At 47.9% G+C, this 121,396-nt stretch overlaps 5 protein-coding genes and 1 long non-coding RNA gene across 6 annotated transcripts; all 6 read left to right on the top strand.

The window, feature by feature from the left end:
• The first annotated feature begins 8,006 nt into the window (after positions 1-8,006).
• On the top strand, positions 8,007-27,544 carry LOC123348279. The gene is made up of 16 exons (XM_044985789.1): positions 8,007-8,021; positions 8,717-8,831; positions 10,414-10,504; positions 10,776-10,880; positions 13,410-13,565; positions 14,205-14,268; positions 15,121-15,184; positions 17,422-17,507; positions 18,798-18,974; positions 20,699-20,752; positions 21,435-21,605; positions 22,756-22,823; positions 23,021-23,063; positions 23,558-23,621; positions 26,203-26,282; positions 27,334-27,544. The coding sequence occupies exons 1-16, from the start codon at positions 8,007-8,009 to the stop codon at positions 27,370-27,372; spliced, it is 1,392 nt and encodes a 463-aa protein (XP_044841724.1). The 3' UTR covers positions 27,373-27,544.
• A 20,176-nt stretch (positions 27,545-47,720) lies between these two features.
• LOC123348278 (BPI fold-containing family B member 4-like) lies at positions 47,721-59,922 on the top strand. The gene is made up of 8 exons (XM_044985788.1): positions 47,721-47,826; positions 48,910-49,024; positions 49,677-49,784; positions 50,582-50,725; positions 51,532-51,605; positions 52,128-52,219; positions 53,016-53,186; positions 59,837-59,922. Exons 1-8 carry the CDS (start codon positions 47,721-47,723, stop codon positions 59,909-59,911), a joined length of 885 nt encoding a protein of 294 aa, XP_044841723.1. The 3' UTR covers positions 59,912-59,922.
• Positions 59,923-63,968: 4,046 nt separating this feature from the next.
• On the top strand, positions 63,969-77,714 carry BPIFB6 (BPI fold containing family B member 6). The gene is made up of 12 exons (XM_044985787.1): positions 63,969-64,040; positions 65,137-65,236; positions 68,791-68,895; positions 69,958-70,104; positions 70,553-70,616; positions 71,905-71,965; positions 72,834-72,925; positions 73,257-73,433; positions 74,474-74,527; positions 75,749-75,919; positions 76,215-76,282; positions 77,571-77,714. Exons 2-12 carry the CDS (start codon positions 65,151-65,153, stop codon positions 77,659-77,661), a joined length of 1,116 nt encoding a protein of 371 aa, XP_044841722.1. The 5' UTR covers positions 63,969-64,040; positions 65,137-65,150; the 3' UTR covers positions 77,662-77,714.
• Positions 77,715-78,420: 706 nt separating this feature from the next.
• Positions 78,421-79,588, top strand: LOC123348063. Its single transcript, XR_006573158.1, has 3 exons — positions 78,421-78,527; positions 79,259-79,335; positions 79,469-79,588. It is a non-coding gene; the product is annotated as an uncharacterized LOC123348063 (long non-coding RNA).
• A 9,777-nt stretch (positions 79,589-89,365) lies between these two features.
• LOC123348917 (BPI fold-containing family B member 3-like) lies at positions 89,366-99,098 on the top strand. The gene is made up of 15 exons (XM_044986615.1): positions 89,366-89,477; positions 89,827-89,941; positions 90,811-90,915; positions 91,263-91,403; positions 91,813-91,873; positions 92,567-92,630; positions 93,406-93,497; positions 94,192-94,374; positions 95,244-95,297; positions 95,395-95,559; positions 95,664-95,731; positions 96,497-96,539; positions 97,631-97,694; positions 97,810-97,886; positions 98,735-99,098. The coding sequence occupies exons 1-15, from the start codon at positions 89,366-89,368 to the stop codon at positions 98,762-98,764; spliced, it is 1,374 nt and encodes a 457-aa protein (XP_044842550.1). The 3' UTR covers positions 98,765-99,098.
• Positions 99,099-105,361: 6,263 nt separating this feature from the next.
• On the top strand, positions 105,362-114,863 carry BPIFB4 (BPI fold containing family B member 4). The gene is made up of 15 exons (XM_044985786.1): positions 105,362-105,384; positions 105,541-105,624; positions 106,748-106,852; positions 107,483-107,626; positions 108,366-108,426; positions 109,410-109,470; positions 110,203-110,294; positions 110,783-110,977; positions 111,272-111,325; positions 111,918-112,088; positions 112,339-112,406; positions 112,571-112,613; positions 113,525-113,588; positions 114,086-114,162; positions 114,595-114,863. The coding sequence occupies exons 1-15, from the start codon at positions 105,362-105,364 to the stop codon at positions 114,616-114,618; spliced, it is 1,266 nt and encodes a 421-aa protein (XP_044841721.1). The 3' UTR covers positions 114,619-114,863.
• The last annotated feature ends 6,533 nt before the right edge of the window (positions 114,864-121,396 follow it).

Here is a 121,396-nt window from a genome sequence, read left to right as displayed (position 1 = left end):
TGAGCAGAATTATTTTTATACTCCCCAGGGACCAGCTGTCAGAAAAGGGGGTTTTACTGCAAATAAATGAAGAATTTCTCTTGCGTTTAGTTTGCTGCTATCAATCCATTTTAAGTGAGAGTCCTGCAGACTATAAAATGGAAAAACCTTGTGCTAGTCAGTGTTTGTAACTGTGATAGCACCTAACTGTAACTCTGTTCCTATGTGGCAGGGCCAGCTCTGGCTTCTTTGCCACCCCAAGCACAAAAAACAAACCCTGCGGCACGGCCAGAGCGGCAAAGCAGGGAAAATAAACAACCTGGGGGGTGGCCGGAGCCAGGGTGCAGGGAGTCCCCCTGCATTGCAGACGTGCCCCGGAGGGAGCGGGGGGGAAAGAGAGAAGAGGGGGCAGCCAGGGCTTCAGCGGGGCGCTTGCCACGCGGCCCCGATCGCCGCGCTGCCTGCCGGGAGGGCTCCGCGCCGCTCCGGTCGGCCGGGAGGGAAGGACGTGGGCTGCCCTGCTGGGCTCGCTGCAGACCTGGCACCGGGTGCTGGGGCAGACGGAGCGTGCAGGGCGCTCCCCTCCTCCGCGCCGCCACCCCCTACACGGCGGCCGGATCGGCCAACAAAACAAAACAAAAGCGGCTGTGCCGCCCTAGGATTAGGTGGAAGCCGCCCCATAGAATCTGCCGCCCCAAGCACGAGCTTGCTCGGCTGGTGCCTGGAGCCGGCCCTGCTATGTGGAGTGCATGTAACTCATCACAATCATCTTCCAGCTGGAGGGGACTGAGGCAAAAGAGGTGACGTCACTTGCCAAAGTCGGATAGCACATCAATGACAGAGCCAAGAACGGATCCAAGCAGTTACGCCTCTTCATTCCCTGATCAAACCACTAGCCAACAGTTGCTTCTCTGCCTTGGTAATCCCTTTTCAGGATGTGGATCCCCAGGATGCCTACAGTATCAGCCTCGTCCAATCCAATCGCAACCGTGGTAGTTAGGCTGTGTCTACACTAGAGAGCTTACAGCAGCACAGCTGCAGCTACGCTGCTCTAAGATCTCTCATGTAGCTGCGCTATGCTGACGGGAGAGAGCTCTCCCGTCGACATAATTAAACTACGCCCAATCAGCGGCAGTAGCTCTGTTGGTGGGAGAAGCTAAGTGACTGATGACCCTTCTGCGATGACACTGGATTCCTAAGGATACCAGGCTTCTTATCTGGTAATTATACTGAAGGACACCCCAGGGAACAGTTACGAAAACTTATAAAATGTGGCAGCTTCCACTACATCATCAATATACACGTCAGGTAAGTCTGATGGCTTGCTTGAAAAACCCTCAGTGCTTGACTTGAACCTGAGACTCCTTTCGCATTTCAGGACTCAGCAGTGGGTAAACTCCTCCTCTCGGATGTGACCATTCTAAAAGGCTGCTGGTGTGAGTTAACATTTGAAGGCTTCTGTTTTCTGTTGTAAGAAAGAAGGGATGAGATGATGGAGAAAAGGCTGCTGGGGAGGAGGGGGTATTTTATTCTCTTCTTTGGTTTTTGAAGAGGCATTATGTTGTGGAAGGAAATATCCAATGATGGTTTATATACCGGTATATTAAAAAACTCCACCCTTTAAAAATAAATAATTAAAATTATTTTTTATCCACATCAAAGATCTGCAGGGCATGGGATACTGTAATGTACAGAAACAATAAGGAGTCCGGTGGCACCTTAAAGACTAGCAGATTTATTTGGGCATAAGCTTTTGTGGGTAAAAAAACCTCACTTCTTCAGATGCATGGAGTGAAAGTTACAGATGCAGGCATTATATAATGACACCTGAAGAGAAGGGAGTACCTCACAAGAGGAGGATCAGTGTTGACAGGGCCAGACACAAGTAGCTGATAGAACAATGCATGGGCCTTACGCTGCACAGGGCTCCTTGGCATTTTGTTAGCTCACAGTCATAGCTCTCCCTAGAAGAGTCTGATTATTTACGGAAGTGGCTTTGAACTCTGGAACTAAATGGAGCTTTGACAATGGCTGCTGATAACATCACGGCCATCAGCCCATTTGGGGATTGATTGGGATCTCCAGGTGCACGGGCCATGTCGCCTGTAGCATGTACATTTTGGCTGCTGTTTGTACACGTACTCAAAGGTGACTGTAGAAGCAGCAAAGAATCCTGTGGCATCTTATAGACTAACAGACCATGCTGCAAAACGTCTGTTAGTCTATAAGGTGCCACAGGATTCTTTGCTGCTTCTACAGAACCAGACTAACACGGCCACCCCTCTGATACTTGACACCATCAAAGGTGACTGTAACAGGTGCACAGCGCGCACACCCGTGAATGGGAGGGAGCAGCAGAAACAAGCCCTAAGGGTTTAATTTTTTTCCATACAGAATGATCCATTGGTCTTTATGACCTAATTTTAAGTGTAAAACATAGGTGCCCACAGGAAATTGCATCCAGAATTTCTCGCTAAAATCCATAACATGGCTGGATTGCAGGAGAAATTGTTTGCAGTGTTGGTGTAGCTGTGTTGGTCCCAGGATATGAGAGAGGTGGATGAGCAGTTGTGGCCTTTATCCACACGTATCCATGTCAGTGCACATTTGCCTGTTTTGTGTGGACAGATGCAGCTATTTTGGGCCAAGTGTGTCAGCAGGTACCCACGCTTTTAGCCTTCGATTTAGGCCTTGCCTGCCACACTGGGGATTTCAGCCTCTGATGGTTGCCCAAAGCTAGACCCCCGAGTGGAGACTGGGTAAACTGCTGTACACAGGTGTAAGGTGTACTACAGCCAGACCGGGGGCTGGACCACTGGCTGAAATCCCATCAGAGCAGTCCTTGGTGGGCCCTGCTGTCTGACAGGGACACCCCTATGGCACTCATGTCAGCCGTTTGTATTCCCAGATCTTGGACGGGGAATATAAAACAAAGGGAGCTAGCCAGGCAGGGTTTCCCAGCTTATCAAAGTAAATACAGAACCAGCCTCTCAGAAAAGCTTGGCTGGCCTCCAGCCATGAACCCATCCAGTGGCTCTGTTGAAGGGGTGCTAGGAGGATGGGGCTAGCAGTGAGGAATCCAGGCAGGACATTGACAAAGGAGAGAGAGGGCACTGCCACCAGATCAGGAATGGGGAAATACGGACCCATGGAACCAGGGGATAACACCATGCACGCACTGCAGATGGCACCTGGGTAGAGGGCACCTCCCTGTGACAGATGCCTGAGGCTTGTTCCTTTTCTTATACTTTTTGGTAACCCTTGTATAGGCTTGAATAGTCTCCTTGAGCTGAGCTGCAAGTCTGTCCAATGCAGTATAATAGTACTTGGCATTTCTATAACCTTCTATCCAAGGGTCTCAAAGTGTTCTCCAAATGTTCATGGATTTAGCTTCATGACTCCCTATGTTGCTGCTCCTCTTCCAGAGGAGGAAACTGAGCTATAGTGAAGGTAACGGGGGTTGCTCAGTAAGCCTGTGGCAGGGACAGAAATAGAACTGTGCCTTAACCACACTTACAATGCTTCCTAGAGTGCTCTCAGCTCCCATTGACTTCATTGTCCTCTCTTCCTCCCTGAGCATCTGTGCAAGGCCCAGAAGCCGTCTAATCCGTCGTACCGAGCTTGAACTGAGATCCTCAAATCTCAGGACTGGTCTGTGCCCAAAGTTGCACTGGTTTATCTAAAGCTCTGATTTTAAAATGATGGAGTTAAACTAGTGCACACTCTTAAAAAATCCATTTAAACCTGGCTTGCAGACTAAACCACCGTAACCAGTTTTAAACCAGCCTGAGAGTCCACACAGGGTTTGGACTTAGTCTATTTTAAAATCAGTTTAAATTAAACTGGTGCAACTTGTGTGTGTAGGCAAACCTCAGAGCTGAGCCAGGATTGGAACAGCTTCTGTTCAATGATCTTAATATTTTTAAGAGGTCGACATCAATCTGAGCTCAATTTTCGTTTGAAGGAGATAGAATGAAAGAGAGAGGAACGGGCCCAGGAGGTTTGTCTGTATTTGTTTTCATTCCTTTTCCCCTTCACTCTATCAAGAAAATGAGTACATGCATTACAGCAAGACAGATTCTCAGCTAATGTAAATAGGGCATAACTGCACTCAAATCAAAGGGGCTGTCCTGCTTGCCACTAGCCGAGGGTCTGGCTCAATGTACTCTGAATACAAAGCTGGATCCAGAGCTTTCCCATATTTAGGATGGGGCTGGAGAAGAGGAGTCAGGTACATGAGAGAGAAGTCTCACCTATGAAGTTTGGGGCTGGATTCAGATCTGAATGTCCCTATAGTTGGAGGTGACTCAAAACTGAGATTTTGGTGGAATTAACTCTTCAGACAGAGCCACCCATGGAGTTTATAAGTGGATCCAAAAATGCAGGTCATAGTGTTCAGATCAGGGTGGGGCTGGGGCTGATTCCCACAAATCCCCACCCCTAAATAGTGTTGGTTTTTTGTTTGTTTTTTTGCCAATACTCCTTGTTTTCCCTCTGTGGAGCTGTTTATTCATAGCAGAGGGAATTGGCGAATCATATGGTCACTTTATTCTACATGAGATTTATAGCTATAGATTTTTCACATACCCTCTCCTAAGGCCGTCTGCAGGGCACGTGTTGTTACCATGCAGTGGCAGATGTGAGTGGCTAGTAGAGCTGTGCAGGAGCCTTTTGCTGTACAAAGCTCGTTGAGGTTACATTAGCCCACAATTGTACCTCCTGAGGTGAAGCGTCCCATTGTTTGTGAAGTGGCTTTGAACCGTGGCACTGAATGGAGCTTGGACAATGGCTGCCGATAACATCGCAGCCACCAGTTCCTTAGGATCCTGAGTGCGTGGGGCATGTCGCCTGTCTCATGAAAAATTAGCTGATGTGTTTGTATCAGTACTGGCAGAAGAGTTCCTCAGAGACATGACACACATGTGCTGTGGGAGAGTGGGAAGGAGCATGGTGGATGGGCAGGAGAAGTCCTCTGATTCCACCCCCCATTAATCTCCTCAGGGGGACCAGTCCTGCTCTCGTAGACACAGAAATTGTAATTCTTCCATCCTTGTGATGGGCTGTGCTTTACTCCATGAAGAGTTTGATTTCTTTGTTATTTACTATTGATTATCATCATTGTTAGTATTTTATTTCAGTGGGAGAAAGCTCAGACCTTAAGGAGGAGGAGTTTTATGTTACTGTAGTGTGTGGGAGCCCCAGTCACGGGCCAAAACCCCATGGTGCAAGGTGCTGTACTAACAGAACAAAGACTGTCCTTTCCCCTAACGCTGACCAACTAAGTAGAAGATGAGACAACAGATGGATACAAACAGAGGGGGGAAGTGCAGGGAAACAATATTGGTCAGCACGGTAGGTACTGGTCTCAGCACACCAGTGGTCTAACCATTGTCAATTTTGTTGTAGGCATTGTGGCGGAGGAGAGTTTGAAGGATAATGAGGTGGCTTTGCAGACAGTTAAAGGGAGCTCTTCCTACGTGTGGGAGCAGCATGAAGGTGTTTGGAATATGTAACAAGTGGGTAATGGAGGCTGGTGTCATGGGGCTGATTGGAGGTGGAGTCGAGATCTCAATAGTGAATGAGAGTTGACAGGGCGGAGATGGGCCATGAAGGGCCTTGGGAGTGAAGACAAGCAGCTTATGTTTGATGTGACAGAGAGGGGTGACGAGGCCACAGCAATGGGCTAGTAAAACGATCTTTGTAGCAGCATTATGAATGGATCCAGGTGGGGCAAGATGCATTTGTCAAGACCAGAGAAAAGGATGTTGCAATATTCAAGACGTGAGATGTGGAGAACCTGGGTAAGAGTATTAGCTGTGGAGATGGATAGGAAAGTGCTGAAAGAACCAGTGAGATTTAGACATAGCCAGTGTGTGAGGACCTAGAGGGAGGCCCGAGTTGAAGATGCGGCCTAGGTTACGTAGAAATTGAAGTTAGTGAGCAGGAGCGGCGCCAGGGTTTCTGGTGCCCTAGGCAGAATTCGGGGGGCAGCATTTTGTGCGCTCCCCACGGGGCTTGCGGGAGCTTCCGGTTCCGCTCCCATCGCACCGCTGAAGAAGGACCCTCTGCTGAAATGCCGCAGGCGACAGCGGCAGTCATTGAGCTGCTCAATTGCCTGCTGCTGTTTTCCGTGGCACGTCGGCAGAAGGTCCTTCTTTGGCGGCGCAATGGGAGCAGAACCGGACGCTCCCGCGCGCCCCGTGGGGAGCGCACAAAATGCCGCCCCCCGAATCCTGGCGCCCTAGGCGACCGCCTGGGGTCACCTAATGGAAGCGCCGGCCCTGTTAGTGAGGACGAATGTGGGAGACTGATGTCAGAGAAGAAGGGCTGATGGGCAGGTGCTGAGTGGATGGTAGATGACTGCTTGAGAAGTTCAGCTGTATTGCGAAGGAAAATGCAGCTACTGGAGTTTTCTTCTGGCTCAAGCATAGTTATCCTCTCCAGCAACACTGAGAACTGTGAAATATTTATCGCCAGCGATGGTGTGAGGTCCAGAAAGAGCTTAGTCTGATACTCAGAGCCCAGGGGACTGGGCAGGGACAGCAGATGGAAAACCACCTTTTTTGAAGCTATTGTTGATTAGCCTTTTATTTTATTTATTTATTTATTTTAGGCAAACTGAGCATGTGTGTGGTGTGCACAGGCCAAAGGTGCTACCAGGTATGCGCCGCATCCTTCCTTAGAGGATATGGACCCCGAAACATGTCAAGCAAAACTCACGTCACATGTACTAAGGTTACAGAGCAATTGTTTTGCCTCCAGAATACCTGCAATGAACTTTCCTGAGCTGCAGGTACTGTGAGCCTCCCCTGTAAAGCTTTAGCTCCCACTGTGGCCAAATCCAAACAATAGCACTGCATCTTGCCCATCTCTTGAAATGGCGCCTCAGTCTGTTGGCATTGCGTTAGTGACGGCTTGTTCTAGACATGTTGTCTGGGAGGTTAGTATGACCTGGTGTGAGTCTCATCGCTTTGGTCACTGATTGGGTACTCCAAGTAGAGTAGTGTCTATTTAAGGGAGTTTGCTAGGCAGTTTTGGGTGCCTGCTGGGTTTAGCAGGGAGGAGAAGGCTTTGGGCTGTTGCACCTGCAATTTGTCTGCTGTTGGTAACGAATTGTGTGTGTGTTTTGTGCTGTTGCTGAGTGTGGGTGGGCTGCTCCGTCTAATTTGGGGGTGGTTGGCAAAGCTAGTTGAGAACAAAGAGAATGGTGAGAAATAGAACCTATGCCACTGGGAGTCCATCTGAAGGGCCGGTGGACAAGAACGCAGTAATGATGGGCTGGGGGTGGGGATGGGGAGGAGGAAGGATTTTGACTGCCTGTGATTTCAGGTTTAGTAAGATTTTTATGGTGGATTCCTGGCCTTTAACAGTCCTATCCTGTTGTCATGGCACCCTGCTGAGTATCCAGTGCTTGCCATTTGGTATTTTGGTTGGGGTTGTATTTTTCTGGTCACAGTGAATTACAGGAGACCACTATCCCAGGTTAATTATTTTTTCTAACCTGTTACCTTTATGGATTGATTATGAATACTTTGTCCGGGAAAGATCTTATGATTCTTCCTGGCAGGAGTCAAGAACACAGCAACGAAGCACTCGCATAAATGAGTTTTGTTTTGGTTGCATTTTGTGTGGCATGCCAAGAGTGCTGTGCTTTGGGGAGTGGCCAAGTGAATCGTTATTAGAGCTGCATTCCATAGTCATTACTCAGGAAAAACACATACAGCTCTGGCTGCATAAGGACTTCAAGTTTGGGCCAATTAATTATTTTTTATGGATCAGTAAAACGGGCTCCATGTTCTCTAAGGAGATTTTCAATGTGCCTCCAGTTTGTCTCTGAAACTCTTTCAGATCCTAGTATGGATGTTATTAGGGAAGATTATTTTGGGTACAGAACAAAGTGTGGCAGGTGCTTTTATCTAACAAAGCGTTTTAATGTGAGCTGCTCAGTTTCACCTCTGTGGGCTGCTGAGAACTTCCATCTCTCTGTTCACATTACTCAGTGATTGCTGAGCTTTGCACAAGGAGCAATGGACAAGGAGGAAGTAGGAAGTCCATTTACGGAGATGTAATTTGGTGATACCTGAAGGCATCAAACAGGAGCTGAAAAATAAACCGGTAAATTCATGCTGCAGGCAAAGCAGCTGCTTTGATGTGATCTTCTGTATGTTCTTTCTCAAAATTCCAATGTGATTATCTGTACTAGATGCACTGGGCCCAATTTTCTCCACCCTGCACATTGTATAGTAGTCACCCCTGTGCAGAGTGAGTGTGAAATGCTATCCAGCTCCCTGAGGTGCAACACAATGGAGAGTCAGGCCTACAATTTCTTTCCCAGGTCCTTAATTCACATAGATACCTTCTTGGTATTCCTGTTTGGCCTGAGCTCTTATTCAGGCAGCTCTCTAGCCTTCTGTTCCCTCTTCCTTGTGTCCTTGTCTACACTGGGGAACTGAGGTATGTTTAGCATGTTTTTAAACCCCACTTAGCACCTAGTGTAGACAAGGGCAGAGGTGTTTAAAGATGTGGTAGTTGGTTGCAGTCCCCCATACTTGATGTAAGTGCCAGTCTGCGCTGGTGCAGCATGACTGTGTAAGGGGTTCATTGCAGTAACTGTCCATGGAGCATGAGTTTCTGTGTCGTATAGACAGGGTCTGTCTCCTTGGACACCTTGTCTCCTTTGCAGGCGGGTTCCCCCTTTGCTCTGTGACGTTGCCCTGATCCTGAATGCTCTTGGCAGGTACAAAGACTGAAGATGATGAAGGTTTTGGGCCTTGTTCTCTGGGGCCTGCTGATGCCAATGCAGGTTTCAGGCACAGGACGCTGCCTCGTCCCTCGAGAGTCGTATGAAAGGGGTAAGTGACTCGGGTCATGTCAATCTGTGCACTGTGGGGCAGGATGATTGGGGATAAAACCGGCCTCACCAGGCCCTTTTCTTTCTCTTATTGAATACTTCTGCTCTGTTTGTTCTTGCATTTACTGATTTGTTTTGTGGCAGTCCCAGGTCCTCTGACCTCCTGTCTCCATTAGGAAATTCCCCCTCCTGCCCATGAGTTAGGAAGGTATTTGTTTTTTCCTTTTGAGAGAGAGGCAACAAAATAATCTGCCCTGCAAGGAACATGGCAGTCTTGTCCCTTGTGAAACGAAAACATCCCCAGAACACGTTATGGCCAAACTTTACAAAGCAGCCTGTGATGTCATGTCTGCCGGTCTGGAGATCCAGGTGTTTTTGCCGATCCCAGATATATGCGTGCAAATCTGGATTTTTGTGTTGGCAAATAGCTGTGCAAGTGAAATTGCCAGCACAAATGTCAAGGGCCAGGTTGCGCGTCCTTTGAATAATTGGCTGCTCAAAGGACTCGAGGAAATGCTTTAGTTTCCGTTGGCAGCGAAATCTGGGAGCCATACTCAGTTCCTGCTCTCTTCATTGATGGAGATGATGCCATTTGCTATGTCAGACTGAGAGGAGCAGCATATGGACGGGCTGCTTTGAGTCACTGCTGGCTTTGGGCAAGCCTCTGCGCCAGAATCTCCAATCTGCTAAACCACTCGCAACTGTGTAAGCATCACAAAGTGACTGGCGACGGCCAGTAGAGAAGTCACTATGTGCAGGGGCACTCACATCTGGAAAGCTAGTGAAAGCCAACTGGAGAGAGGAGGCCCAATCCTCCACTGTGGTGATAGGCTAGTGGTGTAAACCAGGGCGGGCTCTGTGCCCCAGTGAGCACCAGAGCTGGTAGAGCCTGAATCAGATCTGCCCTGCAGCCACCACCCTCCAGTGCAGCTCGCAGGTCGTGAAGGATCAGGGTCACTGAACTTGTAACCATACAAATGATGGTTCGAAGTTCCTTATCCACTAGCTCTGTGTATGGTGCCCCTGAGGGCGAAGCACCCTTCCATAAACACAGATATGGGCCTGATGCTGCACCACACTGTGTTATTACTCCAGCTTTACGCTGCTGTACGTCTCCATTGGTTTCAAGGGACTGAAACAGAAACGCAGTAGGCCCAATAATCTAATCTTGTGTCAGTTTTCAGAAAAGAGTGCACTGCACTGAAATCTGACGCTTTTCGCTAAGTCAAGAGAGTACTGAGAATTCTGAATGAGTGATCACGCCAGGATCAAGTATTAAAAAACCTGTAATATTGTACCTACAATTTTACACCTGCAGTCACATATGGGAGCAAAACGATAGGTGCAGGTGACAGAAATTGTGCTTCCTTTGCTGCACCCATAAATCAGTTCATTAGACATCTAAATTCTGTGGTCTGCAGCAACAATTGATGGAGAGCACAAGATCAGAGGCTGGGCTAAGATTCCTCTGCCTGTTTGGCCTATTAGATTAGAGAAAGTGATGACTTAAACCGCCTTCTTTTGTATCCAACTTGAGCTCAGTGTCCGAAACAGTAGGTCTTGTGGAACATTTTTCTTTACAGCTTGTGAAGAGTCAATAACTGGCCTCTTCAGGCATGAAATGGAGAGACTCAAATTCCCAGGATCAACAATTACCTTAATCGCTATCAATGGGTGAGTAACGAAAAATAGAATAAAGGCTTCTGCACTATTAAGGTTCCATATCTGTATCATGGTAGTGTGTGGAGGCCCCACTCTTAGACCAGCCTAGAGCTGGGGGTGGGAGAGAAGAGGAGAGAGACTCCCCACCTTATAACTTTTAGCCCTAGTCACTGTGTTATGGGGTCAGGTCAGCAGATAATATTTATGAGCGGGGCCCTGAAGCAGCCTCCCTGAACATCTGTGCCTGGTTTCCTTTCTGACCTGCTCTGATTTCATTTTCCAGGTTGCATGTTGCTAAAGCCATTGTGCTCCCAGTGAAATCCAAGTACGTTCCTGGAGTTGGGGTCAAGGTGGAATTTTCTGCTAAACTCAAAATCCTTGGCACTTGGTGAGTGGAGCTAGACTCTTCTTTAGTTTGTTTCCACAGCAGAAGGGAATTGAATGAGGGAAGCTCTCTGGGTGGATGGGGGATGGGGCAGGAAACATCATGTTGCTTCTTCAGAAAACTTTGCAAAAATTAAAATTCTGCACCTAGGATCCTTCTCCATGATGAAAATTTGTTGAGACTCAGGGTAGGTTTACACTTACCTTCCCCGTCGACGCGGTGAGTTCGACTTCACGGAGTTCGAACTCCGGAAGCGCCGCGGTCGACTCCGGTACTCCACCACTGCAAACGGCGGTGGTGGAGTCGACGGGGGAGCCGCGGAGTTCGACCCCACCGCGTCTGGACGGGTGAGTAGGTCGAACTAGGGTACTTCGAATTCAGCTACGCTATTCACGTAGCTGAATTTGCGTACCCTAGTTCGACCGCCGTTCTTAGTGTGGACCAGCCCTCAGACCCTGTAGCCCACAAGGCTCAGAGAACAGACAAAGAGCAAAAACAATGAATTGAAGGTACTAGACTCTCTAATACCAAATGGCTTTGAGCCAACCCCCCTCACCCTCTATGCCCTGCCCATTTGGTGGCTTTGCAGGTCACTAATAGGGTAGTGGGAGGTCTCCTGACATCTGGTACTTCTGGTCACTTTGCTCTCGGATACTGCAGCATCAGTGGCTACTGGGGATGATGGTCTTTGTATTAGGACTCTGCTGAGAACAGGCCACCCATCAGAAGGATACCACAGTCACCTGGTAACCTTATCTCTTCCTCTATGCTCTTTCCAGCCTCCCATCTTTTAGCCAGCATACCGGGTATGTAAGACGTGATAAAACAGAAGTGGGTCTGGAATGAAATTTTGGAAGGCTGCAGGAATTTTAGGTATTTCAAAGGATTCATGCAGTTCACACATGAGGCAGCACCTGTGTATTTTAAAGCATTGGCTTCAGACATGTTTCTTCCGTTCATCACTACACTAACCTCTTAATGCGCAGGTCCTGGGCCTTGGAAATGTGCACTGTTGATTCAGTACTTAGTGTCTAACAACATTTCACTGGAAGCCTGGGTCCCTTTGGTGATCATTGAGAGGAGATGTTCCCAGTATGCCTTTTGTTCATGCACAAAGTGGCCAAATGCATATTTCCATTGACCAGATGGTCCTAAAGAAGCCAGGAATCTCATGAGTTTGTGCTTTAGACAAGTGTAGCTTTTTCCTTCAGTAGGAGAGCAGCCTGTAATTACTCTAAAGGTAAGAATAGGGCAGTCTAGTAAACTACGTTCTTTCTTTGAGGAGTCACCGCTGAAATGCCCCTGCTCAGTGGTTGCTGTTAGCATTGGATCCAAGCTTCTGGAGGTTGTCCAGTGATATAGGAGGTCACGCTCAGGCTCTGTGGGCAAAAATACATTTCCATACTTCAGAATGTTCATTTGGTTTTTGAAAGTGGGAATTTAACTTTGAATATCCAGTGTTCTAATGTTTGTGTTTAAAAAACCTACAACATTCACTTCCTCTTTGCTTCTGTAGTGACTCCCACTCCCTGCTCTCAACTTTAGCTTCAGATTCAGATTTTTTGCCTGGTAATATACATACTTTTTTTTTTTTTAACATTTCAGAATCTCTTAATGACAGAAGTCAATATAAAGCAGGTCTCTGATCTGCAGAGCTGGCCAGCTGCTCCCATTTCCTCTGTCTCTTGCTCCCTTGGCTGCCAGCTTCTCCCCGTTTCCTGTGTGTCTCGCTCCCTTTGGCTTGCTGCTAGATGGCTTTCTCATATGGGTGTCTTTCTCCTTCTCCCTCTGGACTGGCTAGACCAGATTTGTAAGATTTTGGGGATAGGCTCCTGTGGAGTGGAGGCCCCATTTCATGAGTCATTTAAAACCGGATCCCTAATGCACTGGTGAATCCGCTGCTGGGAACAATCCTGCCATGATCTCAGATGATGGACTAAATAGCCTGTGTCATTTGTCTCTAATTTCTCCATTGATCCCTTGTGACTTCCTGTAAACGTGGATTTGAGCCCAGGCCTCCAGAGGGGAGAGTGCACTAACTGAGCAACGCCACTGCCTGGAGCCCATAAACAGCGTCCCCTGATGGAAAACCAGGGGTGGACTTCTCTCAAGGGGAGCAAAGTATTTGCAACCCTTCCTCACTGCAAAGCAAATCTACACATGTAACACTTGCACCTTTCATTGCTCTCTTTAGGACCAGATTCTGCCATCCTTGCTCACATGGACTGTTCCCACTGCTATCAGGGGGGTACCCACGGAGGTGAGGTAACATGCACTGCGAGTCAGGGTGTCAGAATCTGGCCCTGGGCTACGACTGCACAGAATGCAATCCGAGGAGCCCTTGCGGGGTGGCCAGTGAGTGAGCTGACTGGTGGGAAGAGCAGTAGTGATGGCAGGGATGGAAGGAAACTGGTTTTGCTCAATGTTCACACCCTGTATTTAGAAACAAGCCTCCATTTACACAGCACAGATCACAGGGTTGCCGCACTATGTGCGACTGTCTGTTTGTTTCATGTGTGTTTGTCTCTGCAGCTGGTCTATCCTCTTGTCTGGCCTGACCACCATCAATGTGCGTGTAGACTGCAGTGCGCTCGTTCTGCTGCCTAAGTATTTGCCGCTTACCACCAGCGTTGCCGTCAAGGATTGTCAATGTGCGGTGGTTCTCAAGGATGTCAGTATCAACCTGCTGTGAGTGCTGGTGTTCTGTGCTGGGTCTGTCAATATCACCCTGTCACTCCTCACTGGATACATTTCCATTTCCTACCTAGCATCTGTACGTTCGTCTTTATCAGCAGAATGGCTGAATTCTGTTGAGTTCAAGTAGCCAGAGAAGTAGATTCCCATGTGGTCCAGTATATTACGGTGCCATTGATTTAGATTACAGTGTGAACTCTTTGGAATGGGGACTGTCTCTTGTTCTGTGCTTGTGCAGAGCCTAGCACAAAGGGGCCTGTTTTCAGGTAGCCTCTAGACACTCCCATAATAAACACAATAAATAATGGACTCTGCAGAACCAGGATCCCAGCACACAGTGGAATGGCTGCAGAATACGATCCTGATGGACTAAGCTTGAAGTCACAAAACTCAGCTGGCCAGGGGACAGCAGTGAAATTAAAGCTGTCCAGTTAATTTGGTCTCTGTCTACAGTACATGTCCCAAACTCATCAGCATGCCAACGGTCTCTGTCCTGAAGGAGGGGTCCCTTTAGGCACCATTTAAAATATGAAAGTTGCTTTGGACTATTCCATGCTGATCGTGCCTCTCTCATTTCTCTCGTGATGCCGGTTTTGGGTTTTGTTGGTTTACTCTCTGTAATTTTGCATGCAGCGATATCCGTGCGAGCGTGACAGCCAGCCTAGGGAGCAACATCCTACTGGCGTTACAAGTCAAGGTAAGTCTCCTACCCAGCCCTGCCAGTTGCTGGCGTGTGGAGGAGTAAGGGTGGTGTAAAACACGCCCCACCCCAGTACCTCTGGATGGCTAGTCCAGGCATGGCGAGGCAGGGGAGAGGCTTTGCCAGACTCTCCCACCTCCCCGATCCACCACCATGAGCTGGTGGGGGCAGAGCATTGGCTCTGACCTCCACCCCATTCGCTGGCCCATGTGAAGTGAGAAGTAAGCTGCACCGCCACCTTTGTCAGGACTGCAGTGGGTTACTCCTCCCTCCGGAGCAGAGAAGGTTTTATGATGCTGCTTCCTCTTACTCCAGACTTAGAGGTTCACTCTAGCATCACCCGCTGGCTGGTGTGTTATACATCTTCCCGTGTGCCTGATCTGTAGAGGGGGTGAGGCCATCACCCCCTCCCCTGATACAAAACCGGGCTCTGTAGCTCATGCTGTAGAGACTCCTGCTTCTAATCCCCACCGTGGACCAGGATGGCAGCTGTCACACCAGCCCTTGGTGTGAGATGGCAAATACATTCCTGTAGCCAGTTATTCCCCTTCCTGGGCAAAGGGTGGGAAGGCATCTGACCCAATATCTTTGGCTCCCGGGGGGATTTCCCCTCCATGCCTTGAGCACAGAGCAGAGCCTGGTGAGGAACAGAACCTCTGTCCCCAGTGGTAATGGTGCTAGGCAATGTCATGGGGCTCCAACCTCTGCTTGCCTCCTTAAATCCCATCCTGAGATGTCACTAACCGCCGTACAAATCGCAGGGACAGAAATACTCCTGTCAGTGAAAGTCACCCAGACCATCGGAGTGATTTCCTCCTCCCTGACCGGGTCTCTTGCTTTGTGTTACAGACACCTCCAATACTTTCAGCTTGTATTTCCTTCGGGCATTCAAAGATGCTGAGTGATATTAACTGTAAGTGCCACGGACTCTCTTCCTTTGGATTTTCTTTCTGTGTCCAGTAAGCTCAATGCAGGAAGCTCTGTGCTTTTGTCAGCCCATCCAGAAGCTCTACATGTGTAGAGACCTGCTCCTGGCGCTGCTGCCTTTGAGTAAGATGACTCCAGCTGTTGTATCTTTTGTCTTTACACAACAAACATAATATGAGGGAACCACCTGGGCATAGCAGGGTCCAAAGAACACTGTTTACTGAACATACACCTCGTGCAAAGCCTACCTGCATATATACACTGCTGTTCTGGGTGGCAGTTCCTATAACACAGAGCACAACTAGAGAGCTTACAGACTTCTTAAAGGAATACTGTCCTATTGCTGCCTTTGCGGGGTGGTGCTGGCGAAGGCTCTTGTGTGTGTCCTGCTCACGTTAGAAATGTTGTTGGAGAGCAACAGACCCTTTTGTCGGAAAGTGACAGGCACAAACATTGGCCACAGCAAGCACAGAGGTGGAAATGACTGAGAGAGAAGCTGCCAGGGAAGGAATGGTCCCAGGTCTCCTGGGTTCTCTGCTCACTGCCTGGGCTGTGTCTGAGGAGTAGCTCTGCCCGGTCTGACACCCCAGCCCGTCTCTTGCTCACACTGCGGCCCCTCTCAGGCTCCAGGAGTTGCAGTGTGCTCCCTCTTTGCGGCTGGGACCACTAGCCAGTCACTGTGTTCCCCCTTCTGGGGTATGTCTCCCTGGACTGGCTGCCCGGGTATCGTTCCCGGCAGTCGTCCAGTCCAAGGCAGTGCCACTTCCCCAGGGGCTGGCGGGGAACCCAGGCCTGCCCACTACTCTGGGCTCCAGCTCAGGGACCCTCAGGTCAGCTGCCAAAGTCTGCACCATCCCCAACCTCGCTGCTGTTTCCTGGAGCCTTTTCCTACTCCACCCCTTTAGGCTTCTTCACCACCACCTGGGTAAACCCTTCCTTCAGGGACAGGGTCCCCGGCATCTGCTCTCCCCCTGGTCTCCGCCTTTCCCTCTCTAAGCCCAGACAGTGACTGCTGGCTTCCACGCTGCAGCCCCTTCTGCCCCCAGTGCTCGACCTTCAGCTAGCCCCACCTGCTCCTGCTCAGCTGAGCTAGAATAGGGGCCTGTATGGAGTTCCCCCCTTGCTGTCCTTAACATTGTCTCGGAGAGGCATTACCGGATCTGAGCGCAGTCTGCACAGCCTTCCCCCATTGTCCGGTGGAGTGGTCGTGTCTCTGCTCTGTTCAGGGATGGGTGGGGAGCTGTGTTGGTGGGGGATGCAGCGTTTTGTCACAAGACTGAATCCTTTCCTGTTTGACTGGAATAGTAATCAGGGCCCAGTGTATCCTGGGAGTTTGTGGAATTCATCCCTTGCAGCAGAACTAGACTCCAGAATCTTCAGCTTACAGTGAAAACGATTAGGTTTCTGTCCTTCATGTTTGTAGAGAGAACTTTGAACATGTGGCCAAGTGTAACCAATACCGGGGTGTCTGCCTGAGTCTGCAGCCTTTCTGAAACAATCTCTGAGAGCTTTGAACAGCCCCATTCAGCTCAGTGCGTGCTTGACTTAGAAACATAAAGACAACAATTGGCAACATATCAAAACATGAATATGTGGGAAGATCCTAAAACAAACTGAATTCAATAACTGCCTAATAAATGACTTTACTTCTCAGCCTCACATTTAAGTTTACAATACACAGGCTTTTAGAGACTTATCACAAGCCGACATAGACTTTTCACTAAACTGCAGCACAATCCAAGCACCTTGCTGCAGAGCTTAGGTCCAGCTTGCGGCAGAGTTTGTAGGGGCTTGAAGATAACATGTATTTATATGCTGCTTTTTGCCCCAAATTAGCCTCCCAGCCTCCCTTGCCTCATCATTGACCAGTGTCTTGGTTTGTCTGGTTTTGTGCTTTGTCTAAGTTCAATCAAATGCTCTTTGGGCATGGAATGCATCTTTACCTGTGTTTGAAAATGACTGTGATGCACGTTTGCTCAGTTCTGGGCATGAGGACAAGGTGACTCTCTCTTGGAAGAGGGGGTTCTTGTATCTCAATGTCATTTATATCTAATTCTGACAAGTTTATTGGAGAAGATGTTCCATTGATTGGAACCAACCTCCTATCTTTAAATTAATCTGGAATTTTGCTGAAATCCCAGCTCAAGGTTGTGCATCTTCCATCTGAGTGATTCTCCTCCCTGTTTCTGGTATATGTTGTAAACGTTTTTCCTTTCCATGCAGCTGTTCTCCCATTTGAGAAGGGAAAGCTCCTGTATGTGGCTCAAACTCCAAAAGTAAATGACCAGTTCATTGAAATTCCTGTACAGGTAAGTGTGTAGACTCTATGAAACATTTCTGAGACGAAGATTTCACAACTTTCTTGCGCTGGATCAGCCCTGAAACTCTGAAAGGTGTCAGAGCTTTCTTACCTTCTGTGACATTGGTCAGAGAAATGAGTGACAGAAAAACTTCAGAGTGACTTGTCAGCTGTCAGGATAGCCCCAGTCTCACATAGGGATCCATTCTGCTGCCCTTATTCATGTCAGTTAGCACTTACTCATTTAGGCCCTGATCCTGAAAAGACTTACTCACCAAATCCACAGCAACCCAGCAGAGTGAGAACGAGAGGGTTGCTCTGCAGATAAACAAACCTAATTCATTCACGGCTTGCAGTTACCCAGATAGGAAATAAAGCACTTTTTTTTTTTAACAGCGAGGATAATTAACCACTGGAACAGTTTCCCAAGGGATGTAGCAGATGCTTCGTCACTTGACGTCTTTACATTAGGCTGGGTGTCTTTCTAAGAGATGCTGCAGCTCAACCAAAAGTTGTGGGTGTCCAGGCAGGAAACAGCAGATGAAATTATCTGGCCTGTGCAATGCAGATGATCACAATGGTCCCTTATGGATTTGTAGATTGCAAGGCCAGATGATGTGGTTTAACCAACCGTACAGGACTCGGCATGGCCGCTGGCCATTGCTCCTGTAACCCATCCTTACACATGGTGGCTCTCTGTCCCCCGCTCTCCTGCCTGGACCACATAGAGGTGTATGAGTCTGACCTGGGTCTTCTAGTTCAGGCAGAAGAGGCTCATGCTTTTCCATCCCAAGGTCATAGTTTCAATCCTCTCTCCCATATAGTCTGAACTGAATTTACACTTTGCTCTCCCAGGGGGTCTCATCCTTCTGCAGTGGCCACCACTGGCTCAGGGTTGTGGAATTTGCACCTCCTTTACTAGCAAAGGGGAATCAAGTGTCTGGCAAGTGATTTTGGATCACAGGGTGGAGGGTGAATCCTGTCGTTCTGCTCCATATGCCAAGGGCACACCTCCCAAAGGGCCCACACTTTGAGCGGCTTTACTCCTTTCTGCACAGATTTGGTGCCCACACCTATCACTTCTATTGCCGGAAATTATTCATATCCGTGCTGAAGGATCGTGAACTGAGGCTATGGAGAGTGTTATGTGCACAGGAGGCATGAATCCCTCCCCTCAGTACTGCATGAGTAATTTCTTTCCCCCTCATTTTGTGCCTTTGCCAGTTAGAATAATTATTTTAGACTCATAATTAAGGGGCTTTTCGTTGTGTTAAGTGGCTTTTCTGATCTCTGCTTTCAGACAGAATATCTGGCTGACGATGGGAAGAAGATCCCCATTCCACCCCTCTCGCAGGACTTTGTGATATTGCCACAACTGAATCATACTGCTGGGGCCATAGGCGAGAATGTCATCACTTCTATCCTCTCCTACACAGTCTTCAAGAAACCCCATTCCTTCTCTTGTACCCCTCAAACGGTGAGCGATGCCGTCCCTGGAACGTCCGGGCATTACTGTGGAGTCAGGGTCCTCCACCAAAGCCTTCAGCCTCCTGGATCAGCCCGGAAGGCTCCTGATTTTAGGAGCCCTTTCCTAAGCACCTGCCTATCTCCTGTTTTCACTGGCCCAGCGCGGGAGTTATATAGAAGGAGGTGCGTTAGAGCACAGCACCCAACTGTCCTGCAGCCTTAAGGCCTGTCCCCCTGGATCTGAGCTCGGGTAGCTGAGCCACGCCTCTGCTGGTGCTGCAGTGTCCGCGCTGCTCTTGTAGCACACTAGTGCATGCACCGCTAGCACAGGTCTGTCTGCCTGGGCTGGGAGACTGCAGGTGACCAGGCTAGAGGGCTGGGCGGTATAATGGGTAGAGCAGTGCGGTGTTGCAGTCACTCTAGCTATATCCGTGTGGCTGCTGCTGGTTTGAGGACGTGCTTGAAGAAGGATCTCTGAATGAAAGGTTTTTTGGGGTAGAGTAGAAGGGGAGTTGAAGAGAACCAGAGGCATGGGGCATAAACAAAGGGGAAAGCCAAGGGAGGGAACGGGAGGTCAGCCAGGGAGAGGAGGTACAAGTGGGAAAATTAAGGGAGGAATTCGAGGGAAGACCAGGGAGGATTAAGTTGGGAGTACAAGCAAGAGGCTGAATATATGCAAACGAGGCAGTGCATGTTCACTAAATATGCACTTTTTATGCAAATGATGAAATTGTCTAATCTCCAGCTTTCTAGGCCTGCAGCGGGGTTTGGAGATCTCTGTGCAAAGCTATATCCTTACTGATGCAGCCGTTTGCTCGTCATTCACCTGAAACGGGTTGGATTTAGTTAATTAAAAGCTGTAGAAAATCTGGGCTAGGAGGAAAAACCTACAGAATATGGTTAGAATTAAAAAAAAAAAAAAAAAAGCCTATGGAGAACAGCCAAATAGCACTGCAGACCTTTACTGACCCTGCCAGGTGGGGTTTCATTCCTGGAAACTCAGCGCAATACACAGAGCTTAGTGGGAACAAGGACAGAGATCTAGGCAGCTAAATCCTATGTTCACCTGCTCAGACCCCAGCAGTTTTGGCTGGAAAAATAGGTTGGTTCCAAAACTCGCCACGCTTACTGTGATGGCGAAGGAGGACGTTCTTGCAAAGTCTGATGAGATGAGGTCAAACTGTACATGAGCTGCAGTTGATTTAAAATGGTTCCCTCTAGTTCAAACAGCTGGTACTCAAACTTCCTTGGGAGCTGGGGTAACCATGTACTCCATGTTCAGAGGCAGCCATGGGGCATGGCGCTACAAGTCTCGTCACCCCAGCACGGGTTGTGCCCTCTGCAGCACCTGTACACTTCACCTCTTAAAAACACACAACAAAAATACCCATTCACTGGGGCTTCATGTGGGTGGAGTGACCTTCCCCCGAAGGAGGAGGATGATGAGACAGCCACTGTTGGGGAAGGTGCAGCATTTTCAGCTGACCGTTTATTTTTGAATGCGGTGTTGTGGTAGCTGTGTTGGTCCTAGGATATCAGAGAGACAAGGGGGGGAGGTGATATATTCTATTGGACCAACTTCTGTTGGTGAGAGAGCCCAGCCATGGAGCTTATGCAGAGCATGACGTGAAGAAGTGCTCCGTGTAGCCTGAAAGCTTGTCTCACGCCAACAAACACTGGTCCAGTGACAGACTTTATCTCATCCACCGTGTGTCTCCTTCATTTTTGTTTCAGTTTGTTGACACACTCTCCCTGGAGATGATCCTCTCTCAACTGATTATTTCCAAGGTGAGTCCCCCTCAGTCACACAGTGATAATTCTCTGTCAGACCAAATGTCACATTGCTTGTCCCGCTGCACAGCAGACCTTGCTGATGTCTGAAGTGTTCATTCCATGCCTGACTGCCTACGGGCCGGGGCACCTGCGGCCTTGGCTCTTGCTCCCAGTGCTGCTGTTTGGTTTTTTTGTTCCAGCTGCATGGACTGATGCTTTTGCACCCTCTGAGGAAAGAGCAGTCCCCCCTGAGAGAGGGGAGTATTGTCCTACCACAGCCTGGGCTGTGACTGCTGAAATGGAAAGCCTCAGGCTCTCGAAGAAAATTGGCTCATCTTGTATGTGTTGGAAAGAAACAGCCTGTCGGGAGAGGAGGCAGCATTTGTCAACAGAAAAAGGGGGCAAAGAGAGTGTAAGATAACGTGACTCTCCATCCCAGTGAGGTGTTGGGGTTGATGGGACTTCTGAGATCACACGAGCAGGACAGTCAAAATCTGCATTTGCTGTTGTCTCTCTGGGGATTACACAGCATCTACTGCTCCACCTACTGCAGGGGCTCAGAATACCTCGTCATGCCCCTACTGTCACCTGTCGCCTCCTTGTCTTTCCTCTCCAGGGTCCATGGGAGGGCCCATGTCAATCTCGTTGAGCGTGTTTTTCAGGTTAAATCTAGTCCCTGATCCCTCTTTTCTTACAGTGCCCACCCTGCACTCCAATCTCTTCTTCACTGTTCATCATTACCAAAGTGGTCACACCTCTGACGGTCGGTCTGGATGTGAACCTGTGCACCATGAATCTCACTCTCAGCCTGCAGATAATGGATAAAAAGGGAAACAAGAAACCTGTGCCCCTCATTGCTTTGAAAGCAGTAAGTACTGAGATAGAAAGATCAGATTTAATCCCAAAGGGTGAGAAATGGAGGAGCTGCTGCCCAGTGGATACTGGCTTTCTGTTTGCAGAGGCCGACGGATGGGTTTGGGTTTACAGCAACATGTCATTCATTCATATAGATGAGTACGTGCTCTGTGTCTGTGACAAGTTTGATTCTGCAGCTGGAAGGAGCAGCATCCTCTCTAATAACTATGAAAGCTGAGCATTAAGCAATGGTTTTCGGTAGATCGCAGCTCTGGTTAAAAAGAGCCTCTGAAAAATGCACTCTGCTCCAGGCCATATTGAATAACCACAGTGCAGCTTCCAGAGCATTGTCCCATCCGTGTGAATGAAATATTATTGCTTTCCAGCCTTAAAATTCATCCACAGTCACAGAAAAAATCCATCAAGCTGCATGAGCTGAGATTTGAACCATGTGGTTAGACAGAGTCTGGCTCAGGAGGGACCAATATCCCAGTAGGAAATGAGACCTTGTCCTTGGCACTTCGTGCCTGTGTTGTGCAGGTGGACTGAGCTGGGACGCAGTACTTTGCTGAAGCAGCACTTTTCTAGCAGCTCCATCACGTCCTGCAGAATCCAAGCTTGTGTGTTGTTAAAATAGGTGAGTGTAGCCTTCCCGGCTGCCAAACGTGAGCAGACTGAACTGACGCAGCGCTAGTGCCATCTGACTGCACGGTCCAACAGAATCCACGGGGGCCTCTTGGCCCAGCAATTCTGAGAGGAGCGAACTGCCTCTGTTCAGCTCAATGGGGTGTTGACACTGAAGACCTGTGAAAGCATTTTAAACTATCCCCTCCCTGACCAATTTAGCAGAATTCTCCAGCTACTCTGGGATTGTGGGAGTGTCTTGGATTGTGGGAAAGATCTTGGGCCACGTGATTTTCCCTTTCTGCCCCTTGATGAACGTAATCGCAAGGTGGCAAGGGAAGGCTTTGCTTACAGTTCTGAGCGTTCGTGTGATGCCAGTGAGTTCACTGAGGGACCATGGTTGGTTTCCTTTCTCTGGGTAGCTTAACCCAAGCAGGGAGGAAATGTCCCTGCTGTGTTCTGCAGCTGATGGTCTGTTCTCCAAGCTCAGGTGCTGACACTCAGATCAGCTGACTTGGTGACTCATTTCCCCCTTGCAGGATCTCGGTTTGGTTGCCACCCTCCGGCTGGTTGAAGGAAAGGTGCAATTCATTGCGTCCCTCGACAGGTATCAAGTCTTCCAAGTATTGTCTCCAGAATGGGTTAATATTACAGAATAGGCTCCTGAGCAGAAGTGATGGGCAATGAAGAGAGCAACGGGGCTCCCTTACCACCTGGGGTTTGGCTTTTTAGATATTTTGGGACCTAAGCTATGGGCTAACGATTTTGAGATGGATAAATCTGAGCTGGTTTCTTTTCCCACAGATTGCATTTCAAGCTGGTTTCCTCAATCGTGGGCCCTGTCATTGTAAGTCCTCGCTTTTATTAACGTCTGTGCTATGCTAGGAAGCAGAAACGAACATTTGTTAGAAATCAGGAGTCTGACACTCCACAGCTCCTTTCCATCATTCCAGCAGGATACTGGCCCCCGGGGGAGGCTGCTCCTCATAGCTCAGAGATGGAAAGAGGGTTCTAGTATAGTCACTAGTATAGGGCATGGGGGAGCAAGTCAGAGGGCACGGCTAGGGTTCTCTGTCCTCCACTTGTTCTCAGCCCCCCAGGGGCCTGGATCTATGACTCAGGGAACTATATGTTCTTATCAAACTTGGTTATTGTTGCCTTAAAAAATATTTTTGTTGGAAGATGGAGGGGAGTAACCACCCACTGCAGGTTTGTTACATAGTCTCACGCAATTTTATTTTGCTCATAAGACAGATGTTTTGCTAGTCTAGCTGCCTAGGAGGGACAACTTGGCAGTTTTGCATCAAGAACAAAAGGCTTTACATGATCTCTGTGTTTCAGATTGTACGTCTTCAGGTACCCTTGAGAGCCTACATCCTGAAAATTCTACTCAAGAAGATCAACTGTAAGTCCAGTTAGATGTTTTCTTCAGTCATTTCTTGTCTGCCAAGTACATAACCACAGCACACAGAGATGTAGACTAAGTGATCACAAATGTCTCATGCATTAATTCGCAAAAGGCACTTCCTGTCTCCCTAAGGTAGGTAGGTAGGACACATGCTGCTGCCTTCATGAGACAGTGACCATAAGAAAAGGATTCATGAAATGGAGGCCGTTTTTAACAAAGGGCATTTATGGGAGTGAAGTTCCCTTCTCACTTGCCCACCATCTTGGGAATTCCCTGTTGCAGGGCTGTCAGAGAGAGCCCGAAGTCGCACAGGAAAGCCACTTGAGAAATGTAAAAGCTCTTGCACTCATGCTGCTTACTGAAATGCCCTCTAAAGCTTCCCTCTCCCAAATGGCTTCCTCCAACCAACAGAAACCCAAGCACTGAAAAAGTAATGAAGCTGCAGCATAATGGGCTGTTTATTGCGTTTGTACATGAATTCTGGACTCTGTCCCCTCCCCTCCTTCACATAGGTCCTGTCTCTGCCTGTCTGTCTATCATGTCCATCAGTTGTGTTTTATCTTTCAGCTGTAAGCTCTTGGGGCAGGGAGTATCACTTACTACATGTTTGTACGCTGCCTGGCACCTGGGCCCGGTTGTGTCCTTCGGGTGCTACTGCAGTATAAATGTTTAATAATGGGGTGTGTATGGTACCGAACACTGAGACCCCAACTTTCCAAAGTTCACTTCGGCGCACACCTGAGTCTGTTTGTGTAAGCCCAGATGCATGCACCAAATCAGGAACACACACGAGTGCCCCTTTAATTTGGGCCTAGAAACTGGCTCTTCAAATCCCATCTTGATCTGCTTCCTTCTGAGGATGGGTGTGGTGTTTACAAGATTTTGTCCTCCAAGCTCTTTGGAGTTTGCAAACCATATACGAGTTCACTAACCACCCTGGAGTTATATATCCTGGTACGTTCACTCACCACTCACCACAAAACCCTAGTTAGAGTGTTCGTGATGATTAGTAACTTCTCTGATTTTGTGCCTTTCAGAGGCAGCCTCCTTATCTACCTCTGGGCACTGGATCTTTAGGTGCTTCCAGAGAGCCATAATCCCTGTACAAACACTGGACCACTGCTCGCCTCTTCCATGTGCTAGGCAGGCAGGATGCTTTCTGCACTGCTGCTGCTGCAGATCTGGGAAGTGCTCCCACGCAGAGATGCAAAGCCATGTCCCACATTGCCTGGTTTTGAAGAAAGCCCACGGGAGCAAGTGGAAAAGATGTGCTGGGTTTTCCTTGTGACTCACTTGTCACACCTAGGTTCCAATCAACCCAGTGTGCGAGAGAGGGATGGGCAAAGTCCCTTTGCCTAGTTCATTACTGGTGGAGATGGGCTAAACCCACAACCCTGGCACCGGGTCTGGATGTCAAACAACTGAGGCTGGGGGTGGTTCAGATGCAGTGTTGGGTCTGGCTGGGCCCATTTGCAGAAATAGAGTTCATGTTTCACTGAGGTGCTGTGAAAAAGGACAGGATGGGAAAAAACGAGAAAATAGGATGAAAAATGGAGCCCAATCAGGGAGGTAGAAAAACTGAATTGAAAAACCCAGGTACAGTGTCTAAATACATGTACTGGGCTGGCTGGAGGCCACATGTGCACGTGCCCTGGATGGAGGAAACTCCCCTGTACCAGCCTAGCTTCCTTTCTGCCGTGGGCTTGGGTTCTTCTCCCCCTAACGCAGAGCCCTAGGTATCCTTCAACTAGAATACCAAAATCTCTGACCCACCTTGGTGTTGTATGGGATAGATTTAAATGACAGGGCAAATGGGATTCATCTCTGGGCCTCTAACCCAGCCAGGGGCGTCTCTAGACATTTCGCCACCCCAAGCAGGGCGGCACGCCGCGGGGGGCGCTCTGCCGGTCGCCGGGAGGGCAGCAGGCGGCTCTGGTGGACCTCCCGCAGACGTGCCTGCGGCGGGTCAGCTGGTCCCGTGGCTTTGGTGGACCTCCCGCAGGCACGCCTGTGGATTCTCCACCAAAGCCGCGGGACCAGCTGACCCGCCGCAGGCACGTCTGCGGGAGGTCCACCGGAGCCGCGTGCCGCCCTCCCGGCGACCGGCAGAGCGCCCCCCGCGGCATGCCGCCCCAAGCACGCGCTTGGCGTGCTGGGGCCTGGAGCCGCCCCTGGACCCAGCGAGCTCTCTGCCCACCTGGATCTCCCAGTGAAGCCAGCACAGGAGACTAGTAGGATAAAGCCCGAATTCACTTTGAGAACCCAGGAGCCCAAAGGAAAATGTGTCAGGTTTCCCAGCAGGTTCACCTCCTCATAGCATGGGTGGCCACCAATCTGATCTGACTGAGAACCAAGCAAATGGCACCCGTCTCTAGTTGTCTAACATTATCTATAGCACTATAAAGGCATATGGCCTCTGCAAACCTGCAAGACCTGTTCCATGCACCATAGAGCTTCACTGATCGCTCCTGCCCAACCGTTATATTGTCTCCCAGTGCTCAGTGCTAGGCAGATGCGTGAAATTCTGCATCTGGCTCCTTGCAGGCTGGGAGTGCTGAGATGTGTGTGTTTGTTTCAGTTTACCTCCACCTAGCAAAAATCCCAATCTTTCAAGCACCAGGATTGAAGCCCAACTTTGCGCATTGCCACCCTTCTAAGGTAAGATTTCAGAAAGGGGCGAAATCTGTTCCTTCGGCACCATATCGCTGCTCCTCTGCGGCATCTGCAGTGAGGAGGTTTCTTTTCAAAAATATCAGGTTACAAAAAATGTACACTTGACAATTTGCAGCGCTCGTATCTCTTAGGAAGCCATCTCCTGCCCCTAAGCTATAGCTGGGCTGGCCCTGGGCATGTTTGCACTGGGAGAATTCCCAAATGATTCCACATGCCAGTGTGACTCTTGTTGTCCATCAAGAGTGAGCACAAATTGTAGCAGCCATATTTTAAAGGGATCTCGACCCAGCCAGCTTTGCATGTGCAGTGCATTTTACCTGCTGCTTTCTGCATGAAAATGCAAGCAAGAGAGAGACTCTTCACATCATGTGCTTTGCATGTGAAAGATTCCACTTGCTTGTGGATCTGACAGAGAACAGAAAATCGCATGCCTGAAAACCACATCTTGGAAATGCCGATTTCCTGAGTGGCCATAACACCCATGAACATGCAGGGTAACCTCTTAAAAGGCATGTTAGCTGGCTGTGTCATCATGGAGTTTCACACATAGGCTACTAAATGAGCCCCTAATGTGACTTCAAAGGTGCTAGCTTGCATTGGTATGGATGTTAAGAGGACTCTTCAATTGTATTAAGCTAACGCAACTGAAAAAATCAGCCTCTTTGCCTGAGTAGACATGGCTTGGTGACTGCTGCATTTACTTTAAAAGCTGCAGTATTCACTACCAATTCAGTTTTGTAAAGTGCTTTGGAATTCCAGGCCTGTGCAGGGTGCTTACTTGATTTAAAAAAAAAAAATTCTCCTTAAGTCTTTTTTAAATAAAAATCACGGAATTCTTAGCTCTCTCAAATTGCTTTGTTTCCAGTAGTCACATCTGACCCTAGTCAGATTAAATGTTTCCAACTCTCACCACATTGCTCTGATACTAAATCCATAACAGTGCAACCCACTTCCTTGAACAGCTAGGACCGAACTTACTGGGTGAAAGAATCCATCCTTTGGAAATGAGCTGAGAATTTCTCCTTTGTTGTTCTAGCACTGTCTTGTGTGCCATAAAAAACTCCATAAAGGGTGATGTACCAGGCGAGTGTGGTGCTGATTCACCTCTCACACCGAGGAGAGAGAAGAAAGAGTGGCACAAATGAGGAGGTTTAATTCATGTTCCTTTTTCCAAAATTTTGATTCAAGCTTTTTACTCTGGGGAAAAATTGCCACATCTGCTATGGAATTTCAGCTGAAGAACAGCAGTAGAGCCGATAGTCTCCTTGTTACTTGGATTTACTATTTTTCAAATCAAATCTGTCTTGAGTGATGAGTTTCAGGGAGGGTTTGGGATTATGGTTATTGTTCTATTCATTTCCTTTGGTTACTCTGTTAATAAATCATTCATCTTAGCATGCCTGCCGTGTTCATTTCACCCCACTGCAGGATTTGGTTCCCTATTTGATAATTCATACTGGTCTACACCCCCACATAAGAGTTGTGTATTAGTAATTCATTCCATCTGCTGTTCTTCATTGTCCAGTGCATATCGGTTGTACATATATACATGCACATACACACACCACATTAATAGTTATGTGCATGGTATTAATATTTGATTTGTGTGTGTGTGTTGGGTGATCATGCTAAATTTGTATTATTCTTGCTTGCTTATGCTAAGGCATATGTCCCACAATGCTCTGGGACACGTATGGTTTAGCACTTGGCTTAGGCGGTTACACAAACTATCCAAAGCTAGATGGATGAATGTTCTAAACATAGGAGCAATGTGGCGTGAGGAAATCCTGGAAGCTGTATGAATGCTTTGCATTAGGGAGTGCCTCCATGCCCCGTAACATTTGGAATTTAATATTCAACACAAAAGATGGGAAAGTACAGGAGGCACCAGAGACAGTGCTGGCTAGTTACACTTATACTTTAAGTGTGTGAACAGTGCTCTGCAACTCGTAAACAGCCATGCTATAAAAGAGTGCTGTTTTAAGGAGGCATTCGGGAAGCACACCTTCTGGGTGAACTGAAAATGCTGCCTGAGACTTTGCTTCCTGGGAAGGCTTGGTGAGGTATTAACTCTTTCCTGTACTGTATTGCCTTGTCTTTAGACAATACATTTGCTTGAGCTTGATTATCTAGTCTCTTGAACATTCTTAACTTTGAACCGCAAGTCTAGTCAATTAGTTGACTTTTAATCAGTATCCTCCTGGAAACCGGATGTTAGAAAGGAGAAGTTCTGATAGGCCATCTGATCTATTGCTCCCTAGATCAGTGCTTCTCAAAGTCAGGCCGCCGCTTGTGCAGGGAAAGCCCCTGGCGGGCCAGGTCGGTTTGTTTACCTGCCGTGTCCGCAGGTCTGGCTGATCATGGCTTCCACTGGCTGCAGTTCACCGCTTCAGGCCAATGAGGGCTGCGGGAAGTGGTGCAGGATGAGGGATGTGCTGGCCACCCTTCTCGTCACTCCCTTTGGCCTGGAGCGGCGAACCGCGGCCAGTGGGAACTGTGATTGGCCGAACCTGCAGACGTGGCAGGTAAACAAACTGGCCTGGACCACCAGACCGGCTTTGAGAAGCACTGTCCTAATTAAGCTTTCTAGTGCTTTGTCCAATCTAGTCTGAAAGGTAATCTGCAAAGGGGGAGGAAAACAGGGTTGGGCCCTTTATTACTTCTTTATGACATACTTAAAATGTTTTCCTGCTTGTTCTTTTCCTTGGACATAACAGCATCACTTCTTGTTTGAGAACTTCTTGGAGAACGTAGGAAGTGTGTAGTGGGAGTTCTCTGAACTGAAGGGGTGTGAGAGGTGGAATCCAAAATGTTTTAGTTAAATAGTTATTAACCAATACGTACAATTTTATATAATCTTGGGAAAAAAAATCATTCCCCTCTCCATTAATCTGATTTCACTTCTTTAGTACTTGAGTCGTGCACATCTTCCAGGGGAGAGAAGCCACCTGCCTGGGAAGCTGTTCAATACCCCAAAGTGACCTCACTGTAAGGAACTCTTCTCGTTCAAAGAAAAAAATATTACACTGGGTCAGAGTGTGTCCCACTCAGTCCTTCCTCAGGCAAAGCCCCCGTTGAAACTCCCATCGAGTTCGATGACAACTTTTCCTGACTCAGAACATCAGGGTTTCCTGTTTTTTATAGCAGGGTAAATTCTACTTGTCTGTAAACATCAGAGTAGTCTAGAATTCCCAGAACAGTCGTTGGATGTTACAGCAGTTCATGTGGCAGGAAATTGTCTGGTAAAAGCATCCTCACTTCTGCCCAGAGCAAGTCCCAGGTTCACTCTAGCATCTTAGAAGTAAAACAAAGATTTACCTCCACTCGCAAGGAAAAGCTTTTGGACAGGAGCCCCACCCCTGCCCTTTCCACTGGCTTTTCCTGGTCTGATTGCGCTGTGCATCCCTGAACCTTGTGTGACAATCTCCCACCCCTGCATAGCACCAGGTCAGCTCCCCAGTGGCAGCAGAGTGTGCAATGCTGGGGGGACGGCCAGGGCTGCTGCTGGCCACCTCACCACGGCCTCTAGACCTGCTGAGTTGGCCTCAAGCTGTCTGAGAGGGATGTGCTAAATAAACAGACTAAAAAAAAGATTCAATGTTGGTATAAAATAGAGCGGTTGGACCATTTCTATTGATATAGGCAGTGTTGTAGCTGCATCAGTCCCAGGATATTAGAGACAAGATGGGTGAGGGAATAGCTTCTATAGGATCAGCTTCTGTTGGTGAGAGAGACAAGCCCCTGTAGAGAAGAGCTCTGTGTAGCGCGGACCCATGTCTCTCTCACTGACAGAAGTTGGCCCAAGAAAAGATATTGCCTCCCCCACCTTGTTGCTCTAATTTTCCATTGAAACAGCAGTAAATGGTTTCTTGATGAAATGGAAACTTTCATTACAAAATCCACTTTCTTAAATAAAATTCAGGTTTTAGCTAAAAACATCCAAACCAATTTTTGGAACATGTCTCAGAAAAAAATAATGAAAAATGGAAATTTGTTGCTTTGGTCAAAAAATGTTCATGGTGTGTGTGGAGGGGGCGTGGGGGATTCCTGAGCTGCTCTGATAAAACACAAGTCTGCAGACTTCCGGGGCACTAGTTCTTGCAATGTACAAACTTCACTTCATGTGATCGAAGTCGTATAATTGAATGGATCAGAACATCTTCAGATGATGATGATAAAGGGCTAAAGTGACCAGATGTCCCGATTTTATAGGGACAGTCCTGATTTTGGGGTCTTTTTCTTATATAGGCTCCTATTACCCCCCACCCCCTGTCCTGATTTTTCACATTTGCTGTCTGGTCACCCTATAAAGGGCTAAGGTAAAACCGAGGCTCCATGAGGGAAAATCCCAGCTTGTGTGCTCATGCTGTTGGTCACATATTGCAGCCAACCTGCTGCCTGCAAGGAGCCAGCGGTCACCCTTAACCTCTGGTGACGTGTCTGAGCTATTGACTGTTCAACGTGCACACGTTTGAAATTGCCCGGGTGGTATGTAAAGTAAATAAGGTTTTTAAAATGATTAAGAAGCTTCATTTAAATTTAAATTAAAATGCAGAGACCAGCGGCCAGCACCCGGGCAGTGTGAGTGCCACTGAAAATCAGCTTGCGTGCCGCCTTCGGCACACGTGCCATAGGTTGCCTACCCCTGAGTTAAATGCTGGTGCGTGCAGGTATTGTGGGCTGGATTATGGCCCCCCTCCCTCCCCATGCTGGGTGCTTAGAGGCTGGACTGATCCCAAAGATCCCTTTCTCCCTGCCCAGAGGGGGCAGTTTGGCTGAGCTGGGGCGAACAAATAGAGGAGGGGCCAGGGGTGCTTCAGGCAGAGCTAGCAGCTGCTGTGTGTGGCAGTATGCGAGTGAGACGTGGAAGGGCCATGACCCTGCACACTAGTATGGCTGCACTGCTGGGAGCACTGGCTATCCCTGTGATTGAGGTGTTGGAAGGGCACCTTCCTCTGCGTTCCGCCCGGTGCTCAGGAGCTGTCCGATTTGCCTTCCAAAGCAAGATGCTCCAGTGGTATCCGATGGCTAGTGGGCCTGCTCCACCTTTGTCTTAGCAGGGGCGTGGTCGTGCCCTGTATAATGCACACCGCCTGTTGCACATGCTTCGTTATAACCTCGCTGTGCTGCTTTAGGCACAAGCGTGTTTATAGGGGGGAAAAGCTCATAAAATGGTTGATGCCAAAGCTTGCAGCTCTTCAGAATCTGACTCAATCACCTCCTTCTCTCTTCACCGGGTCACTGTGAAGATGAGGTTTTTCTGACTGGCTTCAGGCCCCGACTTTTGCTATTCAGAAAGCATCCATTCAGTAAATCCTGCAGGGAGCAGCTGCCACTCTGCGGAGCCACGACACGGCCGATCACATGTTACTCGTGTATTTGGTCTGACAGAAATGAAGTCCCTGTGATGGAGCCCAGGCTGTCGCTAATTCTCCTCCAGGCTTGTTCTAGCGGTAACACACCATTCTCCCATGATAATGAGTGAACGAGATGGCGAGTTTGATCTCACTCCAGTTCCTGAAACCCTGGTTATAATCAAAGCTTCAGAAAAGAAATCCATAGTCCCTGCTCTTTGCTCCCGGAAAAGGGCCCTGTTCTACCATTAACACCCAGCTGGTGGGGGTCCTGGCATTCGTTCTTTGGGGACTCTCAGAGAACTTCCAGGCTGATGGGCTCAGGTCGCTAGAGCTGCTGCAATGGGATTATTGATTCTTCGCAGTTGGAGGCTCATCCAGACCTTGTGGGGACCAAGGTGCTTGAGCAGAAGTGAAATACTTTAGTGAAAAATGTTACAGATCAGAGGCCAGTTTTAATCTCACCCCATGCGAATGCTATTCCCACAGTGGGCGGCGGTGCTTTTGGATGCAAGGCGAACACCGTGTCCTAGATATTTTACCCACTGATATTTGACAGAATGCTTTGGGACTGTGGCTTCCATCAGAAAAATAAAACTAAGGGTGACCGGCGTCCCAGAAGAGCTAGATACTGTCTAACTCTGCCTACATCGTATGCACCCACATTCTCCCCTTATCTCCTCAGGCCTTTGTCCCAGTCTCCAAACTGCCCCTCCCTCTTCCCATGGACATGAGCTCTTAATTCAAACAAGCAAGACGTGCCAGTGCGTCTGCAGGTGTTACTATGGGGTGTGCAGCGACGTAACTGGTATGATTTGTTTTCTGGGTGATTCACCATTACATCTCCGCTGGTCTGCTCGGAGGCAGCAGCCAGTTGGTGTCACTTGGGATATAGTGTGCTCCAAAGGATGGAGACAGACACATGCCGCTTCCCCTTCCCTCATGGAGGCTTCACTTTTGTCCTTGGATTCTTTTTGTTCTCTTGATATAAAATCAAGGTAACTCTGGCTGACACGTCTGGCCGCTCTTTGTGCAAGGCAAAACATAGAATCATAGAATATCAGGGTTGGAAGGGACCTCAGGAGGTATCTAATCCAACCCCCTGCTCAAAGCAGGACCAATCCCCAACTAAATCATCCCAGCCAGGGCTTTGTCAAGCTGGGCCTTAAAAACCTCTAAGGAAGCAGATTCCACCACCTCCCTAGGTAACCCATTCCAATGCTTCACCACTCCTCTGAGTGAAAAAGATTTTCCTAATATCCAACCTAAACCTCCCCCACTGCAACTTGAGACCATTGCTCCTTGTTCTGTCATCGGGTACCACTAAGAACAGGCTAGATCCATCCTCTTTGGAACTCCCTTTCAGTTAGTTGAAAGCAGCTATCAAATCCCCTCATATCCTTCTCTTCTGCAGACTAAACAATCCCAGTCCCCTCAGCCTCTCCTCATAAGTCATGTGCTCCAGCCACCTAATCATTTTTGTTGCCAACATACCAGCTGGCACCACCACCAGTGATGTCAACGCTGAAATGGACGTGCCTGGATCACTTGGTGTTTGATCACTTGCGTGAGTGACATTTTGAAAAACCTATAGACTCTCCTAGAGCCAATACGAGGCAATGCATTGACTCGGAAGCTCTGTGTACGTAATCACAAACTTCTTAAATGCTGACTCTCAAAGGTACCGTGTTAGAGACACATGGAAAAGTTAGTGCCAACAGACAAGACGTTCAAAGATAAGGGGTATCTGAAATGCAGCAACAGGAGAAAATGATTTACAGTTGGTTGGTGTTTTGGAGTCCACACCTGGGTGGAATTAGTCTGTCTTCTGGCATCAGCCAAGTTCTTGTGTGGAGAACTTAATAAACATGGCCTCAGTACCCACCACACAGATGGTCCTTTCTTAGCCATGACTTCAGCGAGAAAATCATACAAGCTATAACAGCGGCTCTAAACATGTACCTCAAAGATCTGGGAACACGGCTCTCTATTTCGGACTCCCAGGCTTGTAGAAATGCTCTTGATTTCTATGTCTGAGGTCTGAGAAGTCTCAAACCATCTTGTTTCATAAGCATATTTATTCTGTGCTGTTGCATAGGCTCAGAGGAAGCTCAAGATCTTGTCCATGTCTAGGTAACTTTATATGGCTAGCAGAAAAGTCAGAACTTCTGAAAGAAATTCTGCTGGGATCCAAGTAATCTCCAGAGCCAATATCTCCCATGAATAAAAGTTTCAGGAAATACTACTGATGGAGCTGTTTAGTTCAGCTCTATGGTTCATGCAGTTAAGTAACTGCTAAAGAGTAGCTCCCTGCAGACAGCTGTCTCTTTGATCCTAGCTAGTGGTCCTAGGCACATTACATATTTTAACTCAGCTGCTAGTCTCACTAAAAACTCTACTAGGACTTTGATGTTGGGAAGATTCTACTCAAAGTACCCAAACTCCTTGAAGCTTGGCTGGCTCTTATCCTGGAGGCAGAGCAAATGGCTGTTGAAGGCAATCAAATATCAGTGGCAGCAAAATGTGTAATGATTCTTTATGGTCCAAGCGTCTGCTGCCGGGGGTGGTGGTGCTGAAAATAACACGAATGCGGTGATGTCTTGAGGATCAAATTCTTTGTTGGAGACCTTATTAATTGTGGCATGGCATGATCCTGCAGTTTCACCTAGCTGAAACCTCACGCAGACGATCACAGTTGTAAAGCCTATATGCACCCATGGGTGCTTATTTACATTTTCTTTTGGAAGCATAAAGGTATATTCTGTTAAAAGTCCTGGAAACAGAACAAAATATATTGAAACTCTGCTTATGTTTTGCTAAGGGCTTGTGCACAGGGAGAAACTGGCCCCTTGGGGCAATGTACCTATTATTAGCAGAATAATGTTGCTATAGCTATGCTGTATAACTCCCCTGTGTGCACACTCTATTTCAGAATAATTACTCCACTTCCAATAATTATTCCACTTTATCTATGCAAGTCAGTTTCCCTGTATAGACAAGTCCTAAATGACACTAATTGGACTTCTACAAGTTTTTATTAAACAATGACCCCAATCCTGCAAACACACGTGAGTAACACAGACTCTGTGAGCCATCTCATTGGGTTCAATGGGACCACTTGCTCCTATATATACACTTTTGTAGGATCAGGGTCTACAACTGTATTGCTTCTTTCCATGGAAGGGACATTGTGTATGATACTGATTTAATCGCTAGTGGGTTTAGTTAATGGGTCAATAGTGCTCTGTTGTACCACTCACTGCCAATGCATTGTCTTAATCTGAGTGACTGAGAACAGAATTTGTGTTTGACTATTTTTCAGTTTATTCTACGTTTTAAATATTAGGACATGCTTGTAACTGTGGTTCTGGGTGTGCTGAATCACAGACATGTAGGGCTGGAAGGGAACTCGAGATGTCAAGTCCAACCCCTGAGCTAAGGCAGGGCCAAGTAAACCGAGACCGTCCCTGACAGGTGTTTGTCCAACCTGGTCTTAAAAACCTCCAGTGGGTAGGGGTTCCACAGCCTCCCTTGGAAGCCTGTTCAAGAGTTTAACCATCCTTAGAATTAAAAACCTCTCTTACGATCTAACCTCAGTCTCCCTGGCTGTGGGTTGATCCCATTTCTTCTTGTCCTGCCTTCAGTGAAGCTGGAGAACAACTGATCACCGTCCTCTTTACAGCAGCTCTTTACATGTTTGAAGACCGTTCTCAGGTCCCCCCCTTAGTCGTCTCTTCTCAAGACTAGATGTGCCCCGTTTTTTAACTTTTCCTCACAGGTCAGGATTTCTAAACCTTTTTCCATTTTTGTTGCTCTCCTCTGAACTTTCTCCAATTTCCCCACATCTTAAAGTGCAGTGCCCAGAACTGGGCACAGGACACCTGCCGGTGCTGAGCAGAGCAGGACAACGACCTCCCATTACACACGACTCGCCTGTTAATACATCCCAGAATGATATGGGTCTTTTTCGCAACTCCATCATATTGACTCTCGTTCAGTTTGTGATCCGCCATAATCCCAGATCAGCGGTGCAGTACGACCACCTAGCCAGTTATTCCCCATTTTGTAAACTGTGTACTTGATTTTCCCTTCCTAAGTGTAGTACTTGGCATTGGTCTTTGTTGAATTTCATCTTGCTGGTTTCAGGCCAATTCTCCTCCAGTTTGTCAAGGTGATTTTGAATTCTAATCCTGCCCTCCAAAGTGCTCGCCACCCTCCCAGCTTGGGCTCATCTGTCAGTTTTAGAAGCATGCTCTCCACTCCATTAGCCAAGCCATTTAATGAAGATATCTATTAATACGGGGCCCAGGGCTGACCCCGACAGGACCCCACTAGATGCGCTCTCCAAGCTTGACAGCGAACCACTGATTTAAAAGCCCATCTCAGTCCTGCACCCACCTTGAAGCGCTCTGGGTGAAATGCAGCCTGGTGCAGAATGTCAGCACAAAGCTTATGCACCACTTCAGAGTTCCACTTCTGCACAGGGTTTAAAAAGTGCTTTCCTGTGTGGAGCTTTCCGAATGGCTGCTCGGCATTACCTCTCCGCCTGGGTTACATTCAGTTCTAACGCTACAAAACGAACCCCTCTAACTCCTTCATCCAGGGGTTCAACTGTACCAATTACTTGCAGAAAGCTTTTGCCTTTCCTGCACACTGATTCTGCACATCCTTGTCTGATACAGGACTGGTGGCACGTTTCTAGACTTTGCTCGCTGCAGAATAACTACATTAAAGATTCTATATACATTGATTTCAGTTATAACCATCTGAATCCACAGACTTCACCAATCTGTCCCATAATGTACAAGTGATGATTCTCATCCAGCCACTAGATGCATCACTTGTTCCAGTTTTCACAAAGTGACATACCCGGGGTGCAATAACTGCAGCTATTTTGTCCAGTTGATTTAGCTGAAAGAATGAACAGGAGCCTCCATTAAGTCACTTGGTGTGCGGCAGGCTGGGTTTGGTGTTTTACTTTCCATGTATCAGAAGGGTTATAGCTGAGCGTGACCCTTTGCAAAGTCACAACCCGCTATACAAACCCCGAACGGCCTGAGGAGGGCGGTGCTGCCAGACATGGGGGGTGGATTAAAGAGCTCTGCAGTAAGGCGGCAGTGAGCAGACTAATCAACAGGGCTGGCTTTGAGCAAGGCAACTCTTCTGTGTTCAGTATGTGGCGTCCCTGTGCACAGCTCTGGGGTGGGGTGCAGAGCGAGGAGCTGCCCCTCTCCATAAGGGGTGGGGTGACTTTCAGCCTGTAGATCCTTAAAGCTCTGACAGGGAGCTGTCCGGTGCATTAGATGAGATACTGCGCTCTGGTCACAGGAGAATTAATAAATGGGAGCAGGAGGTTGCACTGGCTCTGGATGTGAATGTAAGTCAACCCCCTGGCAGCAAAACACCTGTCTGTATTTCTTACTGAGGATCTCTGCTCAATGTCTAGCTGGTCTTGGCTGCATTTTACCACCATCAGGGGGCGGCAGAGCCTAAGACAGTATCATTTTCTTGCTGGGCTTTTGTTCGGCAGCTTTCTGCAGTGAGGGCGGCGTTCTGAGCCTGAGAGCAGCGCTGAGGGGGAGACTCGGAGACCGCCCCCCCTCCCCCATGCTCCCCACTCTGGAGTAAAGGAATTAATACTGCGAGAGTCAGTGTAAATGGTGAAGGATTAACTCACTCATCTGTCCATTCCTGGGGTGTTTAAGCACCTCAGCTATAGGGCCTTTGGTTCTGGAAGGTTTAATCCTTTCTACTACTTTTGCAGAATGCAAAATATCTCCGTGGCTGCTTTCGTGCCTTAGCAGCTTTGTGAAAAAATGACCCGAAGTGGGGAGTGTGCAGACAGCTCCTGCAGCCTGTTCGTTTAGCAGGAGACCTGACGGAGTAAATGGCTGCAGCTGTTTCTGGTCTGGGACTAAAAGGACGCTGTCGAGGCAAATTTTGGCTCAGTATTGAACTTTTTTTTCTAAACAAGTTTTCACCCAACCTGAGGCCGACAGAAACGTGCCCTTGACTTTGTTGTTGTTGTTCATTCTTCTGGACATTCTACAAATTCCCCTGAAATACTCGCAGCACAACCACTGTGTCGGAATGTGAGGCTGGACACCCTATTTCCCGAGGTGCACACAAGGCAACGGGGCACAGGAAGAGCGATGAGAAAACGCGTTAAAAAGTCGTCCCGTTTCACAGATCTGTGGTGGTGCTTGGAATGCAGGTCAGGGCTTTGGAGTGTTTAACGCACAGGACCGGATTCACCGCGTGGATGCCCATAATATTCCGCAAGCCCAGAGAGCTACCTGTGCTCCGGCGAGGTTCAAGGCAGCTTTCCAATCCGGGTGGCTCTCCTAAGGCTGCCTTTGGTAAAATTCATGGAAACCAAGGCACACCCTGAGCAGCTGGTGTTCGTACACCCTCTTCCCTAGATCTGGTTGTATCCACCTGGTGTCGCTCACCTTGTACTGTGACTGTAAGCCCTTTGGGGAACGGACCCTCTTTTCAGGATAGCACGTTGGGGCCCGATCCCCAGCTGCGGCCTGTAGGCACCACTGCAAATCACATCATAATGCTGTGTGTGTCTGTCTGTCTTGGTTCTCACACTGGAGCCCATCCCTGTAGTATTTGGCTAGCGTAGTTCATCCCTCTTCTGCAGACAGACTATTCCACTCACTGCTCTTCATTTAACATCTCCAGCACAGCTGTAAAATTCCCAAAGACGTTTGCTCACTCTTGGCGCATTACCCTGGTTTTACTCCCAGTTTAATCTTTTCTGTTCTGTGTGACAGAGGTGCCCCGTCATTAATATTCTCGCCCTCGACAGCGTTCAGCTGCTCATGGGGCTGAGCTGTAATTTCACACGCTCTGCTCTCCTGCCTTTTGCTTTCTTCCCTTCTCTCAATCATGACACGTTGCCTTCGGTTCCTGTAGAGCTCAGCATAATGTTGCCATCACAAAAGTACAGCATGCTCAGGGGGTGACAGATATTGCAACCAGATCCGGTCTTTGGGGACTGTATTGTATTGTATTATGTGAGGTTTATGCATCACTCTGGGCCAGGGATTGTACCAACTCCTCCAGGAACTCAGAACAGTGAGGGGTGACTAAGGTGAATCACTCAGGTTGTAACATCCCTGGGGAGGTTTGTCTAGCCTGGTTCAAACGGGGTTTCCAGAGACCAGCAGACACAGATGGGACTTTTGGATAAATAGCCTGAGTTTAAATGGACTCCCGTGGGTGTGGCCTTTGGTCCAAGGGGGGCCACCACCCCTTGTGGGAGGGTTGGAAAGACTTGGGTCTGCTAGGGCCCCATGAGACTGACAGGTGACCTCCAGTGAGCTTTTCACATGCGCGTAGGAACTCTTATTGTTTTGATGTATTTTCTCTGTAATGCTTTTACCTTAACAATAAAGGCGCTTGCTTAGAAAGAGCTGTGTGGTGACTTGTAACTGCTGGCAGTGCACTGTCTGTAGCCCTCGGCGAGAGAAAGCAGTGCACGGGGACTGGCCTTAGCCAGCCTAGTTTGCTAGGGACATCACAGTGCGAGGCAGGGGGCTGTGTCACCTTACAGGAGAGACATGGGCCTTTGCCCAAGGGAGGTGATGGCTGGGAACCTGAAACCTTATGTGGGTGCCCTTGAGAGACCACAGATGGGAAATACAGGTGCAGTTACCCTGAAACTGTGACTCCGGGATCTGTGTGTGTGTGATCAGATGTATGGTACCCACAAAAGGATTTGATTTTGACTGTGTGCTCATGAACGATTTAAGATGCAGCTCAGAGGCTGACACAACCAGGAGGTGTTGCTGGAGCCCCAATCAATGTGAACCTGGAATTAATGCACTAAGGCTCAGGAAGGATGTAAAGAGTGTGATAGACCCAGGCCAGCTGGGCACAGCAGAGTAGTAGAAGGGGGAGATACTGGCCACTGGAGAAGCAGTTTTCTGTTCCCTGAGTGACCAGAGCAGGGGCTGCTCCAGGCTAATGAGAACACCTGACTCCAATTAACCTGCTAAGAGTCAGGTGAGGCTGTTAAGCACCTGACTCTAATTAAGGCCCCTCTGATGCTATAAAAGGGCTCACTCCAGTCAGGCCAGGGGGAGCCAGAGGAGAGCAAGTGCGTGCGAGGAACTGGGAGCAAGAGGCGTGCAAGAAGCTGAGAGTGAGTAGGCAAACTGCTGGAGGACTAAGGAGTACAAGCATTATCAGACATCAGGAGGCAGGTCTGGTGGTGAGGACAAAGAAGGTGTTGGGAGGAGGCCATGGGGAAGTAGCCCAGGGAGCTGTAGCTGTCATGCAGCTGTACCAGGAGGCACTCTAGACAGCTGCGATCCACAGGGCCCTGGGCTGGAACCCGGAATAGAGGGCAGGCCCAGGTTCCCCCCAAACCTTCCAACTCCTGATCAGACACAGGAGGAGTTGACCTGGACTGTGGCTTCTAGCAGAGGGGAAGGTCTCTGGGCTGTTTCCTGACCCACAGGGTGAATCTGTGAGGCGAGCAAATCCGCCAATAAGTGCAGGACCCACCAAGGTAGAGGAGGAACTTTGTCACAAGAGCTATTGGCTTTATTGAACTGGTCCACTCTTGTTGGATGTCTGCAATGGAAGCTACCTTCCCTCCCCCCAGTACATCTATAGTGGGGTTTGTGGGATTACTCGGTGAAAATATAGAGAGAGCCACAAATCCAGTGGTAAAGTCCCATCCCAGGGCACAGGATTGTCGGTTCCTTAATGGTTCTCACTAAAATTCTCAAGCTCCTGTCCCAGCATGTGATCATTAGGATGGTGTTTTGAGGAAACTAATTTTTGGAGGCTGGGGACTGGCTTGAAAAATCCCTCTTGCCTGGCTGGCACTATGCAGGGTTCATTCATCCCACTCCAAATTTGGATGCTCGTAACTTAACACATGCTGCTTTGTCATCTGCTCATGGAGCGATCGGTTTGCACCGAATCAGGGAATTTACGGAGGGTTTCACTCTTCTAATTCTTTGAGCAGCTTAACGGGCACAAGCAAGACAACATTTCTGCTGTACTGGAGCAGACCGTCTGTCTGCGGGGCTGAGATGGCAGGGGAGATAAGACCAATTTCACGTGCACTCACTCTGACTTTCCTATTAAAATACCTGTTCCTGGATGCAAATTGCAGATTCCTGTATCCATGACTAAGTATCAAGCCTTATTGCATTGTATCTTCTGTGCAAAAACAGCATGTTCCCCAGCATAAGAAACAGGGAGAGGAGAGGAGAGGAGAGGATGCTTGTCTGGATTTGGGGGTTTGGACAGTCTGGAGCCAGACTGAAATTCACAACCCGAATCTGGTCAGAACATTTAGATCATATTTCATGTAGTTTTCTCATCCCTTCCTTGCTCTGGGCTGGAGTTTGCATTAGCAGTATAATTTGGTTTGGAATCTGCCAAGAAGCATTTTCTTACCTGGGTGGTTTGTTTGTTTATATTTTTGTAGTGCTGCTGTCGACCTGGCTGCTTCATCTCATGGCATCACTGAAATAGGTCTCTGAGCAATCTCGCAATGTTTGATACACTCTCAGAAGCAATCAGTTACTAGAAATTGTGTTACTGAGAAGGGGCTGAATGTTTGTTTAAAACAACTCGCTTCATCCGACGCTGGAGTCCTTGATACCAAATTTGTTTTCTTTCACCTCTAGTGATGGGATTCGGTTCATGGATATTCTTAATCAGTAGCTGCCATGCATTGTAGATTGGAAGTTATTTCTGTTCTCTCTCTCCTGTGTTCACCACAACAGAAAACAGATTTGCCTCCCATAGCTGCACTTCTTGTAAAACAAATATTGACATAAATTGAGACACGTTAAAACTGGGATCTTGAATATGGACACTCAGCTCATTTGCCCTTTTCTAACACCACTGAGGCTTTGCATTTCTATAGAACCTTCTGTCTCAGGGCCTCAAGGGTCTTTACAGACATGAATAAATTACTCTGCCTGCAGTGTGCATTATCCCACATTACTGATGGGGAAACTCAAGGTCCAAGAATGTCCTTACAGTAAGGACATTCATCCTAGAGCAGAGGGGCTGCACAAACCCTAAATGCCACTTAAATCCAACTTACGCTCTCAGACTAGGGTCTGGTCCACACTAAGAAGCGGGGTCGAACTAGGGTACGCAGATTCAGCTACGTGAATAGCATAGCTGAATTCGAAGTACCCTAGTTCGAACTACTCACCCGTCCAGACGCCGCGGAATCGAAGTCCGCGGCTCCAAGGTCGACTCCGCCACCGCCTTTTGCAGTGGTGGAGTACCGGAGTTCGAACTATCGCTTCCGGAGTTCGAACTATCGCGTCCAGATTAGACGCGATAGTTCGAACTCCGAGAAGTCGAACTCACCGCGTCGACCCGGCTCCTAAGTGTAGACTAGCCCTAGGACTTAAATGGTGCACAGGCCAGGTGCTGACACACTGCACGGGGTGAACATCACTTGTGGTGAATGTTCTTCCAGGTTCAGCTAAAATCCAGTGTATCTGCTCTGAAGCACAGAATCAACTACACACAAAACATTAGGGCTGGGAGATGATGCATAAGAACATATCAGACCCACAGCCACACTGAGGGGATTTCAACAGGAGACAGCAGTAAAATGTGTCTGTGTATCAGGAGCCAGTGGTGCGGGAGATGTTTTATACTGTGTATTTCACCATGTGTCTTGTCATTGTTTTCCTGGAGTCACGTCTGTGCACTTCAGGTCTTGCACCTTAGGACACTGATCTGTAATCTGGTGGAAATCTCTCTGCCACTCATCAGTGGTGAGGCCAGTTGCATGTTTTTGCATCATTAAATTCTTATTAATTAACGGCCAAGTACTTAGTGCAGATCTCTCTGCTTTATATTTGACCACAGTTTTATGATGTAGTTAGACTTTCTTTGCAGCATGAACATTCATTTTTCACTTTCAATCCCCAAATGTGACTGCGTGGTTAAGAAAGAGCATCATCAAACCAAACCCTGGTGTTGTTCTCTAGGCGCTCAGCTGTAGCACATCCACTGTCCAGCACCAAAACCAAATGTTATAATGGAGACAATGCAAGCCTACAGCAGAGACATAACAGAAAAGCTTGTATAAATTAATACACAGGCAAGGAAGAAACCTGGTAGAAGTTTCCATCCACTGTATGTGGATATGAGTTAAATATCCATTTAAAATTCCTGCAGGATTTTATGTGGTGTATGTGTGAGAGAACAGGAATCAGTTCAAGAAGAGATGATTGGTGCTACACCACAGAGAGCAGAAAGAGTGGAATAAAACCCAGTAAGAACGAACAAGGTTTTGCTTTTCTTCTAACTTGATCCAACACTTTGACTCTCTACAAAAACAAACACCAACCAATCCTATGTGATTCTGAATTCTTGAGTGAAAACATCAGCAGATTTAAACACTTAATGGAGGGGAAGGGGAAAACATTGCTTTCTTTAAAAATAAATAGTACCCTCTTACTGGGTTTGCTGTTTTCTAAGTTAACACCTTCCTGGGTCATAAGTTCCAGGGAACTTCACAACACTGCATTGTGAGGGAAAGTGGTATTTTCCATCCATGCATTAGTCCTCTAATAAACTTCAGTGCTTCTCAGCACTCAGATCATATTCTTTTCTAATATTTCTCATAATGCTTCATTTTTAAGTCTGTTCACTCCAGGGCTGGGTGCAGCATGCTGATAACCAAAACTCAAATCTTTATAAAAGGGGGGAAATGAAATATTAGTGATTTAGAGTGAGGTTGGGAAGCAGAAGAAATGACCAAACCAGAAAACCTGCACAACAGCACGAAGAGTCTGAAATCGTGTATAAAACACACGGTCACTACAGGTTAGACTTGCAATTGTTACTGTAATATCTGTGTGTATAAGTCAGGTAAATACAGACACAAATGCAACTAATTAGTCATTACCTGGGCAATTACTGCATGTTCAGTCATACTATACAGACCGATCACACAATTCCATGTCTATGTTACATACACAATTGCCTGTCTGAGCTATCTGAAAATCAGCCCCTGCACATGCACAATGGCTGACTACCAGGCACGTAGCAAAAAACCTCTCTTGTACCATAGGTGAGGTCAGAGTTGAGCCCTACAGGTCCTGTGGTTCCCTGTGAAGAATTCTCCTTGGACATTCATGGTAACCTCAGCCTTGTAAACTCAAAGCGGTTTCTTTACACTGGAAAAAAAAGACAGAGTGAGTCAGCATGTGAAAGCGAGCATGCCAGGCCGGTTTTTCCAAGTGATCAAAGCAGATAGCAAATAGCGACGTCAGCAATAAAGCCGGCTACTGTAAATCAATCCCAGAGACAGCCGGACACAGTTGGAAGAAATTGGGAACAAAGTGGCTGAGCTAATCATCAGATGTGAAAGTGATGATGATGAGGGAGTTTGGCTGCCTGGGTTCTTTGCTTTCGGAAGGGCCATACTGTCTCTGTGCTCCTGCGTGAGGAAGCTCCCCAGCTCCAGGGCTGTGATACCTCACTTGTGGGGTGTTATCTTTGGTCCCTTGTTCCTGCTTCATCTTGGGGTGACCCTTGCTACTTCCTGACCCGGTTCTAAGCATGACTGCAGCCAGGTTCCTGGCAGCAATGTTTGGCTCCCCCTTAGCCCTGGACGCTCTAAGTTAGGTACCTGCCTAACCCTTTGTCTCTCCCCCGGGAACAAACGTTCCTTTTCTACATCTCTGAGAACATGTCACAGTCAGTAGCCCAAGAACAGTCCAGGTCCTTAAATAAAGCAACAGTTTACACCAAGCGGAGAGAGAATCAAGTTAAACCACCCAGGCCTGTATCTGGGAGCGCACACAACCTCTAAGTAGGCCTTAGCCTTAGGTTCACCATGGAGTGAAGTGGGACTGCTTGGGACTAGTGCTGCAGCTGTGTGAATCAGCACATCCCCATTGACCTCAACAGAGTCATGCCAACGTGCGCTGCTGAGGCGAGACACTTACACCCAGCCCTGGGGTTCTGACTCTTTCAGGGTGTCAGAGTTGTCGTTGTCTTCACCTCCTCACCTGTGCTGCTAGGGTGAAATCCACCTGCCCTGCAGACGGCGAGCTCCAGGCCTGCATGCCACTTACAGCTAAAACCCCACGGAAAACCTCTAAATAGGAAGAATGTTCAGAAGTCCTTTCGGCAGCTCTAGTTCATTTCACTCTGTCTATTAAATGCAGCCATTTCCCACGGCAATGCCCAGTAATGGGTGCACATCCGTGCATAGACTGAACTACTTCTTCGCTATGCACGACGGGCCTCTGGTGGCACATGACCAGGATTCATCACTGAATTTGGTCCACTGGTTGGATCATTCACTTCTCTGGGCTGGGCCTGGTACTGACGGGGAGTGCGACATGGCTGCTGATCCGTGCTCCCCATAGATTGAACTGAGAACATTGATTCTTATGTCTGCTGTATGACTACGAAGGACGTGGTATTGGGCCCGATCCTTGAGGGTGTTGGGGCAAAGCTACCCTGTTTCTGACCTGCCCCCACACAGGTGGCCTCCTGCATGTAGGAGAATCTTCAGCGCTGCTACAGTGTTCCGACGCCAGCGTCGCCCCCAGTCATCGGTGTGCGGGGAAGGAGGAGCAAGGCTGTGATTCCCCTACGCCCCGCTGTCAAAACACTGAGGACTGGCCCTAAGAGAGCCATCTTGACATGTCCCCTTCCTGCACTGTGCTGAGCACTGGGCCATTGTGACAAAATGGATAAAACTGTGTATAAGTCTTAGGCTCTGCAAAAGTCCCCTGCATGTTGTTAGCGCCCCATTAGCATTCCGCCTTGATCTGCCTTGTTTTTATTAAATGCCTTTGAAATTTTGAACCAAAGGGATTGTTGACAGCTGCTGTAGATTCTCATTCCCACTGGCTCATTAGGGGCTTGATTGGGATCTCAGAGGGGTGTGTGTGTGTGTGATGTTTATGTTGTAAAACTGGCATGCTGTTTGCACGTCTACACAATAACTTGCCTTACTTGATACATGGCCGTGTGCATCCTTCGGCTGCGGCTGAGATCTGTGCAAAAGGAGGCCACCTCTTTTCCTCTCTTGGAAAATTCTCCATTGACATTTATGGTGATTGCTTTGGCCTTATTAAATTGGAGAGGCTCCTTTCAAATGCAAACAAAGAGCTGCCCAGGCAGGTTTTCCAAGCCATCAAGGCAAACAAAACCAGCAGCGATGTCAGCAATAAAACCGTGCAGTATAAATCAATCCAAGAGGCAGCTGGACGCTGCAAGAGCAGGAATATAGTGGCAGAGCTAATTATGAGATTGGGATGATGAATGAAGGCATCTTATTGGCTGTAATGTGGGTGTAGCAAGGGCTATAGGGCTTTATTCTGACCTTCTATATTCTTACGGCCTTGTATAATAGTGTCCATGTTTGTACCTTTCATGTTAACATCTCTGGGCCAGACCCTCAGCTCACTTCAATGGAGCTCTGCCTGTTTCCATCAAATGGGGAGCTGACCCATTGAGTTCACTACAATTATGCCTATCTGTGCCCGTTAAGGATCTGGCTCTTGGGTTCCAGGTCTGTCAGCGCTGTGATGTACGGAGCTGATACATTCTGGCCCCCACGACCAGACTTCCAAAGCAGAATGCGCTCCGCCCTCTGAGACATTGCACAGGTTAATACTTGTTGCAGTGTTTGCACACACATGCACAGTCATTGGCTTTACAAGAGATGCAACGGGAGAATGCACCTCCCCATACATCAGAAATCAACGGAGCCCTAGGAGATTAAAATGTTTGTTGTTTTCTCTTCTATGTGAAGAACCTGGTTCAAATAGCTACTGTAAACTGATGCTCTGGGCATATGCCTTAAAAATTGAGTTTACATCCATGCTTGTTCTCCAGAAACAGAGCTGGGGCAATGAGTATGAAGACGCTTGATAACTGACTCATGGGGACTCTACCTTCTTCAATGCCTGCTTAGTAGTAATGTTCTTCTTTGACTTCCACAGCTTCACGTAAAGACCTTACAACCTGTCCTACAGCCAGCAAGCAACCCTGGTGGACAGGAGTCCCTTCCAGTGCCGTGTGGTTTGCAAGTCCTCAGCACTCCTGACCTCAGAGCACTACGCGTGGGAGCGTGAGAACGCTGCTTGGTGGTGGTGGTGACCCTTATCCTGCAGCTTGGTTTGAACAACCGGTTGTTCAAGAAAGTGCTCAATTTTTCAATGTCTTCAGTTATGTTGGGAGACAGGAAAAAATTCCTCCCCCCACGGAATTCTTATACCCAAGGGGTTAGCTCAAGTTTCATCATTCGTTTTATTTTCCTCATTCTTACGTAGGTTTTGACTATATAAGGGCTCCCTGCTTCACCTCAGCTACCCAAGAACAGAGAAAGCAAAAAGGCTCTGGACAGGTACTAGGCATCAGCCAAAGGAGCCAGAACGGATCTAGGTAATTATAACACCTACGACGCTACCTTACCAGCTCCGCTGCTCATCGTGTGATGGGAATGAGTTTGAAACGAGCGAGTGATAATGCAGTCGTTACATTTCTAATCCGCGAACGACGTGGATGCTCAGTTCAGTGCTGGGTTTCTTAAATCTGTGACTTTTCTATCATTCACATTGCTTATTTCCATTGATTATTTTGTCACTTATGAAAATTGAAAAGAATAAAATAGCATGTCAAGCTCGAGCTACTGCTATTTCTAGCATGGCTCTCGGTAGGGATCCTTGGAACAAACCTGCACTTCTTGAATAAAGGCTGTAGAAAGTAATTAATAATTAGAACATTGATTAAGGACTCGTCTCCATGAAAGGCACCTTGGCTGCCTTCTCTGAGAGGTGTCTAAAATGCTTTGGTGGTGCAATAAATGGTGATATGCTGTTCTTGGGCCAAACCCTGATGTCCTCACTCAGCTTTTACTCATCCCTTACGGAAGTGAAACTCCCATGGGCTCCAGTGAGAGTTTTGGCGGAGAAAGGACTGAGTGGCGTGCCAGGATTTGGCCCACGGGCCCTGGATCTCTCAGCAGGGACCTGTTTTTCCTTGGTTACACCGCAGTTGCACTGACTGGAGATTCTCTCTGCAGGGATCAGAGCTGAAGATGTTAAAGGTTTTGAAAATCGTCCTCTTCTGTAGCTTGCTGCCCCTGTCTCGGGGAGTGGTCCCTGGAGTCTTTTCTGTAGTCAGTCCAGAGGGAATTCACAAAGGTAAATATGAGTCAGGGTTATGCTGCAAACTGTGTGGGATGATGAGTGGGAACAAAGCCTCTCTGAACAGCCCCTTTGCTTTGTCACCTTCCCTGTTCCTACTTTATTCTGTATTTACTCACTTACCGGAGGCAGCCCCGGCTCCTCAGAGCTCTTGGCTCCAGCAGGAGACTCCGAAGTGCTCATGGGTCTCCGTAGGGCCCTGTGCAATCCCAGAAGTGGTAGGAGCGGGGAATGGTGCAGCACAAAGCAGCCACTCAGCATCCCAGGGTCTGGGCCCAGGTCTGCGTCTGCCTCTCTGTGCCTCAGTTTCCCATCTGTAAAAGGTGGGGAATTGACTTTCCTTCCTCAGGGTTTGCTGTGAGACTCAATGAACAAGTTAATGTTTCTAACGTATATTGACATACTTGTTATGCTAAAATTGCAACTGTGGCCATGCCCCAAATGGAGCACACACGGTACAAGCTGTGCTTCCAGCACTAATCGGGCAAGGGTGGTAGCAAGTTTGTAACACAGACACAACTACATAGTAATCTTGTTTAAATTAGATTTATAGTGTGTTAAGTTCACGGCGCACACACAGAAATGAGATAAAAACATAAAATTCTCTTTCTAGAAGGTTGTAACGTAACACAACTTTATTGCTTAGAATCCAGAACCCTAACGCACAAGAACCAAAACCAGAGAGACACAAAACAGTCTGCTCTCTAAGGCAGAGATGCACAAGTCACCCCCCTTACTCTAGGCTGGCTCTTTGCAGACTGACTGCACAAGACCCAGATCACACACTTCCCTACAAAGCCCCATAGCCTGCAAGTAGGACCAGGAAACCCCTCTCTCTGAAGGTGATAGCTTGTAATTATAACATAGGTTCCCCTACACCACACTGAGGATGCTCTTCATGGTTACCTTTCAGAGCTACTAAGCCAAGGACTGTTTCAGGTCAGTCCATATTGTAAAATATTGCCCCCCCCGCCCCGTATGGTGGTATATGGATTACTCATGTAACACTCGCACCGTGAGTTCCATTCGACTAGGGGTCACTCTCAGCTATCTCTGGTCTCATGGAAAGATGTGTTCCAGTTGTCTCAGGTGTATTGCTTCAGGATGGGCTTCTCCAAAAGCATCTCCAGGCAATACAGATCCCCGGCATCGTGAGCAGAGGGGGCCTGCTCGGTTCATTCATCAGCATCACAGGGTAAGCGGAGAACAATATGCTAAAGCTTCTGCCTTGGGGGCCTGACCCAAAGGGGAGAAGCAGGAGACAAGCTACCAGTCAGTCAGAGTCCCTCTCATGGATCCTTATGCTGATTTATACCAGGGGAGGAGCCGGCCCTCAGTGCCAAATTCCCAGCTGGTGCTGTGCCTACTGATGCCAGTTGTGAACTTGGACTCAGATTTCATCCCTTGTGGTCCATGATTGCATCTCGTATAGAAGAATCATTGATTGGTAAAGTCACTGGAATGACTTAAGAAGGCAGTTTTAGCCTTTCCTCTGAACTTCCGTCCTCTTTGGGTCCAAGTCTCCCCCGTATCTGACCCTCAGGATGCTTTGTCATCATCTGTAGGTCATCATCTGCATCTGCACAATGCATCCAGCCGCAAGTGATTGCTCTGCCGGGAAAGCTGCTTTTCCCTACTCCCATTTTTCCTTCTGCTCCTCTGGGATGTGAGTGCCGCCTTCGCCTCCCCACCCTGCGCACTGCTTTACACGTCACCACTGCATTTGGCCCGTTACTTTTGTGTGTAAATTCTGAAGTGCAGATCACAGAGGGCTAATCTGGGATTTCAGTTCCTGAATGTGTGCAACTGCTCGGCCGTTTCTCACGGCCTCTGCTTTCATTCTGCAGACTAGAAGCTGTTAACGTCCAGCTGCCCACGGTGTCGGTGACGCTGCTGCCTGGAATTGGGGGCCAGCTGACCATTGCTACTAAGCTGGAGATCAATGGCAACTTGTTGTGAGTGTGGGGTTTGACAACCTGTAGCTTTTTGTTCTTCTCACTGGCACAAAGAACTGAGCGATGAATGGAGAAGTTGGTCAGATGCTCTTGGATGAGTCCTGACTAGCGTTGGGGGAAAGCAGTGGGCTCTCTCCCGCCCTCCAGTACCTGTTGGTGGCCCCCCCTGAAGGCAGTGGGTGCCATGAACCTGCATCTGGGGGCATCATCTGGCTCACCGCAACCATTTTTTCCCAAAACGCTGCAATTCGTAGGAAATCTCTGCTACGCCCGAGGTCTGTAGAACTCAGGGGTCAAAACTCAAGGAACAGTAAAGAGGGAAAAAAACCTGTAATGTAAGAAGTGTAAATTACTTCCTTACAGTCACAATTGAATCACGGGTCAGAAATGAAAGGCCAGTGTATTAACCTTCTGCAACCACTTAGACCCAGTTGATTTTTGATACTTCAGCTCAGGAATACAGAGATGTGGATATTTTTGCACTGCACCATGTTATTTATGCAATTTCCTCATTGCAAAGTGACCCTACGCCCGTGTGCACCGCAGCACCTAGGAAATTTACACCTCGTATGGATTTTCACCTGATCATCACATGTAGCAATGTGCTGACAATGCAAGTGCAGAACTCAGTGAATAGCATTTGCAGTGAATTTCAATAGAGAAAGGTGTGAGATTTCACTAATTTTAATCTGAACATCATATCATGGTTTTGGAGGTTATAAACATCTCTTCTTAGATGAATCATATTGCAGCTTGCTGTGAGATGAGCTATATTTAGCCTGAAGAAATTACCTCAGGTTATCTGGGCTGATCCATATTTCAGTGGACGTGAACCTTAACGCAAAAGTCAGGGTGACTGACTATTCAGCAGGCGTCTTCCAAGTTGTAATTGAAGACTGCCAATCCCTGCTTGGTCCCTTTGGCATCAGGCTCCTCTCAGGGTAAGTGCCAGTGGTTTTCCCGCCTTCTGTAGTGATCATCAGTAGGGCTGAGTGAATAATGCATTTTTCTTTTTGGGCCCCTCCCCCCCCCCCATGGCAGCAGATGTGGGATAATTCTCCCCTCACCCCCCCGGTGAAAGTCTCATCCTAGTCTGAAGTTGGTTTAAAACCTGACGCATGAGGTTCTGTGTCACTTCCAAAACTCTGTATCTAAACTAAAGGCAGCTAACGCTACCTCGGAGTGTGGAACTTGGCTGGTTCTAGTCCCTTGGTACCTCTCTTGAGACTTGTGTTTTTAGCCACCCTGGCCCTGCGTTGGCTTTCATACTTGGTTGTCTTTCTCTTGCAGTTTGCGGCCAGTATCAGTGACTGGATCAGTGTCTAGCACCCTCACCCTGATGAATTTCCTGACTTGACTTTTTTTGTTAAATTGCAACAGAGCATCCAATTCTGTCATTTTTTAAATGAAACATTTTGGTTTTTGGTTCAAAATTAATTTTGTTTTGAAATGTAATTTAATTCACACCCTCGCACAAGGGTGAAAAAAAGAAAAGGGCAAAATCAAAAGATTTTTACTGACTGGAACTGACATTTTTTTGCCATGTCAGTCTGTGAAAATTTTGGAGATTTCAACTTTTTGTCCCAGTTCGGGATGGGAATTGTGTGTTTTTTTAACCATTTCCTGCCCAGCCTTCACTCAGGCGGTACATCAGGAAGTAGGGCTGCGTTTCTGGGCGAGTGTAAAGGAATCAAAGCTAGAAAAAGGGAGGGGTAAATCAGTCTGCTGTAACTGATTCTTTTTCCAGTTTCATGTCAGCTGCTTTTCCTACTACACTCGTCTCTTCCACTGCCCTGGGGGTGGGGGAGAGTTCAAACCATTGTAGGTGGCTTCAGTCTCACCCGCACTTATGCTATTTGCAAATTATCACTGCATTTGGCTCATTGCCTTTTTGGCTCTATTCTAAAAAAAAGATTCAGCTCACAGAAGGCCTAATTTGGGAATCCTTTGCTGGCCCTGAGTGGCACTTACTCGGCTTAATCTTGAGCAAGGGAGATTTATTCGGTTTGATATTAGGAAAAACTTCCTAACTATGAGGATAGTTAAGCCCGGGAACAGGTTACCAAGGGGGGTTGTGGAATCCCCCTCACTGGAGGCTTTTTAAGAACATGTGGGGACTAGGTATGTTTGGTCCTGCCTCAAGATGGGGGCATGGACTAGATGAGCTCTTGAGGTCCCTTCCAGCCGGACATTTCTTCTATGAAACAGTCCCACCAACGCCAATGCCCTTTGCTACTCAGCATGAGTAACCGTCTCAGCACTGAGCCCGGAGCAACTTGGGAAGAAAAGGAGCTGGTTGGCTGCTTGTTTGCTCTTGATGTGTTGGACTCTGTTTCTGTGCAGTGCTGGTCCCCCTTGGTGCCGTAGGAAAGATCCAGTATCAGTTAGCCAGCCTTCCACTGATAACTGACCTGTATGTTGGACTGGATTTAAATGTAAGTGTTGACTTTGGATAATGCCTGAGACTGCCTTGTGCTGTTTGATGGTGTTTACTCTGAGCAGTGGTCTTAGGGGGAGTCCGTTTGCCTTCAGGGACATTGATACAGCTCCTGCTAGGCCGTCTGCAAACCATCCAGTGTCAGGTTTCAGAGTCTGCCATTACTTGGGGGTGTGACTTGTCGGCCAGGCCGTCACTTGGTGTTTTTTCTGCTTCTTCACAGCTGACGAACACTTGTTAAACAGGAGAGCACAGAATAAGGAGCAGTGACTAGCCAAACGCAAATGGTCAATAATGAATAACAAATAATGACCAGCAAGTAATAAACAAGCAAATGACAAATGTTGCTGGGTCTCTTCATTTGCATGTCAATGCACAGGTATTGGAGTTAGGATTAGTTATATCCCAGGCATGTGTGAATGAAAACGTGCGTAGTGAATATCGCGGTGGCATGAGTGACTGGTTCAGCCTTTGAGTGAATGTTCGTTCACGCAGCGTGGCAGGAAACAGCCAGTTCCACCCACCTGCTCTCCATATCCAAACCCTTTCATTTGTCAAACAGTGAAATCCATGGGGTTGGTTTCAGGCCTACTTAATAAAACAGGGAAACCTTCATTATGCATCACAGAGTTTAGCAAACTAACTTTTTGTTAAATGTAAAGAGAACTGTTGAGAGAACAAAATGTTCTTAAATAAGAACAAGAGTGGATGACCAATAGGCCAGGTGTAAACCCAGCAGGTGACTCTCCTTGTTTGAAGGTGATGGTTTCACTCGGTACCATCTCCCTTTCCAGACCGTGATCCATCAGCTGGAAGGAGGCAACATCTCCCGCCCTGTCAGCGCCGTCCCCGTCACCCTGCAGGGCAATGTTCTGAACCTGGGGCTGAGCCAGGCTTTCCTCAACGCCGCACTGTCCCTCCTCGGCCGGATCCAGCCACAGACATTTATTTCTACATTGGACGTGGTGAGTACTGAGTGCTGGGGTATTTCCGTCCCGGCTAGAGGAAATACCAGGGCCGCCGGGGGGTGGGGACGACAAGAGGGGCAATTTGCCCCGGGCCCCACAGGGGCCCCCACGAGAGTTTTTCGGGGCCCCTGGAGCGGGGCCATTCACTCGCTCTGGGGGGGGCCGGAAAACTCTTCCGGGGCCGGGCCCAGGAGCTTCTTCCGCTCTGGGTCTTCGCTGGCAGGGGGTCCTTCCGCCCCGGAGCGGAAGGACCCCCCACTGGCGAATTACCGCCGAAGCAGGACCCGCCACCGAAGTTCAGCTCCACTCCAACTTGTCCAGACCTTTCTTAAAGGATGGTGCCCCAAACTGGACACGGTTCCTTAGCTGAGGCCTCCCACTGCCAAGTAGAGCAGAACAACTACGTGTTATGTCTTACATCCGACACTCGTGTTAATACATCCCAGCCTGACATTTATCTTTTTTGCAACAGCATCACATTGTTGACTCATATTCAATTTGTGATCCACTGTAATCCCCAGATCCTTTTCAGCTATACAACCACCTAGCCAGTTAGTCCCTATATATAGTTGTCAGGGTTGGCTCCAGGCACCAGCGCAGGAAGCAGATGCTTGGGGCAGCCAACGGAAAGGGGCAGCATGTCCGGGTCTTTGGTGGCTGGTCCCTCGGTCCCCCTCTGAGGGAAGGACTGGCTGCTGAATTGCCACCGAAGAATTTCTGAGTAATTTTAGAAGTGAAATATGTTCTTGAAACAACCGATTTCAAAGCAGCCTGCAGAATGAGGGCCAGAATTGGGATACACCATAACTGGGCTCTGAAGTGGGCTCCCGTATCTGATCATGTTATGGTCAGGAGCACTGTGGGCTCAAAACTCTTTCAGCTGTAAAGGCAACAGCATGAGGGAAATGAGAAGGATCTGCACAGCTGAGAAATCTCTCACTGGACCGGGCCTGGAAGAGGCAAGAGCAATTGAATGAACATGGGACGTTTGTTTCTGAAAGCAGGGGTTCAGGGGGCTTGCTGGGGAGGCAAGAGGGGCTTGGGGAGCCCCTTGTTTTATGGATTTCTTTCTCTGTCTGTAACCCTAGGGATTGAAGGGAGGAGTGCCTGTGTTGCTAGAGAGGGGTCAGCTCGTGCTTCAAGAGAGTCACAAGATTAGGAACCCAGGGAAACAGAACTTTATTTTTTTAAAGTACAAATACACTCCCGCTCCCCCTGTGCTTCAGTGACGTCCGTGGCTGCCCAGCTGTCCCTGTCTGTCTCTCTCCATTCTACTGGGTGCGACAGGGCCATAGCATCACGCACAAATCTCCTCCCGCTTGCCCCCCTTCAGGTGATTCTTACTCGGCTGGATCCTGCCTTTCCCATGCTGCCAAACCGCCGGGCTCCAGCATTGCTGGCACACTGGGTGCGTTAAGCCCTGTCTATGGGAGGCAGTTGTACTGGGTTAAAGGCTTTTTGCCTGTCTGAAAACTGGAACTGAAAGAATTACATGAATATTTTCAAAATAATGCCCCCCCCTCTTTATTTTGCTCTAGCATGAGTAGGCTGATATAATTTGTCAGTCACATAGCTACTGAACTAAGTGTTGACACACAGACTTGCACCAAAATAACGAAAGGTGTGAATTGCAGCCCATGTCGTTACTTTGGTGCCAGTTTCCATGTAGACAAGCCCTAATTTAAATTGGTCATGAAATCAGTTTAGTTAAACTGATGCAAATCCCTGTGTGGACATTCTTAGCTGGGTTTAGTGTGGCAGTTTCAGTTTAGTTTAAACTAACCATTGCTTGTCTTAAGCCAAACCAGAAAAAGTGTGTCCATACAGGTTTTTGCTCTGGTTTAACTACATCTGTTTAAAATCACACCGTTAGTTAAACCGGGGTAATATTCTGGGGTAGAAAAGGCCTTATTTGGTGCTCTCTGCTGCTCTCCTGTCCTGCTTCGTGCTCCCCTTCTGACCTTGTGTGATTGCCATATTGACAGGTTTCAGAGCGGTAGCCGTGTTAGTCTGTATCAGCAAAAAGAACGAGGAGTCCTTGGGGCACCTCAGAGACTAACAGAGCTTATGCCCAAATAAATTTGTTCGTCTCGAAGGTGGCCCAAGGACTCCTGCTCTTTTTGCCATATTGATGTTTCTAATCTTTGCCTTTTTATGGCCAATTTCAGCTCCCGCGGACAGACTGGCTGTCACTAGCCGCTGCAACGCTCAGGTAGCAGAGACGTGTCTAGGTCTCCATTGGTTTCTATCTGGCAACTGTTATGTGGGGACAATACGGATTTTATAGGGTGACTGAGCTCTGCTATCTGAGGGTTATGAAACTGGACAAAGTCTCTCACTTATGTCAGCCTGGCTACTGGGTGCATTATTGCTACTAATGGGCTGGCAGGAAGGGTTTCATCAATGGGGAGGAGAGGGCAGGGTAAATCCCTCCGGTGTAACTTGAGAAGTTCAGGCTTTTCAATTTGCTTTTAGCAAGTACGTCTGTGTCCTCTGCGGTTTGTAAGGAGAAGTTAATCCTGTTTGCATTAAAGTATCTTTGCCTTTGACATATGGAAGAAAATAGGTCTGTGCTCTGTCCTCGTCTTGGTGCTGTTTGAGCTGATGAAGGTTATACAAAGAGAGGTTTAGTTAAAGAATACAGCTTCCCACAGGGTCTGCAGTGAGGAATTCACTTGGTTTGTGAAATCCCAAAGGGAAGCCGTGAATGTCCTTTTCATGGGTTCCAAGGCCTGAAGACAGCATTACTGTATGGGATGAATCTACTCTTCCATCTTTGGTAGCAGCTGCAACCTCAGGACAAAACAGCAGTTTGATTCTGAGTCCTGTACAGCTCGTCTTCATCGGCATTGCCTGGGCGTGTGCAGGGTGGTTGTAGCCGTGTTGCTCCCAGGACATTATAGAGAGACAAGGTGGGGGAGGGAATCTCTTTTGTTGGCCCAACTTCTATTGGTGCGAGAGACATTTCAAGCTTCCATAGAGCTCTTCAGGTCAGAAGAAGAAGAACTCTGTGTAGCTCGAAAGTTTGTCTCTCGCCAACAGAAGTAAGTATCTTGTGACTGCTGTTTGGTGTGGAGCCACGACTGTTATAAACATATGGGGAAGTCAATATCTGCTTCTGAGTTTCAACACAAGGGTCTTCTTCAGTGACCAATATAGTGTATGTGCAATATCTGGAACTGGGGCTGTCGGAGGTACACCCAACATGAAGTTCTCCCAACTCATTTGAGAGCATCCCGTAGTGCGTAAGTTGGGGTTACATTGTTTCCATAAGAACAATTTGGTTCCTGAGGTCTGGATCAAAAAAGGCAAATAATTCAATGAACTAGCGACTGGGCTGTGCACTCATGGTGGTAAGTCTGTGCTGTATTGGTGGGTAAGATGGCTACAATGGGCCACAATGAAATTATTCCAAAAGCAAATAAAGTGTTTGTTAAAGGAACAATTTCTCTAGTTGTGAAACGACCTTGTTTCTATCTGTATTGTTACCGCGCCCTTCGTCCACAACTCTCCGAGTGTTTCACAAACATTCATGAGTTCATACAACTCTTCCAGCTGAAATTGGCCATAAAAAGGCAAAGATTGAAAACAAGGCACAAAAAGCTTAAGTGACTTTAAAAAAGTGTGTGTGAATCATTGAGAGAAGCAGGAAAACAACGTGCAAACCTTGATGCAAGTCCCTGCTCTAAGCAATTGGCAATTCCCTCTACCAGGGACAGCTGCTTTAACTAAATGTCTATTAAAGCATGTCCGCACTGTGCCTGTCAACTTGCTCCCTCTTTGTGCTGGTTAAAGGTTTCAGAACGTGCAGCCATGCTGCCCTGGAGCTGATTTTCCGAGAAGGACTTCTGGTTTTGGAAACACTCGCTTGCTTTCACACATAACCGTGCTTTGTTGCAGGTGCGAACGTGAGTAGTTAGATGTCTAGCTATGGTGCCTTTTTGCACCTATAAAGCCGGTAGTTTGATGTTTAACTATATTTGCACCAACAATTTCTCTTTCACACAGTTACTTCTGGGTGCAAACTGCAAAACAGACACCACTTGTTCATTATACTAAATCTCCTGTGTTTTCCCATGTCAAACTCAGAATCACCTGGGACAGTGTTCCCCCAGGGTCAGGTTTTCAGAGAGTTTAGCCATTCAGCTACATACCTAACCTCACTTGCGGTACACAAACTCTGCTAATTCATCTAGTTATTGGCACACACTGGTTTTAGCTGGTGTTTGACGGTATGGTCATGTGCTGAGTGTAACCGGGCGAGGCCCAAGGCCCCCATGTTCTTTTCTTTTCTTCTGTCTGCAGCTTCAATAGCTTCCCTTTGAAAGGCTCTTCAGTGCAGCATATTCCATTCGCTCAACTCCTTTCCCAGTCTGGTCTTCCTCTGAACACCACCCCTGGGAGAACCAACATTTCGCTCACTCTGGTATCATTCTTAGTGTCAGGACCCACCTCGCCCCAGAACCTGCCCTGCAGTGCCGGGCTCCTGCATGGGAAGTCACAGACCCTGTCCCACAGGATCTAGAGTCTCAGTGGCCTCTGAGACCTGCATGATGATTAACTCTGGCTCCCTGTCCCCGGGTGGCTGCGCCGTCCAGGAGGAAAAATGTTTGTTTGGTACCTTGAGCATTTTCCTTTGTCTCCTTGTCCCATCTCATGGGGCCACACCTGGGACTGTGATGAGAGCCAATCAAGAGGCGCTGGAGTATGGTAAGGGAGGCTGCCTCCTGCTTGCTTCAAACCCAAAGCAAATCCTACTTTAAAAGGAACCTCACAAATCGTCTGGTGCCGCCCCTGTCTTTACATCATCTTGTCACGTTCATCTGCCAAGCACTGGGAATGGCCCATCCACGGTGGCCTCTGAAGAACTGTGGTCACTGGAATATCTGCTCGCTGCACTCTGACATCTGCGCCATGTTGGGACTGAGCCGATTTTGAAAACCTTAAATTCCCAAAAGTATTGGCAAAGTTGGACCCCGGGTTTGGTTCACGGTGATCAGTGGGGTCTTGCTGGGGGCTATTGGGGGCATTTGGACAGCCAGTGGGTACTTGGGAAAGTGTTTGTTTGCAAATCCCAGCATCTTCACAGATTTCAGCCTGAGTGATGTGTCGCTTTGCAAAATGTGCTCATCACCATGTGTCGTCCATTAGTGTTGTGTCAACCAGGCAAAGTACTAACAAGCTTCAACAGGACTTTATTTTTACAGTGGAAACCTCTTTACCAAGCTGCTGCTGCACCCTCTGTAACTCTCACTCTGCCTCTTCAACTCCCCTCCCTCATCCCTGTTTCCTGTCCTTTCAGACTCCCAACAGCCAGTGCTCCCAGTTCTAATCATCACAAGCAGCATCTAAACACCACAATTAGTCTCATGTTTAAAACCTTGCAATCAGCTAGTCAACGAGCAGAAACCACCTCACGGGACCAAGGCTGCTCCTAGTAGAACAGTGAGCAGTTCACACACAGTCGCTTGTCTAAAAGTTGGGGGCTGGATCCTTGCCCAGTGTAATTGGTGTAGTTTTACTGACTTCAGTGGAACTACGCTGATTATGTCTGGGCCTGTTTGTCTCAAACCGTTTGGCAAGTATTGATTGATGTTGAACCTATTCAAAGAAATCAGACTCGATTTGCAAATGATTCTCAACCAGAAGAAGGGAATGCATTTCTAGCAGCCACTATTCATGATGAAAACTGTCGTCATTGCTCTTCTCTAGCCACTCGTTTGGGCTTGATTTCTAGTGCATGCTGTCCTAGAGCTGGTTTCCAGCTAGGTCTTTGTTGATAGCAGAGATGCTGCATGCACTGGGTAAGTGGTGCCCAGCATAACTCCTCCTCCTTCCCATGGAGTGTCCTTACCAAGTGTGTTGTGTTTCCAGAGCGTGTCAGACTGGCCGGGCCGCCCTGCAGCAGGCTATTCTGATCATAGACATCCAGGATTTCTTTGGCCAAAAAGGCCTGTTTGGATCAGTCTTGAATATTGTAGTGTGAGTCAAGCCCCTGAACAGCTCATTCCAGGTGTGCTCGCTAAAGGTGAAATTCACTCCCATGCAGTGGCATAAATACGATGCCTGCTGCTCCCAGAAGGTTTCCAGCCTCTGGAACCAGACCTCAGGAACCAGTTCTAGGCCAAAGGGGATTACTAAGGATGCGCATATGTAACCCACACACCTTCTGGGTGTGGGATTCTGTCCCATCTAGTGACACTGAGACCACTTAGAGAGAGAGAGAGAGCAATTAATGAGTCTGCGCTACAGCCTTACCTAACAGCCAGTTGCCTTTTAGCCCACACAGCAGAGGCTCATGCACTAAGCTCCCAAGGTCCCAGGTTCAATTCCACCCACTGACAACCAGGGTCTGTTGGGATTGCACAAACCGCACCAAACCTCTAAAATGGAGGGTCATCTATTGCCAACCTCAGGCATGCAAAGAGCAGGAGTCAGGCCCCCCAAATGTCACGAGATTGGCCTAAAAATCAGGAGATTTTTTGTCAGAATACATGTTGGGTTATTTTTATTTGGCTCCTGGCTTTTGAGCTTCTAAAGGTCAGGTTTTCAGATGTTTCTCTGCAGCCATGAGGGCTAGAAATGTACGTATTGTGTTAAGGGAAAGCTGAGATTTTCTCCTAATGACACCAGTCTCATCCCTGCAGGATAAATGTTCTGAATTTTCAGTTCTTGGTGGAACTCGTCCCGCACACTGGCGTTCAACTGTGTCTCCTCACTGATCTCCACCTCCGAGCCAAAGTGTGAGTGTGTTGCCTTGTGTCATTGCAGGGCTGTTATGTTGGGTGGGGAGTGCAGAGGGCTGAGGGCTCGGGTATTGTTTTTGAGATTGTGCCCAGGAGCTCCGGTGATGGACCAGGGCTGCCGTGTGCCAGGTGCTGCATACCTGCTCCAAAGAGCTCCTGTTAATTCATTTCAAGAGCCTGATACACTGTGCAAGGCCCTTGCAATGGGGCTCTAAGGCAAAGAGATTTGGGTGCTGAATGTTGACAGCTTTCCCACTTCTAAAACAGCTGGAGACCAAAGCACACAAAGGTCAGTGGAAGTTACTGGTATCCAGCGGCATGACAATAGGATGTAAGTAAATTTATGGAGCTATACCTACCTCATAGAGCTGGAAGGGACCCCGAGAGGTCATCGAGTCCAGCCCCTGCCTTCACTAGCAGGACCAAGTACTGATTTTGCCCCAGATCTCTAAGTGGTCCCCTTGAGGATTGAACTTACAGCCCTGGGTTTAGCAGGCCAATGCTCAAACCACTGATTTGATGGATGAGAACGTTAATGGCCAAAGGCTGCTGTTTAACCCACTCTTGTCAGTGCAATCTCATTGAATGGAACGAACCAATTCACTGGTTCCTGGTGTCAGTGGCTGAGGTTCTGGGCTGTCTGGGAAAGCCAGGAATCACTCAGCCGGGTGTTCCTCTTCTGTTTGTTCAGCATCCTGGCTCCAATAGAACTGAGAGTGGGATCATCCATCCAGCTGAACATCCACGTTCTCTGAAGTGCCAAAGGCTTCCCTGAGTGGAGCATTTCTGCCTGCAAGTCCTTTCTAGGAGATGTACAGATTACCCTCAACTGACCCCTTTGCTACTGGCTTCATTTACTGCTGGTATCTTGCTGCAGAATCCAACCTCACACCTTCAAAGGCATTTGTAGCCTTCATCCTAAACCAGGGTAGAGTTCGATTTATTTTTGCTGATTGGCTGCTAGTGCATAGATTTTTAAGGCCAGAAGGGACCCCGCATAATCACAGCCCATTGATCTCCACCTCGTGGTTGTCATGAAGACTGGTCATTATGGTTGACTTAGAGCATATTTTGTAGAGAGAGACATCCAGTCCTGGCTCTCCCTCTGGTGTTCATCCTTGTTCTGCTGCATGAGCACATGGTCATGCCTTTATCCTCCACTCGGGGAAATCTTCCATTAACTTCAATGGGCGTTTTGTCTGAGCAAGGACCACAAAGCACCCGCTGAATCTGCCCCAGTGAAAACGCCAAGCTTATGAGCAGCAGCACTTCCCGGAGTACAGCCATGCACTGCGACGAGATTGCTATGGGTGCATCGAGAGAGCCCCAGGACACAGTGACCAGCATTTGCTGAAAGCCACCAACAACTGGGGCAGCCTCCGTTTCCTCCTGGCGGATGTCAGGCTTCCTCACTAAGAACAGACACAGTTAAGCTGCTTTCAGGCTAGAGCTAGCTGAATGTTTTCCAGCAAATAGTAAATTTTTATTCAAAAATACAGGGGGAGTGCACCGAATCTATTTGCAAATTTTGAGCTGAATTTGGCAAAGAACTTCAGCTGAAAAAAAAATGAAAAACATCATAACAGTTCCTGTAAAACTCTGTTGAAATGAACAATTCCCCCCCCCCCTCTTTGATCTTGGAAGTAGATTTGAAATCTCGTACAAAGCAACAGACTTTGTTCTGAGAATTCCAGGACTTCCTACTTCGTCTGGGCTGAAATACTGGGACAAGCCTTCCTTGTGGTGTTCAGTTACTGTCCTCTCTGCCTCCACCTCAGACTGCTAGCAAGTGAAGGGATGCCCAAAAATTGTGTGGGGGGGAGGGACACCTGGGAGGATGGCCCTGGCTTGATGTGTCGGCCCATGTAGCTAATACCAGTGGCAAGTTCCAAAGTTGCACTTATGACTTAGTCACATGCATATTGTTAATTTAACCTGTGCAAAGAGTCTGGCTGAGGGGTAAGCTGAGGGGATAAGACGCCTCCCTGTTATTTAGATGTGGATTTTCTCTTATTGTTGAGCCATTCTGTACCTGACTGTCCAAGTGAGGACTTACCCTATAAGATGACATCGAGTTAAGGACTGATCAAGTTACCAGCACAAAAGCATCTTTCTGACTTGATGGGCACTTAAGCTTAAATTCCTAATAGATAAGAAAGAAACCTCCCAAACTGGGCTTAGCAGCGATAGAAAGCCACCAGGCCAGGCCTGCCACTCAGAGGAAGATACTGAGATAAGCTTCAGGAAACACATTTTTACATAAAAATAATGCAGAGGACAGAAATAATTCAGCAACTTCAATTTCAGGGGTGCACATGGCCAAGTCAATGGCGCATCTGACAGGAATGATGGGTAAACCTTGAAACAGTCAGCTGAGCAGACTCTCAGATGCCACAGGTCCGAGCAAGGTCGAACTACTTAGCCAGATTCAGAGAGCTGGATAGAGAGAAATCAGTATGGAAGATGTAAAGATCCAGTTTTAGGGTGGTTCTGTTCATTCAGACCTTATGTCAATCGTGACAAAATTGGGCTAGAACTGGAGTAAAAACAGCATTTTCTTGCAATTCTGGGTTTTGTCCGGACTGGCAGTATCACAGAAACACCGCTCCACTTCCACTCCTGCTGGGGTCCGAGAAGGACAGGAATTAGAAATGATAGGAAGAGAGAGGGAGGCAGGTGAGATTGTTTTAACAAACTGAATATTCAGCCCCTTAAAGAGAGTCATGTTAGTTTTCCCCCCTTGCACTCCTGCAATGAGTCTCTCTCCACTCTCTTCCTTTGAGAGCAGGTCATAAATATCAAGTCGCAAACACTGGTGTGACTGACCCAAAACATCAGCTGTGAGCTCCGCTCTCCCAGCGACGTGCTGTAGCAGAGCTCACGAGTCCTGGCTCTCAATTCATTGCTCTGTCCATGAGACCTCTCTTCATTATGGGCCTCATCCAAAACCCATTGAAATCATTTCCACCGACTTCACTAAACCATGGGTCGGGCCCTGTTTCCACCTGGACGCTGGTGTAACCTCTGCCATCGCTCAGGAACATGTGCCATGCTAATCACATGGGAAAGGTTCACAGTTAAGCACGAGTGTCCTTCCCCCCCAGCAGAATTTATCCTTTGAGTCTCCACTTCCCTCCTTCCCTACATTCATTCATCTCACTTTTTTGGCCAATTCCAGCATCTCTTTTTTTACCCTGCTCTTCTGGATTTGCATGCAAATCTCCCAGGCAGCTCTGCATGGCTGTTGAGTAAGAGTGTTGGCTCCGTGCACACGAGGAACATTCACTTGATACCTCAGACTTAACGACTTTCCCAGACTTTCACGTTTCTTAGCAAAATTATTTACATTGGAAGATGTCAGAAACCACACGGGAGTTAGTTTTACATCCCAACAATCGGCTCCGGTCTAATCACTCTTTTCGTTTTTCCTCCTTTTTGCTCCGAATTGTGGTATATAAAGGCTGCCCCATCTATATTGACGGGAAAGGCTCTGGCAGCTCTTGAGAAACCTACCACTGGACAACAGCCTGGCCAGGTGAGAGCATGAAACGTCCCGATGAAATGTCTCTAGTGCTATTGCAACACTAGGAAAAATATTTTTTTTATACACTCTCAGGGCCTGATTCTCCACTGCCTTGTACCTCGTGTGCTCAGGAAATGCGCTTACAACCTGGGTCTGTATGGGGCAAGTTAAATAGGTGCTGTAGGAGTCTCTTCTCCCACCCCCCACAAGAGCTGATTCAAATGCACCTTAAACTGTGCTTTCAAACTGTATTTCTGTAGGTAAAATCACTCGGGGCTGATTCTCCGCACGTGCTGGTTTTAGCCTTGGGTAACTCTTTTGACGTCAGTGGAGTCTGACCCTGGAGCTACTGCATTTGCTCTGCTGCAGTGATGAACTCAGCCTAGCAAAGTCTCTTTCTGGTCATGTTAGCGGAAGTCTCATTTCAGCCCATCTGTTCGCACGTTGCTCGTTGGAAGGTGCTGGAGCCAAAGATGTTAAAGATTTGGTGCATTTTCTTCTCCTGTGGTTGGCTGGCTACATCTCAAAGAACAGATGCCCCTGGGGCCATCCTGAAGATTGATCTTGGAACAATAGATCGTGGTGAGTCAATAAGTGTGTTGCGCAATGAGTCAGTCAGCTGTGCCTGGAGCGAACCCCTCACATTTGTGCAGAGCATCAGGCTGGTGTGGCTGGTGCATGTGGCTGTGGGAAAGAGGAGATTGGCGCCGTCCTGTTTTCTGTGCCCACAACCTTGAAATGTCCCCTTGAGGCTGCAGCCACATGTTTAACTTCAGCTGCAGAATGTGACAGTGAATTCCTGGGCTCTCTAATATGGGGACTCCTGGGTTCAAGATAGCAACTGTGTGCTGTTCTGTGGTGCAAAGGGTAGTAAAGCCCATTTGTCTGGATGGCTGAGAATTCCCAGCCGGGCGCTGGGGAAATCCCCAGGTGTAGAACCAGAGCTGCCCCCTTGCGCAGCCCACATATGTGGCACATGGCCAAAGCACCAATGAGCTTCCCCAATTCCCAGAGGCCAGACCAGCCCCTTGGGCATAACGTAGAGAAGCCCTGCGGCTACTTTAAGCATGCTAGAGGCCAAGCTAGCCCTAGGATAGGAAGGTGGAAGTGCTGAAGGGGTATAAAGCCACCTGACACCTCGTACAGAGCACAGCACAGGCAGGCCCGAGAATCAAACTCTTCATGTTTGTTTTTCCTTTGTTTGCTGTTTTCCATAACCTGCAATAAAAGTCGCTCACATGGAGAAATGCATGTTCTGCTCTCCAGAGGTGGGACAATGTACCAATGCCCACAGACGGGAGAACTGCAGGTTCTAGCTACGTGATGGCCTGATGGGTAGGATGAAGGGGGAGGGCATTGTCTGTGGGCAGCTGAGTAAAATCTATTTCATGTCTAGAATTAAAATGCACACACAACAGATGGTGGTTCAGGTGGAACCCCCTGCACAGAAGTCAGCCACACTGAAGTGACTGCAAAGATTGCTGTAATTTGCCATATGACTGTCATCATAGACTTCTCAACCACACCTGTGTTTACTGGGATAGGACTGCCATGCAGCTGAATGATTTACACAGCATGCTTTCCTGAATTCCCTGACAAGATTCCCTCCCCACTTATCTCCATCCCTGCTGATGAGGCATCTGTGCTAACCACACCTTGTCTTGTGGAAATATTCCAGCTGTCTCCGATGCAATGACTGAGAGCGACATTCTTCAGAAACTGGCAGCAGCTGCAACTAAAAAGCAGCCAGATGTCAAACCCATCAAGGGCATTTCAGGGTGAGTTGAACTCAACCTGTCAAGCATTATGTCAATGCTCTGCAGGTGAAAAATGCTAGCTATTTGCATTAGGTGTGGAAGCATCAGCCCAGAGGAGCAGCAAATGAATCTGGAGCCATTAAGAAGTGTGATTTTAATGGAAAGCAGCATGCTAGTGTCACCTTACAAACATATGGAGATGCCATCACCTGAAGGCAACACAGCATGTGAACTGCTGCTTCAAAGCAGATCAGAGGTTAATTCTTGCTTACTTTGCTAGGGAGTTTGTTGTAGACACAGGAAGTTTCTGTAACACAGGGTGGCCATAGATCAGAAGTTCACTGATAGATACAGAAGGGACTAGAGGCTGAAGTTAAATCGAAGATTCAGCATCACCCACATCAGGAGACACTGTTTGCATTTAGCCAGAGAACTGGAGAAGGGCAAACATAATACTTTTGATCTTTAAAAATGGGAACAAAGAGGACTCAGGGAATTACAGACCAGTCAGCCTAACTTCAACACCTGGAAAGATATTGGAACAAATTATTAAACAACCAGTTTGTACGCACCTGGAGGATAATAGGGAAATAAGTAAAAGCCAATGTGGAGTTGTCAAGAGCAAATCATGCTAAGTCAACCTCATTTCCTTCTGTAGATGTGGGGGGGCGGGCTCTGAAGACATGGTCTACTTTGATTTTTAGTAAAAAGAACAGGAGTCCTTGTGGCACCTTAGAAAGTAACAAATGTATTTGAGCATAAGCTTTCATGGGCTAAAACCCACTTCATCGGATGCATGTAGTGGAAAGTACAGTAGGAAGATATATAATATACACAGAGGCAGGGGCGGCTCTAGTAATTTCACCGCCCCAAGCAGGGCGGCGCGCCGCGGGGGCCGCTCTGCCGGTCGCCAGTCCTGCGGCTCCGGTGGACCTCCCGCAGACGTGCCTGCAGAGGGGCCGCTGGTCCCGCGGCTTTGGTGGAGCATCCGCAGGCACGTCTGCGGGAGGTCCACCGGAGCCGCCTGCCGCTCTTGGGGTGCTGGGGTCTGGAGCCGGCCCTGCACAGAGGACATGAAACAATAGGTGTTACCATACACACTCTAACGAGAGTGATCAGTTAAGGTGAGCTATTACCAGCAGGAGAGAAAAAAACTTTTTGTAGTGGTAATCAGAACGTCCCATTTGCAGCAGTTGACAAGAAGTTGTGAGGAAGGGAGGGGGGGAGAGAAATAAACATGGGGAAACCGTTTTACTTTGTGTAATGACCCATCCACTCCCAGTCTTTCTTTAAGCCTAATTTAATGGTGTCCAGTTTGCAAATTAATTCTGTGTTTGAAGTATTTTTGTTGGAGTTTTGCTTCAAAAACAGACTCCAACGAGAGACTGCTGAATTGGAAAAATGGACACCATTAAATTAGGTTTAAATAAAGATTGGGAGTGAATGGGTCAAATAAATGTGTTAGTTGCTAAGGTGCCACAAGTCCTCCTGTTCTTTTTGCGGATACAGACTAAGACGGCTGCTACTCGGAAACCTTTGATTTTAGTGAGGCTTTTGAGACAGTCCCAAATGATGATCTTATAAGTAAACCAGGGAAATGTGGTCTAGACGAAATTACTCGAAGTTGGGTGCATAACTGGTTGAAAGACTCTTACTCAGAGTAGTATCGATGGTTTGCTGTCAAACCGGGAGGATGTATCTAGCAGGGTCCCACGGGGGGTCTGCCCAGGGTCTGGTTCTGTTCAACATTTTCATTAATGGCTTGGAATAATGGAGTGGCGAGTACGCTTATAGAATCTGTGGGTGACACCAAGAAAATTGATCTGAAATCAACAAGATGAAATTCAATAAAGACAAATGCCAAATACTTCACTTAGGAAGAAAAAAAATCAAGTGCAAAATGGGGAATAACCGGCTAGGTGGTAACACTGAAAGGGATCTTGCGGGGGGGAGGGTAGTGGATCACAAATTGAATATGAGTCAGGGGTGCCAGAACAGAGGGGGCCAAGGGGCCATGTCCCTCCCACTTTTGAAAGTGGGTGGGCCTGGCCCCTGCCCCTTCTCTTCCCCCAGAGGCTCTGCCTCCTGGTCAGGCCAGAAGCTGGAGCCCAGCTCAGGGAAGAGCGGCCCAGGGAGCCTGGGCAGCTGTGGGGAACCATGGACCCTCCACTGGGGCCTGGGGACACGAGCCAGGGGCTGCTCTTGGGCCCCCAGCCCCGGGCAGATAGAGGCGCCCGGGTTCCCTGGCCCAGCTCTGGCTTGGCTGAGGGACAGGACCTTGTGGGGGAAAAGGAGGGATGGGGCCTCCTGGCCCCGCCACTTCTAGGAAGACTCCATTGCCACTGATATGAGACAACAGTGGGATGCAGTTGCAAACAAGGCCAATAGAAATCGAGGGTGTGTTAGCAAGACAAGACCTCGGAGGTAATTGTGCTGCTCTGCTCAGCACCGGGGAGGCCTCAGCTGGAGTCCTGTGCCCAGTTCTGGGCACCCCACTTTGGGGGAGATGTGGGGAGTGAGTCCAGAAAAAAGTAACAAGAAGGATTACAAGTCGAGAACCCCTGTCCTATGAGGAAAGGTTAAAACCCCCTGGGAATATTTAGTTTTGAGAAAAAAGGACTGGGGGAGACCTGATAAGTCTTCCAATCTGTTAAGGGCTGTTTTAAGGAGGACGGTGATGAATTGTTCTCCATGTGCACTGAAGGCAGGACAAGCAGTAATCGGCTCAATCTGCAGCCAGGGAGATTCAGGTCAGATGTTAGGGAAAACGTTCTCCCTCTGAGGGTAGCTGAGCTTTGGAACAGGCTTCTGAGGAGGTTGTGGAATCCCTGGCGTTGGAGTGTTTTAAGGACAGGTGGGACAAATGCCTGTGAGGGATAGTCCAGGTTTACTTGGTCCTGCCTCAGCACAGGGGGATGGACTCGATGGCCTCTCGAGGTCCCTTTCAGGTCTACACTTCTCTGATTACTATAACTTGTCCCGTTTGTTTAGGAATTTTTGACCTGCATACGAAACCTCTGCATAGGCCATGGAGACGTGGTCTGCCAGTCACCAAGGGTTCTAGGTTTCTTATTTAGTCTGTGCACTTCACGACAGGGGCGCATCTCTTAGTTCCGTGTCTCTACAGCACTTGGGGTTCTGATCCCTGACCGGAGCCCTTAGATGCTGCTGCCAGGGGTGGCTCCAGGCCTCAGCATGCCAAGCACGTGCTTGGGGTGGCATGCACGTGCCACGTGCACGTGCTTGGGGGGGGGGGGGCTATGCCGGCTGCCGGGAGGGTGGCAGACAGCTTCGGTGGACCTCCCGCAGGCGTGCCTGTGGAGGGTCCGCTGGTCCTGCGGCTCCGGTGGGTGCCTGCGGGAGGTCGACCAGAGCCGCCTGCTGCCCTCTCGCCGGCTGGCATAGCGTCCCCCACGGCATGCTGCTGTGCTTGGGCCGGTGAAATGTCTAGAGCCGCCCCTGGCTGCTGCAATGACAAATGGAATAATCCTGACGGGATTTGTATCCCTTTAGACTCCGGTCTCACTAGTGCAGGCACCGGCTCTCCTAACTGCTCACCTGGTTTTATCCCATAGGGTCAAAGTTAAAGATTTTCAGCCCCCTGAGATAACACTGACATTCTTACCAGGGACTGGGCTCTTCATGGCTGTATTAATTCGCATAACCATCGTTGGGAAGAGGTGAGTGCAATCCTGCCTGCGGTGTGAGAAGGTGACGTTCCTTTTCAACAATTCGTATTGAACTGAGAATATTTGAAAACAAATAAGTCTCCCTGGGGAACCTGGGAAAATGCACCGTGTGAGCAGATCTGTTGGGTAAACTGTTCCTTGAGTTAATGATCCCAGGAAGCTGATAAGGAATTAAAAACAATTATATTCGGGACAGCAAGGAATGCAACATGTTTATTTCCCATCTTCTGCAGAAATGTTCAACACCTGAAGTGCAGTGGCCGGCATGTGGCATGCTCTGCAGATGGGTTAGCCAGAGCTGAGAGCATTTGGCAAACACGGGATTAGTTTGGGCTTGAGAGCTGCAATGCTAAGGAAGAGAAAGGGTGGTAGGTGCTGGTGTGGGGGCCCTCTGCACCGTATCAAACAGACTCCATGTGTAAGTCACCCCTGGCATGGCAAAGGCCACCAGGCTGGACTTGTATCTCGTACCCTCCCTGGTGCTTCCAGCATCCGTTCTGGCTCCTCTGTCTGCCTTTCCAGAGGCACAGTGCATTGATCTGATGGAGAACCGTCTCTTCCAGAGGAGCAGCTCTCACCACTCCGGCATTCGGCATTGCCTGCCTCTCTCACCAGCTCAGCGTGCGTGGGCCAGTGTGGCTATAGCGTTAGCGCTACGTCCCTAGCCAAAGGGTACGTTCGAGGTTTCCATAAAATCAGGTAGCCAGAAGATGAGCAAGAAGCAGGAGAGTTTTAAGGGGTTTTATTGCCAGGAGATAAACAGTCCAGAGCAGTGCTAGACATGTCGCCTTAGACTCAATGCACACGGACTCTAGGGCAGTGATTTCTTAACCATTTCCCTAAAGCAACTCCCTGGGACCACCCCAGAAGTCCCCCCTCCCTTTAGCAAGCTGGAAGGTCAGGTTAAGCAGCCCTACATTAAGGCATCAGAAGGAGGAGGTCAGCTGGCATGGACCCTGAGCCAATCAGCACCTTCTGGATGCTAGCTGGTCGCCCTGGAGGATGATGTAAGTACAGAATTCACCAGAGGTAACTGAAGTTTGCTCTGTGCAGCTTTATAGGTGGAAATATAGAAATCACAGTGGTTGCGAACATGACCGCCAAGAACAAACTGTCGCAGGATGACTCGGGTTGCCCCAAATTCAGCGTTGGCGACTGCCAGATTTCTCTCGTTAGTGTTAAAACCAATCTCCCCAGCAGGTGAGTGCCCGAGATTTAGCCTCTTCTATGGCAGACAATGCTCACTAGGTTTGCCACTGTTTGTAATACTTAACACTTATAACCATGAGGGCAGGTCCCCAGCTCAGTGCTGGCAGAGTGAAAATCAGAGCACCAAGTGCTAGATGAAAAGAGCAATGGCCTTGTGCTGACCCCTCGGTACTGGAGTGAATTTCAGCCACAGACACCTGACTCTATTTCCAGGCGGTATCCATCTACGTGCACTGAAATGGTCTCCAGGATGACGGAGCTTCTTCTAGGACTGGGAACCTTTTAGCATTGCTTAAAGCCGGCACAAAACACTTCGGACTAGTTTGCCAACTGGATTCTTCTGGTGCTGATCCTCTGACCTTTTGCTTCGCAGCAACTGTTGTCATTTTGAATTGCTTTATTTACTCTGTTGATTTCTTTCTTTACCACTTTTGCCCAGCATGCTGCCCAAACTTGTGAACAAGTTCCTGGATACCACCCTTCAAAAAGTCCTGCCAGACATGGTAAGTCTGTTTGTGTAGTTCATCCACTACCCATTTTTCCTCCAGAGAGTAACTGCCCAGGGGTGGCGGTCAGTAAACAGTTCTCGTACTGGTGGTATTTGAAGTAGGACACTTTGGTAACAGTGGGTGTGCTCTAGTATTTGTCTGTTTCTGGTAACACCCGCAATGTGCTGAGGTCTTTACGAATCTAAATGAAGACACAGTCGTCGTCCCAAAGAGCTTGTAATCTCAGACAAAGTGACACGGACACATTTGCCTACAGTGGTCACGATGGTGAGTGACCATGTCTCGATAACCCTTTTTTTCTTCTTCTTCAATATTTAGGGACTTGCTTATACACACGTTTGCAGCTGTTTAACTGGAGGTGTGTTGTTGACCGATGATAGCACGTCTACACTGCCAGCTGGAGCTGAGATTGCAGCTTGAGTAGACATACCCTTGCTAGCACAGCTGCAAATAGCAGTGTAGATGCACTGGTGCAACTCTCCAATGCTCCAGGGACCCTGGGTACATACCTGCATTGCTGACATGTGCCACCACGTTTACACTCCTATTTTTTGCCGCTGCACTATGCTGTGTGAACACTCATACTTCAGTTTAAATCAGGCTTCTTTCAGTTCAGCTTAAATTGATCAGAAACACGTTTAACTAAATCGGAGTGTGTGTGTGTGGTGGTGGGGGCGGTGGACAGCATGCAGGGTTGGTTCTATTTACTGTGGGCATAGGGCACTTTGGGGAGGCTGCTGTAACTTAGACAGGTCTCCCCAGGCTCTCCAGGCCCCGAAACAGCCCCGGATTGGGAGGGCAGAAAGGTGCATAAAGCCACCACAACCTCCAGCCGCCCAGGCTGTGCCCCTTAGCGTATGTGTACACAGCAAGCAGAGAGTCTCGGAGCCCGCCCAGGGTTTGCAGACGGGCTCATGCTATGGCGCTAAACATTGCCGGGGAGGCGTTCTGGGGAGGCGCTCCGGAGCCCAAGCTCCAGCTTGAGCCGCAGCCTCTACCCTGCTGGCTTTAGTGCTGGAGCGTGAGCCCGAGCCTGTAGGCCAGGCTCTGAGCTGCGGGATGCCCATCGCACAACATGATGCCAAAGGTTCGGCTTTGCCCTGGGTGTAAAATGGGCAGTAGCTCCACTGGAGTCACCCCACTGGGACACTGCTGGAAGCTAGAGGAGAATCTGGCCCTGCACCGACGAATCCAAAAGCTTCACAGTAGAAAAAATGCCTAGCTCTGGGTCTTGTTCCTGCTTGTGCCTCACTGGAGTTTTGTGTCTCCTCTCACCTTGTAGCTGTGCCCAGCAGTGGATGCTGTGCTTACCCTTGTGAACCAAAAGTTCACCACCCTGGTTTGTAAGTTGTGGCTTCATCTTGTCCTCCTCTCAGTAGCTCCCAGAACACGGAGCAAACCCAAGGACGATGGCAGAGCGGGCAGGCCAAGGAGTGCTGCTGCAGGCACAGCCACTGTCCTTTCACTCCTGGGAGCCCTGGGGCTGCTCTCTCAGGGCACCCCCGGAACAAGGCCTGGTACCACAAAGGGAATGGGGTGGAGGGTGATCACACAATTGCTGCACTATCAGGGCTCCGTTCACGAAGGCAGCCCTCTCTAGTACATCACTGAAACAGGTGCTGAGCATGGAGTAGTGCGTTAGTCCCCTGGGGCACTTAAAGATGTGCTTAACTTTGAGCATGTGCTTAAGTGCTTTCCTGAAGTGGGGCCTAAGGAGACACTCATTGCTCTTCACGCACATAGAGATAGTTGGGTATTAAGGGTCCTCTGGAGAATAAATCCCCAATCCTCTCCTGGTCTATTTCACTCTCTCCTAGGGCTGGCTAGTGCAGAGGGCTGTGTATTGGTTTTGGCTCAGGTTTCAGATGGAGCCTTCCAGGCCACTAGGACCATTGCAGGGGTGGCAGAAGGGTCTGTGGGGAAACTGATGGAGAGAACTCCAAAGAGCGTGCGTGGGCTGCTTTACAGAGCCCAGATGACAGGCCTTGTTCATGTGGGCAGAGAGCAACAGGGAAATCCCATCGGGAGCCCCGGATTGTACCAGGCCCAAGCATTCGGCAGCAGTGAGGGCAGAGGCACTCAGGTTACTGCCTTCCTGTGTAACTGGTTGGCTAACCTCGTTGGGAGGGCGTCCTGTTCCCTCCGCTGGAGGGTTTGCAGCACTTGGCACGTTTGCTGCTGTTTAAATGGCTTCTCGCTTTTTCTCTGCAGCCCTGAGCTCAGTCGGCGCCGCTGGAAGCATCTGCTATGCTTTGCTGAGCCCACCGGTGACGAGTGAAGATTTCATAGAACTGGATTTAAATGTAAGCGCCACTGCTGGGCTGGGTGTGAGGGGATGCGAGGGGCTCTGATGATTTGGATAACAGGGACCCTTATTCTCATAGGTGCTGCCTGGGCCCCTGTGGCCTTAAGCAGGGGGCTCTGTGGACAAGGAAGCTGCTCAATCTCATGCCCCAGTTGTCAGTGCTCTTGCTCCACCGTTCTATACTGATGTTGTTGCTTAACATAAAATCCTAGCAACAGAACAAGGCGAGTCAGCCAGTGGCCTGCATATTGTCCAAATGCAAACCCTCTGGATCGCTGCGCCCCTCTCTGGAAATGGCTGAATGTGTCTCTCTCTACCTCTCCTTTCAGACCACGGTCCTGCAAGAGGGTGGAGATCTCATTGACCTTCCCGCTGACCCCCCAGCTCTTACCTCCCTGCCGCCGAAAAGGGACTCCGCTACCCAGCTGGCCCTGTCAGTGAATTTCCTGAGTGCCGAGCTCACTCTCATACAAACATCCCTCAACCTTGATGTCACGGAGACCATAGTGAGCAATTCAAAGTTGGGGCTTTTCCTTTGGGGCTAATAAGGAAACCTGAACACCTGTTCAGGCAAGATCCATCCATACCTGTTTATCATTTGTGACGGAGCAGGAAGCAGGGCGGATTTGACCTGGGAATGTCGCAGGGGGGTTACATTGGGGATGGGGGACTTGCCTTGAAGGAGGCTACCTGAGCCAGGAGGGGGGTTGGGAAAAGTGACACCTTCTGCCCAGGAGACTGAACAAAGGAGAGGAGGAGCAGGGGGAGGGGGGAGAGAGCTGCTGGGGGAGTTTTTGTTTTCAGTCTTGGGCTGGGGGTGCAACGCAGGGAATCCCAAGCTGGGGTCTAAGCTCCCTGAACCCCCCAGAAGGACTTGATTGAGGGGTTCTGGTTGTACCTACACGCTCCGCTTGGGACTGTGCTCCTGTCATCTGATAAACCTTCTGTTTTACTGGCTGGCTGAGAGTCCCGGTGAATCTGAGGAAGAGGGGTGCAGGGCCCTGGCTTCCCCACACTCCGTGACATCATTCCCCTGCAGGGACCCTGCAGCTGGAGTCATGAGCATAAATTCCCAACTCCTGGAATATCTTGGAGCAGGAAAGAAATTTATTCCATGAGAGAAATTCAGAAACTCATTATCTACCATACACCTGGATGCTGCAGCAAAGCTGCCAAATGGACCAGCTTCAGATTTCCCTTGTCGAAGGGAATCTCTAGGTGGCAAGAGGCACAAACCTGGCTGCCTAGTTCAATGCCACGTGCCCCGAGTGTGGGGGTTGGAGCCAGGAGGCCAGGCGGCGGAGGGAAAGAGCTTGTTGAGTTGTGACCATGCTGGGCCCCAGAATGGCCCGTGGGGGCAGCTCTAGCTGATGCTGCTCTAATTTGATCAGAGGCCAAAGCTGCCCTGGGGGCGAGGAAGAAGAAAGAGGGTAGAAACCTACCTGTGCCCTCTTTCCAGTGCACCTCAGGCTGGGGCCCACTGATCTCAGGTTTTCTATGTAACTGTTGCCTATTGTCTCACTGCCTCTTAACTTTTTACTGGCAGATTCTTGGGCTTCCTCCATTAACGACGACAACACTTGGCGCCTTGATCCCCATGGTTGGTGAACTTTATTTATTTATCCCATTGGCCTGTGAGGGATCTCAGGGTTCCTGTTAGGGTGACCAGGCAGCAAGTGTGAAAAATCAGGACAGGGTGGGGGGTAAGGGGATAGCTCAGTGGTTTGAGCATTGGCCTGCTAAACCCAGGGTTCTGAGTTCAGTCCTTGAGGGGGCCACTTAGGGATCTGGGGCAAAAATTGGTCCTGCTAGTGAAGGCAGGGGGCTGGACTCGATGACCTTTCAAGGTCCCTTCCAGTTCTAGGAGATTGGTATATCTCCAATTATTACCTAAAAGAGGAGCCTATACAAGAAAAAGACCCCAAAATTGGGACTGTCCCTATAAAATGGGGACATCTGGTCACCCTCGTTCCTGTGGAAGCAGACAGCGTGGTGCCTCCTCCACCAGATCCTGCTTCGGCTCTTTCCCCAAACCGAGCATTGCTTTCTCTTCGTTTGATCAACAAGACAGATCATGGGCGTTCAGTAAAATGATGAATTGTCTCACCAGGTTTAATTTAGATCCAGGTATTTTTGAGAGCCCAGTGTTTCAGAATTGTGGATACATTTGCCTGCATAATTACTGCGACTGCATGCAGGGCCGGCTCCAGCTTTTTTGCCACCCTAAGCGGCAAAGGAAAAAAAAAAAGAAAAACCCGCGATCGGCGTCACTTTGGTGGCAGCTCTACCACGCTGCTTCATTCTTTGGCAGCAATTCAGCAGCACATTTCTGCATAGCTGGGCAAAAATGAATGAGTTTGGTGCTCACGGAAGTTGAAGGACTGGTACTAGTGGTTCTTACAGGCTTTATCCCAAGAGTGGCTGAGTGCCTGTAGTTCCACTGACTTTGGAGGGAGTCACAGGTGCTGAACCCCTCGCAGGATACGGCTCAAATTGCGGGGGGGGGGGGGGATAACAAGAACCAGCTGTTGTACCTGCTAATTGATTAAGAAGGGGAGGTGTCTGTTATGTAAGAAGAGGTTTTGCTTGCCCAAGGAACACGGAAGAATCAGGGAATGCCAATGAAAGGGACAGGTACCATTCTCCAATCAACACACAATTCAATGCCAGTGCCATGCTTTTCTCAGGAGATCACTTTTCTGGTAACCTGGAAGTTTTATGGGCTTGCGGGTGCTGTTCTCCAGAGCCTGTGTTGGGGCTGATCAGAGAGGTGGCTGGGTGGGCCTGTCACTTTATCATCTTTGCCTTGGAATCTCTCCAGCTCTCTGAGTCGTTGCCTCCGTCTCAGCCGATGGTTATTGAAATCCGAATAACTAAACCGCCCGTGCTCACCATGCGGCAGGACAAAGGCCTCGTGCATCTCTTCGGCACCGCGGAGTTCCTCACTTCGCAGCCCAGCGCTGCTCGGGAATCCCTCTTTGTCCTGGACATTGTACGTTGAAATGATCAGTTGGGGGGCTGCTCTAGGGATAGCTACATCGTCCCCAGGGAGGCAGCTCCCAGCCTGCCCCCAACACACACTCCTAGAGGGGAGGGAGGAAGCCGGGCCCTGCTTAGCATCCCCTGGGGATGCCTCTGTGTTCCTGTGGGGCAGCTGGAAGCCCCCTTCGCGTCGCTAAAATGGTTCAATGGAGACAGACACGGGGCCAAAGATCTGGCTCCATGCCCACGTGCTGCCATGCAGGACTGAACCGACTTCTGATGCTGACTCAGTTTTCTCATTGCAGCATATCAATTTGGATACCCAATTCTCTATTCACGAAGAGAAGCTGCGGATCTCCTTAGGTCTGGACAGGTCAGACATTCGCTATTCTCCTTCCATTGTTTCTTACCGTTAAGAGTGTGATAATTCCCGACTCTTGAAAAGGCCAAGTACTCAGAAACCATGCCTGGGTATTGCTAGGGTGCCTGGAGGGGTCGCTGGGTAGAGTCCCAGTAGGAGGAATTAGGTAGAAGGAACGGTGCTGAGCCCCCAAGGGCAGCAGGATGGGCTGAGGCCACATAGTGTTTGTTTGCAAACCCCAGTTCTGAGGTGTATGAACTGTGAATTAGATGAAACATGCATCCGTAGTTACAATAAAGACAAGTATTATGTGCGGACATGGAGAATGGCAGAGCAAGGTGGGTCAGTCAGCTGTGGTGAGCCCTGGAGCCGAGGAGTTTAAAGACCCAAGAGGAAATCGGAATGACAAGTGAACAAAAGGAAATCGGCTTCTCTTCCTTCCCCACCTCCTCCAGGGGACTTCTTATAAAATTATCAGTTAGAAAATACCCATCCAGAGACGAGAAAAGCCAATCCCGGCACCTGCTGGGAGAGTTGAGGGGGGTCGATTGGGAATTTTTCAACATTTTTTTTGGTTGGAAACTCCAGTTGGTCAAAATGGAAGCGTTTTGAAAAGTTCTTAGAAATTGTTCGACTAAAGAATTTTGAAATAAATTTCAAAATTGTCAAAAAAAATATTGTTGGACATTATCAGAATGAAAAATTCTCATTTCCTGGTTCAAAATGATTTTTTGCTTAGAAATTTAAGCAAATTATAGTTAAAAAACAAAGCAAAAAAACCCCACCATAGACAGACAGACACCCTTGTCAAAATTGAAACAAAATATTTCATTTGAATTTTTTCCCAGTGTCTTTGGTTTATGAAAAATTTTAAGATTTTGATTTTTCCCTCCAAATTTAGGACAGGAAAATTTTTCAAAGTCTTGACAATTTTTGTGAGACAGGAAGAGTTTTTCCTGCCCAGCTGTAGGTCGGGGAAGGGAGAACAGTGGTTCTGTGAGTTAATGGGGAGGTTCGTTCATCTCTTTACCTGTCTTTCTGGTAGAGACAGTCGGCTTTTCCTTTTGCTTCCCCGGGGGTAAATCAGTGGAGTCAGTGCAGAGGTAAAGCCCAAGCTCTGTTGGACGTCTGACCCTTGTCGTGAGTGGAGACCTTGATCCAGGGCAGCAAGTCAAACAAAGAGGCTGGAGGGAGGAAAGGGGGGTGGGTTGCGGGAAATGCTGCCAGCGGCAGGGAAAAGGAGTCACAAATAAACAAGGGGTGGAGAGGAGATGACAACGCCTATTTCCTTTCTCTGCAGCTTGTATGAAATGGCCTTGGCAGCTTCGTCCATTGGCACGTTCGCTGTGAGTTCAGTGGCGTGTGTGATACTCGGCACAAGCAAATGCTGAAGAATAATTGTATCTATGAATCGGAGTGTTGACGTGTTGGTCAAAAATGTCTAGCCCTGGAGTTCATTCTTGGGAACCCAGCTGGATTTCTTGTATTCCTAGTAATAGTTTAATTTCAAAAATCAATGTGCTATAATCCCCTAAATCAAAATGTTATTACAAGTAAGAAGTTCTAGTGACAAATTAATTGGAGAACTCACCACCTCTTTTGCCAGGAAATATTAGCAATCTGGACTGATGGCTGTGAGTTAATGCACTCACTTTAATTCCTGGAAGACTTTTGGTCAATAAATAACCGTCCCCAACGCTTGCAACAATGCTGCAGTGAAAATCTGTTCTGCATTAACAGTGTGTGCATTGCAGGTTCAAGGTTCCTCACTCACTCCAATCCCGCTTTCATTACCGAGAAGGAGGGGCTGTTGATGTCCAGGGTGTGTACTTAGATAACATAAAAGCCCGTGAAGGACAGGAGACAATTACAGCAGGCTCTTAGCACTTCAGTTTGTCCGAGATCTATCATTTGCACTGCGCTCTGATTCTCGGTTACTAGCTGACCTGTGGAAGAGCCGAGTCATTGCCAAAGGAAATACTAGAACTGGTGGTAAAATGAGGGGATGGTCATTTTCCTTTGAAATTTTGAATTTTTCAAATTTGTCCATCCGGTTCTCAAAACAACAGGAAATTAGTGTGAATTTGGGGCCATTGCAACTGGATGTCTGCATCAGTGAAATCAGAGCAAATATAAAATGACTGGGTGGATGCTGCTTGTGGCAGGATTAGTAGATCACTTCTCTCTTTTCAGGAGTTGCTGGTGAAGGGGTTTTTGGTGAATATTATTGAAGCTGCATATGTGCCAACAATCAATGGTAAGGTGATGAGATGGTTTCATTTTGTAAACTGTTTATCCTTCTCAGATACCGTGACTACCGGTACTTTCTTTAGACTGAAATAACCTTTTCTGACAGTGGCATGGACTAACTGACCTAGCAAAGCCTTTCTAACTTTCACTTTCACGAGTTGGTGAATAACTGTGCCCAGTCAAATTGCAGACATAGCCATTTTGCACATGCAGAACTTGCATTTGGGCATTCAGACCCGGTAATGTGTGTATGTTCTCATGCTCACTTGCATGTGCAGTTGCTCATGGAAACCTGAGGTCTATGCATGCAAAACAGATGCACCACAGGTGCATTCTTGGAAGCTCTTTGAATATGGTACCTGCTGGCAAAATAAAAACTAGATCCCATGGGAAACTGGAGATCATTTTAATAAATTCAGTACGTTTTGGAAATCTCCAAACACCAGTGGGCTCATCTGACCTTAGCTTTCCTTAGGTTTGCTGATCACAAAATACACAGAAGGCCCAGTCTAGCTATTGGGCATTAGATCGATATTTGGAATGGAAAATGTGCCATTGGAATAACAGAATAGTCTATCTTGAGGAATTTTCCTTCTTGGTGCACACAAAAAATCTTCTAGGCATTTTTAACAGAAGTTGGGATTGCTGCAGGAGACTAGGGGAGAAGTGACTAGACATTGCTAGTGTCTTCAACTGCCCAAGGCAGTTCTCACCCTGGTTTCTGTTTGCGTATTTCAGGGACACTGCAAGAAGGGATCCCTCTGCCTCACCTGCTAGGCATGAAATATGCAAATGCTGATATTAGCATGTCTGAGGTAAGTGTATGGAGACTGACTTGCCACATGCTTTTCTGTATGTTGCATGGTCTGTGCTGGTAGTCAGCACATAGGGATCTAAGCGCTGAACTAGCTGGTGACTAATATTTGTGACATGTTTTACTTCTGTCAGAATGCTCTTGTGCTGAATGTAAAAGCCACATCAAGCTGATCCAGGAGGCGTCACTGCACTATTCAGCACCACTGGAAAGAGTCAGCGAGATGGAGAACAGCAAGTCTGGTGTCCCCGGAAGCATTTCTTCCTCTTTTCATTTTGATTCAATATTTTGGCTCTCTAGAACTAAAATAAAAAGGCAACACCGCTCCCAGTAACTGACGTATGCTGGGCTCTGCCTGTAGCGCAATTAAAGGGCTGCTCCTTTGCTTGAATATAATTAATCTCTGTAATTTTCTCAGTGACGTTTTGTTATAGCTTGTAGCCTTCACAGGAGTTTAGAACAGCAGTGCACTGTGGGCAGTGGAGTTTCACATTTCATATGCCATTGCGATAAAAGATTCTAGTTTCTTTCTCTGCATTCTTGGTGTTTCCTCTTTTCAGAAGGTCTTACCGGCTGTGTCTGGCTGCAGAGTCCAGGACTGTGAGGAACTAAAGGGTGCTAGGCAGGACGACACTGAGCAGATGCCGCCACACAACTTTGCCAGTGCTCTCCAACCCCTTCTGGTCCTGAGCCTGCCTTGAGCAGACTCCCAGTCATGCAACATTGTGCTGAAATATGCTCTGGAGTTACAAACGAACTGGTTCCGATATATCCCGAACCCAACCACGACTGGATCTGGCACTGCTAGCGCCCATCCAGATCTGGATGTGACCTGGGCCGATCTCTAAAATGTGCTGAAGCAGAAAAGTGAATCTGAGCATCCCCAAATGTTAGGGAAGTTTGGATTTGGGTCTGATTACAGTTTTGAACTCCACAGCCTGGACCCCTCTCTAACATGACCCAGGTCTCTCAATGGCAAATCTAACAAAGGAAAGGGAACATGTATTTTTCTTAAAAATCTATAAAAACAGTTTTGCAAGTTCACTGGGTTGTTATTAACCTCTGAGTATGCAGCATTCTGCAGCTGGTCAGCGCACACACTGTCCATGGCAACTGCTGTCTACGCAGGGGTATTTCAAGAGAGCAAATGGAACACTGATTCCCTTCATTTTAGCTAGGTAGGTGCCTGGGAACAAATGACCAGCAGCTGTATTGTGTGCACATGTGGTCGCCCCATCTCAAAAAACATATATTGGAATTGGAAAAGGTTCAGAAAAGGGCAACAAAAATGATTAGGGCTATGGAATGGCTGCCGTATGAGGAGAGATTAATAAACCTGGGACTTTTCAGCTTAGAAAAGAGATGGCTAAGGGGTGATATGATAAAGGTCTATAAAATCATGACTGGTGTGGAGAAAGTAAATAAGGAAGTGTTATTTACCTTCTTATAACACAAGAACTAGGGGTCACCAAATGAAATTAATAGGCAGCAGGTTTAAAACAAGGAAGTTTTTTGTCACACAACACACAGTCAACCTGTGGAACTCCTTGCCAGAGGATGTTGTGAAGGCCAAGAGTATAACAGGGTTCAGAAAAGAACTAGATACATTTATGGAGGATAGGTCCATCAATGGCTATGAGCCAGGCTGGGCAGGGATGGTGTCCCTTGCCTGTGTTTGCCAGAAGCTGGGATGGGGCGACAGGGGATGGATCACTTGATGATTCCCTGTTCTGTTCATTCCCTCTGGGGCACCTGGCATTGGCTGCTGTTGGAAGACAGGATAGTGGGCTAGATGGACCTTTGGTCTGACCCAGTCTGGCCGTTCTTATGTCCTTCTGAATGTAGTTAAATCTCATTCCTACGGTTGCCTTCTAGGACCCTGTGGGTCCTGACATCCTGCCAGGCTGGGCTCTGACTGTGCCATGTGTGACCGCTGGGAGTGCTGGATTTATGGGCTGCCCAGAATGGTAGAGGCTTGCGACGCTTACGATACTAAAAGCGGGAGAAGACCTAGTGGGAATGGGACAGTATGGCAGCAAACTCCAGGGCCTCTTGCCTGCTGGGAGAGACTGGGCACCATGCACGTAGATCAGAGGCAAAGGTCAATGCTATGGCTCCCTTCACTGCCACTGGGTCAGAGAGCAGGGCACAAAAGCTCCATAAAAGGAAACTGATTCGTGGCTGAAAACGTGCCCTATTGTGTTACGTTAACTCTTGTTCTGGCATCACCATGGGAGCTGAGCACAGTTTGAGACACAGGCTGGAGATCCCTCATGGCTGCACTGTACAGACCACTCTCACCCGTAACTGCCTTGCCCCACTAAGGCACGTTGCCTTTTCTCCATGGGATACCAAGCTACGTCTCAATTTCAGGTGGTGGTGGTGGTGTTTTCTCCTGCACAGCGGTGATGATGTGTCGAAGTGCAAGAGATGAAATGTGATAGAAACAGCCAGTCACTGCTGGGGGGCCCTGGTGAGATGTGACTGGCACAGACTCAATCAGGGTGGGAATTACTCAGCACTTTTTGGTCAGTCCCAGCTTGGGGGGCATCTGGTTTGTCATGTACGTCGGTACCAGATCTGGACTGGTCTCAGAGCTTGCTTATACACACCACACGGTCCCCTAATGCTCTGCCAGGTACAGCTGAGGTTCCTGTACATAAGATGAGGTACATACACTGCACCTAGTGGCTGAGCAGTAGAATGCAGTTTAAAGTTCCAGAAGTTGCCAAAACAAGTTGGACTCTTGCAATAGAAGGGTTCTTCCCCACTCACTCACCCCCCAGCTGAATTTTCAGCTTGCCTGATACCTTCTCCTTTTGCACTGAGCGTCTAGGAGGTCTGCTTCCAGGGTCTGCGCAAACGTGCTACTTCTCAAGGTCGTATTTGTTTATTATTTTCTCACATGTTCAGTACATTACCCACGATCCCATAAAACTCTTCCCTTGTCACATGGGCAAAGCGTTGTTGGGGTTTTTTTTAACCCAGCCATTTTGGAAAAGTTGGTCCTTGTATTGTCTGTGTTTGCAATAAAGAAGCCGTTTAACAAATGTGGACAAGACCGTACTGCTGCTCACGGCTCCCTTCATCACTCATTTGTAGTCATTCATTTGGATTTTGGGTGCACAATACTATGGTCCAATCTCTTAAATGCCTTCCACACTTGGCATACAGAGGTACAGTCCTCAGCAAAAAATTCTAATCAAAGAAAAGAGCAGCCATAAGCTGCAGAGAGATTTCCCTGTGAGAGAGATTTTTTTGTACCTTCTCTCCCCATAGCTTAGCAAATATTCTTTTCAATTCCAAGAAAAAATGAAGATCTTCATTCTTGTTCCTTTGGCAGCTGATGAGAACCAAGCTTGAAGTCTGATGGAAGGAAAAAAAATCAAAATATCTTTCGATGAGCTCACAGGGAAAACCCAAATCAGATGGCAAATCCCAGATGGTGTCTCTTTGATTTCCCACCAAACACTCTTTGCAGGCCCCAAACCTTAGTTTTTGGCAGTTATGATAAAGCCATGAGGTGTGTGGTGTAAGGGCTATTGGAAGCTGATTTGGGGGAGTATGCATGGCCCTAGTCCTGCATCACCCACCTGCACTGCATGTAGACCATGAATAGGTCTCTGTTTCCAGACACAAGTTAGAGAAGCCTCTGGACAGCTCTAACTTATGTTGGCTGCTACTGGCCCCTAGGGGCTGAAAGCACAGCTGGAGACTAGCACAGTACAGGGGCATCCCAGCCCACATCTCCTTCCCTCTGGCAGCAGGGATGGGGTGTATATGGGCAGAGAGGCTACCACTTGTATAAGAGTGATCCCCGTGGTGCAGCATAGAGCACCCAAGGTGTCTGAGTCTTTTAAGTCAGGGTAAAAAGTTTTTTTCTGTGCTGTGTTGAGCTCAGTGATACAGGAATATCCAAAAATCCTGCAGGCCAGATTCTGCTCTAAGTCGCATTCATATGAACCCAGATTGCTCAGCTGACGCCAGTGGCCTTACCACAATCGCTGCATTTGGAATCTGGCCCTGGGAGCCTATTTTCCCTTCACTATGCATGTTAATGGAGTCAGGCACATGGGGCCCTTTAGGCTGAAGGAGACACATAGCCGGACTCCATAACATCTTTAGTCTCCCATCACCTGATTTCAATTGTTCATCTCTCCCACACATTCACAATACCGGTTTCCGTCTCCCTAGTCCCCAGCTCTCTCAACTAAGTCAGCGTAACTGTCACTCAAGGGTGTGAAAAATCCACCCCTCTGAGCAGCGTAGTTAAGATGCCCAAGCCCCTGTGTAGACAGCACTGTCACTGGAAGAATTCTTCCATCAACCTAGCTACTGCCTCTCGGAGGGTGGATTCCCTGTGCCGATGGGCGAACCTGTCCCGTTGGCATAGGTACCGTCTGCTCTGAAGTGGTGCAGCTCTGCCACTGTACCATTTCAAGTGTAGACAAGCCAGAGTCTCCGCTTAGGTATGTTATCTGCTTTCCAATTAAGATTGCACGGTGATTACTGGCCCCAAAATCACATATTCATCCTGTTCATCTCCTTTTGAACTAGAGTCTCATCTCCTCCAATTTCATCTCTATTCCTTTCTTCCTACAATAATTTAATTTCTTAATCGTTGTGTCTTGCAAGTTACTTTTATGAAAGTACCTTAGAACTGGTCTCAATTTGAATCTTTTTAGGAAAATCCCCTTCAATTTGCACAACATATGTAATGCCATTATGGTGCCCTTAAAACAGGCACAAGATCTCCATTGACGTCTCTATTTGACTACAGCTGACAGGAAGCCAACTTATGAGCATGAATGAAAGGTCACTAATGAGCAGTGGCTCTTTGTCATGGAAAGGGATCCCATTATTACACAGTCCGGCCTTCTTGATTAATCCCAGTGACATTTACCAGAGCTGTGCTTATGCTGATTTCATGATTATTATTTTCATCCACTCAAAGTTTGATGTGACTCAGATGAGCTGATAGCACAATACTCCTTTATCAACGCACACACATATTTCATTACATGTCATGTTCTAGCCAGCAATGAAACCCATTGTTCTTTTGAGGTTAGTGAGTGATTAAGTTGCTGGGATAATGGCAGCATTATAAGTACCTTGGCACCTCTCCTATGCTGACTTTGGCTGTAAGATGAGATCTTTAAAGCTGGAAGTAGTGTGAGACAAAAGCCATCTCAGCTAATCCTCTGCGGCCAGGTCTTTCCATCAGAAGTTTAAACAAAGTGTTAAATCTGAGCAGGTGCTTTTCTGGTGGGTCCTGCATTGCGCCTCACAAGTGCAGAGAATCCCATTTGGGAGTCTCTCTAATGGTTCATTCACAACTAATCATGTACCCCACCGATCCCTCTTTGCCTGCAGGGACTGCTCTATCGGTGCATCCCTGGGACCCTCTCTCCCAGGTGGATGGCTCATAGACCTGGCTCTACCAAATAGAAGAGGCACCTCCACATGACCCAGTGACTTTATGCCACAAGCTGGCCCTCAGTGCATTGTGTGTGGTCACTCAGTGACTCAGCGGAGACAAGTCCTCATGGGTACTGCTTAATGTGCCAACTAGGGCAGGAAACATGCACACCGTGCAGTGGGTGGGTTATAATTTATTGTGGTGCCAGCACCAGGCCAAAAAAATCAGTGCCTACAGCCTAGATTCCTCCTGACTTCTGGACCTTGAGCCCTGTATTAACTCACATGGCTTCCTCTTTCCCTTGGCTGGTCAGTGCTGTGACCATCATACAGATTTTTCTTGAGTGATATCAGCTAATTTAGACACCATCATTTGTGTAGTTGGGATTATGTTTTCCCATGTGCATTGCTTTGCACTTATCAGTATTGGATTCCATCTGCCATTTTGTTGCCCAGACACCCAGTTTTGTGAGATCCCTTTACAAAAGCCATGTTGCCTCTTCTCCAACATTATTGTGTCTGATAATTCTGTTCTTTACTATCATTTCAACCAGTTTGCCTGATACTGAAGTCAGGCTTACAGGCCTGTAATTGCCGGGATCACCTCTGGAGCCTTTTTTAAAAATCAGTTACATTAGCGATCCTCCAGTCATATGGTGCAGAGACTGGTTTAAATGATAGGTTACATACCACAGTTAGTAGTTCTGCAGTTTCACATTTGAGTTCCTTTCAGAACTCTTGGGTGATACCATCTGGTCCTGGTGACTTATTGCTGTTTCATTTATCAATTTGTTCCAAAACCTCCTCTAATGATTCCTCTACCTGGGACAGTTCCTCAGATTTGTCACCTAAAAAAAATGGCTCAGGTGTGGGGATCTTCTGCATATCCTCAGTCATGAAGACTGATGCAAAGAATTCATTTAGTTTTGTCCTCAGTGGTCTTATTGTGCTCGAGTGCTCCTTTAACATCTCGATCATCCAGTGGCCCCAATGCCTGTTTGACAGGCTTCCTGCTTCTGATGTATTTAAAAAAAAGTTTTGCTGTTAGTTTTTGTGTCTCTAGAAGTTAAAGAGCAACTCACTTTCTTGGCCTGCCTTATTATACTTTTGTACTTGACTTGCCAGAGTTTATGCTCCTTTCTGTTTTCCTCAGTTGGATTTCACGCCCAAGGGTCAAATGCTTTCTTGCTTCTAACTGCTTCTTTTACGCTCCTGTTTAGCCATAGTGGCATTTTTTGGTCCTCTTACTTTCAACTTGGGGCATACATTTAGTCTGAGCCTCTACTATGGTATTTTTAATAGTCTCCTTGCAGCCGGCAGGCATTTTACTATTGTGACTGTTCCTTTTCATTTCTGTTTAAGTAGCTGCCTCGTTTTTGTGTAGTTCCCCTTCTTGAAATTAAAGCAGGGGTCAGCAACCTTTCAGAAGTGCTGTGCTGAGTCTTCATTTATTCACTCTAATTTAAGGTTTCATATGCCAGTCATACATTGTAACGTTTTTAGAAGGTCTCTTTCTATAAGTCTATAATAGATTACATACAACAATAGTTTAGTTAAGTAAAGAAGGTTTTTAAAATGTTTAGGAAGCTTCATTTAAAATTAAATTAAAATGCAGAGCTCCCCGGACCGGTGACCAGGACCCGGGCAGTGTGAGTGAAAATCAGCTCACGTGCCACCTTCGGCACCCGTGCCATAGGTTGCCTACTCCTGAGTTAAATGCTACAGTGGTGGGTTTCTTTGGTATTTCCCCTCCCCCACCAAAGATCTTAAATGTAATGACATTACGGTTGCTATCACTGAATGGTTCGGCTATATTTGCCTCTTGGGCCAGAGCCTGTGCTCCATTTAGGACTAACTCAAGAATTGCCTCTCCTCTTGTGGGTTCCAGGACTAGCTGCTCCAGGAGTCAGTCAGCAGAAATGTTATCTTTGTCTCCCTTCCTGAGGTGACATGAACTCATTCAATAGGAAGACAGTTGAAATTCCCCATTATTATTTCCTGCCTTTTAAGCCTCTCTGCTCTCCCTGAGCATTTTATAATCACCGTCCCCATCCTGGTCAGGTTGTCAGTAGTATGTTCCTACTGCTATACTCCTATTGTTCAAGCATGGAATTTCTAGCCATAGAGACTCTATGGTACAGTTGGATGCATTTAAGATTGTTACTTTATGCTTTCTTTAACATCTAGTGCCACTCCCCCAACCAATGCAACCTATTCTCTCATTCCTATATATTTTGTATCTGGGTTTTACCCTGTCCCACTGATTATCCTCATTCCATTTCCATGATGCCCATTATATCATATCCTCATTTCATGTCAGGCACTCTAGTTCACCATTCTTAGTATTTAGATTTCTAGCATTTGTATATAAGCACTTGTACATTTTGTCAATATTCGGGTTGCCTGCCTTCATGTGTTATATTTAAATGGACTCTTGACTGTTCCTCGCTAGCTCCTACCTGTACTTCACCAGCTTCAACCAAACTGAACAGATTTAGGCCACACTAATTGATGGCTGGAGAATTGTTTTTGTTGACATTTTCCACAGAACATTTTGACTTTTTGGTGAAAAATGGAAAACCAAAAATTTCTTGCTGAAAACCAAAAATTTCAAATTGGAAATGATGCTGCAGTGCCTCATGAGAGTTATAGTTCAAGTGCCCCACACCTTCATTCTTCTGTGTATGCTGGGCTTCATTTCCAAGGATACACCATAGTCTCCCCCTTGCTAAGCCATCACAGTGCATGCTGGGAGCCCCTGGTTGTGGTGCATCATGGGAGATGTAGTCTAGCTGGAGAACCCAGCCTGTAGAGGTGGACGTGGGCATGAGATACCCGAACTACAAATTGCACGAGGCCCCTGTGGTGGCATTTCTGAATTGTAGTGTTTTGAGTTTAGCTGATTTTTTTTTTTTTTTTTTTTTTTGGTATTTGGCTGAAAACTGAAAAGGTTTTTGTTTTCAGGTGGTCAGGTTTTCTTATAAGTTGAAACTTTCCGAGGAAAGCAGACAATTTTTTTCTCTCTCCCCCACCCCCACCTCATTTAATGAAAAACCCACATATCCATCAAAACCTGCTTCTATGGAAGATTTTCAACCAACCCTACAGCCAATCCCAGTTTTACTACTCAGCTGAGCAGCAAGGCAAAAAACTCACTGCACTAGACTAGCAAAGAGGCAAGGATCTTTTAGATCAACCCTTATGGATTCGCAGCTGGAATGCTGAACTAAATGCTGGCCAGAAACCAGGCTGTGCATTTGATACATGTTGCTCAATAATTTACCTAACTTTTCACATCTATAAGGAAATATTTGCACTGGAAGACATCAGAGATCACACCTTGTTATCCAACGCAAACAATTAGCCTGACTTTTTCTCAGTCATGTCATTTTCCTCATTCCAGTCATAGATTTTTTTTGTATATAAGGGCTGCCCGTTGCAGGTCAGCTGCAGAGAAGGAGGACAACTCTTGAGACTTTTCTTAGTGACCAAGAGCTTGCGAAGGTAAGACCAAAACTACTCTCTGAAGAGCATTCTCTTAGCTCAAGCCTGGACGAAAGCAAATCCACCATCACAGACAAAGGGGAGCAGAGAGATTGCTGCTCTTCATGGACTTTGAAGCACAGATGTATGCTCGCTGCATGTTGTTGAGAATTCTTGAAATATTATTTCAAGGCTTTTATAAATAATAATAATTAAAATCATCCCTTGAGTAGCTCCATAAACCAGGTGTGCTTAGACCCAAGGTGAATTTGACCCTTAATTTTTATCCTGATGCTTTTTGCTCTGTTGTTGTATTTCCACGTACATGTGTTGATGCAATGGGAGCAATGACAAAGTTCATTCTGGTTCTTGAGATGATACTAATTCTACTTGTGTCCCCCATTTAAGTATAGGGACTGTATGGCCGGAGCTGGTAATATCTCTTAAAACCAAAAAAAAAAAAAGTGACGTGTTCCTGCTGCCCTTTCCTTTAACATGGTCTTTGAAAAACGACTCTAACACGTTTAGACACTTCATGCTTTTATCAGAGGCTTGTGTGTAATAAGGGTTTGCACTCCTTCTTAGCTGACTCTTCAGTGAAACCTGTGTCTCTGCCATCCCATTAACGTTCATGACGTGTCGTGTTGCAAACAAGGTTCTGCCTCCCCTGCATGTGGGATACGGGTTCTGGTTTGTGGGAGAAAATTCTCAGTCAAACTCCAATGCAAAAATTCCGGAAACCATTCCCGATGGAATGAGGAAAATGACGCAACTATCCTGAGGTGAGGGAGTAAGGAAAGTGGGATAACTGCTCGCTCCTTTCACATGGCTCCATTATGGAAGTCATCCACTGAAGGTTCAAGTTTTGTCTCCTAAATCCATGGTAATTTTACTTCATTAACTTCAATGGGATCAGGAGTTGGGCACAAGTACCTATTGCCACTCATCCGCTTGTTGCCTAAATGGATCCCCTCTGCCATGCCTTCCTCCTTTCTCTCTGCTTCCCCTTCATTCTGTGCAACCAGCTTCCTTCCCTGTCTATTCTAATCCCCTCTGGCACCACGGTTCCTGATCATCATCCTCTGATGTGTAACGGACTGGGAATCCTTTTCACAGGTACCACAGCCAAGATGCTAAAGATCTGGGCCATTCTCCTCTTCGGCGGCCTGCTGACCCCGTCTCAAGGACTAGATGGCGCTGCTCAGGTTCTTTCCAGGGTGAATCCAAACGTATTAGGAAAAAGTAAGTTTTATTAGAATACTATTCCGTTCAGTGTTGTGGAAGGGGTCAGATTTATTAGGATTTTCTGAACCATTTTGTCCTTCTTTTCATTTGCTCCTACACAGAAAAGCTGCGGGCGGTACCAAAGTCACTGAGTATCCGTCACAATGATAATCAGAGTCATTCTTGCACTTATAAAGTACTTTGTACCCAAAGATTTCAAAGGGCTTTATCCAGGTGGGAAACTATCACCAAACCCACTTCACAAATGGGGAAACCGCAGCACGGGCAGGGGAGGAGATGTGCCCCAGGCAACACAGTTGGGGGTGGAACCCGCCTCACCTCCTCTAACCACTGGTCATCTCTTCAGTTATAGCTGATCTGCTCCACAGAGGTGACATTCTCAACAGTGTGCTAGGACCCGTGTCAGCTGGCAATGGGGGGCTCCTCAACCTGGGAAATCTGCTGGACACTGGCCTCACAGGGTAAGTTGGGGGCAGCCCAGGTGTCAGTGAACAAACCACGGGCTGATTTCTGGCCAATGGGGGAAGGGGGAACTGGCAGAACCAGCTTCCAACGAGGAGCACAAAGATGTTGCAAAAGGGAGCGCTGACATCCAGCCCCATTCTGGATATGAGCAGCCCCTTCCCCTCCCCTCCCTACTCCAATACGTTTCTAATGAGAGAGAATAATCTAGCAGGACGTGCTGTCTGCATTCATCTCGGTCAGCCCTGATCATCCACTTGTGCACCCCGACCCACTGGCCACCCCCAATAACATTCCTCTGCTGCTCCCAGTCAGGGAGGAGCAGTGGGGCAACTTCCCCGTGATCTTTTGGGGATCTAAGATTGGAGCAAGCGTTTGTCCCACGTGGTGCTGAGACGATGTTTCTGGGTATGTGCCTATGCACTCGCCTGTCCAGAATATGACCTGTTACCGTCAATATGAGCAATTCAATAAGTGATGAACCTACGTGTGCTTCACAACCACCCAATGGTGACACCTGAAGCAGCATCGCTCATTCCTTGCTCTGTCTAGCATGACGCTGAAATCGCAGTTGGTGGGTTTTCCCCTCTGTTTTGGGGTTTTAAAGTATTAACAGCTAGTATAAGCCCTTGAAGGAAAAAACCCTGTACTCAGTTCTACTTGTGCAGGAGGGAGAGTTCCCAGCACACAGTGGAACTAAAGCACTGTGAAAACGTAGCTTAAACTCCCACACTGAAAACCCCTCTAGCTCATGGAGCCACTTCTAGAGGGACTGGCGGGCTGAGCGGACAAACCCTGGGCTATGGAGAGGCCGTGTCCTCAGCATTACCGTTCCATTGCCTACTTCTTGTGCTCTTTCGTTCTCCAGGCTGGAAATAAAAAAACTCACTCTCCCAAAAGTGTCGCTGAAGCTCCTGCCAGGAGTGGGGGTCCAGCTGAACGTCTACACCCAAGTGTTAACTGAAGGCAAAGGGTGAGTAGTCTTCCCGGGAGGGGGCCATAAAGCGAGAGAGTGCAACGGGAGAAACCTCAGGCCAGGCCGCGGTCCCCCCGGCTCTCTGTGGACAGGGCCGTTTCTTTCACAGGCTTGTGTATATCAGCAGGTGTCATTTATTAACCATATTTCCACCTTTAAAAGTTCACATGGTGCAGAAATAACCGAGAGGATAGTGTGAAACGGTGGTGAGTTAATCGGAGAGCCCCCAGTTTAGCATGTAGACGCGGCCTGTAAAGAGACCGTTAGCCTGCTCTCTCTTGCACAGTCAATCAGCAGGGGCAATTGTTAAGATGGATGCAATTAATTCCTCTGTCTGCTCTCAGCCTTGTAGGTAAGGTGCTCAATCTCCAGGTGGACGTGAACATTACCACAACAGCCAGACTGGCACAGGATAACGAAGGCGCCCCCAAGTTAATCATTGAAGACTGCAAGACGCAGCTTGTTAACGTTCGGATCCTCCTCAAGTGGGTACCACAGATATCTGCTGAGCCACAGATGGGCTGGCATCAGCCATTTTTACTATTATCTTCAAAGAGAATAAATTCGCTAATTCTTGTGTTTGATACTTAGGATACCTCAGTGCCGTATTCATTTGTTGTGACTAGAACAAATGTTTCTTTCAAAGGTTGGCTCAAATGGCCAAACAAGAGAGTTTCTGCATTGTGCTGCACTATACATGGATGCATATTAATCCCAATATTGGGCCAGATCCTGAATTCCTGAATTAATTTCAGAACAAAATCCCAGCCCTGTGCTGTGCGGAGGACAGCGTGAAGCTACGAGCGAGCAGTTCGATTTCTCTTGCGCTGATTACATTAATTTCCCAGTTACTAGCCAGCATCACCTCTAATTTTATATTCTTCTGTTGTTTAGTGTGCTCCGACTACGTCCAGCTCTCCTAAACAAGGACCTTGGGAACCTCTTTCCTGGAGTGGTAAGTGTGCAAAGCAATGGTGGCAAGGATCAAAGTGATTCCCGAGAAGCCCAAATGTGCAAACAAGTAGTCAACTGCGTGGTCCCTATTGCACTAAGTCATTGGGGCGCCTCTCACGAGAGAGGACCATTCCTGAGAGTAAAGGCTCACCCCCTAAGGAGGGGCTGGCCCACCATTTTGAAAACTGGGCCCTTGTGATGTGCAATAGCATGTTGTCATGTGCCTAGCTATCTGCATGCTCACTTACTCCAGTCCGCATTCCCAGTCAATGTGTACATGAATTAACTGTGCATTTTGTGCACATAAGCTGTGAAAATCTTGTCCCTGGGCTGAAGTTCACCTGGGTTCAGAGGGTCCACACACTATCCTGTACAGGAGTTAATAGAGGGATGGGCTTCAGGACAAGCACTGTGCAGAGAGGTAAGCTTCTGCACCCCTTGGTGCACCACAATTGTACCCCTTCTGAGAGGCCAGCATTGGCTCTTCATTTGTCAGCAGAGAGGGTGTGGAGGAGGCTTTCTAAGAGGCTTCCCCATGCAGGCAATGAACTTCCTGGGCTGCATTACGGCAGCTTCTCGCCAAGTTCATGAACTGGCAATATTCCTATGACTGTACCAGTATGATACAGCCTGGGACAGAATCCAGTTCCTGGGAGAGTCTCGTGCAGTAGGATCTTTTCTCTGTGTGTTACAGCTGTGTCCTTTAATTGATACCGTGCTCGACGACACCGTGAACCCTCTGCTGAGCACCGTGAACTGTAAGTCTCTGGTCACTTCCTCCTTCTTTCCTGTTCCAAAATAGTCCCTCCCTGGTCCAGTTCAGCACTTTGTAGCTGCGCAATATGAAAAATGATCTGATTTTACAAGAGTATTTCACCTAAAGGATCCACTGGGTTTTCTAAATCTTTAAGCCATTGTTAAGCTGACCTGCAGCAGAAGGGGCAGCCGTAGACCGTAGGCGGTAGAAGCAATCAGTGCTCTGGTGCTGGAGGTGAGATTGTTTCAGAGCTGAGTGATCCAAAGAACAGGGGATGGGAACAAACCTTCCCAATGTGGGGGGAAAACTCTGTAAAGTTTCTGATAGAGAAGATGCTGGGAAAGTTCAATGGCTGCTTTGGGACTTCCCACAGGGAGCCTACAACCTTCTCCATTCTAAGAGCCACTTGGTCCTGAGAGAGCTTCACAGCTCAGTTCTGAGCCAATTCGTAAGCTTTGCTCAGAGCGACTCAGCGCTGCAGCTGGGTGTTTCTCTCCAGGTTCTCTTCCCAGTGCGGGTCCTTTCAAGAACTGCTGCCCTCAGCACTGTTCTGCTGGGAATAGGTGATTGGGGATACCCAGAAATACTTTGTGCGTAAGCTCTTCCGCACAGGGACAGTCTGTTCTGTGTCTGCACAGCGCCCACCATAGCGGGGTCCTGGTCCCTGGTTGGACTCCTAGGTGCGATGAGAATACAAAAAATAACAAACAACAGGAACAGAGAGCAGGGGCGTTTCCCCTTCATCCCATCGTAAGAGACTCTTTGTCTCCTTGCAGCCGTGGTCCCACTGGGCGTGGTAGGAAATCTCCAGTACACTTTAGCGAGCCTCCCCGTGGTCAGTGATGCGGTGATCACACTGGATTTAAATGTAAGTGCTGTCGCTTTCCTTAGCGTGCGCATCCCTGAGTCTGCAATGCCGGATGGTTCTTGTGGTCCCCTTCGGTGTGGTGACGATTTCTCAAAGAAGCCCCCTGTTTCCCAGTTGTCTGCAGCAGAGGACTCGTTCAAAGAGGCTGTGGGCTGCAGCCCAGTGACTGGTCATATTATTACTGTCACTTCCTCGCTCTCTGTAGACTTCATCATACACTAAAGCTTGATGATCGGGGATGAGAGGTGAACAGCAGCTTAGATATTTGCTAGTTTAATACAACAATGTGAAGTTGATCTTCAATCAGAAGCACCTAATGCTAGCATTGCCTAAAGCAACAATGGTCATGCTTCATATTAAGTTTCCATTTCTAAAGAGTGGCTAGATGGCTAATAGACGTTACATCAGTAGTATGTGGTGTTGATGGTTATGTGGACATCAGTAGATGATATCAGAGATGTTTGTAAGCCATGGCTATAAGCAACCTATTGATCTGTTGGATGTTTTCACAATTGATTAACTATTTATTAAAACATCTATTAATTGTGCACAGACCATTTATAAACTATTTATGAATGGAATCTTACTATACAGTTTGGCCACAGTGATATTGGCTTAATGACTAGTGTATTTCATTGTAGGGAGCTTTATGGATGTTCCCCTCCCCCCCCGCCCCTTCTAAACTTTCTTTCAGGCTGTAGTGGAGGATTTGCTTGGCAATAAAGTCGACGATCCCGCGTGCTCAGCAGCAACCATATCTCTGCCGTCCATGGTGGGCAGCTCTTCCCAGCTTGGCCTCTCGGTGTGTCTCCTCAGCTCAGTGCTCAAGCTGCTGCTGGCGCCTGGGAATCTCAGCACAGACATTGCAGCTCAAATGGTGAGCGCGGCAAACCGGAAGGGATCCATTGCCTTTGAGCCTTCTGCCCAGGCATGCCACCTTTAGGCCCCTCGTCTATTTTTGCTCTTGAATGACCTAGGAACAGTTTGACTCCTTAGGATAAGATTCCTACCTTGTGCATTTTGATAACACACGGGGCTTGAGCTTGCACAGCACAGGGGTGGGATGCTGCACATGTGAACACAAGGTAAAAACATTGATGAGCAGGGGAACCTGATCCTGCCTTATTGAGAGGGCTTCTGCATGGCCACTGACTTCTATCCATCTAGTAGTAGCAGTAAGGTCATAGAGGGGAGAGTCCGGCTGCACCCCTCGTTGGCAATTAAGCTCTTGTCTCTTGAGACAAGCCCATTTTCTGCCCATACCCTGCAAGGTCTTTACTCTGTGCTCTTAAGAGTAAGGGCACAAGAGGCTTGAGACTTCTGCTCAGTGCAAACGACTGACAAATCAACTTACCTGTGCCCACATGTAGCAGAGCTCAGCCTTGTTTGGAGCATAGCTACCACAGGCTTCCTGCAACTCCCTGTGCAAGGACTTGCAGAATCCAGGCTATGACACGCTGGATGTCAGCTTGCTAGTAATTAACGGCTGTCAGTCTCGGGGTCAGGTTCAGCCCCGGAGCAGTCAGAGAAGTGGCAGCAGAAATGAATCTGGGCCACACAATTCTCCTTGCATCATCCACTGTATCTGCATAATCTCATCAAACTGCTACTTGCATCATCTGCTGCCAGTAGAACAACCCTGAGAATTGGTTGAGCAAAGAAATATTAACAGGGATAACGGTTTACGCAGGATCCATTTCTTGGAAGCAATTCAGCTTGCTGACTCACTTCGTATTTCTCCCTCAGCTTCCCAGTGACATCCCACTGACAGCCTCTGTCCTTCGCACTCTCATTCCTGAGGTCAGTGATTTTATTTTTTTCAGATTTTTTGCCATATCCCTCTTACCTTCAAAATCTTCTGCTTCTTGCTGTAACTGAGTCTGGTGACTTTGCACAGGTCTCCAAACTGCTGCCAGAGTCTCAGCAACCACTGCTGAAGATCAGAGTTCTGGAAACGCCTGCAGTGTCGGTGACAAATGGCAAAGTCACTGTGCGGCTCCCTGCTTCCATTGAGGTTTTCCCCTCAGCTTTGCCCCAGCAGTCTCTCTTTGTTCTGGGTGCTGTAAGTATAAAGATAAAAGTTTACATGACTTGGGGTTTTGTTTTCAATCTTGGAAATGGGAGAGGAAGGAATGAATTTGCTTTATTTTCTTGCTCTAATTGCAGGATATTGTTCTGAGAGTCCAGCCTACCATTTCAGACAACAAACTCCGCATCTCTGTAGCTCTGGAAAGGTAAATGGGGCTTCGTCCCTTGTGCCTCATTCATATCGGAAGGAATATTCCTCAGGAGAACAACAGGCAGTGAACCAGACAAGATTAAATGGAAATGTACAATTTAAATTCAATACAAAGAGTTGATAATTCTTTACAGTAGATTCCCTGGGCTCACTTCGGTAACGACAGATATTTGAAATTGGCCTGCTAAACCCAGGGTTGTGAGTTCAATCCTTGAGGGGGCCACTTAGGGATCTGGGGCAAAAATTGGTCCTGCTAGAGAAGGCAGGGGGCTGGACTTGATGACCTTTCAAGGTCCCTTCCAGTTCTAGGAGATTGGTATATCTCCAATTATTACTATTACTAAATGTGGACTCTGAAAAGAATAAAAATAATTAGGGAGCTTTGGTTACTGAAAAATGTCCCTCTATTTTTTAGCTTGGTTTTCACAAAAATTGTTTCTGTACATGTGTAAGACAAATGCAGAGGCCAAATGGGCATCTCATTAACACTCGAAGACTTGATTAGAGTTGGACTTCATGGTATTGTTACAATATGTTGTAGTCTATGGAAATCAGGCACTGGTAGGTCAAATCCTAGATTTTCCATGTTCTGTTGATTTAATGAGAAACTGTTTGTGTGTGTAACTGTGTTGCCATCCCAGTGAAATATTAGTTTTCTCTGATCTACTAATGTCTTTCCACCGGCTATGCAGATACTGGAAAAGTTGATATTGCATAGGATAGTCTCTGACTCTATCTTGACTTTTTCCATTTTTTGTAGAGTCGGCCTCAGACTGGCTTCTTCGCTAATTAGCAATTTCAATGTAAGTTCATGACACAGACACTGAACAAAGTACAATAATGATGGAGACTGTATCCAGGGAATAAGGAACAGAAGTTTTAATAAGTGTTGGTCTCCAAGCTTTTCTTGGAGAAAACGTTGGTATTCTCACGTTCCTGGAGAGGATTATTTTAATTGACTCCTCAATCATCACTCATACGAAGCCATTCTGATTTCTACGAATTGCATTTGAATACATGAATTAATTGCACATGTTGGGAGCATCTTGTGAGTTTGTGAAGGTTGCAGGAGAGGGTGGGAGGGAATGGAGCATAATTACCTGTCAGTCGTTTCTGTGATTAACACACCCGCTTTCAGTCCTGAAAAAGTTGGGAAACACTTGCCTAAGATTTGCATTTTAAGAGCTCCGAGTGTCCTGCACCGATAGAATTTGCTTAATAAATTTGACACCACTCAGTTTTATACCCTTATAGGCATCATCCTAGAGCAGAGGCAGCTTTGATCTCCATAAGTGAACACCCAGCCTGTGGCATCTCTAGTGGGGAGAGAACAGCAGTTCGGGGCATTAGGTGTAAAGCAAGTGGGAGATTCTGAAGCAATCTCCGGACTCTTGATGCTCACTTACAATAAAAAAGGGGCATCACAGATTGGACTAACTGGGGGTCCTGGCAGGGAGCTTACTGAAGGCACCTCTCGTTCAGCACCTTCTATCTATATGAGTTAGATGGCCTCTCTTAGTGTAGTATCTGAGCACCGGATCATCTTTAAGGTATTTACCCTCACAGCCCTCAGCAAGGCGGGGACGTGCTATCATCCCCATTTACAGGAAAAGAGTCACAGAGAAACGAAGTGACTTGACAGTCTGGGGCCCAGCAGGGAACTGAGACATGAGCTGTCCTCCTCCTGTGATCTGTGAAATGGGAATGTCTCAACCTGAGAAATGATTGGCTTGCTTACTAAAAACCATCCCATGATAACAGCCGGCAGGTGGGGGGACATTCTGATCCGGAGATGGAATGGATCAAATTCAATATCTCCACAATGAAAAGGCAGATGTTCTCTTTTTCAGTCATAAAATATGTGGTCACTAAGATGCTTCTTTCTCCATTGCAGGTTGCACGTCTGGAACCATTAATCAGTGACATACTCAATGCTGTATACGTGCCACTCCTCAATGGTACGGTCTTTATATTTGAGTCTTCTGTCTCATAGGGTCCCTCTCTTGTCTTTTCTCATTGGCTACAACCACACCGTTTAGCGCAGGGCTGACAGTTTCTGCTTGTTTATTTCAGATGCCCTGGGGGTGGAAATTCCTCTGCCTAATCTTCTCAACCTGAACTGGGAGAATGGCCTTGTCAAAGTCATTAATGTAAGGGTTTGCTCATTTCTTCATGTTGGTTTCCTGTAGAGTTTCATGATGGTCTCTTTTTCTGGAGTCTCACTTGCTCAGACTTCGCAGTAACATATTGTACAGTTAGACCCTGCCAGTCATGGTCCTGAATTTTCAAGAAGAGCCTCAACTCTGCCTCTGAATTGCTCTCTACATTTTTCTTCTGTTTATTTTATAGTACTTTGTTGACTAAGCTGCTGCAATCAAGTATTCCGACAATTAAGTGATATACTTTGTGTCCACAAAATTGTACACACAATTAGTGCAGGTGCGAAATACAGTAGAAAATTAGAGGCCACTTCTGAAAGTAAGGACTTCAATTGAAATGTCCCACCTTGTCGGCATGGTAAAACCTTACAAACCCTGCTGCTTTATTTGAGAAACACATGTGTTCTCACCACAGACTGAATGGGACATAATGCTCAGTCTTCATAGTGCAACCAGGAGCCGCATTCTGTCACAATTTCATACATGTATGTCCTGTCAAATCTTCTAACCGTACTCTAGGTGACGGTTTGTTATTCCCCATCTTGTTCTAGTCAAATTGTCTCCTGAGATGAGACGATGAGTTATACTAACCCATGCAGTAGCTTTGTGAGGTGGATACGTTACATGTTTGCTATAGATTGGATTTGAACCTCCATCTGATTTCCACTTGTGATCAAAACTAGGGCCATGAACCCTAATGTACTACGTACTGGTACTGTAGCACCCATTAACCATTGCTAATTCTTTCAATGGTCCCTCTAGCGCAGGTGAGAAAAGTTGGTGAAAATCCCACAGAGAAAATTGAATTTTCCTGACCGAGTGCCTCCTCTTTCCCACAGAACGCTTTATTGGTTAACGCGCTGGCCTAACCCTTCCACGAGGGACAGCCCGCCACTGGCACCGGGATGGAGGAGAGAATTCATGACTGAAGAACCCTGCACTTCCTTACTTTTTTCCCCCATGACACTTTGAGTCAAGGCTATGACGATAGAAACAAAATGTTGTTCTGCTTCTGATCATTGAATCAAGCTGTAGAAAAGACTTAGTAGAAATGAAATTGTTGCTTACTTGGTTGAAAATAGTTGGGATTTTCTAAGCAAACTTCTGTAGTCAGCTTAAGCTTCAGGAGAGTTTGGAGCCGAGAGCCCTGCCTTGTGCACGGGGGTGCTTTCCATTTCTTGTTACCCTTTCAATAAAAGCTTTCATTGCCTCAGCATTCCTGATGCGGTTTTGTCCCCCTTTGCTGTAAGACTCAGGTTGTCAGAATGCTCCCCTGCCCCCCTCACGCCCACTGCCACACAACGAATACAGAAATTTTCATCTGACAAGACACTAAAAGGGGAAGCGTCATTCATAGTTTGCTAGGCAGCTCCGTTAAGGGTCACATTTCTGAAGTTCAGCACAATGCCTGAGCCACCCTAAATGCATGTCTGCGACGGGCCACTCCTCCCTTCCACAAACGCAGACTGCGCTCAGCCTTCATTCTGTAAACACCACCGGGTCCCTGTCTCCACACTTCATCTCAACTTTCTAACCCCTTCTCCAAAAGCAGGGTGGGGAAGGGGGGACTGCCTTCACCAGGCTCTCCTAGCCTTCTGCTTCTCGTCTTCTCTTCCCCCCCTTAGCAAGCCTTCCTGTGCCCTTTAATACAGCGTCCCTGCTAATGGGCTAATTTGCCCCAATCTGGTAGGGTTGCCAAGTTTGGTTGGACATATTCCTGGAGGTTTTATCACATGACATAGTTGTTAATTAAAAGATTAATCTTTAATTCCTGGAGACTCCAGGACAATCCCAGAGGGTTGGTAACCCTACAATCTGGCCTGGTAATCAGGTACACCTCTGTACAATTAGGCCTTCTCAGGGAGGCTGGGCCTAATTAGTACAAATAATGACCAGAGTGCCAGCCGCAGCACTGTCACAATGCCCTTCCCCACCAATCAGACAACGCCCCGCATGTCTGTTCACCCATCAGTCACATGCGACAGTGTCCTTAGGAAGGTCTCAGTTCCCGCGGAGAGCTGTAGGTAATGTTACCTATGTGTTTGCACTAGCCTCTCTGCCCCCTTTCAGCGGCTATGCTCCCCTAGTGGGAGCAACTCCTGTGCCTTTCTGTTCACATGGCCCTCCTCAGTGTAGTATCTAAGCACCTCACAGTCCTAATACAGTCCGTATTATCCCCATTTTATAGGTGGGGAGGAGGCACAGGGGAGACCAAGTGAGTTGCTCAAAGACACACAGGGGGTGAGTCAGGAATCGAACACAGGTCTCTTGAGTTCCAATCTAGTGCCACTAGCAGCCATCCTTCCTAGCCTTGGAACAGCTGAGCCAGGGAAGGGGAAGTTTCTTGCTTGCCCCTCTGCCTGGCTGAGGAGCACGGAGTCTGCCTGGCATTTCAAAGAGACTGTTTGAAGGAAGCTCCTTATCTGCGAGGCCAGGAGATGTGTTCCCCACACAGATGAGGTCACTATACCCAACAGCTGAGCAGGACGCTCATGCTGCATGCTCCTCAGCCGCAGATCTAGGCGGATCTTCTGGAAATATCTTAGGAGGTTAACCACTAATGGCCTGATTTTCAAAGATCCTATGGATGTTAGTGGGAGCTGCACACACTCAGCACCTCTGAAAATTAGGCCATAAGCCGTTTGTTAATTATTCCTCTAATCACTCTCTGTAGAAGTAGAGGCTTTGTTCCTTGGGCTTCTGTTGGCTGCGTTTATCTGGTATGTGTGTGATATGTATATAGCTACGTATACAGGGCCACGTTCAGACCTAGTGGTTGCAGTTGGGTTTGTGGAGTTGCTATGGCCCTAGATGACGTCCTTCCCCTGGTACATTGAGCCAGGTACTATTCAAAATGCCCTTTCACAAGCTGGACATCACAGGTGATTACGTGTGTTGTGCAAATTGAACACAAGCAACTTCTAGTTTGTCTCCCAGCTATTATGGGGAGCGGCTGCGGAGAGAACAGGCCAGTAACGTCAGCACAGAGCCACGGAAATCAATGGAGCTACTCAGATTTACACCAGGTAAGGCTCCGGCTCAACAACTGGGGATCTTTGGAGATGTACAGAAGTAGTGCCCATGGGCCAGCGCCTCTGCTGGTGTACACTGCATATACTGCCATCGATGTGTCTCAAGCTTACGCCAATTTATAGCAGCAGAGGATCTGGCCCTGAATTGTTAATGTCCGTGTTGCCGCAGAGACCTATAAAGTTGTGGGGTGGAGGAAATGGAAAGGTAGTCAGGCTGCTGCTCTTTAAGGCTTTGCAGAAAACCCTGCACAGGAAAGTGGCCCATTTGCTAAATCATCTGGCTGGAAATTCCTCCCTCTGTGGCTGGGAGACTCCTTAGCTTTCACCAGAAATCTATTTTCAAAAGGAAGATCTCTGTGCTGCGAGCCAGAGAGCTGAGAGACCGTCTGTCCTGGGAAGGAACGGAGGCAGCTGCACTGTTCTACTGGCACTTAACTATTCCAGAACTGAGCATCTGAATGACACTGCTGTCTATTCCCCGGCCCTCTGGGAGCTCAATAACCCAGTATGCCCTCTCCAGCTCCTACGGGCCTCCACTCTGGTTATGGCAACGTTTGTAGAGCAATTCACCCTCCCAGCCCAAACCCAAGTGACTGGTCTTTGTGCAGGACACTATTCTGTCCCTCAAGGGGCATTTAAAGTGTCTGTGAAAGCAGCAGGGCTGCAGCATCCTCCCTGCATGGTCGGGTCTCTGGCCCACATGTTGGACTAGTGGCCACTGCCACCTTGTATCTCTTGCATAGGGAGTCAGGGCATCTGCACACGTGGCCTCCTCCTCGGTCAGCCCCAAATGGAACTTCCCTTCCACATGGATCGGTTTGGGTCTGCTGGGGCACTGCACTCCAGCAGGCCAATGGGGTGTAGCACCCCCCTGTATGGCTCGTCCCTTCCCTCCCGCACCACCTTGACAGGGCTTCAGTGACAGGGAGGGTCAAAACCCAGCCACACTAATGTTTATGGGGAAGAAACACCAGCAAAAAAAGCCCGATCGACTCGGAATTGAATTATGATTCAGATTTCACAGGTAATTGCCTCACTGCTCGCCCAGTACTGGTTGGCAATTTGCATGCACAATTACCTACTTTGCACATGCAATGGTGGCAGTTGTTGACAAAAGTTCAGAGCATTGCCAGTGATTCACAGAGGTGGCTTATAAGCCGTATCAGTGAAGAGAAGTTCCTTTTTCTGTGGGAAGATGGCCCATTATTTAAAATGTTTGCTCTTGTAACAACATCCACTGGCATTTCCCAGAGCTGCACTTAATGGGAATCCATGAAGGTGATAATTATATCCAAAGAGTCTGATACGGATAAGCTGAGTTGATGACCTGATTACTTGGTTTGAAAACATATTTTCCCTTATTGTGTGATATACTTGACCGCTCTAGCTGGGATCTAACAAAAGATTTTATCTCAAAGGTATTAACCATTCAGGTGACTAGCACAAAAGCATCGTTATGAGCTGATGGCAATTTAAGCTGGTAGCTGACACTAAATCTCAATTTCTCACTGGGTAGGGACTTGTCGATGTCTGTTGAAGGCGTCAGTTCTATCAATAACACGATGGAGGCTGTAGAAACTGTGCTGATAATCTTCAGGAAACACTTCTCAGGTTGAAACTTTAAGGACATAAACCTCCCTCTGAACTTTCCCGGAGACTGTTCCCCGTGCAGGCTCCAGATGCCATTGTTCTGCGATTCAGAGCTGGCATTCAGCACCATGTGGTGTTCTGCTGGGCTCATCACAGGCAGGTTATCAGGGGCCTTAGTGTCTTGTTTGTGAGTGATTTCAGTTGTTTTTCCGAAATGAACTGTGCATAACAGACAACAAAGAGACGAAAAGCAGCCAGTGACATTTGCATGAAAGGAAGCTTTGCCCTGGCAGGCTGACCCTGCTTGGGGCACTCAGGGTCTGTCTACACTGCAGTTTGCCATCTATGGCTGGCCCATGCCCGTTGACTCAGGCTGGTGGGGCTTGGGCTAAGGAGTTGTTTAGTTGCAGTGTAGAAGTTCTGGGACCCTCCAACCCAAGCCCAAATATCTACAGCACCCTTAAACAGCCCCTTAGCCCAAGTCAGCTGGCACAGGCCAGCTGCAGGTTTTAATTGCAATGTAGACACATACTTAGAGCTCATTAGTCTAATCATGGCACTGACATTATCTCTGAGCCATTGAGATCTGAATTTGCAGAATTGAATGTGCAACTGCATCTCTAATTTGCACGTGCAATTCAGGGGTGGTTATTAGAGTGGGATGTTCAGTGGATGATGGGATTGTATATGTAAAACAATGGAAGAGCATCCAGCAAACAGGCTGGGCACTGATTGTCTGAGATGCTTAGAAATCTGAACAAATAAATAATGGCCACAGTTGTGCCCCAGACTCTGGACTATGCACACACACACACATACATAGAGATGGCTAGCGGGCAATTTTGTGTGGTGCAGTCACAAAAGTGGGTGCTAAAGCTGGGCACCAAAATCTGCATTTTGGCACCTAAATTGGTGGCCTGATTTTCAGCAGTGTCTGATTGTCCCAGGTCAATGGGAGCTGCCAATGCTCAGCATCTGTGAGGACCAGGCCACATACCTACGTACGCAGACATGGGTGCAGGTGCCTTGCTCTCCGCAGTCACAGCTGAAAGCTCTGGTCTCCAGTGAGATCTCAGCTGAGGTAGGTGAGTCCCAGGCTGCAAAGATCACACTGTGTTTCAATTCAGAATGGCTGCTTGCTCCAACCCTGTCTGTCGCCCTTTTATGTGCTAGTCACATGAGTTTGCAGGATCGGGCTTGTGGGTGCCTGAAACCTGTCGTATTGGCAAATGACCGGTGTGTGCTTGGAGACGTGCATTAGCCCTTGGAATGCTGAGTAACAGCACTGGCTGATTAACCTGGGCTGTATCTGATACCTGTTGCTTAATAGCTTTTCCAGATTTACCAACAGTTATTTATATTGGAATCCGTCAAAACCACAAACATCCTTTTTACACTCAAGCCATTAGCCCACCTTTTACCATTTAGGCTGCTTTCCTCTTCGCCTCTGCAGATTTTTGCTATATAAGACCTGCCTTTTCTATATTTTCAGACGCGGAACACAGCGAGAACAAGGCTGCTATGGACAGCTACCGAACCTCTGGCTGATCAAGAGCTAAGCAAAGCAAGAATAACACCACCTTTAAAGCTTGGGATAAAGTCAGGTAAAGAAAGGAATGAGGCTGCTACAAGGTGCTTTTAGTCATTGTGCTCATGGTCCCTACAATACTGCTGGGAAGAACTTTTGCTATTTATTTTTAAATTTCTTTTGTAATCCTGGTATAAGTACAAAGTACGGGGTGTTGGTTTTTTACCAAAATATGGCAGATAATTATGGTTAATGCAATCTTCCCATTGACTTTAGTGGGATTTGGATCAGGCCCAATGGGAGCAGAATTCGGCCCCTTACTCCTTTCTCTCTCTTTTCCAGTTCATGTGCATGATCTATTGCTCCACTTTCCTGTCCTGAATTTCCCTGGGACTCTTTGTTCTCTTCACGGTGCAGCTTCGTTTCTTCCCCTTTTCTGGCGTGGCATATTGCTAACCAGAAATGTTCTCACCAGGGCGCAGACACCAAGATGCTAAAGGGCTGGGCCATCGCCATCTTCTGTGGTCTGCTGACACGAGCCCTGAGCCAGCCTACACCAGCCCTGAGCCAGCCTGCGCCAGATGCTGTCCTCAGGGTTGGTAAAGGTGTGATAGGCAACGGTAAGTCAACGGAACGTCACCTGTGGGGTACAGATGGAAATAGGAATAAATAGCCGTCGTCAGAGGTGCTGAAACTATTGTGCAGACAAAACTCAGTGAGGCCTGTTAGAGCAGGGGAAATGCCTGGCAAGAGAGAAACCACCAGGCTTGTACGGCAGGGAATACGTGGGAAAACCGGACCCGAGTGAAGTAGGCAGATATGTCAAAAAGCCTGGTTACACGAGCTCTTATGGGGAGGACAGTACCCAGCTAACCCACCCCAGCCATGGATGGATATGCTGACATCAGCACAGTCAAGGGCTGCCCATGAGAGAGTCAAGTGGTGGCCCGGCTGCCTCAGTCACTTGCCTCTCCCCGAGGGTTATCCAGTGACAGCAACAGCTACCTGCTAAGCCTGGTCCTGTACCGGCTGTGAGGCTGGTTCCCCGCCAGGTGTAGGCACACAGAGATGCTACGGTTACTGACCTGCACAGTGAGGCCACGCAGTTAGGACGCATACTGGGTGCATGATTATTGTGATTGTGCAAGAAATTTTATTCTGCTTATCCAGGCAGTAGGCAAATTCACCCGCTCTGTCTTTCACAGAGAGGTCTTTCTGCTGCTGCCCATCCCCGTAGTGTCGAATAGGTCCAGAATTCCCTTTGCTGACATGACGATGGGGAATTCTAATGTGTTGTCAAAGCAACGGTTGTAACCATGCTTACGGAGAATATTCAGAAGTCAGAACTAAAATTCATTAGTTGGCTTCATCCAGGGTTTGAGCTCAGGTGGATATAGGTGGCCTGACATCTCCCTTGTTAAAATAAAGTAGGCAGATGGTACAAAAGAAGCCAGATTCCCATTTGTTGAATACTTACCCTGTGCATTGTTTCCAGCTGTCACAGGCTCGCTGATACAAGGCAATGCCCTCCAAGGCGCAATCAGGGACGTGCCACTCGACAGTGGAGGTCCAGATGCAGGTGGAGGCCTGCTAGGAGGTCTCCTTGGTGGTGGTGGTGGTGGTGGCCTGCTTGGGGGCTTACTTGGTGGAGGTGGCGGTGGAGGAGGGCTACTTAGTGGGATTACTGGTGGCTTGCTTGGTGGAGGGGGTGGTGGTGGGCTGCTTGGTGGGATTACAGGTGGCCTGCTTGGTGGAGGTGGTGGTGGTGGTGGCGGAGGTCTCCTTGGCGGTGGTGGCAATGCTTATGGCGGAGGCCTACCTGGGGCTGGTGGTTATGTTCCTGGAGGGAGTCTCCCCAATGGTGGAGCTGGAGGATTGCTAGGAGGTCTGCTGGGTGATGGAGGTCTACTTGGTATCCTCGGGGAAGGAGGTTTGCTCAGCACCGTCCAGGGGCTCACAGGGTAAGGAACATACTGCAAAGGTCTCTGCACAATGTGGCAATGAGCCCACTGCATGGTCACAGGCAATAATGTAATACGGCTCAGGAGCTGTAGGTAAACTCTAGGAGGTTCAGAGTTGAAACCTCTCTGGCTTAGAAATCGGGCTGGAAATCCCACAAGATTTCCACTGCTTCCTGCTTCTGGAAGGGTAAAAAATACAGCAGTAACATCACGTATCCAGTATAGTATATTGAAGAGCATTTCAGTACTTCTGTGACCCCTACCAGCTGAAAGCAGGAAGCAAATAGAGATGCGCAAATGCAAGAGCTACATTGAACTACTGGGTATATTTTTTTCTATCTAATTATTGGGGAGGGATAGTTCAGTGGTTTGAGCATTGGCCTGCTAAACCCAGGGTGTTGTGAGTTCAATCCTGGAGGGGGCCATCTGGGGCAAAAGCAGTACTTGGTCCTGCTAGTGAAGGCAGGGGGCTGGACTTGAGGACCCTTCGGGGTCCCTTCCAGTTCTACGAGATAAGTATATCTCCATTTATTCATTTATCACCTTGTTTGCAAGCTTCCCATGGTCACTTGAGAGACGTGTACGTTGGGAACTAGGTTTTGAGAGAATTTGGTTCCTTAGGGTTCTGTCTCCATTGGCATTTACATTACTTCAGTGGAGGCATTTTTAAATTATTTTGATTACATGATTTTGGGCCTCCCAGTCAGTCTCTTGCTCACGATCCCTCTTTGCATCCTGCAGGTTGAGAATTGTGGAACTAACACTCCCCAAAGTATCTGTGAGACTCCTCCCAGGGATTGGAGTCCGCCTGGACCTGTATACTAGAGTAGCAATCAATGGTAAGAGGTGAGTAGGGTACTCTTTGGGAAGTGTCTCATTCACTCCGGACAGCTAGTAAAATCAGCAGCTGCACTGGGCGTTCTCTAGCTCCTGCCCCGGGGGTGGGGGAATCATTCCGGATGGAAGTGTCAGCTTTGGGGGCAGTCAAACACAAGTCACTGAGTGACACAAGGGGCTCAGACACTAACTCCTGTGAAGTGAAGCAGAAGCAGAGGAATGAGGGATGGGCGTTGATGCAGCAGGCAGGCCTAGCAGGAGCCCTCAGACTCAGCCAGCATTTGGCCTCAGGGCCACTGGGAGCAGCTTACTCTGCCATGGCAGCTCCATCACAATGTTAAGGACTGTGGGGATGCGCCTCCCTCTACCCTGGCCAGCTATACTGGGGAGGAAGTGGGGCCATGGTGCTACCCTCACTCCCCATTTTAGGTAGCAAGCTCCTGTCTTTCCCATCATATCCAAGCATTAACAGGTTTCAGTGCCTGTGCTCTGCAGTGGAACTGCGTCCATCCCTGTGCAAGGGTGAAAGGATGGAGGCTTCTGCGTATCAGGAGGCAGCCGCTGGTTGGGGAGAGAGTCCATCACTCTCCACTTGGAGGAGATCCTTTGTCTTGACCTTGCTCTTGTCGTCTTGTGCAGCCTCCTAGGTTTGCTTGACATTGCAGTGGAAGTGAACATCACGTCGAAAGTCAGATTGACCATGGATGGCACAGGCTACCCCAGGCTGGTGATTGAGAGCTGCGATACTCTTCTCGATGGTATTAAAATCAGACTCCTTAGAGGGTAGGTGCAAAAGGGATTTTAAACTGACCACAGTGCTGGTGGTATTATGAACATGCACTGATGACCTTCAGGGCCATATCTTCTGAACTGCAAATGCAGCTGCATGTATTACAATGTGTTTACGTTTTTGTGCCTAATTTGCATGTGTGATAGTGACTATTGTGGTAAGTTAAGGATCTAGCTGGTCACATACATATGCAATTAACAAAACCAATATTATTTGGGGGTTACTCAATATGCATTTACAGTACAGTGGTCGCTACGGAAAAGTTGGCACTTACTAGAGTTACGGCAGGGTGGCGTGTGAGATGCTCCAGTTATTCCATAAGGAAATACGTCAATATTATCTATTCTGCTCTTGAATTCCTTTTACCACTGTGTGTGTTCTGAGATACACAACATTTCACATGCACTGCACAGTCCCCTCCTGGGACAAGGTACCGGTAGTTTCTTTTAAAGACATGAATACTTTAAAAGGGTTCAACCATAGAACACACAGCTCAGTGGCAAACCTCTCATTTGCTTCCATGGGATGAGAATTTGGTTCATCACAGCATTCAAAATCAAAACTTCCACAAAGCACTTAACTGCTTTATACTGTTGTCTTATTGGCAGGGCAGTTACTTCCAGAGGTCCACACTGGTACCCATCGGGTACTATTAATCCATAGTTCTGTTGTTCAACAAGATACTTTTATTCCTCAGCAACATTTTTCATCCTCTTGTTTTATTTTTCTCAGCCTGCTCCCAATTGTGGATAATTTATTGGCGCGGGTCCTTAACAGACTGCTTCCCGAATTGGTGAGTCCAGAAAGAGAGTATGTTAGCACGTCACGTAACTACAGCCATGCTCCAAAATGCCTTTCGAATGTTTTAAACAAGCAAATATTTTAATCTTTCTCAAAAAATTAGCCTCTGTTAGACGATCTTTGAGAAATGAAAGAGTAGCCCTTTCCCAAACAGCTCGATTTGTTCCTTGATTTGCCTTCTGACTCCCTAATATTCACAAAGAAGGGAGAAGAGAATAAATCCCCAGGAGAGAGGGGTTCAGGCTATAGCATTCAGATTTCATACATCCTAGAGGTGAGATCCAGGGTTTTGGTGCAGCCCGTTATAAAGGCAGAAGCCATTAGTAACGTTTCAATCCTGATCTAGGCTTGTATTCAGAAACCACCGTTCCTTCAAAGTTCAGGGTCTTTGGGGCCAGAGTTTTGGTTTGGGTCCAGCACTAATGATGTATCAGAGAACGTACCAGCTCCGTTGAAAACATCCCTTCTTTGCAAAACTCTGAGCTTAGAGTGAGCCTGATACATAATGGGGCAAATTTATTGAGGGAGCAATGGGTGAGCCTGTGAAAATGTGCACCACAGCCTCAGTCCTGCGCCATTCAGGTCAGTGACAGTTTTTCCATTGACTTCAGAGGAGTAGGATCAAGCCTACCATGCCCAGTGCCTACAGAGTCCCTGTCCCCTTCCTCTAAGAACTCCAGGGCTTGGGATTCGAGGTTCCAGCTTTGGCCCATCTGTAATTAACATGAATGGTGGCTTTCCTCATACGGGGAAGGGAGTGTAGCAAGCTCCAGGGGCCAGATCCTCAGCTGATGCAAATCAGGCGAGCTGATTCATGCTGATTTACACCAGGTAAGGGTCTGGCCGCAGGCACTGCTCTAAAGGGGTTTGATTTGTCCGTGACATGTTGCTACACTGTTAGTTGCATTCACCAGTCTGACTTTGAGCAAGAGCCTGGTTCCTGGGAACGCCTCACCAAAGCGTTGACTCTTACAGCTGTGCCCGGTGGTCGATGTTGTCCTTGGCCTTGTCAATGATGAGCTGGGCCTCGTGAACTGTAAGTCTCTGGTGGTATCGTTGCTTCTCTTTCCCCAAGTGCCAAGTCCATTCCCCATGTTCCCTCAAGACTATTCATGCAATACACAGACCCGAGGGGACAATGAATCCTCAGGGCAAAAGGTGCTCATTGAATCCATACCCTGCTCTGCCCCTCGACACGAGATCTTCAAGGAGCTCCCTTGCTCTGACCCTGCACCCTACATATAGGGGGCAGGATTGGAGCAGAATGCCACCTCACATGGGGTAGTGCCTCCTATGCATACACCCCATTCTGCCCCCCCCAAATCCCTCCCTTTCCTGAGCCTTTCTCCACTAGCCAGAGAACCTCTGCACTCACCAAAGTGGGGGCACGATTTACCCTAAGATAATATCTGGAATTGGATCTGGATATCCCCTGTTCAGAAGGTCCCGGTTTTTGTTCAATTTTGAGATGTGGATTTCTCTGGGTCTTGGCTCCAGACTCCCCCAGTGCTGCGGGTATGTTCAAGGCTGTTCTGGCTGGAGTCCTCCTCCTCTTCCAGCAATGGAAAACACTGGTTGCCAGGAGCTCAGCTCCATCCACGGTACTGCCTGGTGCCAAGGGCTATTCTGGGACTCTCAGCAGGGTGTTTGAGTTGGCTGCTCAGAACACCTGAGCTCCGGGAGGTTTGTGGGAGACAGTGGAGCTAGGACGTAGAATTGCATCCAAACCCAGATGATGCTCACTAGCTTTCTTTCTATTTCAATGCAGCCCTGGTGCCCCTGGGCGTACTGGGAAGCATCCAGTACACTGTGTCCAGCCTTCCGCTAGTAACTGGCCAGTTCCTGGAAGTTGATTTAAATGTAAGTCCTGTTCTTGTCATGTGTACCCAAGGGCTGATGTTTCTCGTCGTTGCAATGACTGATCTTCCTGCAGTTTAGGGGGGAGGGTCCTAGGGGACCCCACCGGCCCCTGAGCAGTGAATTCACTGGAAGCTGCTGTTCACTGTGTGAAAGGCTCCCGTTGACAATGGCTTTAGGTCATACTCTCTGTGCTCTGATCGTCTTCCTATTGAAGCCATTGGAGAAAATTCCTATTGAAGCCATTGGAGAAAATTCCCATTGACTGTAATGGCTCAGGATCAGACCCTGTATCACACCAGCTGTTAACATTCTCCTGTTTTTAATTAATAAAATTCTGGAGAGAGGTCAGAACAGCTGCCTAATAGATTCTGATCCAGAGTTAGTTAAACGTAAAATTATTTCATGTCAATTCCTAACCAAATGAACCCAAAGTGAGTATCACGTGCAACATTTCTGAACGTTTATAACTTTCTCTCCTGGGCTTGCAGACTGTAGTTGGGCGGGTAGCAGGAGGCCTTGTTGACTACCCATTGGGCAAACCGGAAGCTGTCCCCATGCCACCAATGCCACAGATGGCAGACACCGCCTCCTCCCAGCTTGGACTCTCTATAAACTTCCTTGGCTCTGTAATCTCTCTCCTGCAGAAGCAAGGGGCACTTGATATAGAAATCACTGATGGAATGGTGAGTAGCACCCCAGCCACGTGGGGAGTCACTGATCCTTTTTTGCTTTTGAATTAAGAATAGATGATCGGCTAACATGGGCTGGCAGTGGGTATATAAAATCGCACACAAGTTGTACGGTTTTAGCAGCAAATTATCAATCGCCAGGAATGCTACTTATTCAGGCAGAGAAATGAAAAATGCAGGATTGTCTGGTTAACGCGCCAGGTGTGTTGTTAATGCTGCAAAGAAAGGTGTAGACACTGGTCACATGATGGATATGGTTCACTGAATTATTTCTTTTTTATTTGTCAGTTTCCTGAGCTTCCTCCACTAACAACATCAACCCTTGGAGCCCTGGTTCCCGCGGTTAGTGAGTTCTAGTGTTATATTTTACAACAAATACTCCGGTGACGGGGGCCATAAATGTACTGAGGGGGGGAGGATAGAGAGATCCACGTCCTTTTCCTTGTGAGGGTGGGGGAGAGGATAGAGAGATCCACTTCCTTTCCCTTGCAGGGACGGAGGGGGAGAGGATAGAGAGATCCACTTCCTTTTTCTTGCTTATTAAGAGCCTGATCCAAAGTCCACTGGAGCTAATGGCAGGAATCCCATTGACTTCAGTGGACTATAAATCAGACTCTAAAGTGCAAAACGCAGTGGGCTGGAGCTGGAGGTGGCCTCTCTTCACTGTTCTGGTGGCGCAATGGAGCTGCCCCATCTGTCTTAACACGATAGTTACAGGCCCGGATCCGCAGGTGATGCTCTAAATTCAGCCATGGACTTCAATGGTTGATGCATTCACTATGCCTGCCTCATCTCAGCATTACTCCGAGTTTAATCCATTTAAATCAGTGGAGTTGCACCTGGAGTAAAGCAATAACGAATCTGGCCACCTTATTCACAGGTGTTACAATCCTGCTCTCTGTAACTCCACACCTCTGTCCTTGAATTTCCACAGGTTTACCAGAAGTTCTCTGAGCCCCAGCCACTGGTGCTGAAAGTTGCAGTGCCTGAAACTCCCAGGGTGACCTTGAAAAAAAATCAAGGCTGGATACAACTCACTGCTACCACGGAAGTGTTGGTTTCCCAGCCCAATGATGCCCACCAGACCCTGTGTGTTCTAAATATTGTACGTACTGAAAACTAGCCAGAGCACAAATACTGAAACTCCCTCTGCAGTCACAAGTTCTGTCAATGGACTGTTGTTTGGTCAAATCTGCTGCTCTCATTCCTCTGCAATGGGATGCACCAATTGAGGGCACGCACATCTCTGCTCCACACTTGAGATGCGCGGCTGCGTTCAGCCATCCTGCGTGAAGGCAGGAAAAAGCCAGCGTCCGAGACTGACTGACCGACTGACTTTTGTTTCCTAATTGCAGGATGCTGCTTTGTTGGCCCACTTTTCTGTTGAAGACAACAAACTGAAGATCAGTGTCAGTCTTGACAAGTAGGACGTCTTTTCATCATGTCTTAGCCTTGGTTCAGTGTTCAGGGTGGGAGGGGGAGGAAAGAGGATCCTGTGTGTTAATTCACACAGCGCCTTCTTAGACATGGGCACATTTGGAAGTTGCTGGTAAAATTAAAGTCACTTGATTCTTCCTTTCTCTGCAGGACTCATCTCTCCTTGGCTTCCTCCTCCATCGGCAAATTTGATGTAAGAGCATAGGTTGCTTCAGCGCTGTGTGCAATCCACTGCAGGAAGCCAAGTGCTAACCAATATTGGCTCTAACAATACAAGGGTTAATTAGAATGTAAAATTAGTGTCACTTTTATACAATATATTCTATTGCCTCTAGACAGACATATTTCATGGGATGATCCATGGGCAATCTTCATGCAAATACTGTAAATGACCGTTTGTAAGACGTGGGTATGATAAATGTGTTATTAACATTGGGATATATTGGGACAGTGGTGAGTGGGGCAGTAATTACCTTTATTTAATTCACTCTCTGCTATTCCTGAAGACTTTTGGTCACGAAAAGTGCTTACGTTAATGCTTACATTAATTCCACAATGAAAAGTGTTCCGTATTAACAGTGTTTGCTTTGTAGGGTTAAGTTCTCCACCTAGTTTTCCATCTCTTTCCCTCTTTAGAGAGGAGGGGTGTTTTGGTCTCCATAAGTTGTGCTAAAAACATCTCACTAGCTTCCCCAGCGATGGGGGAGACACATCACACTCTAATAGAGAGAACAGAAGGAAAATTCAGGAGCAATCACAGGATTTTCATTTCTTAACTTAACTGAAGACAAAGTTTGTTTGACTTCCGGAGAAGGTTAATGGCAGAGAATCACGTAGCGCTAAATGCCAATTGATCTAAGGAATGGCATTAATTTTGGACCAGAAAATGACTGCATAATCCATGAAAAGGTGCTGCACCCTGATTCTGCAGCACAAATAAGGGACTGAGCTACAGTACATTGACTCTGGAGTAGGCATTGGGCCAGACTCTGTTGTAGTTAAATCCAGAAGAGACACATTGACCCCATGTAACTGAAATCTGAATCTTGGTCCATCATTTAGTGAATAAGCATCTCCATTAAATCACTTCTGTCCCTGATGCAGGTCTCGCTTTGGGAGTCGCTGGTTGGCAAGATTTTTGATGTTGCCTTCCTGCCAGCAGTGAACAGTAAGGACGGCTTTATTTTTCATTCAGATGCTCATTTGCACCAGACTCAGCCTGTACACAATATAATGGTTTATATGTTTTCAATTTGCATTAGCTGCACACAGTAGAACCTACTGGAGCTAATTTGTACTAAAGATGGTGAGACCCATGGCAGATGATTGAATTTTGTCAGTGAAGGAATAAACACAATAATAAAACAAACCAGACATACTGCATTGCAGAATTGACTTTGTGCATCTATTTGGATGACTGCTATTTTGTAGTGTGCTAGAAAAAGTAGCATAGTATATTTGGCAAAAGCAATGAAGTCTTGGACAGGACTCACAATAGAACTCTACTTTGCTTGCAGTGATCTGAATGAATGGAGAGTTAGTTTTAAAAAAACATAGTGAGGCTAATTGCAACTGAGTGAGCTGAGAACAGAGAGCGAAATTAAACATTGACTCCAATTTCCGTCAGCCTGGAAAGCTAAGTCTGATTTCTGTTCTTATCTGCAGGTGTGTTAGGAGGAGGCATTCCTCTCCCCAGACTGATGAACATCGACTTTAGTAACGCTGATATTGATGTCATTGAAGTAAGTGTTTTGACGAGGCAGTGTTTTCCTGTACCATCTCATTAGTCTTGCTTTCCCCCTAGATTCTCAGGTTAGTTTGCTACAAGAAAGACTGTATTTATGATTTGAAAAGAAAATGTTTCAACATGGCCCAACTTTGGAGCAGGGACAATGCAATTTTTCAAAGGTAACGTCTCACTTTATTGGCTGGATTCTCTGCTCAATGTGAGCAGGACACCTTGTTCTTACAGTGACCCACATAACTGCCCTTAATAGGATTCATGTTGTCAGATCTTGCTGCAAAGCCCTGAAAGTTCACTACAGTGGATTCCACTGACAGGAATATCAGGCAAAGGAATAGATCCATGTATGAAAAAAAACAACAACAACAAATGTTATTGTTTGTTTGTGCAAGGAATTGAGCTAAACACTTTTGATTACTTGTTTTGTTAGGATCTTCTTGTGTTATCAGCATGAGTCAGTGAAGCCAGATTGGAAGAGTCCCTTGCATTATACTTCTCCCACCTGAAAACAGACAGGCTCCGGCTTGATTGCAGAGGCCTGAACAATGTTTCTTTTCATACCTGGAATATTGAAACAAGACCTTGGGCCTTTCCAAAAACCCAGTACCACCAGTTGCTACTTTGATTAAAGCCTAGACTTAGTGGAATCAACATGTACCTGGTTTGCTTCAGATAATTAATGTGTGGAATATTCTCTACTGTGGCTTGATAGTTTTAGGGGAGGTTGGAAAATGCTTGTATATTTTGTAATTGTTGTGTGACCGTTTTAATTAAAGATTCCGATTCTCTGCAGTCAGAGCAGTGCTTTTCACGTCCCTGGAGCTGTTAGTGTTCTTCTCCTTTCTAACCTCTGGACCGCAAAGGATTTGATTGCATAAAATGCTACATAACAGCGCTTTAGCATGATATGTTCTGAGAAATCCAGTGCTTTGCCAAACACTGGGCATGTCTACCAAAAAACTGGAACAAGGCAAAACGGTGGAATTATCTGCTGAGTGCTGCAGTCCATTGCACCTGCCCTTTTCAAGGGCCTTGTTCAAAGTTTCGGGCCCCAAGGCATTTTAACTCATCCAAAATCTACAGCAGGAGGGATTACTCCTGCAAAGGGCCTGTATTAGTGTGATTATCTTTGGTAACTTACTTTGGAACAAGAGAGAACACACAATCAATGCCCCCTCCTAGTCACACACGGAACAACAGAAACTCATCAAAATCATTATTGTTCACTTCATGTAAAATCCACTCGTCAAAACTTTGTGAGGTACCCAGAGTTCTGCCAGGTTTCAGGCACGTGGCTGGCACTGAGAGGCAAGGTTGCAGCTGACTTGTTTCTGGAAGGACGTGCCAAGCCAGCAATTTGATGCTTGTTACTGCGTGCATTATTTATGCAATAAATCTTCCTTCAGATAGGCTGCCTAATTCCAGCTACTAATCTTTTGCTAATTCCCCTAATATTTTAAAATCACTAATTTGGCACTAATAGTGAAGGAGGTGGTGCTAGGAAGTTGTTTTTTGTGTTCCCGGGGCAGAAAAGAGGCCAGAAAGCAGGGAGAGCCAGAAGGGAAGAGTTCAAAGGAAACCTTGGCAGATCTCAAATGACTTTAAAATCCTCTCGCGATGGCTGCAGATGTGCCCAAGAATCCCCACAGAGATGGACCCGTTGGCCCTGTCTGCCAGTAAATTGGAGAGGGATCCCTGAATGGAGCTCCTGACCTCGGTGATGCCCCCCCCCCCGCAGGTTCTCGCATCTTTCTCGTCGTCCACATGTTGACGAAGCTGCAATGGAGCCAGGCTGGATCCCAATGGCGCCCTGCCAGCTCACCCTGCCAGCTCACCCTCCTGCCTCCCCGTCATCCCACCTGGCCTGCTGACTCAGAGATGAGCACCTGGGAGCCCTGGTTCCTAAGCTCCTGGGCTTCCGCAGCGCCCGTGGCGGGGTGCTGTAGGGCAGCATCCCCAGGCTTTCCTGACTCTCTGATGGGATGAGGGGCAGCTGGGAGTGCTGGCTCCCAGACTCACAGCTTCCAAGGTGCGTGGAGACACGGCAGCCTGCTGGGAAAACTGCCCCTGAGACAGGAAGCCCAGGACGGCCAAGGGCTCCGTTCCCTTTCACTCCGCATTGGAACAAAACCCAAATTTTGAAATATCAAAATCCTCCAGCAAGTGGAATTCCCTTTTCCCGCATGGCTCTAGCTTCATCGGGTCCCGCTAACCCAGCTTGTACCTGGGCTAGGTAGGATATAACAGGGCCAGGCTGGAACTGTGTCTGTCTGAAAACCTTTCCAAGGAAGGTTACAAGCCCCGGCCCACGGGGCGCAGCAGGAGCTGTTTCTCTGGGAGGAGCAGACAGTGGCCCTGAATGTCAGAGTGCAGGGCGTCTGGTAGCTACACTCTAGGCCCGATATGCAAGTCCAGAGCAGCCAGCCTCTTTGCCTGACCGTGTCGGTACAGGACCCCAAAGAGGGGGGTGCGTTCAGTCCATCATCTTTATGTGACAAAAGCAGGTAGCATCCAATATTGCTAGAGGCAAAATAGAGATTCCCCTGTAGGATTCAGCCTTTTTACCAAAACCCAGCTGCTGGTGTGTGTCTGTGGCTGGAGTCTAGAGCACTTCCTCCTAAGCCAAAGCTCAATGTGCAGCCATTAATGGCTCTAACCCCTAAGGGGACAGTGTTACATTGGCTTATACAGTGTCAATCCCAGTAAAGCCTGGGCGGCTCAGCGGGGCTGAGAATGGGATAAGGAGCCTCTGACTTTGACAAAGACAAAGGATTTGTCCCGGATCCATTGCTACCTGAAGTTGGTGTTGGGCAGTTTAGTGTATATGGAAGGAGTCTCAGTGCCATTTCTAGTGGACGGATCTCCATAGCCCAAAGCAGCATGGGCAGCACGCTCAGTTTGCACTGCCGCCGAACACCGGAGAGCCTGCGGGGCGAAGGGTTGAGCCCCTGGGCCAGTCCATGCAGCACCTGGCCCAGCCAGCGTTCCACGTCATCAATACCCAAACAATGCTAATAACGACAAGCTCTGACAAAAATCTTCGGTCCCTCAGGAACATTAGGGCATCTGAGCAGTTCCAGGTGTGCCAGTCATTTCCAGCCTGAATCTAGTGAGCTGTCATGGCCTCCCTGAGTGCTCATCTCTGCTGATGGCACATCAGCCATTCGATGCATGTGTAAAACAACAGTGACACCTGGTAGCCATCTAGCAGCATTGCGAGTGGAGCTAAAAGCTATTTGATTCCCGAGAGCTGCTGTGTAGTTGGGTCTATTTGTGCAAAGAAGCTTATGGATTGACAACTGCACTGTGCTTTATTTATACAGCTGGGATTCTTCGTAGGTAACAAGAAACACCAGGTGAGGAATGGGCATGTTAGAGACCTGCTCAAGGTGAAGGAACAAAGAAGGGAGTGCAGACTCAGCTGTTTTGGTCATGTAACGCAGGTGCTGGAAGTAGGGGTGCTGGCTTCAAGTGGTTTCCATCACATGCAGGGTTTATAGTTTGGTTCAATGGCTCTCAGCCCCCCCGCCCTACAAATGGGTCTAGCAGCCCTGCCTGTGGGTGAGACCAGCAGATCTAGACTGAAGGAAGAAGACAGATGCCCACCCAAGAAGACGTGGTGGGATGTCATACAAGACGACCTGTTAGCCCGTGGTTGAAAGAGGATATGGCATTGAAAAGAGCCCGGTAGAGGGACAGGATTCATTGAGCGGGAGGCTATTTGATGGGATTAATGGGAAGAAGAAGAAGAGATGTCCGATATCTGAGACTCAAAGGCTTAGCTTCTTTGGGTGCTGCGGGTGTTTTGTTTCTACAAGCAGGTGTGCAGGGTACTTTCATCGGCACAGTTTGGACTTGCTTGTTAGAGTAGTTACTGGTTACCTGTACCCAGGCACGATTAGCGTTCTGGGGCCCTGGCACCCACGGCGCACTTGCCCAAGTTCTGTACCTTCTGGTTGCTCATCACCAGGTGATTAGAGCTCCCGTTTGTAGTGCCGGTTGATATTTTGGTCAAAGAAAGGTGGTGGTCGTTTCTTTGTTGTCAAAACCAATTTATTTTTACACTGTATATTTGGGGAGAACCTTCAGGCCATCACGGAGGATCCAAACCTCTCAATGTTTCGTCAGAATTTATTTTTTGTTTTCATCAGAAATGTCTATGGAAAAAACCAAATTGTTTCTCAGCCAGCTGTGTGAACCTGCCCGCTGGGGGCATTGCACGGTTTCTGTATTTAATAATCTGTGCTCACCATTTGCTATTTCATTTGGATGGAAACTGCTGTGTCTGCCTAGTATCAAATACACAGCCATACCTAATGAGATACTTTGCATCAAGTTCCCCTTACGGAGCTGTAGAAAACTTGCCAGCTATGCATCGATACCAATTTTTGTTGGATGTAGCTCTGCTAACGCAATGGCCTTGCTCCTGATCTGCACCAATAGATGGCTGATCAGAGGGGAGTTGAGCCTAATGATCTTCAGAGCAGCTTCAGTCTGCAGGGTTTAAAACAAGAGCATCCGGGCATGCGAAGGAGTAAATCCGAGCCTGGGGAGCCCTCTGGCTACTATGGAAAGATGTAGTCTAAGGTCGCCATTGGTCGATAGCTCTGTCTGAGAAGAGACTGTTCTGCCCAATGCTTCATTAGCTGATTAGCCAAATATCACTTGACTGAATACATGAAAGAGGCAAGAACAGCATTTCACGTCCTCCCCAAATCTGTGCGTGACACCTGGCTCCCGGATAGAGCTTTTCTTCCACAGGTGTCAAAGCACTTTACAGGTGGAGTAGGTTGGAAAACAGAATTTCTGTTATGCAAGAAATTCCCGTGTTATGAATTGTCTTTCTGTCCCGAATCAGGACAAAAAGCTGAAATCTCAAAATATCTCACTGAGCAGAATATTCCCAAATATTTTGATTCAGAACCATCAAAATGAGCTTATTGAACCAAAACATTTTGATCATGTCAGAATATAATAATATAAATAAAAATAGGTCATATGAAATGAAAAATGCAATGAAATGAAAAACTCCATTTCCATGTCAAATCAGTTAGACGTGCTTCCGTTGACAATTTTGTCGAAACTGGAACACTTCTGTAAAACATTTTGCTTTTGACAAACAGCCTTTCTCTGACAGAAAACTGTTTTCCCACCCGCTCTGTTTACAATGGAGGAGAGGATCACTAGCCCCACTTTACAGATGGGGAAATTGAGGCACAGATCTTGGAAATGACTTGCCCAAGGTCACCCAGCAGGGCTGGAGCAGAGCCAGGTCTCCCAAGCCCCATCTGATGTGCTAGCCACTGGACCACCTTGTCTAACACACACTGACGTATGCAACCCCCTGTCATGTATTAACCCACATCTGGCTGAGTGTGTTTCATGCCACCGTTTGTTATTTCACCCCTTCTTCAACGGCAGGCCGTTTGGTTTGCCGCCGCCGACTGTACAGAGCAAAACCTATGTGGAACATATCGCACCAGGGCTCAGTGTTGGCGCAAAGCCACGGTCTGCGGCGCGGTGATGGGGGGTCTGGAGGCACAGACTGGGTCAGCGGGAGCTGCTGGTGGCACAGGGTCGCCAGGTGTCATTTCGGGTACCTGCCCTGTCCGCATTCCCCCATGGCCACGGGAGCCTGTCACGGCGCAGGACGGCAGCAGGCGTTCGCCACTGTTCCTGCTGCCTCTGTGGGGCTGCAGTGGCATGTGCGGAGCAGGAGCCGGCTCCCTCCTGGATCCCAGGCAGGAAGCTGCAGCCAGCAGGAGGCACAGCAGCAGTGGCTGGAGGGGAGGTGCTACCAGGTGACAGGCCCTGTGCTGTCCCCGGGCTCCCTCACCCCCACCCAGACAGTAGCAGTAGGCTATCGCCTCTCATAAATGCCCAGTACCTCCTGCAACAGCTCCTGCTGTGTCTCCTACCCCCCGGTGGGCCAGTTACCCCCTGCTTCCCAGAGCTCACCCACCCCTGAGGAGTCCTCCACCCCCCCAGCACCCACCAGCTCCTCAGCCCCCCCTCACCCATCTGCCTCAGACACCCTAGAGCCCGACCTTCTCTCCTCCTTGGTCACAGCTGCCCGGGGTCGTGCAGCGCCCGAGCCTGCCCCCACCCCTGCTTGGGGCTGGGTTTGCGGATCATAAGCAGAAGTTTATGGTCAATATGAATATGCAAATTGGAGCATTACATAATTTGTCTTAAGATGTTGCAAACCAACGCTGGGCAGCTATGGTGCTGTTGCCCCAGACGCAAGCTGCAGGACCCAAGGGGCCAGCCCTTGAAATGGCAGCGGGCGCGCGAAGACCCTCCAGGGGACAGCTCTGCCAGCTGATGTGGGGGGAGGCAGGGCGGGGGGGGGTGGAGCAGGGGTGGGAAGAGGCAGAGCGGAGGGGGGGGTGGAGCAGGGGCGGGAAGAGGCAGAGCGGAGGGCGGGCTGGGGCCGGGTCACTCACTGCTGACAGCGCCAGGCCCCCAGCTAATCCCCCAGGCCGCCCTGGACCCCATGTCCCCTGAAGTGCGAGGCCCGGGGCGGTTGCCTCGGTCCATCCTATGGACGGGATGGCTCTGAAAACATCAGCCCAACCATTGGTGGAGCCGGGCCCACCTTCCTGAACACTGGTGGAGCCCGGACACCACGGGCCCATATAACTCGCTGCCTGTGCTTAGCGTCTATCTGCCACGGAGCTCGGGGCCAGGCTGGTGCGGGGGCTGCATTTCACCTCCCGGCTTCGGGAGAGGAGCCGTCCTGCTCTCCTCACACCAGTTAGCCTGGGGATAGGAAGGTGGCTGCTTCATATCAGCATCAGAGAAGAAACCTCTCGGCAGCCACTCGGGAACATCAAAGGATCCAGGTAAGAGCCGTAAAGTCACTGTCTCCATAGGACTCTCGCTCCCACGACAACGGCAGCAAAGCGTAACCAGCGTTAGAAGAGCGAGTGTCAAACCATGTTTTCCTTTCACGGCTGTGCCAGTGTTTAATCAGCTATGACAACGAAATATTAAAGCTGGTAGCGACGGTCTCGCTTGTCAAACTCACAACATTGATTTTCCTTGTTACGTTTCTGCTGACGACTCGCTGGGGAGAAATAACCGGGATGATTTTTGAGGGGCTTTGTGCTGAGAATACAAAATTCAGAACCACTTTGGAACAGTCGGACCCGATCCTCAGCAGCTGTAACTGGGAAGCAGGGGGTAACCTCGCGTGGCTCCACTGAGGGCTGTAGCGTTACACGACCGAG

This window comes from Mauremys mutica, chromosome 13, assembly GCF_020497125.1.
Source record: "Mauremys mutica isolate MM-2020 ecotype Southern chromosome 13, ASM2049712v1, whole genome shotgun sequence".
Taxonomy (NCBI): Eukaryota; Metazoa; Chordata; order Testudines; family Geoemydidae; genus Mauremys; species Mauremys mutica.
The sequence above is the reverse complement of the archived record's forward strand: the minus strand, read 5'-3'. Positions and strand labels throughout refer to the sequence as shown.

Bases quoted from the DNA above. Each gene is read 5' to 3' on its own strand.
- BPIFB4 (XM_044985786.1), top strand. From the start codon at position 105,362: ATGCTTACGGAGAATATTCAGAA. The intron at 110,295-110,782 runs GTAAGTCCTGTT...CTGGGCTTGCAG, and splicing joins TCCTGGAAGTTGATTTAAAT to ACTGTAGTTGGGCGGGTAGC. The intron at 112,407-112,570 runs GTAGGACGTCTT...CTTTCTCTGCAG, and splicing joins ATCAGTGTCAGTCTTGACAA to GACTCATCTCTCCTTGGCTT.
- LOC123348279 (XM_044985789.1), top strand. The intron at 10,881-13,409 runs GTGAGTGGAGCT...TTGTCTCTGCAG, and splicing joins CTCAAAATCCTTGGCACTTG to CTGGTCTATCCTCTTGTCTG. The intron at 20,753-21,434 runs GTGAGTCCCCCT...CTTTTCTTACAG, and splicing joins CTCAACTGATTATTTCCAAG to TGCCCACCCTGCACTCCAAT.
- LOC123348278 (XM_044985788.1), top strand. From the start codon at position 47,721: ATGTTAAAGGTTTTGAAAATCGTCCTCTTCTGTAGCTTGCTGCCCCTG. The intron at 47,827-48,909 runs GTAAATATGAGT...GATGTGTTCCAG, and splicing joins TCCAGAGGGAATTCACAAAG to TTGTCTCAGGTGTATTGCTT. The intron at 52,220-53,015 runs GTAAGTGTTGAC...CTCCCTTTCCAG, and splicing joins ATGTTGGACTGGATTTAAAT to ACCGTGATCCATCAGCTGGA.
- BPIFB6 (XM_044985787.1), top strand. From the start codon at position 65,151: ATGACTGAGAGCGACATTCTTCAGAAACTGGCAGCAGCTGCAACTAAA. The intron at 70,617-71,904 runs GTAAGTCTGTTT...CTCACCTTGTAG, and splicing joins AAAAAGTCCTGCCAGACATG to CTGTGCCCAGCAGTGGATGC. The intron at 71,966-72,833 runs GTAAGTTGTGGC...TTTTCTCTGCAG, and splicing joins AAAGTTCACCACCCTGGTTT to CCCTGAGCTCAGTCGGCGCC.
- LOC123348917 (XM_044986615.1), top strand. From the start codon at position 89,366: ATGCTAAAGATCTGGGCCATTCTCCTCTTCGGCGGCCTGCTGACCCCG. The intron at 91,404-91,812 runs GTGGGTACCACA...TCTGTTGTTTAG, and splicing joins AACGTTCGGATCCTCCTCAA to TGTGCTCCGACTACGTCCAG. The intron at 96,540-97,630 runs GTAAGTTCATGA...TCTCCATTGCAG, and splicing joins CGCTAATTAGCAATTTCAAT to GTTGCACGTCTGGAACCATT.